At 44.6% G+C, this 118,222-nt stretch overlaps 3 protein-coding genes across 4 annotated transcripts; 2 read left to right on the top strand and 1 right to left on the bottom strand.

Moving 5' to 3' along the window:
- The first annotated feature begins 2,231 nt into the window (after nucleotides 1–2,231).
- Nucleotides 2,232–20,272, top strand: iqce (IQ motif containing E). Of its 2 annotated transcripts, none has more exons than XR_008810274.1 (21): nucleotides 2,232–2,757; nucleotides 9,887–9,934; nucleotides 10,199–10,244; nucleotides 10,375–10,524; nucleotides 11,097–11,198; nucleotides 11,553–11,623; nucleotides 12,102–12,215; nucleotides 12,312–12,362; nucleotides 12,460–12,530; nucleotides 12,617–12,689; nucleotides 13,188–13,228; nucleotides 13,398–13,549; nucleotides 13,813–13,868; nucleotides 13,980–14,221; nucleotides 15,004–15,111; nucleotides 15,394–15,688; nucleotides 15,840–15,926; nucleotides 16,405–16,532; nucleotides 16,657–16,746; nucleotides 18,470–18,562; nucleotides 18,892–19,026. XR_008810274.1 is itself a non-coding variant. In XM_056280724.1 (21 exons), exons 1-21 carry the CDS (start codon nucleotides 2,707–2,709, stop codon nucleotides 19,014–19,016), a joined length of 2,199 nt encoding a protein of 732 aa, XP_056136699.1. In that variant the 5' UTR covers nucleotides 2,232–2,706; the 3' UTR covers nucleotides 19,017–20,272. The 2 variants fall into 2 exon arrangements, 1 of the variants encoding a protein (XP_056136699.1); XM_056280724.1 differs by having other exon boundaries at nucleotides 16,652–16,746; nucleotides 18,892–20,272.
- A 693-nt stretch (nucleotides 20,273–20,965) lies between these two features.
- Nucleotides 20,966–54,406, top strand: LOC130112355 (protein tweety homolog 3-like). Its single transcript, XM_056279684.1, has 15 exons — nucleotides 20,966–21,032; nucleotides 21,432–21,617; nucleotides 38,805–38,998; nucleotides 42,777–42,888; nucleotides 43,061–43,281; nucleotides 45,170–45,265; nucleotides 45,434–45,506; nucleotides 45,665–45,740; nucleotides 46,547–46,602; nucleotides 46,792–46,884; nucleotides 47,039–47,131; nucleotides 48,186–48,322; nucleotides 50,115–50,288; nucleotides 51,767–51,842; nucleotides 53,855–54,406. Exons 2-15 carry the CDS (start codon nucleotides 21,492–21,494, stop codon nucleotides 53,987–53,989), a joined length of 1,662 nt encoding a protein of 553 aa, XP_056135659.1. The 5' UTR covers nucleotides 20,966–21,032; nucleotides 21,432–21,491; the 3' UTR covers nucleotides 53,990–54,406.
- A 6,708-nt stretch (nucleotides 54,407–61,114) lies between these two features.
- On the bottom strand, nucleotides 61,115–71,423 carry LOC130112354 (beta-1,3-N-acetylglucosaminyltransferase lunatic fringe-like). The gene is made up of 8 exons (XM_056279683.1): nucleotides 70,965–71,423; nucleotides 67,213–67,261; nucleotides 66,562–66,664; nucleotides 66,301–66,454; nucleotides 65,856–65,941; nucleotides 65,562–65,721; nucleotides 62,726–62,811; nucleotides 61,115–61,307 (listed from the first exon to the last, which is right to left on the bottom strand). The coding sequence occupies exons 1-8, from the start codon at nucleotides 71,328–71,330 to the stop codon at nucleotides 61,241–61,243; spliced, it is 1,071 nt and encodes a 356-aa protein (XP_056135658.1). The 5' UTR covers nucleotides 71,331–71,423; the 3' UTR covers nucleotides 61,115–61,240.
- Between the last annotated feature and the right edge of the window lie 46,799 nt (nucleotides 71,424–118,222).

Here is a 118,222-nt window from a genome sequence, read left to right as displayed (position 1 = left end):
TTGGGAATTCTCTTGTTGAGTAGCCTCATTACTTTTGACAGTATCCACAGCCCGAAAATCAGTCTATTACTGTAACTGTCCTGATCCAGAAAGTAGCCCGTAGGGTACAAAGAGCAGCCAATTGTCTCTGGACATTTGACATTTTGCCAGGAGAGGATACACCTGACCAGCAGTCATGCAAACAAATTATTGTTCTGTTAAATCACATGCACATGCATGGACACACACACACACACAAACACCACACACACACACACACACATGGCATGCACCGCCCATGTACGAACCACCAATCAGAAAATGCCACAGATCTGACAGAGCCAAACAATATAACAAACTCAGAAAACAGTAAGCCATAAACATAAAGGTTGAGCAATTTGTTCTGCTCTCAACTCACTTTATTTTTTATCATTTTCTTTGATGCACAGTTTACATAGTTTGTGGTCTGCAAACAAGTGAAGTGTCAAATCTGGCCTAAAAATATGACTATGACTACTTTAGGGGTGACCAAAAAGGGGTTTAAAGAGAGAAAAAAGTATTGTTCTGAGTTGGAGGACAAGATACACAACGGGTGTTTGCCAAGGACACAATTTATCCTAGACTGTCTGGCTTTGTGGGGTTGCTCTGGTTGGGCCACCTGTATAAACATATAAGAATATGATCCAGTAACAAGGGGCCGCAGCAGGAGGTACATGCTCGAGAAATTTTACAGGGGAAAGGAGAGTACTGGGGACCATGAAAAGATGCATATTGAGAAAGCGAGACAGAGAGAAAGACTGAGAGGGAGATAATTTTACGTAAGAGAGAACAAGCGGTGTGGAAGTGTTTCTTTTGGAAACAGTAACACAAACATACATTTACACATGCAAACACACCAGCCGTCAAACCATGCGTATCTATTTTTCCTGTTGGTCAATTAACGATACACTTCAGAGACATCAGCAGCATGGGTCTACCTGTAAAACTCCACAATGCACACATTGTTTAGAGATGGAAAAGGACACCAAATCCAAAAAACTATTTCCTGTTCCGTTGTCAACGTCACACAACATATTACTGACTTTTCCCTCTCTACCATTCTACACGTGTTTATCAGTTGATCCATTCATCTTCCCATACCATACGTGCACAAATCTATCAAATAATCTATTTCAAAGAATAATTAGACAGTATGGAGTTGTCAGATAATGGGGTTTCAGTTGATGGTGTGTGGCTTTTTGATTCTTTTTCATTTCTCAGGTTGCTGTAAGTGTTAGTTGTTGAGTAACTGACTGATGGACCATCTGTTCTGTTGTTTATTTAGGTTTGAGTAAGGGGCAGGCAAAGTAAGATTTTCTTCTCCCTGCTCCTTTTCAATCGTGGAATGTGTAAATTGGGTTGTGTTTGATCATGAATTGCTTGTTTCTGGCTGGAGCTGTGCATTACCATGAGCGGAATAAATAATAATGAAATGAAATGAAATATTTCAGTTTATCAGTTGTAACCTCCCTTTCATTGTTTCATTGCATTGCTCCTTTTATCCTGTCTTTTACCTGCTCGTTGATGTCTTTTGTTTGTGTCCACGGTGGTTATCTGTGTGTGTGTGTGTGTGTGTGTGTGTGTGTGAGCATATAACTCATCAAACAGAACATCACCTGATTACGAGTCCTGTGTACCACTCGAGGAATTAAAGATTACGTAATCTGCGCTCTAAAGTGCGCCTGGTATGTGCGCCATGCCAACGGCTAGATCGTTAACCAGATGATGACATCCAGTCAAGGTGTGACATAACCAGTAATGATTCTCATAACTTTAGACCACTATCACCTGCATTTTCTTCCTCTCACTCTGGTTATGCTAACGTAAACAAAAGGCAAGTGACGAGTGAGACAAATACAAGCGAGCCAAGACGAGTGACAGAAGTAGTGTAAAAACAGGCAGATGACGACGAAAGAAAGGTAGGCCTAGGAAGGAGTGAAACTCAAAGAGATTTTGCAGAGGATGAAATATGAGGGGGGGAAAACACGAATCGTACGAAAAGGAAAGAAGCCAACAGCGGTACAGGTGTACAATGATGTGTACGGCCGGGGACGAGCACCGCGACTGAGACAAAACGACACGTAACACACTCGGTACGCTGGTTGACGTTGCGCTGTCTCTCGCGTCTGCCCATTGGCGCTTATGCGCAATTGCCGCGCAGTTAAACACTCTTGACACATCACCTCTGGTAATAGTAACCCCCCTTGGTTCAACGTTAAAAGCCTCCCTCGCTTTCCCTTTTCTCCGCGTCAAATTCACATGGGACCAGAGAGGAAAACCCATCCGTTTTCTTTAACGAAAGGATGTCTTCGCCGCTGGGAAACGATACGAAATTAGTTGTAAACAAAGAAAAACGGAAGAACTATTGACTATGCAGCCATGGGGTCTGCTGTGCTGTTTCCGCCCGGTTGCTAGACGACTCAGCGATCCGACGCCAATATGGAAACGGTAACCAACGCGTAGACGATGTCAGAAGAACTACTGTTACCCGACATGTAACATTAGATTAAACACGCTGTTTTTATTTCTAATCGGAGTTTTTTTTGACTGCGAAGAGTGGGCAGACCGAAACGTGGCTTATTTGGAAAGATGACGTGATCACACAAGAAGAGCAAAGTTTTACTAAGGAACGGAGCAACAGTGTTAACTAGCTTGGCTTCTCCAGGCTGAGAGCAGCCGCTGCTAACGATGTCACTGGAGGCAAGTGATGCTCTGACAGACGAAGACTTTGAACACTTGGTAAGTCGGTGGTGTTTTGGGTGGGTTAGGGTCTCTAGTTAAACAATGTTGGGGTAAATATCCACCCCGAGCCTGTAACGGGACTCGCACATCCTCGTAATGGGACAGAAGTTTGTTGGGAGCACGCAACATCAGCGCAAACATAGAGTGCGGTTTCTGGAGATCCGTCCGCTTGCAGCGCTGTTGATAATCATACGGTATTTTACACGATATCGATATATACGACATCAGTATATGAAAAAAAACATAAAACAATATTTAAGAAACCCAACCGAGGTTCATCATGTTGAACTATTTGGATAAAGTGCACCAAACCAAACAAACCAGAACTGGTTTTCAAATGATTTTCCCTCACATATTTCAGATCTCATTTTGTGAGAAATGTAGGTTAATACATTGTTGTTATTGTTAATTTAGATGACACAATTGTGTTTCACAATATCTGAATTTCATCCCGATTAAATTTAATTAAACGACAATAAAACACAATATTGATAACTGTCCAGCCCCTAATAGACTACCTGCACTCAGCCGACTTTCTCTGTCTCCCTCTCTTGGTTTTTCTTAGGGATGTAAATCTCAAGTTTCATCATAATACAATATTTTATCGATTCTTTGGGCAATGATACGTTATTTGCTGATATCACAAAGTCCGCTACGATACAATTTCGATTTGATTCAATTCATGGATCTGCAATCGATATGAGATTATATTGTAACATGCATGGATAAGTAGACACGTTGGTCGCTGGCTGACGAATCTAATCCTTTAGTCGAGCGGTCAGCGATGTCTCCCGCGGTGCGGTCGATACGGGTTCACGCCCGGTCGCGGCAGTTCCTGTGGTTGCCCCCCGAATTCGCTGCAATATGCTCGTTTAACACAATCAGTTACATTTATATCTGCTCATAAAGCAACTAAATTATGACTTGGCAATTTTATTACTGAGCTCCTTCAGACATTTGAATGAAAAACAATCTATTCTTTTAATAAAAAGAATAAAAATAAACCTGTTGTTGACTATAAAGTGCCACATTTCTCATGTCATGTTTAAGTGCAAATGTTTTTTATCAGTTAAAGTAAAGAGTCCTTGATGACCTGTCCACTATGAACATAAACCATACACATCTATACTTCATCACCTCGGATTTACAAGGTTCTATCTGTGTGCTCAGTCCTTTAGAGATATTGGGCCTCATTCATCAATTGTTAGTATGTACACATTTGTTCTTACATACACATGGAATTTTTTTTAGCTCTCAAGATTGTTTGACAGTCAGAGGCAAAGCCTGATGGTTATTTGTACTACCTTCCTCCTAACATCTATTGTCTACCAGTGTTTTCCACAGGTCTGAAATATATTTGTTGCGGTCGCCAGTGGAAAGGGCTGGCATTACTTGCCGGCACAAAAACAGTCCACTTTATTCTTTACTCTTCATTTCAGATCCCCATTAATCACTGCCTCAGCAGCAAATATTCTTTATTCTTTATTTCAGATCCCCATTAATCACTGCCTCAGCAGTGACTATTCTTCCTGGGGTCTAACAGTACAAACAGTTAATTTAAAAGTCAACAAGCAAAAACAGAACATATATCAATATAATAGCAGTAACCAGAAACATTACACAAAACTAACCTTATCAAACAGCTTTGAGCACTACACAAAATTCTATATACCCATCATTCCCAGTTAGACAAAAACAAAAACAATTACCGTAAATGAGAAAAATAAAGCAGACATAATTCATAACATTACAGTAAACAGACATAAAAATAGACCTAATCTAAAACAACCTCTTTCTGCATTACCTATTCTGTCAGCTTCAGAATCAGAAACACTGTCATTTCATTTCATGCACTTGCGCACATGAGATGAAACGAAACATTGTTTCTCCCAGCCCACAGCAGTGCAACACAAAGACAAAAACACATATCCAAAAACTACAAGAACTACAAGAACACATATCCAAACTAACACATATCTAAACTAAAAAAAAAAATTAAAAAAAATCACTGTCCAGGAGAACGAACACCAGCCAGGATGACTGTTGGAACTGCCGGTCTGCATGGGGTAGCAGTTAGCTTAGCCTGCCCTGCTTCTGCACCCTGTCAGACAGCTCAGTATCACGCCAAAGCATGTAATACACCCGCCGGTCCAACGTGCCAGTGTCACGATTTGTGAAAAGTACACGCATGTATGAAGGTGCAGTGCCAGCGGGGGGCGATGTTAATTAACTCTCCAACTCTACTCCTGAACAATGCAACTAATATCTCCAATTTTTTGCAGACAAAATCCCCGCTATCAACAAATCACTGTCCCCTGCATCTGACTCGGCAGCACCTACTCCGGCCCCTCTTCTTCCCATTCTCATTTACCTCCCTACCCCTCTCCCTGATCGCCGCTTCTCCCGGTTTGTTCCAGTTGCCCCTAGCACTATCTCTGAACTCATCAGCTCATCAAAATCCACTACCTGCTCCCTTGATCCCCTCCCCACCCCCCTACTGAAGAAATGCCTCCCTACCCTATGCCCCTACCTCACCAACCTTTTCAATTCCTCACTGTCCCATGGAATTGTCCCCTCTGCCTACAAAACTGCTGCTGTCACCCCAATTCTCAAGAAACCTGGTCTTGATCCATCCTGCCTCAACCACTACCGGCCAATGTCCAACCTCCCATTCCTCTCAAAAACATTGAAAGCATTGTCGCCACACAACTCCAAACCTACCTACACTCCAACAACCTACTCGAACCCCTCCAGTCTGGTTTTCGCCCACTCCACAGCACTGAGTCTGCACTCCTTAAAGTACTCAATGACCTCCTCACCTCTGCTGATACTGGAGCCCTTATCATCCTCATCCTCCTCGACCTGAGGGCAGCCTTCGATACTGTGAGCCACAACATCCTGCTCACCAGATTAAAAGGTGTTGGTATTGAAGGCACCGTACTCAGCTGGCTCCAGTCCTACCTCTCCAACAGGTCACAGTTCATCTCACTTCACAACCACTCCTCTGTTCCATCATCAGTCACACAAGGTGTTCCCCAAGGTTCTGTACTCGGCCCGCTCCTTTTCATCATCTACATCCTCCCTCTTGGTCAGATTCTTCACCATTTTAACATGGACTTCCACTGTTATGCTGATGACACTCAGATATACCTCAGCACCAAATCCCCTCACAATCCACCCCTCTCTCACATCGACTCCTGTCTGTCTGCAATTAAAGTCTGGATGCAGCAAAACCTCCCCAAACTCAACAGTAACAAAACTGAACTCCTCTTCATTGGCTCCAAGTCCACTCTCAGCCAAATCAACAACCTCACACTCACCATCGATGGCATTACTGTCTCCCCTTCCTGCCAGGCATGCAACCTTGGTGTGATCCTTGATCCCACCCTCTCCCTTGAGCCACATATCTGCCAAAAAGTTAAATCCTCCTTCTACCACCTTCGCAACATTGCAAAAATAAGACCCTCTCTCACATGCCCTGCTGCTGAGATACTGATCCATGCCTTCATCTCCTCCCGCCTTGATTACTGCAACTCACTCCTCTATGGCATCAGTGCTAGCTTTATCAAGAGACTCCAATTGGTCCAGAACGCATCCGCCTGACTTTTAACTTTCACCAAATCCTGGCACCACATCACCCCAGTCCTAAAAGATCTCCACTGGCTACCCATCTCCCACTCGATCAATTACAGAATCCTGGTTCTTGCTTATAAAGCCCTTCACAAACTGGCTCCCACGTACCTCACCGACCTCCTCTCCCCCTACCAACCCTCTCGGTCCCTCAGATCCACCTCAGCCTCCCTTCTCTCTAACCCCAGGTCCGCGGCTTTGGTGACCGAGCCTTCTCCAGGGCAGTTCCCAGGCTCTGGAACTCACTCTCCCAAATCATTAGAGACTCAGAATCCCTCCCACTCTTCCAATCCCGTCTCAAGACACACCTCTTCTCCATTGCCTTCTTGTGCCCCCCCGTCCTCTCATCCACCCCTAATCTGAGGCAGACTAAGGACCGAGCACTCAACCTGCTCCCTCCCTCAACATCCCTCACCAACTCCCTCCCCAAGCACATCAGACACTGCTGCGATCTGCCCACATTCAAGTCATTAATCAGGACTTACCTTTTCAGACTTCATCTGGGATTTATGTGATTTATGATGTTTGTTTTTCTTTCCCTTTTGTATCTGTCCAAGTCGGAGAGTACTGCTGGTGTCGTGTGTGGCTGCCGCTTCTCCCTCTCATAGCCCCCCTTCCCATCCACCTGTATGTCTGTGTTATGCTTGTCTGTTGTCTTGTTTCACCCCGTTCATTGTACAGTGACTTTGCGTGTTAGAAAAGTGCTATATAAGTTTAATTTATTATTCTTATTATTATTAATAACTCAATGCCAGCAACACCCCACGGAGGAAAAGAAGCATACAGCATTTTCCAAAATCCCTCTCCTAACCCTAACCCTAACCCAACCCTAACCCTAACCTGCCTTCACCTCTTAATCATTGCCTCCTGCTGGCACTGCACCTTCATACGCACATGTACTTTTCACTCCTGAGCGAGGCAAACCGTGACACTGACATGTTGGACCGGTGGGTGTATTACACGCTTTGGTGTGATACTGGGTTGTGTCCCACCGCCCTCGGTGTTTCCTTTTCGGGTGCAGCTCCGGTCAGTGCCGTGGTCCTTGGGCCCACAGGATGCAGCAGACCAAGCTCCCTCAGCCGATCCAATGCTAGCTCTCCCAGCCAGAGAAAATCTTCTTGAATCCAACTCTGCTGGTAATTGAAACCAAATGTTGCAGAAGTCCGTTCCAGTAGGCAATTCCCCTGTACAATACAGTCTTTTTTAAAGCATCAGTTCTGGATTTAGGCAAGGTGAAATGACCTCTCAAGGCATGTTTAGTGCTGTAGTTTTGACCATCACTAGTAAGCAACAGCTGAGAGGAGGGGCAAGCAGGTATATGTAGCCCATGGGACCCAGTCGGGCCCACCCCGAAAAAAACAACATGGAGCCACCACCTTGTGGACCCACCACACATGGGGATGGGCATTGGGGTAGAGTGCAATGCAGGCCGGGTGGCAGGCAAAGACGGGGACCGGGGCGTGCTGACTTCCAGCATCGCAGATTGGTCCTTGGGACGTGGAATGTCACCTCTCTGGAAGGGAAGAAGCCCAAGCTGGTGCGGGAGGTGGAGCGATACCAACTAGATATAGTTGGGCTCACCTCCGCACATAGCATGGGCTGTAGTACCAAACTCCTGGAGAGGGGCTGGACTCATTGCTTTTCTGGAGTTGGCCAAGGTGATAGGCGCAAGATGGGTGTGGGGATACTCACAAGTCTCCGGTTGAGCGCCGCCGTGTTGGGGTTCTCCTGTGGGAATGAGAGGGTCACCTCTATACGACTGCAAGTTGCTGGGGGCAAGGCTCTGACTGTTGTTCCATTCTTGTGGAATAACCTGCCTGATGCCATCAGACAATCAGAGTCTGTTGAGTTCTTTAAATCCAAACTTAAAACTCGTCTTTTTGCCTTAGCTTACAATTACCTTTAAGTTGAGTACTTCACAACCTGTACTGCATGGCGGGTCGGTTTTTCTGTCTCAATGAATTTACCAACCACTGTTCTGCTGACAAGATTATAGCATATAGATTATGACTAACTGATGACAATTGATTATGACTAATGACTATTGCAAACTGTTCTCTTCTCTCACGTCTTTTCGCTCTCTCTGAATGATGTCTTCTCCTTTCTCTTTTTCTGTATGTGAATGGTGTCATGTGAGTCTCCCTTGTGTGCATGTGCAGTCGGTTCTCCTCCCGGGTCTCCGTGGTGATGGTGGTCACCACCTGGACGCATTCCCCTCATCACATTTTCTTTTTATATATCTTACAAATCCATATAATTTTTTTTTTTTTAACATGAAGATGCTGGTCGCGTGGCTTGGGTCCTGGGCTGTTCCGGTGGCGTTTGGACACTGCTTGGCATCCTGCACATTATTTTCTTCATGAATTTTATAAGTCCATTATAATTCTGTTTATCCTCTTTCAATGTTGTATTATGTAAACTGTGTAGACACAACATCCATTGCACATTGTCCGTCTTGGGAGAGAGATCCCTCCTCTGTTGCTGTCCCTGAGGTTTCTTCCTATTTTTTCTCCCTGTTAAAGTGTTTTTTTAGGGAGTTGTTCCTTATACGATGAGAGGGTCTAAGGACAGGATGTTGTGTTGCTGTAAAGCCCACTGAGGCAAATTTTGTAATTTGTGATATTGGGCTATACAAATAAAATTGGCTTGGCTTGACTTGACTTGACTTGACTTGACTTGACTTGACTGTTGTGTGTGCTTATGCACCGAATAGCAGTTTGGAGTATCCGGCCTTCTTGGAGTCTCTGGGTGGTGTCCTGGATAGGGCTCTGCCTCGGAACTCTGTAGTTCTGCTGGGGGACTTCAGTGCTCACATGAGCAATGATGGAGAAACCTGGAGGGGCATGATTGGGATGAACTTGAGTGGTGCCTTGTTATTGGACTTCTGTGCGAGTCGTGGATTGGCCATAACAAACACCATGTTCAAAGATAAGGTAGTTCATAAGTGTACTTGGTACCAGAACACCTTAGGCTGAAGATCGATGATAGACTTTGTGGTTGTATTGTCAGATCTGCAGCCGTATGTTTTGAACACTCGGGTGAAGAGAGGAGCAGAACTGTCAACTAATCACCACCTGGTGGTGAGTTGGATCAGATGGCGGGGAAGGCTGCTGGACAGCAGCCCGCTATCATGAGATTTTGTGTCATAGTCACGAAATGTAATCTATGAAATCGTACTGGGGGACATGATGTCACTGAAATTTTCTTGTCCAGCACCATGAAGTTGTATCCAATGCATTCCTATGAGCCAAGTTTTTCTTGCGCAAGTCACATTATCAAGATGCCGGCTCTGGCTGGTCTGGCCTCCCGGGAGAATGCCGGTCACTTACATATTCACATCCTAGGTATACACCTAGGATGTGAAAATGGCTTAAGGATGATGATATAGATTGATGTTTTCACTTTGCATCAATGATATTGGATCGTTGATCACTAAATTGATACGTCAATCCAGATTGATGGCTTGTTATACCCTTAGTCTTTTTCTGTATCCTAGATGGAAGATGGATTATGTTCTACCGCTGACTCATCACAACATAAGAAGGTAAGCAAAACAACCATTTATGGTCAGCTGTTATTAACCACTAACCTTTTTTTTCCTATTTTATGTGCATGAGCCAAAGCTAAAAGTCATTTGTTGTCTATCTGTCAACACTGCTTATGCAAAATATCCATGAACTTAATGTCTTTGCAGGATGGTTATTTGTTTATTTGTTGGTTTGTAATTGAACTAATTAATTTGTCATTGTTGTCTAAAATGTAGTCTTCACCTGATTCCATCTTCAACAACTTGTGTTAATTTTAACAGAGAACAAGGAAGAAGAGAATCTCAGGCAAACCCTCTCCCTCTCCAAGTAAGACCTGCTCAGCTCCAGTTACTTTAGTTCATAAAAAGATAGGGGCCCATGGGCTGCGCCCAAGGTGGACATATGTTAAAATCTGCCTTGTGTTTGCATGTGAACTTCTGTCTGTGTTTCTATGTAGAGTCTCCATACCTCTCAAGTGTGAATATGAACCCCAGGAGAGCAGTGGTGACAGCATGGAGACTGCCGAGGGCATCCCTAGGGGAAAACACAAAGGACAGAGAAACTCTGGGGGAGACTGCTTGCCTCACCTCCCTCAGCAATGGGCATGGTACAAAAACATGAACCTAACCATATCTAGAGAGCCAGTATTGTTCCCTAAAGAAATAACTGAAGGAGTGGCTTCTCAGTCTAGATGAGTTTTGATGGTTAGAGGAGGGAGAGATGGCATATCTTACAGTGTTTGTACAGCTGACAACTGGTTTATTTCCTCTGTGTTGGTGCCCTTCTCAGCGCTGAAATAGCATACTGTGCAAAATGTAATGAAAATACACATATCACTTTATAAAATCTAAACACAAGTAGATGGCCATCCCATTTGGTGACAATCACAGTTTTTGAGCTAGCAACTTAGTAAAGCACTGCTTGTGCATTAAAAAAAAGCTTCATTTTGTTTGTATTGTAATGTGACTCCAACTAAAATTGTGCTTTTTTCACTTTTCTGTCCCCATTCAATCTCAGAAACAGAAATAAATAGGAAATAAGAGCTTAACCATTAGACGGTAGCCATTACAGTGTCTTTGCAGATTATTGGCTGTCTTCAAAAACAGATGAGAGATGACTTGCGTTGGAGTTTGACTGAAATCCGCCTTCAATGTTTGTTTCTCCTTATTCTCCCCTTAGATCTGTCCCAGGCTGTGAGGGCCAAGAGCGATATCCCACCAGAGTCCCTCAAACAGGCCCTGTATCCAAGGAAACTCAGACACTCCTGTTCTGCATCCAATAGTGAGAGAATTTGTATGTCTAAAAATTAGAAAGAGAGAGAAGGAAGATGGAGAACAACAAGGTCAGTTTTTTTGCATGAAAGAGAGCAAGTGGTTAGAAAGAGAGCTAGTGGACAGTTAGCTGTACCTAATTGTAGATGGCAGTTGGAAAATGGTTGACTAGCAGGTGAGGAGTGTGATTTTGTAATATTAACCACCCAACAAGTCATTTCACATCCATCCTCACTGTTCAAAGACATTACTGGGTGACCACATTTGTCCCCACAGCTGAGAGAACCCCCAAGGTGAAGAGGTAAATGACTGTGTGTGATTGTATATACAACAACCCCACCCCATCCATCCCTGTCTCTTCTAGGCTGCTCCCTAGGAACAGCTGAGCACAGGGATAAGGAAGACATGTATGATGAGATCATTCGCCTAAAAAAGGTAAATGGTAGCAATATACCTTCAGCATTTGATTTTAAATCTCAAATCTAATGTGCAAGTATTTTCCATTGTTGAAGTAATCTCCACACTCATCAAGTATATTGGAAAGCAAGATGCTGTAAAGGTGTGAGAGACCTTCGTTTTACCAGAGTGCATAGGTTAAAACTCTGGTGACAGCAACCATCTACGCTGCCAGTGTCCTTATGCAATGTACTAAATCTCCACCAGTTATGGAGATGTCCTGTAGGTGGCCTTGCACTGTGCCCACTGTCAATTAGGCCTGGTAAAAATATTTTTTTTCTATGTGATCGAGTACAATGTAATGTTTATATTAAAATCTATTTGGCTTTGTCTTTGATAAGAAAAAATACATGTTTTTGTAGTGCAACAAAATGTTGATGTACACTCCCCATTTTGCTGGTCTATACCCTAAGGTTTTTTTAGTCATATTATTGGTTGGTTGTGCTGAAATTTGCAGTGTCTTCAGGCACAGAAGTCTGACAGCCAGCAGATGAAAGCTAAACTAAGACGTCTGGAAGAGGATAAAGCCAAGAGAGAGAAACAGATTGAGGAGCTGTTGGATCCAATTAAAGTATCACTTCTGAATTGCCACATGATATAAAATCTAAACAAAACATTAGATGAAAATCAAAAACTTCATGTGTTGTATGGTTGTTTCTCATAACAGGGATCTGAATACACGCGTTGTTTGGTAGATACGAAAAAAGAGGGAAGTGTGGTGAGTATTTCTAAGTTTTTTGCTGTATATGTCAGAGAGTATTTTAAGGAGGAAGGTATAAAACGGCCAGATGAGTGAATGTGATTTTCTCCTCAAGGTTCTAAATGGGCTCAAACAGAAAATCCTGAAACTAGAGCAGCAGTGTAGAGAGAAAGAAAATGCCCTTAGGTAACGCCATCCACCTCTACCTCAGTGCATTCTCCTTGGTGTGAGGTAGCCACCCTGCGTAACAACGCTTTTCCTTATCTCTCCAGTAAACTGCAGAGTGAGCTGAGAACCACCAACCTGGAGGAGTTAGAGATCACAGTGGATACCTACTTTGAGGAGGTAAGGTCGTTGCTTCTAGTAACAAAATAGGTTGAATTTCAATAGTCATCTCTCCATATGCTGGGGTATGCTGCTGCATATAAATTTCTAACAGCCTCCCAAATGCCTCAGAGGGGTTGTGCTGCCTGGGTTTTAACTGAAGTCAGATGGAGCTTTGTAAGGGCAAAAAGAATTAGACAGACAACCAGAAAACTAAACAAAGACACTGTCAGTAGTGGATGTGTGTGTGGATGAAATGGTTGTTGCTAAACACGCTGTTCTTCTGATGAAGGTTTTTATTTAATACCAAATTGTCAAAGTAGCTCGCAGCCTATATGCAAGGGTGTAGTGCGTGGGAGTCACTCTCTTTAGCTAAACAGGTTGACGAAAGGGAATGTGATTTATTCAAAGCTCTGATATGATTATTTGCAGTTGTGTTAAGTTCAGCTGTGAAAAGAAAGTATGCCTTGTGTGATATTTTAATCTGTCTGCCTTGTTTTTTTTGCCCCCCCCCCCCAGATCCAGAGACTGAGAATGCTTCTGGAAGCAGCAGAGAAAAGGTACTAATCTGTTACACAGATTAGCTCAGTTTGTTTGCACATCCCTGCATCATCTGCTAAAGGGATATGATCATATATACCTTTTAAGATAGATATTACAAAAGTACTCTCCCTCCTAACCATACCCACATCTTTTCCCTCTCCCTATCTTCAACCTTTCTGTTTTTAGTAGTCGAGCAGAGAGTAAAGGTTCCCAGAGACAGCAGAAGGCTCTGAGTTCCACAGTTCTGCGTCTCACTGAGAACCTGAAGCAACTCCAACAGGAAAACACAGCTATGAGAGAGGAACTGAACACTGACAGTCCTGATGGAGGAATCAAAGGTTTACACAAGAATGTGCACACTCTAACACATGTACATGCCATTGCACACCGATGTGCATATACTGTCAACTATAGATTAAACCATATACAACTGTTACACCACTGCTGTATTTTACTGCACACTGTGCCAGATGCAAAAATATGTATTTGTGTGTGTGTGTGCGTGTGCGTGTGTGTGTGTGTGTATGTACGCGCGTGCGTGAGTGGTTGCTTGCACGTACCTATGCCTGTGTTTTTCTTTTTGAATTTGTGTATTCTTAAGGGTATAGAGAATGGAGTAAACAGAGACTAGTGAGAAGACTATTGGAATTCGACAAGGTGAGGAAAACTTCAGTTTGCTGGTGGAATGCTTGCAACCACCCGGGGTAGATTGTCTTGTGCCAGACTGCAGCTATATGAAGGAAAACTCATCTCTCCTCCTCCTCTCAGAGGCTGGAGGATAGCAGAAGACATGCCCAGTCAGCAAAGAGCAGCACGCGATTGGATCAGGCAGTCCAGACAACTCCCATAGAGACCCTGGACATTTCTCAGCAGGTTGCCATGCCAACAGAGGCAGTGGTTTCCACGGGAGCAACTGCAGAGCAGGAGGAGGAGCTCTCTGTTCTAAGACGCCATGTTAGCCAATTGGAGAAAGAGAGGGCGGAGCTTCACAAGACGCTGTCAAGTAAAGAGTAAGCAAACAGAAGCAGCAGGTGCACACCTTTTCAAGCTAATCCAGATCTCTGTGATGTAATTTCATATTGAACATTATCATAAGTAGAGTGAGATCGATGTACCTGAATGTAAATTTGTTTTTGATTAATAGTTGTTGTTTTTTTAAATTTATTTTTTAAAAATTGTCAACCCTGTTTTTTTTTTTTATCACCTGCTGGAGTTACATTTTACAATTTTCCATCACATTATTGACAGTAACAAATAGGCACAGGACCATTATATTTGCTGTATTTTTCTTTGTTCTTAATGCGCATGGAAACTTTTTTCCCCAATTTTACATGGCCAATTACCCCTCTCTTCTGAGCCGTCCCAGTCGCTGTTCCACCCCCTCTGCCAAGCCGGGGAGGGCTACAGACTACCACATGTCTCCTATGATACATGTGGAGTCGCCAGCCACTTCTTTTCACCTGACAGTGAGGACTTTCACCTGACAGTGAGGACTTTCACCAGAGGGATGTAGCGCATGGGAGGATCATGCTTTCCCCCCCAGTTCCCCCTCCCCCCTGAACAGGCGCCCCAACCGACCAGAAGCGGCACTAGTGCAGCGACCAGGACACATACCCACATCTGGCTTCCCACCCGCAGACACAGCCAATTCTGTCTGTAGGGACGCCCGACCAAGGTGGAGGCAACACGGGGATTCAACCTGGCGATCCCCGTGTTGGTAGGCAACAGAATAGACCACCACGCCACCCGGACACCCCTCTTAGAGAAACTTTTGTATGCTTTTTGTTTTCAGTGAGGAATTGAAGCAGCTCAGGGCAGAAAAAGAGGAAATGGTCAGAGATACGGAACGGTGGAAGGCTGAACAAATACATGAACGTGGGAAAGAGAAGCAGGATCACAAGTATGTTACCTCATGATGTGGAACTGATATTTACTGATTTGTGATTTGATTCAGCATGCCATATTGTGTACTTATTTTTCGTTATCTACCTTTGTTATCAATAATTGTTATAGGGTTTGGTGGACCAGTTAAAACAAGGCAAATCATAAACAGTATCTCCACAGGAAAAAAGTACCTACCCTAATTGGATAGCTCACAGCTGATGCAAAGGTTTGTTTCTTTGTATTAATGGTTCTGTTGGCATGCTTCCCGTGTGTGTGTGCATGCATGTGTTAATTTCAGACTGGAGCTGGAGCAGTTGTGGCTGAGGATTCAAACTCTGGAAGAAGACAGGAGCAAAGCTGCACCAGTGGAACCTGCTTTTTTCTCGCCCACCACAACAGAGAACCAATGCAACAGCCAAGCCAGCAGAGAGCGGGAGGAGGAAGGGGAGCAAGAAGGGAAGGTGGAAGAACAGGGAGAGCAAGATTTCAGGATTGACATAGAGGAGGAGAGAAGGAGAGGGAATAAAGGGAAGAAAAGAAGAGAGAAAGCCGCTAGGACCATACAGAAAAGTTGGAGGACACACAGAGAAAGGGTTTGTATACACAACACAATACAATGCAGCTCCATTGTAAAGGCAATGGTTGATCTGTTAGATGGAATTATCATGCAGGCTTTGGTCACTAATATGAGCACTGGTTTCGTCCAGCTTTGTCTTCACAATTCCATGCACAATCTATCTTTAGGACATTGAGATGGTGCAGTCAGCAATCAGAGGCCATCTCTTCAGAGAGAAACAGGTCACGCAGCTGCAGAAAGACACACACAACAAGGTATAATATGTAAAAGCAAATGCACCCTAAGTTAAAAATCTGTGAAACAAGAAAGATTTTTCGGACAGGTGTCCTTGTCAGACTGAGGTGTAATTATCTATATGCTGCAATGTAACAGTGTTGTTAGCTTATCTGCATTTTGGCTTTGTGTTTTAACTTTGATGCAGAGGTCTGCCTCAACATTTATCACTATTTCTAGTAATTTTGCATTATTTTGAGTTCCCTTGATGGAAATACCATTTTTCAGTGGGTGCTTTGGATTTTTTGGTCCAGTACTTTTCACACCTGTAGTACCTGAATTTGGACTCATTTTCATTGTTCCCCGCTAAATTAAGTGCCACACAAACTTCCTCCTCTGCCAATTTCATTTATCTTTAGTTGTCTATATATGTCAGTTGTTTTATGAGGTAAGTGTCTCAACCAATCACCTTTTTTTATGATTCACCCTCCCTTTTGCTGCCCCCCTCCCTTTTTGCAGGCATTCTTCACAGACAATAGCAGTGATGTTACATCCTATGCAGATGGAGAGTTGAATGTGGATGCCTTAACTATAATACAGTCTACCTTCAGGGGACACTTGGCTCGCTGTGGGCTTGCAACAGAGAGGTGACAGCCCTGCATAGACACATTGTTGCATCAAAGGCTCAAAATCAACATAAAATGCAACATTAATGCTGTGTGTGTGTGCGTGTGTGTGTGTGCATGTGTGTGTGCATGCGCATCAGCTCAGAGTCCTTAGCACCTTCACCATTGGGTTTACCCATTTTACCCAGACTGGCCTCAAAAAGATCCCTCTCGACATACACACACAACAGAGCAGGTAAGGTTTATGCACACATATACGAAACATGCACATATTATAAATGACAAGCAGCAACCATATTTGCAAATACTTTATTCATAAGATATGCTTAGTCCCTGGTTTATTGTCTGTTTTTGCCATGTATGATTGTTTTGAAAATGGTTTTGATGTCAATAATGCTGAGGGTGCTGCTTTACAGTGTGGTCAGAATGTGTGACATGTGAGTCATGAGGGTTGATTCAAACTCAAAATCATGAGGACATCACTTTGTTTCCTATAAAAACATGGATTTTGACAATAACGTTGACTGATTTTAACTAATCAACCAAAACCAGTAAAATTAAATGAAGTTAATGATGAAATCACTTCAAGATGAAGTGAAACCAAAAGGACTCCACTGTGGATAACAATTCCTTTCCTTTTTGTCAGCCCTTAAAAATATACTTTGCATACATGTCAAATAATAGTGCAGATGCAGATGGGAGGAATGGGGTAAAGTAAACCTCCAATACAGACAAAACTCCAGTGCACTGCTCTTGCATAACTGGAACTGGGAAGACTATGAACAAGTGAGACTTATTGAACTTGGCAGTATTAAATATCTTCATTTGAAGGCTTAGTGTTGTATTCTACTACTGTCATTTATGACAGCAGCAATCTGTATCCTTACTTTTTATTGCGACATGTCTTCATGTAAAGGTAGCACCTATAAAATGAAAAGCATGAATATGAAAAGCATGCTTTTCATATTTATGCTTTTCATAATCTTTTTTTTTTAACTCAAAATTAGCTGTCCTTACATGGTCTTTTTGAGTCAATATGTATGATAACTGGAGGTTCACTGACACACATCCAAGTTATGAACAAGTGGCATTCAAAATGCACATGTAAGAGCAAGTTTGGACATTTAAGAACATTTTATGACTCAGACGTGGATTTCTCTTTTGCAGCTGTTAAAAGAACAGACTTGTGAGAAAGTTCAGAGTGTTCTTGCATGTGGCCCAATGATTGCAGTGGTCGCTGTCCTCTCTTGCTTTATTAATGCATTTACCTTCTTTCCAGAATAATCGCCATAATCTGAATCCTCACTGTCCATCCACTGCAACTGTACATGTTCTTGATGGCTCAGGCACCCAAAACGCTTCCCCTGTTTTCTATGGTGCGACAGGAGCTCCCCAATTGGGCGCTGTATAGCTACGCCTCCTGGTGGTGATGATAAGATAGCCTCAAAATAGCTTTAAGCAACCCTGGTTTGAGATGTTCTGACAGAAGCTCTTTCAGCCATACTAGAAAAGTCATTCAGTCTTTTGGACATGTCATTTATTAATTACCACAGACAACAGGTCACCGATGAAAGAAAAAGATTTATTCTCTTTGGTGCCATGTCCAAATTGACCAGTAAATTGGACATGTTGGGTACATGGGTAGCACTTCTTTTGCCCCCCTAACTTGAGTTTCCATCTAAGAAAGATCCTATTTTGTGAGATATTTTTTGGTGTGGCGTGAAGGAGATATTAAGAACGACTTAAAGTGTAAATCAAGAGATCAGCTAATGTGGGACTAGCGCGCATATCATGTTAATAATACAAGATACAAGATATTTTGGCTTCAGTATGAAACACTGGCAATAAAATTCCTTTTCACGCTGTTAAAAATACAACCGGTGCATGACATAAATAAATTGCATTGCATGCGTCATTGTTGTGCATTATGGGTGGTTACATGCATTTTATCCTCTAAGATCCCAGATCTCTCCATAACAATGAAAAGGAAGAGGAATATCACCCTCAGCCTTCTTCAAGCAATGTTTCTTCCAGCATGAAACCAACACCAGGTTAGAAACCGAAATTGATTTACTTTGTGTTAATGGTTGTCGGTCATGTGAGTGTGTCTGTGTATGTTAAGTAAAACCAAATCATAACTGTTGGAAGTGGAGATCCTCAGTGATGAAGTGTTTTGTTTTTTTTTTATGTCTGAATCTCAATAAAGTATCAGGGAAAATATTCTTCCAAACTTAAAATGTGCATACAAAATCACTCATGAAGTACTTTTTGATCAAACTTTCAGCCATCTAGTAAGATTGGATCTCTAGATAAGCTACGCTATGATAAATGCATTAAATAATTTTCTGCAGTATAAATACTATTTTTGTGTCTCCTGCAGCCCAAATGGAGTGCCATTTCCCACCAGATCCTGTAGGTGCCACTGTGATGGATTCTGATGATTCTGATGACATTATTGTATCGCCATCACATCCTTTGAGAATCAGAGAAAACATTCTTTTGTAGGCCCTCCGCCACCTGTGTGCATGCATGCATGCTTGCATATGGGGCAGGTTCATTTTTGTGTCCGTCTACATGGAACCTTTGTTCTAGGGTCTTATTAAATGACAGGTACGGAGAGGTTTCTATCTCATTCTTTCTGCCAGCCCTTGGTGTACCCTGGCAGAAAATAGAGTTCATGATGTGTGTTTACATGCATAGTATTACCCCTACATTAACCAGGACTATCAGGGACTCTGGTAAAGTGTTCATGCATACAGACAAGATATCCTCGTCATAATAGCACATTCCCTCACAGAACCTGACTATGACACGCAGAAAACAAGTCGAGATTTTTTGAAAGGTAAAAAACGTCATCCGGTCAACTATTTTGTTTTTGTAATCTGTGTAACTGCTGTTCCTACAGTAATTGGAATATTCTGGTAATTCATGTGTAATGGAAGATGAATGATCTGGAGAAACATAATACCTAACGCTTTATCTTATCTGAAAGTCTTTGGCATACTCTGTTCATGTATAGCCCTTACTCAGCTCTCCTGTCGTAATCCACAAAATGCTAAAAACTATGGCAGTTGGGAGGGGTTGGCGGGTTCACATGTAGACACTAGTTAGGAATGTGACGCTGGCAGGAAATCAGACTAGACTGAACTTAAAAGTTCCTTAAATTGTGAGGTTTAATTTCTATGGCTCATTTTGGTCAGAGAAGCCCTTAATTTTGTCTTTCTCAGTGTATTTGTGTTTCGAATTTATCTGTTTTATTTGCCAAGGTGCCTATGGAAGGTATTGGAAATCATGTCCAATCTGTCAGGGTGACTTAGTACAAATAAACATTAAACAGGCCACACAGATGCAAATCCCTCTGTAACCTCAAAAGTTTGATGGTAGACTTTTCTAAAAAGATTTTTGTAGCTTATTTTTTTGACAAGCCTCCGATTTCTTAAATCAAAATGAAATGTTGTAAAGGTGTCATGTATGATGTAGCCTAAGACTATATTACCACATTGTTAGTGATGCTGATATTAGAGTCTCAACTGATGCACTATTGATCTGAACTGTGAATTGATTAAAACTCAAATCTGCTGCAATATTGAGCACATATCCTCTATAGTATAATAATCGAGGGAACATAGCCAATGTTGATGTGTCTGCTATGAAATAAGGCAAACAATAACAACGTATGACGCTGTAAACAAAATATATAAAATTATTGCATTTTTCAATTGTGGATAGACCTTAGGAATTCTAATAAAATTGTTTTTTTAAATCCCTCTTAAGAGAAAAAAACGGTTATTGCTGGAGTGCCTATCTGCTTTTTTTTCTAATGCACTACCGACTTTTCAACGTCAGGGGGAAGCCTCTGCGCATTTTGCTCCCTCTCTCTCTTTCTCTCTATCTCTCAATTTCAATTCAATAGGGCTTTATTGGCATGGCCATATTCTGTTACACAGTATTGCCAAAGCACAACGTAGTACAAAACAGTTCAGTACAGTTTATAACATACAAACATTTTTCTCTCTCGCGCGCGCGCAACACACAGAGGTACACAAAAACGGTGATCTGCCGCAAAGCCTGGTACTCCGGGACGCGTTATAACCGCGGCGTCTTTCATGCTTCAAACGCATCTAAACAACGGAGGAGGAATTCAGTGTTACATCAAAGCTCCGAGGAAAATACCGGGATCGCTAAACTGAAACGACGGAAGGGGATGGGGAGGGGGGGGTACAACAACATAAAACTGGATTGCGGGTCAACGTGCTTTTTAACCCCTTAATGTACCGCGGAGGTCTCGTTATTCAGAAGGAGGGGGGGGGGGGGGCGGAGGCGAGCGGCAGCCGAGTCGTTTATGTTCAGTGTGACCGTCCGGCAGCCGAGCCGCTCGGTGAAGGTAGCGGGGGGCTGTGAGTTTTAAAATGAAGACAAGGGAAGACAATATGTCACCTTTACTGTAGTCTGGACTCCGACATTGAACCAAAAAAAGGGGGGGGGGAACCAACGAAGGTCTGCACCGCTCGTCTCGAGTAGGTAGGTTGTAGCATACAGCTCCTCTATTCTTTGTGACAATAGCCCCGAGCCGAAGCTTATTTCTTTCGCTTTGCTTCGGGTGAACCGGCGACAGTTGGGGTTGTTTAATGGGCAAAACACGCTCGTTTATTTATTTATCGAGGTGGCAAAGCACCTCAGTACCGACGGTGTTTTGCGAGGTCAAACGGGACTCTTCGTCTGTGTTGACTTAACGTCGATTTGTGTATTGGAAGGAAGGGGGAAAAAACCATCGACGAGATTTGATAACGGCCATTTTCACCGGCAACAACATAAACACACGCAGCCCTAATCGGGTGTTGTGTGTAGGTCTGCAGCGGGCCTGTCGGCGGTTGCTCAGTGTCCTTTTAACCCTCAAGAAACGTATTCCTTCGTTTACAGGGACGGCTGAAGGGGGCTGCGTCGGACCGTGAGTGGCGGTCGTCCGGTTAACGCGCAAGGATGGCGGCTGTAGTGAACTATTCCCCTCCGTGGTGGGTGAATCTGCTCCACCGGTTGCCGCATTTCAACCTCCAGTTTGAGCCGGTGAGCAGTGACTTCAGACCGGAGGATTCCGAATATCAGAAAGTAAGTGGAGTTGGCAACGGGGGGGGGGGGGTAATTATTCAACTCGGCTCACATTCAGTGAGGATTCATCATACCTCTTCATAAACCATGCCATCCTACCTGCAGCAAACGCACCCACCCACCCCTCACTGTATGGTTATTCCAATAACACAATACCTTACCGACAGTCTTTACCCCCTTTCCCGTCCCACTGAGACATGGCCCTACCTCAGAGAGAGAGAGGGGCATGGCCCAGATTTTCTGCATCTCATCTGAATTCTATTAGCAGCTCGTTGAGCGCCAACTCAACGTCTTGACGGCCCACATGCAGCATAATACACAGGTTTGAATCCAAGCTTCGTGCGCTGGTCACCCCCCCCCCCCTTGCTGTTTGCTGACATATGGTGGGAGGAGGAGGGAAGGTGACCAAGTTCAAGAGCTGAGCGTGGGAAGGCACCCACAGTCGTGAACGAGGGATAGAAAGAGAGATGAGAAAAGTGGCAGAGAGAAGTTGGAGGAGGAAGAGTGAGAAAAAAACAAGCACACAAAAAAAAAACCCCGAGATGGATTGGAGAAGGGAGAAGAGGGGGGTCAATGAACCGTGGGCGGTGCCTTTAAATCGCCAAATAGAACTTCCTGCATGCTATTCAGTGTTTAACTAAGGGCCTCTTTTGTGTGTGTGTGTGTGTGTGTGTGTGTGTGTGTGTGTGTGTGTGTGAGAGAGAGAGAGAGAGGGAGAGAGAGAGAGGGAGAGAGAGATTGAGAGAGAGAGTGAATACAGAGGAATGTTAAAGACTCCCATTTAGACTAATTACATCCTGACACATTTTAGTTGCTGGGCTGGTTCCATGTCCCTACACTTTCTGCAGTGGGGTTTTTATGAGTCTGTACAAACGCATTCGTATGTATAGGCTGTGCATATGAATTTGTGTCTAAAATGGATGTGTACATGTGTGTTTGATTTTCTGTCCCAGCAAGCATTTAGCACTCAGTGTCGCTTTGCTGAGGTAAGGTCATAGACCTATGTGAATGTGTTTGTGTGTAAGAGACCGAATGAGAGAGAGAGTATAGGGGTTCTATTCAGGATGAAGTCATTATTAATTCTGCCCAGACGGTGGAGAGAGAGAGATGGATAAAGGTGGAGAGAGAAAAAGACCAGAGAGAAGGAGGGTGAATTGGATTGGGGGGGGTTGTCTGTTCTGAAAGAATGATCTCTTTCTTTCTTGTACCATTTCACTGAAGGCTGTCTTTAGATTGGCGCAGTATATCTGTCTCAAAGGCTTTCATGCATCCACTCATCCAGCTGAGACAAACACACGCGTGCACGCGGGCACACACACAAACAAGGTCCTACACAGTGTCCTCCAAGATTCTCTTTACCACACACACACACACACACACACACACACACACACACACACACACACACACACACACACACACACACAAAGAGAGAGAGAGGCTTCTGTTTAGTGTTTTTCTCACTGATGTAATTTGACAGATTTGCATGTATTCAGTTCTGGAGTTTTGAAGCTATTACAAATAACCTTTTCACTGTTTGTCTGTGCCTGATTGACTGACAAACTCTGTTAATCACTCATTCATTCTCTTCAGTTATTACCTCTATTTTACAAGACACTAAAATCCCTTAAAACAGGGGTGGGCAATCTTATCCAGAAAGGGCTAGTGTGGGTGCAGGTTTTTGTTCCAACCAAGCAATTGCACACCTGTGTCTCCTAATCAAGTTCCTCAGCAAAGACTCTACTGGTTGATTAGTGGGATCAGGTATGTAACTGCTTGGCTGGAACAAAAACCTTCACCCACACCGGCCCTTTCTGGATAAGATTGCCCACCCCTGCCTTAAAAGCACCCGTTCACACAATAAACAAGTCAAGTCAGTTTTATTTGTATAGCCCAATATCACAAATTACAAACCAACCATCTATGCATGTGCGCGCACACACAAACACCAAAAGAAAGTGTGTAGAATTCAGTGTGAGCGGTCTCTGATGACATAGACTTTGCTGAAGGTGCTGACTCTAAACCCTCTGTAAGAATTCAGTAATTTTTCTTGAAAAGCGGAAATAGGAGCTCTTGTCCCGAGGTCTGAATTGCATGTATGTCTGACTGTGTGTATGTGTGTGTTGCGGTGGAATTGCAGAGTCAGCTATCGGCAGAAGTCAAACAGCTGCAGAACATTACAGAGGAATCACGTGACCATACACAGACACATAGACATATTTCCAGCTTTGGAGAGCAAAGAAAGTCATTGGTATTTCAAATAGCTGCTAAAATATTAACAGCAGAAAACACTGACTCAGTCAATGTTTTTGCACATTAAACGGTTGGGGCAAAACAAAATCAATTGTTATTCGACTAGTGTTAAACTATATCAGAGTAGGGATTATGCTGCTCATATTTTTGCTCATATTTTCGGTTGTATCTTGACCAACTGCTGGCAGATGCGCTAGGATCAGTCAAGGCTATAGGAAAGGCTATTGAGGAGGACATTTGGCAATGCCAGACTCCAGAAAAATTCACAGACGGGGAGAAAGCAAGGACAAGTTACTAGAGTGGAAGTGATTGATCCTGTCAGGTCAAACACACACACACACTAGGTTGGTAGTGGAGCACTGTGCATAGGCCTCTGACATACTGTAATCCCCTCCCCCACAAAGCCCTCAAACCACTAACTAATCCAAAATAGGTGCTCACGCACACACACACACATACACACACACACACACACACACACACACACACACACACACACACACACACACAACCAAGCACACTACCCTTATTAGTAGCTAATTGATCCAAGCATAATCTGTTCTGATGGTTTGGCAGTTGGACTGTTAATCTAGCTATAGACCAGTGTACACAGTCGGAGAAGGGGAAGGCTGTAAATCCCTGGTTTTGGGTCAAATTAGAAATGTAACACTACAGCCAGATATCAGACAGCAAGAAGTAGAGGTTGGTCCAGGATCAGGCTTTCTGACAAAAGCAATAAGTGCTTAATTTATGCTCGCTCGCTCTCTCTCTCTCTCTCTCTCTCTCTCTCTCTCTCTCTCTCTCTCTCTCTCTCTCTCTCTCTCTCTCTCTCTCTCTCTCTCTCTCTCTCTCTCTCTCTCTCTCTCTCTCTCTCTCTCTCTCTCTGTCTCTGTCTCTGTCTCTGTCTATGTCAGCCTCTCCTTCCCATTTCTGCTTCTCCCTCATTGTAATTGTCATTTTGTTAACACTCCTCAAGCAAATATATAGTTTGTCTTACTTGCCATGAAATACAAAGAGAAAGACAGGCACTCATGCATGATGTGCACACACACACACAGATGCACAATAATGTCAATAATTATTGTATATGTAAATTGTATCTGAGTTCAGTAAAGATATCCCATGTCACATTTCCCAGTACTAAGTTCTCGGACCAGTTTGTTTCAATGACATACAAGATTCCTGTTGGAGAAAGGGAGTAGGCATAAAACATGACATGATGGGCTGTGCTCCCTTTTAGTCTAGCTTTTCAAACTCAGCTTTCCCACAGTAAAAGTAATAGCTGGGGGATTTGCATGAAATTAACACTTACACAGATGCATGTTCACATGCACATGTGGATATATTTGCACACACACAACTCCCAAGGGATGATTGTGTGGGTTGTTACAGGACACAGTCAGTTTCTTAACATGAACTTGGCTAAAAAAACCAAAACAAAACCCACAACAGCAACACCACGGCAGTATTAATATTGCATTGTCTGTTAAACATAAAATTCTTACTTTCTAGCTTTAGCCTATGAGGTAAAGACCACAGAATTGAAAAGTGTTTATGCTGGTGGCAGGAGGTGGAGGTTGTGGTTTGGATTCAATCCAGTTTGCATCAATTAGCCCTTCCCTTTCCTCTCAGATATCACAATTAGGGATTGACTGATATGGCTTTTTCAGGGCCTATACCGGTGCTGATTATTAGTAATCGAGGAGACCGATAACCGATATTTGGAACCGATATACTTCTACTTTGGGCTGCTCCTGTTAGGGGTCACCACAGTGGCTCATCCATTTCCATCTCTTCCTGCCCTCTGCATCTTTCTCTCACGCCAGCCACCTGCATGTCCTCTCTCACCACATCCATAAACCTTTTCATGGCCTTCCTCTTTTCCTCTTCCCTGGCAGCTCCATCTTCAGCAATTTGGAACAGATATACATTTGCCGTAAAAATGAAAAGCTTGGTGTCAAAATTTAGAATAACTCAAAGCTCCTACACGAAACGAAATGCTTTATGCCTAATTAAAATACCACTTTTAATTATCTTAAAACAAAATGTTCAGGGAGCTCACAGCAGCAAGAAGCCTATCAATTTTTAAGCATAGCCTATCAATTTTTTTTTCTAGTCAGCTGGCTAACTTGTGGATCAACAAATGAACTTCTTGAAGTTCGCTATCGCATTGAAGTTAGCTCTATGAGATTCAACATTAGCTTACATTATTATGACCATCGGCCGCCTTTCTTACTAAAATGGAAGGATTCTGTCTGTATGTATGTATGTATGTATCTATGAATGTCTGTCCAAGGGTTGCCACTTTCTATGTGGAGAAGTTAGGGACGCCCCCCAAGCTCCCTGCCCCCCCCCCACTGCAAGTCCTACATTCTCCCTCTGATGATGTAATGATTTTTTTGGGGAGGGGGAATCCAATACGTTGATATACATGATTTGAAGTGCTTTATTGCAAGACAAAATAACAAAGGCACTTAGAATTACAAGTGTAAAAAAAATTGTATTATACTTTGGATTTGTAATACTGACCGGTTTGACACAAACAAGACTGAAACATCGCAAACATAACATTGTGTCCATCCTAAATAAATGGAAACCATCAGTAACTGCAAATGACTGAGGGTGTTATTTTTAACTGTAAAAGGCAACTACTGCGTTAGGCCTAATGGCGTCAATAACGGCATGGCGCTGACGCACAGTCCTCACACAGCATGTGTGTAGAACTTGTTGGTCTGTAGCTCACCACTCAAACTTCTCCACTCTGCTTTTGTAACTGGTTTGATTTTACGTAATGTTATGTTATTCTCAGCACTTTGAAGACTTTGTGTTTATATATAAAACAACGTGTACAAAAATACAGGACAAATCACGTCCCTTATTGATTCAATATGGGACGCAGCATTTTATTTTCCAATCCCCAATTATAAGGGATGGGATTTTCTCGATATCTGTTCATTTGATCGACTTTACACTTGGCGGGTGTATTGCTGAGGACCCAAGGAAGTGCAGTGTTGAAGGTGAAAGTGTTTGGATGAGCGGTTCTCAAGAAAGCTGCAAGCAGTAAAGTTTTCAGTGAAGTTAGTCATAATAAATTCTGCCTCTTCACTTCCTGTGCAGTCAACAAGGGGAAACACGAACAGCGGATCCGATAATCAGCCAGGCCGATAATCGGTTGACCCCAAATCACAGTATGCCTATATAGAGATGTCTATCATATCGTATTCTGTCTGCCCAACCGATCTAGTGACCTACTAGGCTGGCTAGCCTAGCCATAGCCGCCATGATACAGTTTACTATGCTGGACAGGTCACACTTCTCCGAAAAAATGTCAAACTTTACCTGAACAGACTAAATGTATCGGGTTAGGATTGGTATTTTCCTTCAGCGAACTCTGCAGATGTTTTTGCATTTAAAAACACACTGCAGGTGGTATGAAATGTGGTAATGCTTTAGCTCAGGGACAGTATGTAAAAGATGGTGCCAGCGTGACTGTTGCTCGTTTAATAAATGGGCTGGGGTCTGCAGTACCTCTTCCCAGCAGTTACAGCTGCGAAGCCCCCAAGACTGAGAAGGAATTCCCAGCAAAAATAGCAGGCTTGACATTTAAACCAAGTCTGAGGCACATACATATACTGTAAATCAGTGTCAAAAGAGAGATTACTGACTAGGGGTGGCATGATAGGAAAATTTCATGTCACAATTATCCTGGTAGTAGTAGTATCCAGTAGTAGTAGTTGTTACGTTAGTACAAAAAACTTCCGGGACGTGAAAAGGTGGTAGTGGTCATTAGGAATGCAAACAAATGTGTATCTTAACAATATGTTGACTCAAAATTTAGCAGTTAAATAGCAAGAATAAACAAAACTGTACCCATTTCCTACTATGCTTCAATGCTTTTTTTTTAAATAAACTTTATTGCAAAATATTGACATGTACAAATACAGCAGACATGCACTCCTCAAAATGGTACAGCAAGAAAAGATCCTGAATAAACAACAAATACAAAACAAATCTACTAGGGATTATGAAAAATGAGAAAAAAACCCACACAAACAAACAGAATGAAAGAAAACAAAGAAAGGAGAAAAAAAAACTAACAAAAGAAACAAGTGACATCATTCCTCTTTGAAAATATCCTTGTACAGGTTAATGGTTTTGTTACTTTTTTTTTAGTGTCACTGAAAGTCAGAGTTTTAGTATATTCTTTAAATTTGTATAAGAAACCTATAAAATTGGGGGTAACCTTTGTAAATCGGCATTTGTGTATATGAAATTTATCATACAAAATTAACAAATTCACAATAAATTCAATGTCTGTTTTTCCATGTTTGAAATACATAATTAAATTTTTACATTCAATTTTGATATTATCATTAATTTTACACAATATATAATTTTCTATTCGAGCCCAAAAAGTAATCGAGCGTATACAATGGTAAAATAAATGTGTTAAAGATTCTGGTTCATCATTACAAAAGCTACATTTGTTATCAATGTCTAAGAATTTAGAGAAATACAAATTCGTTGGATATATATTGTGTAAAATTTTGATGTGCACTTCTTTTATCTTGTTAGTAATACAGAACTTATATGGCAATAACCAGGTCTTCTGCCAGTCGATGTCTATAAAAATGTTGTCCCAAAACGCTTTCCCTCTAGGAGATATTTTCCTTCTTTCATAAAATGTCTTACATATATGTTTGTTGGTACATTTAGAGTTCATAATATCAACACCTTTTATCATCAGAAGAGGTTCTACTCTCAGTGCTTCTTGAAATTGAAGACTTTTAGAAGGGATAGGCCATCAGGAATAGCTTTTATTACATAGTTAAACTTTTTGCTCGTAATAGGGAAGGATTTGATAAGAAGGAAACATTCATAGCTTAACAATATGCCCTTAGTGTCAAAGAGATCATTTACATAGATTATACCTTTGTCAACCCAATTCTGCTTAAATATTTGTTTTTTTCCTAACCATAATGTCTCCATTATTCCATATAGTAGTTTTATGTGGGGAAAAATTATGGGAGTAACATAATTTCCAAGCTAGGAGAGCCTGTTGGTAAAATTTAGATAATTTTAGAGGCAATTTGGTAATTCAGGAGTTACAGATGAGTATGAAATGAAGTCTACCCAGTTTTCTAAAAATATTGTATGGAATAAAATACCAAATAGAGTTTGGGGCTTTAAGACATTCCTTAATCCATTTTATCTAAAATGTGTTATTTAAATCAACAAAATTTAGTAATTCAAATCCTCCTCCTTTTCTGGATCCTGAAATAATTTCCTTCTTGAGGCAGTGTTGTTTATTTTCCATGTAAAGTTAGTATTTTGTTAATTTCTTTAGATGTTGAATCTTGGACAAATAATGATAGAGCAGGATATACAAGCCTTGAAATACCTTCCGCCTTGGTTAAAAGGATTCTGCCAAAAATAGATAGGTCATGTTGAAGACACATATTCATAATACTTTGTGTTTTTTAAGTCTAGGAAAGAAGTTAAGTTGTTGTCTAGTTTTCATATCTTTAGTAACATCAATTCCTAAATATTTGACAGTTTTTTCACCAGAATATTGCATATGCTTTCATTATCTGTATTATATAGGCTTAAGATTTCAAATTTCCTATGTTAAGACGTAATCCTGAAGCTTTTTAAAAGTCTGTAATTAGTTGTATAGTTGGTTCAATTTGGTGTTTGTCTTTTAGAAATAAAACCGTATCATCGGCTAGTTGTGTTATTCGAATTTGTCTTTGAAATATAGACAGACCATTTATATTGGGACTGTTTAAAACCTTCAATAAGAGGAGCTCTGTAGCAATCAGAAATAAAAAAGGGGAGATTGGACATCCTGACGCACAGATCTATTAACAGGGAATCTTTTGGAAGTACTGGGGTAGATCATTGAATTACTCTTGATGTCCTTGTATAGCATATTTACCACCAAAATACATTTTTCTCCAAAACCCATTAAGTCTAAAACCTTGTATATAAATGGATGTTCCACTGTATCAAACGCTTTATAGAAGTCGAGAAATACAATGACTGCCTGTGATTCCACATATTCAGAATAGTCAAGCAAATCTAGAACTAATCTTATATTATTACTTATATGCCGGTTAGTCATGAAGCCCGTTTGGGTTTCATTAATAATCTCTCCAAGATCTCTTTTTAAAAGTTTGGCAAATACAAGTGCAAATAATTTGTAATCTACATTTAGAAGAGTGATCGGTCTCCAATTTTCTATACACAGAGAGTCTTTGTTTGGTTTGGGTAGCAAACTAATTGGTCCTTGTTTCATCGTTGTTGTCATTTCTTTGTTTGCAATACATTCTCTATACATATTCATAAGTGGGGCTTCAATAATATCCCAAAAGAATAAATAGAATTCAGAGGATAAACCATCAGTCCCGCATGATTTCCTAGTTTTCATAAGTTTTAAGGCTTCTATAAATTCACCGTTCAGAATAGGTTTGTCACAATTAGTTTTAAATTGTTCTGAAATGGTAGGGATATATTCTTTAATGTTATTGAAGAATTCTTCACAGTGTTCTGGTTCAAATCTAGATTTATATAGTTCTTTGTAAAAGGATCTTATATGTTCAGCTATTTCTTTGGGATTGGTAGTAATGTTGCCATTTATTTTTAATGCTGAAATATTGTTTCTTTTGCAATCAAGTTTTTCAAGTAAAAAAAAAAAGGAGTTTTTTTTAATTTTTTTTTTATTTTTTTCTAACCATGTTGCCCTGGATCGTATAAAGGCTACTTTAGCAGCATTAACATATAAATTATCTATTTCGTTCTGGAGTTGCATTAGCTTTGCTTTCTCATTTTCTGAAAGAACTTCTTTATTTAATAAAACCTTCAAATGTTCCATAATTTAATTTTCTTTTGCATTGTTTGCATTTTAAATGTTTTTGCTGTGATAAATAGCAATTTCTCTATCTTATATTTAAAGTATTCCCATTTCTGATTATTGCTCATTTAATTTTTCCTAAAAATGTTTTGTGCCATCCGTTTAACTGAATCTTGAAAGGTTTTGTCTTTTAACAGGTTATTATTTAGTTTCCAGCACCCTCATAGTTTCCTATTACTTTCTTTGGAACCAACTAAGTGTATAAAAATCATTTTATGATCAGATAAAAGAGCATAACAATGTGAGACTTCGGATATACATTGTATGCAAGATGTAGAGGTTAACCATAAGTCTATTCAGGAATGTTGCATACAGCTAGCATTACACCAAGTAAATTCTTTACAGCCAGTGTTAAAGAATCGCCATGCATCTGTTACTGACAACTTCTCACTTAGATAAAGTGTGGCTTTGAACTGTGAATGTTGTGAGATTCTTTCCGGTATTCTGTCTATCAAGTCATTCGGAACATCATTAAAATCCCCTCCTATAATCAGAAATGCATCTTTGTTTTTGTCTTGTAGATCCCTTACTTTTGAGTAAACTTGAATGGACATAATTTTAGCTTGGGCTACTCCATTGTGACCATATACATTACATATTATGAACAGAGAGTTATTTAGTTTGATTGTAGCCATTCTGCTATCCTCAGAACTGAAAGTTTCTAAGATATCGCCTGTAAATTTGTTAAACAGAGGAGCGACACCTGCTGAGTGATGGGAAGCGTGAGAAAAATATGCTTGATCTCCCCACTTTCCTTTCCAAAATTTACTGTCTGTATCACATGTATGCGTTTCTTGTAAAAGGATAATGTTAGCATCCATTTTGCTCATAAAGAGGACAATTGCTTTTCTTTTAATACTGTTTCGTAATGAGTTGAACTTGAAATCAGTCATAAAAATAATAATAATATGAGTACAGTATCTGAAGAACAAAAAGTAAATGTAAGCCTTGAAATTGAATAGGCTTGTTTATGTGAATATCTCAAGGAATATAGAAAAAGTTTTCCAAGTTTTAGGCACGAGCTATTAACCTTATTAACTGCAATTGAAATGCATGGTGACTAGTATGTTCTCAAAACTATTAACCCGTCTAACGGACTAACTTGTCGACCAACCTGTTATTACCAGTCCAACAATAATCCGTTCGTAAGTAGAATGAAAAGTAGGATCAGAGTCAAGTGAAACTTACACCGTGTCTTTGATTGAATCTGCTGCGACTCTTTCCATCAATGATCACATCAGGGCCACGCCATGTAGTTTTTTCCCCTTCTTTGCGTTCTTTGCCAACAAGCGGCCAAAGTTTTTTTCCCCGACATTGTCTCTCCCAGTATGTCAGATCCTCTGCGAGTCGGAGCTTCTTCCCCTTCATTACCATGGCGTTTACTGAAGCTTTCAAAATTTTCTGCCTGAAGATGCGCATGGTGAACTGAATTATTATTGGACGTGCGCTTCTGTCTTTCCTGGGGCGCCCGACCCAGTGTATAGTGTCGATGAGAAAACCTAGTTTGTTTTTCTCATCTGGAGCAATTTGGCCAAAGATCTCAAAGATCTGCTTCCTTGCATCCTCTGCGGTTTCGTTGATAGCTTCAGGGAGATTTAAAAGTTTCAGATTCCAACGTCGATTGTAACGTTCTGCTTCTTCAATCTTCATGTCTTGTTCAGCCATTCGCCGATTCACTGCCTGCACCTTATCATTCGTTATCCTCGTCTGGTGTTCTATCCCTTCGATATCTTCTTTAATTGTCGCAATATCTGCTGTGTTTTTACTTATCTTTTGTTCGAGGGAAGTAAAACTCCTCGTTAACTCCTGGACAGCTTTCAGTATGTCTGCATTGGACACTTCATCCTCTTGGCTGCCTGAGCAGACTTTCTTGGGGTTAGAAGACTTGACGCGGGGAATTCAGGTAAAGGGCGAACATAGAGAGAATGAGCTTTAATCTTACAAATCCATCAAAATGTTCCCCCACCTTTTCTTCTCTCGCTTTGGCATGTTGACGTCCGGTAACGTTAGCTTATAGCAGGCTGGGTAGCATTACTTTGGTTGCGCTCGTCAAAGTTTGTATTTCTCTCAAAAGTAATGACAGTGTTAGACTGGTGTCTTTACCGTGTCTTTTTCTCAAACAGTGGTCCTTTTGAGTAACATCTCGTAGTTTATTCTTCTTTTAAAGCAATTGGTGCTCAAAACTTGTCGGAGCTCAAAGCAAAATGTGCTCACTGGCCGCCATCTCTCCCGACCCCTCTATGCCTCCATGCTAGTGTTTTGTACTTCTTAGAAGTTTTTTTTTTTAAAATCTCATCTCATCTTCAGCTGCTTTTCTGGGGTTGGGTCACGATGGCAGCAAGCTAATTGGGGCACTCCAGACGTCCCTCTCACCAGCAACGCCCTCCAGGTCCACCTGGGGGATCCCAAGGCGTTCCCAGGCCAGACTGGACATGTAGTCCCTCCAGCAAGTTCTGGGTCTACCCCGGGGTCTCCTCCCAGTTGGCCGTGCCCGGTAAACCTACAAAGGAAGGCGTCCCGGAGGTATCCTAATCAGATCCTGAACCATCTCAACTGGCTCCTTTCGGTGCGAAGGAGCAGCGGCTCTACTCCAAGCTCCCTCCAGATGTCCGAGCTCCTCACCCCTATCTCTAAGGCTGAGCCCAGACACCCTACGGAGGAAACTCATTTCAGCCGCTTGTATCTGCGATCTCACCCTTTCAGTCACTACCCAAAGCTCATGACCATAGGTGACGATTGGAACGAAGACTGACTGGCAAATTGAGAGCTTTGCCTCCCGGCTCAGCTCCTTCTTCGTCACAACGGTCCGGTACATCCGCCTGTCAATCTCCTGCTCCATCCTACCCTCACTCATGAACAAAACCCCGAGATACTTGAACTCCTTCACTTATTATATGAACAAAATCTGGGCATAACAAATTAGCAAATGGTACAAATCAAACTGAGCTAGTACAATTTTAGCATTTCACAAACAATAAAAAATAATAAAAAAAACAAAAAGACAGAGGTCTAATCAGAAATCAATATATCTCTGTTTTTGTAAATATACAAAGCTTGTTTGGTTTGAATACATTTCAGTGTTTTCTTAGAATTTATTAATTCATTCATGAAGACTAAGAATAGGCCTTAAAAATCTAGATCTATGGATAAATTGTTTAGCCATAATAATCAGGCTATTTTACAACATTTCCATATTTTTATCCTACATTATAACTCCAAATTTAATATTCATATAGTCTAAATTGGGCAAATGAAATTCTTTTTCAGATATCAAATTTTGAAATAATTCCCAAAAAAGCTCTAATATATTTACATCTAAAAAACAAATGTACTAATGTTTTACTAACAGAATCACAAAACATACAGTTGTTTTTTCAATGTTAAATCTTTGTCTCAGAAACTCATTACAAGGATAAATATCATTTATCATTTTAAAACGAGTTTCTTTCGCTTTGGTGAAATAGGGAGAGTGAGGTATCTGGTTCTAATTCTGCCTATAATCTCTAGGGTAATTTTTTAATAGATTTTTTCTTTTCAATGGTAGAGGAAAGAGTACGGAGGTAAGGGCACCCCTTACGATTTTGTTTGTGCATTTTTTTTCTCCATAAAATCGAGATTGTCTATGTAAAGTGAAGGCATCTTTGGTACTAACACGTCATAAGTCAAAATTCCTTTTATCATATTCACCATTACTTGTGGGATTGCCTTGAGAACCACTGAGTATTGTTTTTTTTGTACACGTCACATTGACTTTATCAATGAATCCATTGTACTCTAGAACATTTCCTTTTGAAACCTTCAAATGTAAAATAGACCAAATACCTCTCTCCACCCAATTGTAATAACATAAAAAATTTCTTTTTAAACAAGATACATCTGTTATTCCACATCGGAGAGCTATGTGGAGTGAAATTGCGCTTATAAACCAGTTTCCAATATAAGAGAGCCTGCTGATGAAATCTAGACAGCTTAATAGGCAGTTTAGCAATACAGAAATCTATCCCACCGCACTTACTAAATATTTTAGAAGGACTATTAAACAGAATCCATTATTATTTTGTATGAACTGCTGTAACCATTTTAGTTTTATCATTCCATTCATTGCCTCATAGTCAATCACATTTAAGCCTCCTTCTTCTAACGATTTTACCACATCCCCTTTTTTAATATAATGATGTTTGTTTTTCCAAATAAAGTTGAAATTTGTTTGATTAATTGATTTAATTAAATTGTCAGGAATTGCCAATGAAAAAGCTGGATACATAATTCTAGATGATGTTTCAATTTTAGTAATCAAAATACATCCGAAGATTGATAAATCCCTCTGTAACCAAAAACTGAGTATAGATTTACTTCTTTTTTTTTATAACAGTCTCAATATTTAGTTCTTCTCTAGCTTTACAATCTTTAGTAATAACCACTCCTAAGTATTTTACTTCATTTTTTACTGGAATATCATACAAATCTATTAGTGGATGGTCATGTATAGCAATTAGTTCACTTTTTTTTTAATTTAAGTGTATTCTAGATGCTTTAGAAAACTCATCTATCTTCTTAATAACCAGAGGGATCTGTTCTGACCTCTTGAGGAAGATGGTTGCGTAGCACATTTAAAGGCTCAATGTCTGGACTATTTTTTATAAAAATAGCCAACAATTCTGCAACTAAAATAAATAATAAAGGGGAGCAAGAACAGCCTTGTCGAATCCCTCGTTTAACCTCAAATCTTTTAGATGTTCCTTTAGGGAGATAAACTGAACTATTAATGTCGTTATGCATCATATTAACTACCTTTGTAAATTTTGGACCAAAACTAAAATATTCTAAAGACTTTATTATAAATGGATGTTCAACTAAATCAAAGGCTTTGTAAAAATCTAAAAACATTATGAAACCACTGTCTTCGATCAAATAATTATAATCTAGTAAATCAAGAACCAGCCCAATGTTATTATATATAGACCGATCTTTAAGAAACCCCGATTGAGTTTCACTTATTATCTGTTGTATACCTACTTTAATCCGATTGGCAATAATATGTGTAAATAATTTGTAATCCACATTCAATAAAGTTATTAGTCTCAGGTTATCAATAAATCTTTTGTCCTTACCAGGTTTAGGTAACAAAGTAATAATACCTTGCTTCACGGTCGACATTAAGTTATTTTCAATACATTATTTTAGGGCATTAAATAACATTTCTTTTATATCTTCCCAAAAAAAATTATAAAAGTTTGAGGTATAACTATCTTGACCAGCTTTACCTGCTAACTTTTGCTTTAAAGCTTCATCCAGTTCCTTTATTCTAATATCAGAATCACACATTTCTTTAAATGCCAAATCAATTTTAGGAATGTAATGTTTAATACATTCAAGAAATGATAATGAATCCTTAACTGAATAGGATGAAAAGTATAATTTGGAAAAGAATTGATGAATTTCGTCAGAAATTACCTTTGTGTCAGAACATTCTCTATTATTGATCATCAAAACATTTATTGTATTTCTTTCTTGTCTCCTCCTTCCCAGTCCAAAAAAAAAAATAAGACATGTTCTTCTCCCCTTGTTCTATCCATTTAGCTCTGGATCTAACATAAGCTCCTTGTGCCCTTTGGATGAACAAATTATCTAATCTGGCTTGTAAACTCAATATCTTTGCATTGTTTTCATCTGATAACTCATTTTTTTACAACATTCATTAATTTCTTGAACCAATTTATATTCATCTTCCCTTTGCTGTTGACATCTGGTTTTACTAAATTTAATTGATAGACTCCTGACCTTATATTTAAAATATTCCCATTTCCTGCAGTATCTGTATCACCTTTAATTTCCACCATTAATGCCTTTACTTCCTTAACATATTCTTCTAAATTTAACAGATCAGCGTTGAACTTCTAATAATTTTTTCTACATTTGTGATTACCATCTGGTTTCATAGCTACTTCAATTACATAATGGTCTGTCAATGGAGCAGCAAACATTGCGATGTTAGTCACAGAATTTGTGATTTCTGGAGTCACCAGCCAAAGATCTATTCTGGATCTTGATCTCCCATTGGGTTTTATCCAAGAGAATTGTCTCCTATATGGGTTTTTTTTCTCTCCAAATATCAATAAAATAATTGACATTTATGAATTCCTTCAATACAGTGTTGTAATGGTAATCATTATGAAAAGATGGACATCTATCTAACCACTCTTCTGGTGCCATATTAAAATCACCACCTATTAAAGTAAATCCTATACCATAAGTTTGCTTATATTCAGCAATAATTTCTGGAAGAGCTCCTAATAATATTTTGTTTTGACCAATATTATTATATCCATAGATATTAATCAAAATTGCAAATGACCCCTCTAAATTTATAACCACAACAATCCAATGACCATCCTTATCATTTTTTCAAGTCACTCATGTGAGGATATTCATGATTATCCCCATTTACGATTATCCTGATAATGGAAATTTACCACAAACAACCTTTTGTGAGTATTTTTTATTGCGATCTGTGATAAAATCCTATGTCGTCCCATCCCTATTACCGACATGATTTTTTTTATGCCTTCTCGCCATACAAATCAAATTTTAGATGATAAACAGATAAAACATTTGGTTTTTCATTCCACAGTACTGTCATCATTGTGTGGCCTTGGTTATACCCTTCATTCATATGTAATATACATTGTATTTTCAAACGCCTAGTATGTTGATATACATACAGAGCATACCCTAATATGAAGAGAGGGATGGAAGGAAATCTGTGTAGTCAGGGAAGCACTTGATGGCAGTGAAAAGTCTAGTCCTTTGTTGTTTGTAAAATTAAGGTCAGGGCAGACAGAGCAATGTTCAACTCCAACTACTAGGAAGCAAGGGAGCCCCCCCCCCCCGGTTAGGGATTCAGTCGTCTATCTTGATATTATCAGCCACAATGCTATTTTCCTGCATGGCCATTGTCTAGTTTGCTATTTCTGACAGAGCAGAATTGTAGCAAAATTCCTTACACAGCAGCTAAACAGTCCCAGATTGCCCAAGCAGTCTAACAGCTGGAAATTTTGGTTAAGGAAAAAAAAAATTTACCGTCGTCCCAACATGATCTTGCAGCACAGTGCTTTCTCCGTGGGGGATGAGAAGCTGACGACATGTAATGTTTTGTGCGTCTGTGCGTGTGTGTGATTAGACAAAAGATTTCCTGTTTCTGGCAAATGTTCAGAAATGGCTCATGTTGCAGTCCTCTTCTCTTTCTAAATCTCAGCCCTCTTTGTTTGGAATATCCCCCTTTTTTTCTCGAATGCTCAACTTCTTTCTGATCATTTCCCCCCTCCTCTTCTTCTGCCTGCCCCTTCCTCATTTGCATATCAAAGCTTTTGGATGGTGTGTGATCTGGGTCTCTGGTACACACAAAACCTCCCAGTAGCCCGTTTTCCGTTCACTTGATGGAGGTGTGCGTGTTTTAATGGCGTGCATGCATTCAACGGCCACTTGTTTCCTGCTACAGAATAGTTTGAGAGAGGAGCACAATGTGTGTGTGTTTGTCTGCGTGTGTGTGTGTGTGTGTGTGTGTGTGTGTGTGTGTCTGTCTGCATGTTTGTTTGCCTGTCTTGACAGGAATTAACAAAATTGTGTGTCTGCTTTAAATATTCTTCCCATATCAGCAGACATCTGCTGTCTGTATCCTCTACCCACATCGAAAATTGCTGCCTGTATCTATACAGGCCATCAGTTAGCTAGGCCAGCACAAAAATAAGTCGCATATGGATACTAAATAAAGCAAGCCATGAATTGTATGGAATAAACGTATGATATACTTTCCTTCTTTCTGTGTCATATAAATCACATAATTGATGTTTAAACTCTGCGATGGACTAGCGACCTGTCTAGGGTGTTTCCCAACCTTCCACCCAGTTAGTGCTGGGATAGGCTCCAGCACCCTGTGACCCTAATTAGGATAAGTGGCTTGGAAAATGAATGAATGATGTTTAAACTAATTTTCTCTTTCTCTCTCACCCTTGTCTCCTCAGTCTGTGTTGCTGCTAGGTGCTGTGGCTTTGGTGTGTTTGGGCCTAGACCTCCTTTTCCTCCTCTTTTACTCTTTTTGGCTCTGCTGCCGACGGCGCAAGAGTGACGACTCGCACTCCCATTCACATTCCCAGCAGCCTAGTGCCGACTGCTGCTGCACCGCCTGGTGTGTCATCATCGCCACGCTCGTCTGCAGGTGAGGGCTCATCCACGCACATGCTGCAAACCAATGTGACAGCGGTTATAACGCTCCCTCCATCACCACCACATCTCCCAGGGATGTTTAGGTGAAATAAAAGTTGAGAATTGAAGGCTCCTGGATTGAAAGCAGTCTTTAGTGATTGGTAGTGGAGTATTAGCGCTGTTTTGGTTGTCCAGTTACTCTGCATGTTCCTGTATATCTCAGTGGGTAGGCTAAGGTCCCAACGCTGCCAAAGACAGAGGTCTTTCTCCTATTGAGGTCACTCATTTTAAAAATGTATGTGCAAATTATGCTGTGAGCCGCTTTCAATAAATGGTAATTTTTATTATTGAAACCTATTTAGAGGTTTGTTTTGACTGCGTTGCATCACTGAGCAATTGAAAAACATGAATATGTGTATAAGGTTAGTATTCAGTTCATTGTAGAGTGCTTGATAGCTATGTGTTCAAATACTGTTAAAGTTGAAAACTGTGGGGATGGGCATCTGTTCTGCCAGAAGCTGTGTTTGTTCTGTTGTGATGTGTTTAAAGTGAGCATCTCCCCCCACAAGGACATTCACCCTTGTGACCTAGCAGCAGGACAGAGTGGATTTGCGCAATGGACATTGGTGTGGTTGGGGTTTTTGCTCTTGATATTGTCAACACGTGCTCATATACACAAGCAAATTGAATCCGCCCCCACCACCATCACCAACCAACCCCCTGTCGCCATTGCGTTCTTCTCTCTTCCCCGAATACTTGTCCCTCTCTCTTTCCTCTTTCTTCCCCACTCTTTATTACCATCTTTTTTAATTAATTATTTCTCTCAGTTTGGCCTCCATTCTCCCTGGCCTAGAAATGTTGCCATGGAGACAGAAGCAGATTTGATGCAGAGACGAGAAATGAATTATACAGTCAGGAGGACCTCACTGGATGTGTGTGTGTATGTGCTTTTGCGTATGTTTGCATGACTCAGTTCCCTCAGTTCTGAGAGTGTTTTGCAGGTTTAAATATTTCATGATCAAGTGTAATATTTCATGTTTAATATTTGATATTGATCTGTGCAAGTGTGTGTGAGTCTGTGTGTGCAATGCATGCACCTTTTTCTGTGTTTGGAATGAGATTCCATTTTTGGAAAGGCCGAGTAATGTCTGGCTGTTTTCTGCTGTCATGTTGCATTAGCTCACCAATGTCATATATTGATCTTTGTGTCATATGTGTTCTTTATGTTATCAGAAGTAAATATTAAGTTAATGAGACCACTACTGTCTTCACCCTGTGTATTTCACTCGAAAAATACATTGAATGTTTAGACATGTTGCAGAGCTGATGCTAATTGAAGATATTTACTTTTGATTTTGGTGGTTGAATTTGGTTTGGAATTGGACCCAATGTCCTCTGTGACCTAATCTCAGGCTCCTGCTCCATTCAAGCATAGTGGAGTCCAAATGTTGGGCTAACTGAGTTCAGCGGCACATTTTTTTAAAAGATTTTTTGTGCGTGTGCAGAGATAAACCAACATTCAAAAACTGTTGCAGAGCCTGGCCAGGCTAGAATGGGGGCTCATCTCTCTGAGTTAACATCATATCAGAGTAGTTGGTCTGTCTTGTAAACACGCTGACCAAGAGTTCCTTTGCAATGCACTCATACGGTATACACACACACACACACACACACATACACACACACACACACACACACACATATATATAGCCACTTCATTGTTTAGCTAGCTGGCTAACATTAGCTCTTAATCATATGACTTGCATTCTCTCTACCCCCTCTAAGCTGTTGGAGGATAAAACGAAATCCCCTCTGCAAGTAGCAGCAGGTATTAGTAACAGTGAGAAACGATGCGTAAAGAGAGGGATGGAGAGAAGGCGGCACGAAAGGACGTGTAATTTGGGGCAGAAGGGTGGATAGATGGAGAGTGGAAGAGATAAGAGGCGGGATGAAGGGAAAGGAGATAAATTAGCCTGGGATGACAGGTGAAATGAAGGAATGGACTGGTGGAGTGGTGGAGAAGAGAGGGGAAAGAGGAAGAAAGCTAAGAAAAAGGACAGGGGATGAATCTCCATGTCTTTATCCATCTGTTACTGGGTTTCTCACTCTTGCCATCATGCTGTTTTATGTCATTTTCTCATAAACCTATGATTAAACACGACCACACACACACACACACACACAGGCAACTGAATGTGTGAGCCAGCACTGCAACACAGGGCTATTTAACCTAATGTGCTAGAATGAATTGTCGTAATAAAACTATAAATTTGCCTGCACAAAAGTGTCAACACTGTTAGTGCATGTACAGGGACATTATCGGTACAATGGCTGTGTGTAAAGACACACGCTAGTACACATACACAAAGACAGAGCTGGGGGTGGGGGTGTACCAGAGTGGGTGAAATGATAAGTGTGAGAAAATTTGGGGCACACGGTTGTGTAGTGGAGGGGTTCGGGGGAAAAGAGGTTAGACGGGGTGAGAGTGAAAAGAGAAGGAGGTCATTGTAGTAGTTGCGGTAGTGGTCGAGGGGGGGTGTGGTGTGAGAGTAATGGAGTTAGGAGGAAAGGGTGGTGGGCCAGGGACCTCAGCTACTGTAAATAAGTGAGTATGTGAGCGCAGAGCTGCAGAAGGATCAAATTATGTGCGGTCTGGTGACCCAATTATCTTTCGGATACTGTGTGTGCATATGTGTGTGAGTGTGTGAGGGAGAACAAATAATTTCTGGTTGTCCATGTATGCCAGAGGCCTTGGGGTGACACCATAACAAAGGACTCTGCTCCCGGCTCTGGGTTGGGGGCTCAACTCTGCCTCCTGCTGTTTAACAAAGGAGCTACATGCAACACTTCGGCTTTCAATGCTGCATTTTGTGTGAAAGAGTGTGTGTGTGTGTGCGCATATACATACTACATAGATTAGCAAAAGGGAATAAAACTAATTCCACTCTCTCCAAAAGGGCTCAGCAGCTACCTTCTAATATGATATTGCAATGATATTTTAGTGCCAGTTCGATATATACTGCAATTTTTTTCAAATATCCTGATGTTATAGATATTGCCATACCCTCTTATCTACAGCAAAATGTGAAAACCCTAATAATCCAAAGAAAATTTACAACAAGATTAATTAATTTGAAGCCCCATGTGTTACAAAAGTGTAAAACAAAAGAAATCATTACATCAAACATTATATCCCCACATCATCCTTTCATTGTTCTTCATCATTGTGATTCATGGGAAATGCTGTGATTTTAAAACTGTCACGGTATAGCATCACCATGTAAAGCTCCAATCCTGTAGATTGTTTTCTTTTGTTTACCTATGGTGATCCTGGTAATTGCATTGGTGTTTAATCGATCCAATTCCCTGCAATCCAGTGGAAATTAGGCAGAATTGCCAGTGCTGTGATCACAACACCTCCCCACACTGCCATGAAAAGGTGGTTGAAGTTAGGGATGGTGTAATATTGGTAAAGGTTTCATACGACTTTGATCTGTTATATCTGCCTGTGAGAACAACAACTTTGCTTCTTCTTCTTCTAACTCACCACTACCTCCATTATTCTTCTGCATTTGGCTGCCAATGTGAAGATATAAATTGTACAACGTATGTGTGGTATCAGTTTTCCTGGGGAAGTCTTAGCCGACTATAAACATTAAATTGAAGTGTTCATGATTTGGATATGTATAGATTAACTATGCTCTTAAATATACAAGCGACAGAAAGTGTCAAAGTATTTGTGTACCTGTAACTCTTTGTTATGTGAACAAACCCTGATTCGTTTGTTTCAGTGCTGGCATTGCAGTAGGCTTTTATGGCAACGGGGAGTCAAGTGATGGAGCCAGTCGGCTGGCCTACTCTCTGCGTCATGCCAACCGCACCGTGGCAGGTGTGGATAAACTGGTGAGTTAGCTCAGTGTTTGTCTGTTTGTGATGTGTGTGGGTTTCACCCACATACATTTATTTATGTAGATTTTTTTTTGCCAATGCCTCGGTTACTAAAAAAAAGATATCCATCTGACTGCAATTTCTTGGGTAAATCAGCTTGGATTGTTGGTTTGTGTTTGTGATGCAGGTGACGGACAGTGCCCAAGCCTTGAACCAGACAGTGGACGAGGGCCTGGTCCAGTTGGAAACCGTCTACAAGGAGCAGACAGACTATGTGGCCATTGTTCAAAAGCTGCAGGGCCAGCTGGATGAGCTGGTCAGGCTGATGGTGGACATCCCTTTCTGGTCCAATACTGAAATCTCCTTGGAGGATCTGGCACGCAAGACTGAAACCTTCGACTGGTACAGGTTAGTTCAACTCTAGTCTGCTCTTCATCTGTTCATTTGGGCAAAAATATCCAATGGGTCAGTTAGAGTTAATACTCCTGCCTGTGCCCTTGACCAAGGCAATGGAAATAAGACCTGGAGTTGGTCCCTGGGCACTGCAGCTGCCCACTGCTCCTATGCAATAGGATGGGTTAAATGCAGAGAACACATTATTTGTAAGAATACAATTCATTGTACAAATACAATGACAAAATAAAGTGGTTTCTTTCTGTCTGTTGTGTACTGGAGCTCGAAAGAAAGGAAATATGCTGTTTTTGTTTATACACACACACACACACACACACACAGATGGGTGACAAATTAAAAGAAAAACATGAATGCTTGACCCCTACAGTGAGGGGGTCCGGTGGCTCCGTTATGCTGTGGGGGCCATTTTCCTGGCATGGATTAGGTCCACTTGTCCCCTTAAAAGGGAAGGGTCACTGAAAATCAATACAAAGTTATTCTGAGTGATCACCTTGATCCTAGGGATGTCCCAATCCATTTTCCAAGATCGATACTGGGGATCGGCCCTAGGCAACTGAGGGATATCTGCTGATGTATTGGGCACGAATCTAAGCCCAATCCTTTGTTTTACGTCAGCTGTCACACAGGTGTCGTAAATGGAGAGCACAATTTGTGGCAGGTCGCAGAACCATACTTCGGCATACTTGCAGCTAAAATGTTTGTAATGTGGAAATATTTTGAATTGGGAAACGAAAGTCCAACATCCACTTGTAATCTCTGCAATGTGAGCATTTCGTTGGGCAGTAGCAACAGAGCTGCATTCAATACTACCAATTTGATGTGGCACCTAAAAAAATAAACGCTGAGGAGAATACGGTGAGTTAACTCTGGTAAATCAGACAAAGGCTGCACCAAAGCAACAGACACTGGAGGACACTTTTAAAAGGAGAGGGAAATTTCCTTGAGACAGCGACAAGTCCAAAAAGACTACAGAGAAGGTAATTCAGTACATCATTTTGGATGACCAGCCCGTCAATGTGGTAGTAAATACAGGTTTTTGTCTTTGTGGTAAGACCCATATAGCAATATTTTAGTTTATTTATTTTATTTTGTAAAAAAAAAAGTTAAAAATAATAAAAACATAAAGCAACAGCTTGGATGCAGGCAATTTTTTCTTAACGCATTGCAGAGCTGTTCATTTGTTGGGTTGATTTTTACAACTTTACTGTACTTGAAGTGTGCACTTTGTAGCTCGGGGCTCAGTATCGGCAGATACTCAATATTAAATGACTCGAATCGGGATCGGGGGCAAAAAAACTTGATCGGGACATCCGTATTTTATCCTGTGATGAAACATCTCTATCCCAATGGGAGTGGTCTCTTCCAGGATGACATTACCCCCATCCACAGGGCACGAGGGGTCACTGAACGGTTTGATGAGGATGAAGATGATGTAAGTCATATGCTAGGGCCTTCACAGTCAGCACATCTCAACCCAATTCAACACCTATAGGAGATTTTGGACCGATGTGTTAGACAGCGCTTTCCACCACCATCATCAAAACAGCAAATGAGGGAATATCTTTTGGAAGAATGGTGCTCATCCCTCCAGCAGAGTTCAGAGACTTGTAGAATCTATGACAAGGAGCATTGAAGCTGGTCTCGGTGGTTCTGGGCCTTACTAAGACACGTTATGTTGGCTTTTCCTCTAATTTGTCACCTGTCTTTATATGTATTTGCTGATCAAACCTATATAAAATGAAAGTCTTTAAAGGTATTATGGGATGTGTGCATGTACGTGTGTGTGTGTGTGTGTGTGTGTGTGTGTGTACATGTGTCATGATATCACATTCCCTCAAATACATACTGTCATATCGTTTGATGTTGTGTTGCCTATTGACAGGTGGCTTGGGTACCTGACTCTGCTGCTGTTTGATGTGCTCATTTGTCTCTTGGTTCTCTTTGGTCTGATACGCAACTCTAGAGGCACTCTAATTGGGTAGGTCACCTCCAAGAATACCCCTGCAGCTGTGCAGCCATACAGATGATAGAATTTCTCAAAGATATCATGCTGTTTTTTTTTTTAATTCGTTTACGCTGTGTGGTGTATTTATCACTTTAGCGCGTGTCAATATGTCGTTGATGTTGTGTGTATTCTCCCTCTCAGAGTGTGTCTGCTGGGGGTGCTGACTCTGGTTATCAGCTGGGGGTCTCTCGGCCTGGAACTGACTGCCGCTGCAGTAAGTGTAACCATGGCAACATCGCCGAGCTCTCAGGCTCCGCGGTGACGTAATCCTTTTTCCTAGTGCTTCAGCAAGCATGTTAAGGGGCTGTTGTAGTTCAGGGATGCTGCTGGTTACTGTAGTGTGATGTGTCATGTGTGTTTAAACTCTTGCAGACGGCCAGCGATTTCTGTGTTTCCCCGGGTACCTATATCACCAGAGTGACCAAGGAAAACGCTGTCATAAACCAAGGTATGCAGGCGGGGGGTATGGGACCAGTGGCGGCTCAAGATGATTTTAAATAAGACGTTTCACAAGGGGTGAATAGGACGTAAATGATAGAAGTGGAAGGATGGAGAAATTCTAACCACAACAGTAAATGATTGGATTGATTGATGGACGAAATTGTCAGTGGACAAAAAAGTAGCAGATTCCACCACAAAACAGAATCCAGATTCCCTCCTGAGTTTTCTACAATGGCAGAGAAGCATCAACCCCAACTTGTCAATTTCTGTTCTGAGAGACAAATGTGTGTGTGCGCTTGTGTATCCAAGGGGATTGTGTTTGATTGACACTCTGGTATCTGAAATCTCTTGTACGGTCTCTCTACTGGCTTTATGCATCAGAAGCCCTCCACTCCCTCCCCGTTCTTCCTCCTGTCTCTGTCTGTGCGTATGCGTGCATATATATGTGGCCCAGATACAGGGTAAAGATTAAGCATCCTTTGCTTTCTCGGTTCAGATGATTATCTGTTTTTCTCTGTCTCTGTCCTTCTCCTTTTGTATTCCCCATACCTCTCAATAGTGTCCTCTCGCCCTGTATTTCCTCTAAGCACTCATTTAATGAGTTGTGTACCTCCCCCTGTTTTTTTAACATTTGTTTCCGCTCTAATTCTGTACAGCCCAGATGTTGCCTGTATACACACACACACACTTTGATGCTCCAGTAATGCTAACAAGCCTCTGTTGCTTAGTGTCCGTCTTTGCATATACAATTATGTGCGCCTTATCTCATTGTGTTCCAAGGATACTGATGTGTTTTTGTTGAAATATCCCCAGATATCTTGCAGTATTACCTGAAGTGCAGCTCTGGGCAGGTTAATCCTTTCCAGCAGGTACGAAAGTGTTGTTCGAGTTTCTTTTCTAGAATATTTCTCCCTATACTTTAGTGCCCTTGAGTGATGCATTTCTGTGCATCTCTCTCATTTCAGATGATTTTGTATTAAATAATTTTTTTTAAACCTTACAATAAACTTAGATAAATACTGCCTATCTTTGTGTGTCTGGGTGTGTTCGCTTCACAGAGGCTGTCAGGAAGTCACAAAGCTTTGGTAGAGATGCAAGATGATGTGGCAGAGCTGCTGAGGTCAGCAACACGTGACTATCCAAACACCAAGGTTTGTTAATGCATGTGTGAATTAATTTACAGAAAGTAATGCATTTACAGCTATATATATAGAAATCATAAGGGCCAGAATGGAAATATTATTTGGTATATGTGAATCCACAATTTTTTTGCATGTGTGTGTGACCTTTTCTTTGTGTATATAGGGGAGTCTTGAGCAGATCCAGTCTGTGTTAAACTCCACTGAGGTTGGTCTGCATCAACTTACTGCTCTGGTTGACTGTCGCAGTCTTCATATGGTGAGTCACTGTGTGGTTTTTGTGTGTGTGTATGTGTGTGTTCGTGTGCGTGCATGCATGCGTGTGGTTTTGCCTCTAATGTTTTTGTAACTGGTAGTCTGAAGATTTTTCACAAAACAATGGCAAAATGCTACATTTTTTTCAACATTTAAAAATAAATTTGACAACTGTGCTCATGATACTTTTAAGATGGATACTAATCCTATAGTTCATCTTTAACTCACTGTGAAAAGCACTATATCGATAAAAGTATCTGAAACCGTTAGTAGGGTAATATTATGTTTTATCTGATTTAGCCTAGACAGTTTTTTGAGATGAATCGGGTACACAGTAAGTAGTCTTTAAGTTTCATAACTAAGTTTTCGTAGCTAGCCAGACAAGTCCTTTAGCTACCTTCGTGACTGTAGGAAAGCTGACTAAAACAACTGGATCACAAGACTGGTGTTGGCAGAGCTAAAAACTTCTAACAAAATTCAAGACAGTTTCCCAGTCCTATAGGCATTGCCATCAATTGTTGTTTTTCATCAATAAAGGGAGATCATTAACTGTATGTTACTCATGGTGAACTGTCTCCTTTTGATGCTTGACGAAGTAGCAGAGGACTTAAAGAGTGAGGCAGTTCCAAAAAGACAAAACCGGCCATCAGGCCTGTGTGTGCAGTGCATGCTCATAGTTTTATGACATTATCAGAACTGTGTTCGAAAATCATAACTTTTGTTGAGTTTTATAAATGTCGTGGCATAGTTGTCACATGGTATTATAAAAGGGCTGACTGCACAGCCCCATCTTTTTTGGCCACGATCAAATTGTTTGGAAAATATTTTTGGCATGGCATGTCATGACCTGACAGTGGCGAACCACCTTGGCAGAATATAAACCTGCCAAACTGCCTCAGACTTTTTTTATCAGCTGACGAGTCCTCTCTCCTTTCCATACCTTTCCTCTCCCATGCTTTTCCTTTCATTTGTGTTTCTCCATTCATTAATTTCCTTCTCTTGTTCCTCTCCTCTCTTCTCTTGACCTATTGCCCTTCTTTTCTGTCTGGTCTTTGCAGGACTATGTCCAGGCATTGACAGGGTTGTGCTATGATGGAGTAGAGGGGCTCATCTACTTGGTGCTCTTCTCCTTTGTCACTGCTCTCATGTTCTCCTCCATTGTCTGCAGTGTGCCACACACCTGGCCTGGCAAGAGGTAACACACATGCACACACATTCGGCACACCGTAACAACTAACCCATTATTAGTTCTAACTCCTCCATCCTCTAACCAAAACCAACTGATGGACTGCTCTGCCTTGATAGACACCACAACAGTGTGGTGGTGTCTACCACACACACACACCCCCAATCAACTTATGTCTGTGCATGTTGTTGTTTTAAGTATCAGTCTCTTAAGCCACTGCATTTTTATGTGTATGTTATCTGTCTGTGTCTGTGTCGTACCAGTCTTTTCCACACGTCTGTTTAATTGATTTGTCATTTGCTCAGCTCGTCTGTTTGATTATGTCTTTGTCTGTGCTGATCTTTTTTTTGTTTTCTCTGCCATGGACACCGGGTACCAGTGTTGAATTAGGTTGTGTATCACTTTAGTTTCTGTGTCCCACTTCCTCCTTCTGTTCCTTCCCTTCTTCCCTCCCAGTCCTGATTTGGAAATACTTTGGGCTTCAGTGTTGGACACTGATGAAAATAATTGGCCTTGTGGTTAGTTGTGAATTGACTGTCTCTAACGTTTCCCTATCTGCCTTATACATACAAACTGATTTCATGCTTAATTTACCATGCGGAAAGTAGGCGAACTGAAAGCTGAGTTCTGAATAGATTGTAAACATGCTAATGATGGTCATACTGCTAAATGGATTTAAGTAACGCATCACAGATGTGCCATAATGATGCCTTGCATTTGCTGGTGGGCATGAGTGACCAGCAGTGTTAGTGATTGCCTCACACCCATAAAGCATTGAACAATAATAACATATTAGTGCCCTGAGTGCATCAGGGCTAAGTGAGCTCAGGGAGGGCTACACCGAGCCAGCTGAATTGGCAAAACACCACCACCTGGTGGCATGTAGATGCAATGACTCTCCCTGGTCTGTCGAGGTCCCTGTTTCAGTATTCCTGCTGTAGTTCACTTTTCTTAGCTTCTTTGAAGTCATTACAGACTTGACGTGACTTTTTTATGAAACAAGTACTGCAGCTAACCAAATGTAGCCTGATAACGAATAAGAAGGAAGGATGAAATATGTGTCTGTATGTATGTATGTATGACTGTGCATAACTTGAGGATGATCCACACATGGCATAACCCTGAGCATTTCTGTAGCCATCAATAGGCTTCCAAATCAGCCCTCATCTTATCTGATGCCTCATTCTTTTACTTTGCTGGTCATTTTACTTTTTTGACCATTTTATGTCTGAAAATGGTTTGCCCAACCCAGCCATATATCTCCCCTTTTCCGTATTTTTGCTTCAGTTTTCATGGAATACTTAAGGATGCATGGGAAGAATGATCTCAATGGATTTTGGGGTTTTGATTCTGTCTGAACAACTACAAGTTGGACAATGACAACAATGACTGCATGTTTCTACTTATCAAGGGGAAATGGGTAATAGCGTCTTACACCTTCATTTAACATAAGAATGTTAAACAGCATAAAAATACTCACTGGTCCTGTCTGCTGGAGAAACCCGACATTAGCATTGATCTCCTCCTGTGATTTTAAATGACTTGACTGGTATTAAGGAATGCAGCCCAGATTATTTGCTGTACAGGGACTTTCAAGCTGGAGGCATGACTTTACAGTGTCTTTTACATTATGGGACCCCCCCCCCCAAAAAAAAATATAAGTATACCTTCCCCCTTCACCTAACCTCTTCAACCACTTGTTTATACTCTGTTATCTCTCTCGGATCTCCCTTCCCTCTACCCTATCCCCTTCTATCCCTCACACCCCTCCGTACCCTGCCCTTACCCTGACCAATCGAAGGATGGATGAGGAAGACGGAGAGGAAGAGTCGGGTGCCTCACGGGGCGGTGTTCACGATAACCTGTACCGCGTTCACATGCCCAGTCTCTACAGCTGTGGCTCCAGCTACGGTAGCGAAGCTAGCCTGCCCGCTACAGCCCACACTGTCAGCAATGCCCCCGTCACTGAGTACATGTGAGTTAGCACCCGCTGCAAGCTAGCTAGCTGCTAGCAGGACCTATGCACTGCCTGCCATTAGTAGCGAATGCTTGCCCTGAATGACCCAGACTATCAGCGATGCTGATGTACACTGCCTGCCATATGATAGTAAGATAGGATAGCTAGCCCTCTGGTTTGTATGGCTCGCATGTCCCTTGTCAGCAATAATTTGTCACTTAGTTAGTAAGCAACCCTAATTAGCTTTCCCATGGCTGTTGATAGAAAAATAGCTGCCTGCTGCTGTGTCAGTTAGTCTGCTTGTTAACGTCAAAACTACCATAAGACCCCCTCCAACTCAGTGCAGTTTAAGCTAAGAATTACACACTGCTTGCCATGACAGTTTGCCACAGGACTGGAATTGCTTGCCCCAAAGACAATACAGAATAAACAACACAAATAAGCACTCAGATGAGTTATCGGTATGCAAATGCATCTTTAGCCACTCATTGCCTGCTTAGCCATAAGCTAGCGCAATCAATATATTGTATGCTACCAAGCACTAACTGTACTTTCGAAATAACATAAGCATACAGTCTGTACCTGAATGCTGAAACCCGTGTTGCCTAAAAACCTTTAAGAAGGCTTGTTAGCATTAGAAAATATATTGTCAGTCTTTAATTAAGTTCGTGAGGTGTTGAGTCTGCAGGACCATTAAACCTGAAAGGCATATGTTTATCGTGACTGAATAGGAGCCGAAGATGATCTTTAGCTTTTTCTGTTTGTTGGTTTATAAGAAGCACATCAGAGGAAAAAAAATGCCTCTTGAAATGCTCTCCAAGACATGGCCCAAAACTGTAACAATGACTGATTTTTGAGTATGACTTCATTATGATCTGGCAAGCACGCTTTTGTGACTAAAATTTTGGCAAGGAGTTAGCTTTTGGCTTTGTTTTAAGTTCTTCTCAATGGGGACGTGTAGAAAACTTAACGCTCAGAATTTTTGAATCTGAAGCTTTACTCAGGAAAAGAAGTAAAAAACTCAGATATCATCAAGCGTCCAAAACATATTTGATTTGTCAAATATGTCTAGAATAATTGCTTAAAAAGTTGTCATCTTGGACTTGTGGGTACCCACACCACAAAACTAATACTGGGTTTAATCAGTCTGGGTCCCATGGCGAAACTAAAATTATCTCGTATATATCCTTAGAGGAGACAATGATCATTATGTCAAGGCCGTGGCATTGGTATTTCACCATACTACTGGCTGAATAATATGAAGATCTCTTATTAGTACACACTATGGAAAATCTTAAAAGTCAGAAAACTGACAGACATAAAAAAACGACGAAGGATGATATGAAGTACGATATTATATGAGCCTAAGAATATATTAGCCTAAGAAAGTATATCTTGTGATCTGGAGCCCACCGCAGATCAACTAATTTCTTACCGTGCTTTGAGCCCCCATGGTAGGGTGACCGCATGCAGTAACCTCTTATTCTATAATGCAGGAGCCAGAACGCAAACTTTCAGAACCCTCGGTGTGAGAACACCCCCCTGATTGGCAGGGAGTCCCCTCCACCCTCTGTAAGTGCACACTTTCTAGTACACACTCTCCCTCGCCTATGTTTCAATACCCACACTATTGCTGGAAAATTATTCAAAATCTGAAAAAAACTATACGTGTTTGCAAATGACATGTTTGTTTGTTGTTGCTTTTTTCTTTTGGTCATGAAGGAAGCATGCTGACAGTATATTCATTATGAAATTTATAATGTTTATGGCATGCTAGTGTGGATATTGGAAGGTAGTCCTGTATCCCTACACCACTGCAAGTATCCACTCTGGTCATCCTAGAGGGGATCATGGTATGCCTTTATGAAGGTCATTTTGGCAGCCAGGGATAAAGAGATCTTTTTAAAGTAGCTTGCTGCAAGCAGAATTTGCATTTGCATCAAGGGAAGTTTTGACTTGGTTATAGTTTGATACTGTTGAATTGTTGACCTAGTATAACAAATACATGTACCGTCCACGATTGGTCACCTTCTATTTCTGATGTGGTTGGTTTTGCTGTGCTCATGCCAGTGTTGTATGAGGAGAAGTCCCCATATGGCAGGTTTTTAGCTTTATGTTGTGGACCAGCACAGAGAGTTGGAGCCCATGAGTAGACTTTGAATTTGAATACCTCAATGGCTATTTCTTTCCAGTCAAAGAACAAAACATTTGGTCATGCCCATCCTGATGCTGAAAAAAGTGCACCTGTCGAATGATATTTGCTAATGACATTATCAATCTCACAAAAAAAATCTGCGCTCCTGCCTTTATCAGCAGTATTCTGTAACTCAGGCTTCATCTGAGCCTGCTGCTATGAGTCATGTTTGATTCGATATCAGCTGTATGATTTTGAATCGCAGTATTGTAGACAGACCAAAACATAAAAAAATCTGTCAATTAAACAAACATTTCACATCGTTCCTGCAAGTGCAACTTAGTTTATCATTTCTTGCTCCATACAACTTGGCGGTATCCTGTGGTTTATGTCCATTTCTGAGACACTCCAGCCCAAGCCTCTATAGTCCTTTCTCCCCTTCCCCTTGTACCTTTAGTGTGTCTATGTGTGCATTTTCTGCATAAGGTGCATGTATTCCCTGTATCTGTGCCCCCCCCCCCCGCCCCTTCCATCATGACTAGACCATTGTGGAACAGTTTTCACAGGAGCACAATTTTTCCTCCCATCTGTGGATATAGCAACCACTGAAATGGCTATGAATCATCCTTAAGTAGGCTATCTGGGCAGCCATCTTCTGCCAGAATGTTCACAATCTCCCGTGTCTTCAGTGAAGTGGAAACCAGAAGCCTCCATCAGTTACTAGGTAGCTCCTCAGCGATCACTAACTCATACCAGGCTAACTTTCTACATCAGAACTAGAGCACTAACTACAAACTACTGACAAACAGACAAAATCACCGTGTCCCAATTAACAATAACGTCCTGAAGACCTAATCAGCTGTCACACAGTGTCTGTTATTAATCAACCCCCTGGCTGTCCAAATGATGGGTGAAACTATTTCTTCTGTTCCTGTGTGTTTATGTTTGCCTTACATGTTGTCACAATACCACACTAGCTAAATCACTATCTATCTATCTATCTATCTATCTATCTATCTATCTATCTATCTATCTATCTATCTATCTATCTATCTATCTATCTATCTATCTATCTATCTATCTATCTATCTATCTCGCCTCCAACTCTTGCAGTTGGTATCATTACTTAATTCATTGGACAGATATTTAACTATTTTTGCTCTAATGGTTTTATTCTGTTCCTCAGTACTAAAAGGACAATCTTAATCCATATGTGTTTGTTTTTTTAAATCTTTTTGGTGGACTTTTTCTTTTTTCCATACTTCTTCACACTGTTCTTCACCTCTCTTTTGACAACTTTCTTTGGTTGTATCCTTTCCACAACTTTGCCTTTCCATTTTTCTCTCTCCCCACTTTACTCACCCCTCCTATTTTCTCTTCACCCAACCTTCTTTCTGTGCTCTCGTGTAATATCGCACTCTGCTCCTCTTCTTCATCTTCATCTCTTCAGTACACCTCTAGTATGAGAGCTAAGTACCTGGCCACAAGCAGACCAGACCAGAACCGACGCTCTGTTCCCAATGACCAACTGGACCCGGCCAGCCGGCCTCACCCCGCTGCTCGACCACAGTCGTCAGTCCACTAGAAACCTGAATCCCACTACTGCACCCAGTACTGCCTGAATCTAGTCCTCAGAGCCAAAAAGAAACAACTCAACAGTGGCCCAGCAGAGCCAAACATTCAAGAAGAGCCCACCGGACCCAAAACCTTTAATGTCCGTCTATTCAGCACCAATAATACTTACTTGAATTCAACACCTTGAATTCAACACCTTGAATTCACTAGAAACCCATATAACAAACCAGGACTCATCAACAAAGCACCTCAGCAAACCTCAGCAGCACTTTCAAGGTCACTGATCGAGCTCCTGTTCTGCTCTCACATTACGGTAAAAAACAAACCTGTTCGGAGTTCACCACGCCTTCTCTCTCGCTCTCTTTCACACACGCCATAAACGCAATTCCAGAACTGTGTATACTATCGCTGGGAAAGAAGCTCAACCTCCAATCCCCAGACCATATGGTAAATAAAACATAATGACATCATTCTTAATGGCAGGATTCTCACCATTGCTGAGACTACTCTCATCTCTACACTGCCCTCCAGTGGAAACGCCTCACACTGAACACAGCCACTCAATTCTCCAACATGGCAAATATGTTCTCTCTCTCTCTCTCTCTCTCTCTCTCTCTCTCTCTCTCTCTCTCTCTCTCTCTTTCTCACACACACACACACACACACACACAGTGTAAAGAGCTGTAAATAACGTGTTTCATTTGGATTTCATGAAAAGTGGACTGTTGAACAGAATCATCACAGCTAACATGGTGCTGTTCTTAATGTGTATCATGGAATTGTGGCGGTATTGCTATCATGTAAGTTCACACATGCACAAACACGAGAAGACAAACTAAATTAACATATCCATTTGTATAGATAATAAGCCAGTGAATCTGTAAGCCATGTTTAAATGACAGCCAAGACATCCCTTGTGTCCGAGACTGTAGATACCATCTAGAAACTCTACCACCACATCTGCATTCTCTTTAACTAAACAATGTTGTCTAGCTGAGACATATAACTTGAATTGTGTGTTTCACGACTCTGTGTTTGTTTACGTGCGCATATGCACGTTGAGTATAAAACGTTTTTAATATGAGCTATAAAGCCTGTTGTGAAATGAGCGTTGGATGCTGAGTGCCGTCGGAGCATACTCTCACCTGTATTTTTAGCATCCGTCGCTTGTGGTTATAAAGGACTGGAGAGAGAGAAGGGACATTGGCGGGCTGAAATTGTGCCAAATAACTCAAAATGATAACAGATGCCTGATTCTGCCCTCTCTTCTACTGCCTCCATAATGTCTACTAAAGGGAGAAACCTCACCTGGAAGTGGACTTTCTTTTCTCAGTGTCAACAAAGGAGAGTGGGCAGGACGCTTGAAAAAAGAGATGGACAGGAACAAGTTGTAACTCGCAAAGTTGCGACTTTGTGTTCGCAGGGTGGCGTGTTACCCATACAAGTGATCAAGGTTCTTGATGGAGATCAGCAACGAGGACAGACTGAAACTATTTTTGTTTTGTTTGTTTTGTTTTGGGTTTTTTTTTTTTCATTCTGGGTTGTGATTGGGAACACACATTTATGGAAGGCGATCTCCCATTTATTCATGAATGGAGAGTCAGGTCTTCAACAGCCTGATAAGTCACGTCTTTATTATTGTGTTTTAGTAAGATGCGCGCTCTGTTTTAGGGTCAAGGACATTTGTGTTTCGTTCTGTTTGATCAAGTTGATATTTGAGATGTGATACTGTGACCAACTATGATATCTTGTCTGTACCCCTTCTTCTATGCTGTTCTTATTGCTCCCTTATACAAGTCTTTTATTTCTCAAATGGCAACCTCAGATCGCTCTTTAAGAAAGGCAATCGGGGTCAAAGGATTTAGGAAGTCAAGGTTCTAAGAGCGTGACCTTCTGTAATCGTTTTTTTTTTCTTTCAAAAGCACAAATACTGTGAGAGATGGAAACGGTCATGTACAGACTGATGTAGGCTATTGGCTCGAGTGCGTATAGTGGGGACATTTCCCATGGTTAGCTTCCTCTCTCAACTGTGTACAGTGTATAAAAGTCTAGTTGTGAATCTGTGTGTGTGACATCACTGGAGTGGGATTGGCTATTGCTGTATCTCTGTTATAGTGTGTATGTGTGGTGGTCAGTGTGTGTGACTGCTGGCAGGCAATGGCTTGGTCCCTGTAGTGTTAGCCTGCATAATTTCTTCATAATGCATGTGCTCATAAACACACACACACACACACACACATACACGCACTGTCAACACTCACATACTTAAACACACATGCATACCGCTATATACCCCAATTTCATATAGAAATCTTGTCTCACCACTCCATCCCATTGTCCTCTTTTATATACACATCTAGAACGGCAGTAACGGTGCACCCTGTTACGACTGTCACACCGACAACCATTTGCATTATGGGTGATGAAGTATGTTGTTGAGTTTTAGAGGAATGCCTAGCCGAGGGAAAATGAAATATAGTACTTAGAGTATACATGTGAGCAGAGCTCTAACCTTCACACACTTTTCAAACACCATTCCTGTACAGTGTTGTAATATTATAATGTTCTTAACCAATGACCACTTCTCGTACTGGCGAGACAATCTTACCTGTGTGATTTAAATACAATGATTGGTCCTTAATGTAACAGCGCTACCTATACTGTAGTACTCTACACTGTTTGCACCATTGGGACGGAATATGAGAAGATATGTTGGACTAGTCACTGATTTATGGCCTTTCATAATGTTTTTAAACTTACTACACTCTTCATATCATGACATTTTTTTATTTTTTTCTGTGTCTTGTACAAATTAACTTTAAAAGATAAAACAATAGCTAGCTGTTTTGTAGGAAAACAAAGGCAAGAACAGCATTTTCTTTCTTTCTTATCAATGGTGAATGACTATCTTGCATCCCGATGTTTTAATAAAACAGTATTCCAGTTTAGTCTCACACCTAATTCAAGGTATTTGGATTCCTGTGCATTTTTTTTTCTTGTCTAATTTGACTGAGCTGGTATGTCTCAATTGAAAGTGGAGCCAATCTTGTCTGTGCAATATGGCTGCAAGGCCATGCGCTGTGCTAACTATGGAATTTTGCAGGACTTCAAATACAATTCTATTCAGGTGCAGTAGACATTGTTTTCTATGGCTGTTTTTATTTTCTGATGGTTTAACTAAGATATTAATGATGTACATGTCGAAACTGTCGTAATGATATCATTCAGCCTGGAGTAAATGTTTTAAAAAAAGAAATAAAAGCAACTTTAACTTACCGATATAGGATGAGGTTTTTTTTTGTAGTCGCTGATTGTATTTGTGGTTGTGTATGAGTGCATACGTGTCTCGAATCTGAGATATTTCACTCAACTTTGTGAAACAGCATGGATTCGCGTACATGAAACGGCTCTGTATGTCAGTGTTAAGTTGCAGTCTCAAGGTTTTTAGATGGCTGAAAATTCAAATCGCTATGAAAGTAGAAAGAAATGATGTCACTAGGAAGAAGGAGGACGAGTTACAAGTTTACGGGATTTAGTGAGCCCAGGGAAATCTTTGGGGAAGTGAAACCTGCAAGAAAAACCTCTGTAATAAGTATTTCAAAAGTGTGTCCACCTTCCAAACAAAGGTCTCATTAAACCCCAATTATAAGTACTACATGAGAGCCTTACAGAGAAGAGTCATTCAACGGCCTTTCCACTCGCATACAACTGGCTGACCACTTTGCAAATGCTGTTGGCACAAAAGGCACACTGTTGCATCTCTTGCAAAAATAGACAAACTTAATGAAAATAAGAAATGACAAAAAGGTGTCCAATTGATTTTCTATAAGACGCTTTCTTACTGTGCTCTACAGCGCCACTCGTGGTCAAATTCAAAATGCTTAGGCATCAGTTTAACCTCAAAAACGATAAAGAATATGACATAACAGATTAAGTTGGGGGAAAAATATTTATATATATATATATATATATAAAATTGCAGTATTAACAGTCCAGCATGAGAAACTAAAGCTAAAATAGCTAAAAATAGATCAATAGTTAGCTAAAATTCACAGTATGTACAGGCCAGAGAGGTGAAGCGCTAGTAGGTGACACGGGAAAATTGTAAGTTGCGCTTTGGGCACGTGCCTCAGACCCCTACTGTATAAGGCATTGTCACAAATTGTGTATATTATTACGTAATGCAGTAGCAGTCTGGGAACTATATATATTGCAGACAGCAGTTGTACGTCATAGTTTCTCCGATGAGCTCTTCTCATCAGCAGCCATCACATAGCCTATGCCATCATCAAAGACCTGTCGACTGAGAATAGAATATATTACTCTTAAATTTCTGTGGAAAATGTTAATTCTTTTCATTATGACGTCACATATTGCTGGGGAAAGTGGCCTAACCAAATGGTGTTATTTTATTGCTCACCAATTGTCACGTGACTCTGCATCCATGAGTGTTTATTCTATCCAGTCAGCTATGCTGGCTGTGGAAGTTAGCTAGCAGGTGGGGGAGAAAAAAAAACACTCACTTCTCTGTAAGTGAGGAGGAGCAGGATGTGATATGAAAACAAAAGCATGTGGAAGAGAGAGATAAGCTTCCAAAAACGGGATTTGTTTTTCAGTCGACAGATCATTCATTTACTGCTCGTCCTGGGATCAGGCAAAACCTTCAGCCAGTTTGTCAAATAACCGAGGAATTCAACTTGCATTAATATTTGATCAGTTTAATATCGATCATGGGTCTGTGATCTGTTCTTGCACCCGGACCCATCATCACGCGCTTCCACCAGTGCATGTATGCACTCATGACTACTTTCCTTTGGATAAAATTGTCTAGCATGTAACTTAGTCAATGTGCACTGGAGGGATTTGGTGTACATGTGTGGAGCAAACCCAGTGAGGTTTTTACATTCTGGAGGATATTTCCCCAATATTGTGTTTTAATTAGCCTCATTAACCCTGGACAGTCTTCTCTCATCCTTTGCAGTAATAAAAGCAAACAGTAGATGGCCTCATTGCAGGGCTGTGTATGTGTACAATAAGTCTCTAGTGACTACCAGCAGGCTCATAAATCTCAGATTGACTGCACTGTTTAGCTGTTTGTCTAACAACTCCCTGTGGTCTACTAAAGCTAAGTTCTTGTAGCCCACAAGGGATAAAGCCCAGACAGGTCATGCACACACACACACACACACACACACACACACACACACACACACACACACACACACACACACACACATGCATGTGTACACATACATGCATATATATATATATACAATATGTCACAAGCACACAGACACACTGACACAAACACACACAGTCAGCTTGTTCTCTGGGTCTGAATCCATCCCTGTGTATGGTTGCACCAGATAAGAGAAGTGTAGGCTAACAGGCTTTGTGTGTGTGTGTGTGCATGTGTGCATTGGAATTCGGTGGGGTAAAGAAAAGACAAGGGGATAAGGTTAGGGTAGGAGTCTGTGCATAAAACCCCAATAGCTTACAAACGGGGTCAAAGATTGAAGGTCAGAGGGGTGTACATTTCAACCCTCAGCCCAATTCCCAAAGATATTATGGAAAACAATCCAAAATACACTGACTCGCATTTGTCCTCACAGATGACCCGCGTCGACAGCTTCTTAAAAATCATATATCAATAACAATTTTTATTACTTCAGTAAGAGTTGTCATATGCAGACAAGACCAGTGATTTATCACATCCATTCTTTACATGAGGGACAGAGTTTGGTTTAGAAATGTAGGCACCACAACACAATGTTTTCAAACTGAGGCACAGTTGAGAAACAACTGCTTTAAAGCATAGGATAATAGGATCCGACCCAACATGAGTCATTTATGGATAAACATCAATTGGGAAATATTTCTGCTATGCGGTTTAAGGCCATACCAATCCATTATTTACTTGGAGAAACCACTAATAAACCGGGATGCGACCACTGATATTGTTTCTTCATATTGTTTCCCAACACGGTTGTAATGAGTTCACGGTGAATGAATGGATGTCGCTGCTCCACCCCCTTCTGCCGATCCGGGAAGGGCTGCAGACTACCACATGTCTCCTCCGATACATGTGGAGTCGCCAGCCGCTTCTTTTCACCTGACAGTGAGGAGTTTCGCCAGGGGGACGTAGCGCATGGGAGGATCACGCTGTTCCCCCCAGTTCCCCCTCCCCCCTGAACAGGTGCCCCGACCGACCACAGGAGACACTAGTGCAGCAACCAGGAGACATACCCACATCCGGCTTCCCACCCGCAAACATGGCGAATTGTGTCTGTAGGGACGCCCGACCAAGCCGGTGGTAACACAGGGATTCGAACCAGTGATCCCCGTGTTGGCAGGCAATGGAATAGACCGCTACACTACCCGGACACCCCAAACTCTTAAAAAAACCCAACAACAACCAAACACTTCTGTCCTCTAGAGCCTAGTGGGTTTACATAGATTAGACTGCCCTAAATTCTTGGGATTAATTGTGGTTCCTGAATAATGATGGGTTATGGATGTTTTGGTCTCTAGTGATGTTTTCCTTCATATATTCACCAAGGCAATGTGATGCGTCTGATTCAGTCTAGTAAGGATGAGGGCGGAGTACGGGGGATGGACGGCTGCCCGCAACTCGTATGAACACATTTAAAAGCATCATCATTCACAGCACAGGGAGTGAGGATGGGACATCGGGGCATACGGCAACACCAAATGTAAGATTAAATGAAACACTGACAAGCTGGTAGGGCCAATCCGGTCCTCTACCCTTCTCCCAAGAACAGAAAAAGAGACAGCGGGAGAAAAGCAACAAAGCAATGCTCGGACATTTTTTCCTTCTCTACTCAAATTCACGCTTTTGAGCGAGCAGTTCAACACTGTAGCAGCAGTTCTTGGGGTCAGGGTTCAGGTATCCATGGGATGAAGTCAGACAAATAGGAAGCCATCCACTCTTTTTGCTCAGACAATTGTGGTTTCAGACCACCATTCAAGCAGAATTAGGATAATACAAGGCAAGCAACACTTATGTTAAGTAGATACCCCTTACAAACTGCCGCCTCAGCACTGAGATGGGATGTTGTCCTGGTTGGTCCCCTGTTTATCAGCAGAGACAGAGAAAAGAGAGGGGGTGGGGGTGGGGAGGTTTGAATCCCTCTATTTCTGGAATGGCTGCCATTGTTACTTCTTCTAGCATGAAAATTAACTCGTTCCTCCCTATCCTCAATCGAGCTCTCGTTGTGTCATCTGTGTCTTTAGCCTCGGGTTACAGTCTACGGAGGCCTGGACACCAGGGAGTGTCTGGGTATAACAGACAATGGACAGACCTGAATCTGAGAGAGAGAAGGAAATGAGTTTCACAATGCGTGGAAGCGACCTACTGAGAATTTTGCAGAAAAAAATCCAAAAAAAAAACTTGCCAACAAGTGTCCACACGTACATGAATACAAACATGGATACAAAAGTACACACACACACACACACACATACACACACACACACACACACACACACACACACAACAATAAACAATTCCAGAAAATCTGTAACAGAGGCCAAGATATACATTATGAAATGTGCTTATATAATACAATTGTAGCACACATTGAGGAAGTTTGTCTGAACTGGTCAGACTGAGCAGGGACCTTCGAGTCAGACGCAAGCAACTGGCCTATGTTTAATGGATGCTTGACCCCACTACTTGCACTGCTATTTAAGAGCTCCTAAGTATGTTTGACGGCTCACTTATACCAATGCAGTTTGCATGAATGACTAAGAGAGAGCTGTTGCCCCACATTCTCAGTTGGGTAGCTAGCATTATATATTATTTAGTCATTCCTTGAGTCATTCCTTTCATAGTGTGGGTTACGGTCAGTTCAGGCTAAATCAAACAGTTTTATATTCTCCCGTCTTTTATATGGCGGTGCAAATTCACATTTGTAGCGGCCTCACTCAGTACCGGTGTGGGAAGATGGCGGCGCGAATTCACGTTTGCGTCAGCCTCACCCAGTACCGTCCATGCAGTGTCTTTGTCCACGCCTGCGTCTAAGTTTGTGTCTTCGTTTGATGGCTGGGAGAGCTGGCGCTAGATCGGCTGGGAGAGCCTGGTCTGCTGCGTCCGGTGGGCTCAGGGACCACAGCCCTGCCTGGAGCTGTGCCCGAAGAGGAAACACCGAGGGTGGTCTGACAGGACGCGGAAGCGGGGCAGGCTAAGCTAACCGCTAGCCCATGCAGACCGGCAGGTCCGACTGTCATCCTGGCTGGTGTTCGTTCCCTTGGGCAGTGATTTTTTTTTTGTTTAGGTTGGATATTCGTATGTGTTAGTTTGGATATGTGTTCTTCTAGTTCTTGCAGTTTTTGGATATGTGTTTTGGTCTTTTTGTTGCACTGCGGTGGGCTGGGTAAAAAAATGTTTCATTTCATTTCATGTGCACAAGTACATGAAATGAAACGACAAATAGTGTTCCTGATTCCTGATATACTCTAAACGAGCTAAATTGTATCACATAAGGTCTCCGCTCCATTTCCCAACTTAATTTTCCCCTCTTTCACCTGATTTTTTTTTCCATGCATCTTACCCCCCCCCCCGTACATTTGGTTTGTATGTCTAGATTTCTATGCCTCGCTACAAACCAAATTTCTCTCAAGAGATGAGTCTTTAATTTGACTACTTGACACATTCATTCAAAACAAACTTCAAAAGATGCACGCAACCACACACGCACACACACACACACAGAAACTACTTTACCTCGTGGGATCTTCATCTATTGAAAAGGGGCCCCTCACATTGACAGTGTTTCTGCTGCTCTCCACAGTGCCATAGCTAAGTGTCACCTGTGTGTAAACACGACACAACACACGTACAGATAACCACATACAATAGCAACTAGAAAATCTCCCCCAGACTTAAGGTAGGACTGTGTATATCTATCTATTTGTGAGCATATACAAACAGGTGACAAATGAAAGGAAAAGTCAACATGAAATGTCTTAGTAAGGTGTTGGTCCACCATGAGCCTCCAGACCAGCTTCAGTGCCCCTTATCATAGATTCTACAAGTCTCTGAACTCTACTAGAGGGATTGACACCATTCTTCCAAAAAATATTCCCTCATTTGTTGTTTTGATGAAGGTGGTGGAGAGCGCTGTCTAACACATCGGTCCAAAATCTCCCATAGGTGTTCAGCTGGGTTGAGATGTGGTGACTGTGAAGGCCACAGGATATGATTTACATCATCTTCATCCTCATCAAACCATTCAGTGACCCGTCATGCCCTGTGGATGGGGGCATTGTCATGCTGAAAGAGACCACTCCCATCAGGATAGAAATGTTTCATCATAGGATAAAGGTGATCACTCAGAATAACTTTGTATTAATTTGCAGTGAGCCTTCCCTCTAAGGCAGGGGTGGGCAAATTACGGCCCACGGGCCACATACGGCCCGTTCCCGTTGGGCTGTTTAATCCGGCCCGGCGGGCATTAAAATTAATACTACAATGAATTTAAATGACTGGTATTCACTATTTTTTTCCTGCATACGTTACGGTTGGTTCCACTAGATGGCGCGCTGCAAATACAACCGGCCTTTTCTAATGTAGAAGCCAAGAGTCACTCATCTCTTCACCTGACCTGACCTTCACTTTTGCCTCTTGCATTGAGCATCAGAGCATGTAGCAATCACCTGCTTTCACTAAATGAGCGGACCAAAGAAGTGAAAAGTCGACAGCGAGTGCCGGGTTTTTAAGAAACAGTGGATGGCAAAATATTTTTTTCACTGAAGTCCGATCAAAGGCCATATGTCTGATTCATCAAGAAAACATTGCGGTATTCAAGGGATACAACATCAGCCGACACTTTTCTGCCAAGCATGCTAACTACGCTAGCAATTTGTCTTCCCAGGAAAGGGCGAGTACAGCCTCGACGTTAGCAGCCAATTTACAGGCTCAGCAAAATCAAATGAAAGCAGTGACATAAAGGACACTGCACGCCTCTTAATTTTTGTCAGAGGAATTATGACAATTTTGAAATCACGGGCGAGTTTTTATCCACGGAGTCCATGAAAGGCACAACGACAGAATCGGATTTATACAACTGGGTGTCTGGTTGCATTGAGAGGCTGAAGGTACCTTGGTGCAAACTGGCAAATGTCACCACAGATGGAGCGCCAAATTTAACAGGAAAAAAAATGTCAGACTGCTGAAAAGAATCCAGGACAAGGTGAAAGAAGAGGACCCTGACTTGGAGGTAATTTTCCTACATTGTATTATCCACCAGGAAGCCCTGTGCAAGGCTGTATTGCAGCTCGATCACGTAGTGAAGCCAGTTGTAAAACTTGTGAACTTCATACGGGCGAGGGGACTTGGTCATGGTCAATTCATTAAAGTCCTTGAAGAAACTGATGCTGACCATCATGACTTACTTTACCACTCCAATGTCCGTTGGCTAAGTTTGGGGAAAGCGTGTCAGCGAGTGTGTCAGCTCAGAGGGGAGTTCAGCTCGTTTTTGGAGTCAATGGGGAAGGCCAACGATTTTCCTGAGCTGAGCGACGCAGACCGGCTTTGCGATTTTGCGTTCGCTGTGGACATTTTGGCCCACATGAACGAGCTGAACATGAAGCTACAAGGGAAGGATCCATTTGTGCATGAACTGTATTCGGACGTGAAAGCTTTCAGAGCCAAGTTAGCTTTGTTCTCTAGGCAAGTAATGAGCACACCATTCGCTCATTTCCCGACACTAGCGACGCCGGAAGAGGTGCCTCAGCATGCAAAGAAATACAGCAAATCACTGAACGACCTGCACGGAGAATTCTGTCATCGATTCTCTGATTTTGAAAAAATTGAGAAGTCACTGCAGCTGGTGTCATGGCCCCTGTGACTGGACTATGAGACAGCACCACAGGGAATGCAGTTGGAGCTGACTGATCTCCAGTGCGACTCTGTCTTGAAGGAGCAGTTCAACTCCGTCAAACTGGATGAGTTTTATGCCTCACTGAACAAGACCAAGTTTCCAAACATCCGACAGATGGCACAGAAGATGCCGGTGTTATTTGGCTCCACCTATGTGTGTGAGCAAATGTTAAGTGTGGTGAACATCAACAAAGCACGTCCCAGGGCCCAGCTTACTGATGAACACTAGCTCTGCCCTGCGAATTGCCACAACAAAATTCACACCGGACTTTGATGCACTCGCAAAAAAAAAAGGTGACCAGCAACACTGTTCCCGGGTGAGTTTAGTTTCATTACTTTTTGGGGAACAGATTTCACATTCATGTAATTTATGCGAGTTAATGTTTTCCCCTCATCGACTAGTATTAGTCGCCCGTCGTTCAATTTCTAAAACCCAGTGTGGCCCTTGAGCCAAAAGGTTTGCCCACCCCTGCTCTAAGGGGACAAGTGGACCCAAACCATAGCAGGTAAATGACCCCCACAGCACAACAGAGCCCCCGGACCCCCTCACTGTAGGGGTTCAGGGTTCATTCAGGTTTTTCCTTTAATTTGTTACCCGTCTCTGTGTGTATGTGTGTGTGTGTGTGTATGTGTGTGTGTATGTGTGTGTGTGTGTGTGTGTGTGTGTGTGAGTGTGTACCTGGTTATGTACATCAGACACCAGGCCTAAGTTCTCTAGGTGGGAGTGAAACAGCTGTGAGCAGATGAGACTGACTCCAAGCTTTTCCTCGATGATGTAACCCACGGTGCAGTCGTCAGGCAGACGGATGTGCTGAGCAGTAGCCATGAAAGTGCCGTCACTACAGAGAGCGAGTGATAAAAAATGAAAGAGGGAGACGGGAGATTGAAATCTCTAATCATTAATCTCAGATATCAAACCAAACAGGGTGGATGGGGTGGGGGGGAATCCTTACATTCGTAGGAGACTACTTGCCTTGCCCAGGGAGACATCTTGAGCGCGAGGCCTCGACTCACACAGAATCCTGCTCCTCCTGTTGCAAACCAGAAACGAACTTGCCTCTGGACATAGACACACAAACGTGCCACATTATAAGTAGGAAGAAACTTATTTGCGTTTGGGTGTGCAGACTCGGAGCTTATATAGCTTATATATAGCTTATATAGGTTATATGCATAGCTTGCAGAACAAGGGCATAAGCATGACTCATGGGATATTTTCAGCAAAAGCGTGACAAACACTTGAACCACTTTGGTGCCCTGCAGTGTGCATTACTGAGCTGCGTGTACATGCAACATTAGCTCGCCACGTCCATTTCCTTTGCACACAGATGACGGTCGAGTACACCGCTGCAGTGAGGTTCACAGTTGCAAGGTAGGTGACAATGCAGTTCAGGGGACGGCAGCCAATAGAAGCTTACCATGTTGGTGCTACCGAGCCTCTCCGTCGCCTCTATTGGTCGTTCGAGGCTGGGCCGGCCGATGTAAATGTCCTGCGTGTGGCTGTACTGGGACAGGAGCTTCACTAGGGGGCCCACATTCACATAGTTGTCATCGTCAAAGTGACAGAACCACCTAGACAAAAACACCCAGAATTGACGAGTGGAGCACTTTTAAGCGTGTCTCTCAAGTATGACTACTAAATTAAGCATGTAGGTGCTAGCGTGCTGCGTTCGTCTTACTTCTTGCCGGAGTTTATAAAGACGTCGTATTCCTGGGCCATCTTACAGGAGAGCGCCTGGCGGCTGTGGGCTGCCGAGCAGTTGGTGTTGATTAGGCGAGCTCCTGTTCAGCAAGAACAATTGGACGACAGCCAGTTTCAGCCATGACAACAGATACAGCCAAGCTTAGGGGTCGACGAATAGGAGAGAAGTGAGGTAGCCCGACTTTGTTTGAATGTTTGCTAATACGAGGGCTGAAGCACAATGCTTCCACTAAATTACGAGGGGAGGAAAATGAACAAGACAACTTGATCAACCGGGAAACTTTTATGTTAGTGAGCTAAAAGTTTCTGGCTGGAAAATTATTACTTTTTTCTGCATTAAACTGTGCTATGTCAGAAGCTGGGGGGGGGGTGTCATTGCAAGTAAAACAATTGCATGACTAACATCAAGGAAACAATGTTGATTAAGCTGGAGTTAGTCCCTGCATTTTGAGGAAGCGCAATTTTGCCCACTCAGCAGCCTGGTTCCTCTGCGGCAACACTGCTGGTTTCCTGTCAGATCTTCAACACTGCCACTCAGCTAAACTGCTGCTGTTGTGTGTGTGTGTGTGTGTGGTGTGTGTGTGTTGGGTGGGGGGTGGGTGGGCGGGTGTTGGTGCGAGTTACTCACCCAACCTCTCCCTCAGTTTCTCATCCTCTTCATCAGTGAACACATAGGTCTGTGAAACAAACACACACACACACACACAGCGGTCACTGATAGAGCATGGCTCATGTTTTTCCAGACAGTTAAATTCGACTCTAGCCTTCACAGACTGATAATAACGGATCAGTGGGGGGGGGGGGGGGCATGACCCTGTATCACGTTTACTGTTCCAGCACCATTGTTCACCAGCTTGTTTTGATCTCAGGTGAGGCAGATTCCATTTCCTCAGCAACATACGTAGAGACAGATGTGCACACACACACACACACACACACACAAAATACACACTGCCTCGCTCTGTGTGACTGTGTGTGTGTTTGCATGACTATATACATGCATGCATAAATGTGATGAGTGACGGGTTAGAGTAATGATGAGAGCTCAGGAAGCCATATTGACCCCAAGACTTTCCACAGGAAGTAAGCACACACCCCACAACCAGACAGGCTCGACATCGCTGTTTAAATGGATCGCTACTGAACTCTCTGTTTTCCAATCCCAATGCTGTGCAATGCAAGTTCAATTCTACCCACCCAGTCAAAACATTAACGCTTGAAGATCATCATTTGTGTTTAACTTATGGTGATGCTGAGGCCTCCAAATCCTAGTGACCCATTGAAAGTCACCGGCGCTATTACATCACTACCAAACAATATAACACTAGAACCAGAGTTTGGCCGTTGCTGTTGACTTGGCCTGCTACCTGCCTTTCTCCTCACTATATGGCTGCTGTGGTGAGGAAATCAAACACTATGTGTCGTCTTATTCCTGCCCCCAGCAGTAATCATAAACATAAGCAAAAAAATCAAAAATCACTATTTGTATGAAATATGCATGGCTTAGCAATTGTCATAACACGCCAGTGACAGAAATGATCAAAAAGGATGTTTGTTTGCATGCAAATCTTCAGTATGATGGCATGCAGTTTGAATTTCAGCTATGTGCCTCTTCTGCGAAAGAAAGAGAGAGAGGCAGCGAAAGAGAAAGTACAGCCAGCTGTGAGTTTTCGTCAGCCCCTGTCTTTCATCAAGCCCCTCAGATCCTCTAGAGAATGATGAGAGCCTCTGTGCATGTGTGTGTGTGTGTGTGTGAGAGAGAGAGAGAGAGAGAGAGAGAGAGAGAGAGAGAGAGAGAGAGAGAGAGAGAGAGAGAGAGAGAGAGAGAGAGAGAGAGAGAGAGAGAGAGAGAGAGAGAGAGAGAGAGAGAGAGAGAGAGAGCGAGAGAGCGAGAGAGGAGGGGGGTCAGTAAGAGTACATCTTTGTGATGTGATGTGCAGGGGTTATACTATTGTATCCTTAAGAGGGGATTTGGGAGCTGAGCAGTGAAGGGGGGCGGGGGTGGGGGGGGGATTCACAAGGAGCTGAGCTTTTGAACATGCAAAACCGCAAGTAGTCGGACCTGCAGCAATATCTAACAAGGGAATCTCTAGTATTTGTTTCTGCGCCTGTTTACTCTCACACATCGCTTCCAACTTCCCACGAGAAACTTCCCAGGGTATTGGAGAGGGAACACATGAGATGACTTGTATGCATGTGTGTGTCTGTGTGTGTGTGTGTGCGTGCGTGTGTGTGTGTTCAGGTATTTCATTACTCAGCAGCATTAAAGTAATAGGGGTGTGTCTGGGAATCAGGTAGTCTTACACATCTGAGCGTGAGAGCAGACACAAGAATGTCTCCCTGTCACATACACCCATGCAAACACACACACACACAGACACACACAGACACACACACACACACACACACACACACACACACACACACACACACACACACACATCAGCTGACTTACCCCTCTGACAGATAAGCTCTCTGCCTACTTCTGTTTACATATCAACAGCGCTAATGCAGAGATGCTCATCCGTTAAAGCCACATCGGAGATGAGTTGCGACTAAGTGTTTTCCCCGGCTGCTGCCGCTCGCATTCATCATGTGAACACCTTGGACAGCGAGAACGGCTTAGGCCCGCTCTTCAGATCCCCCCTCATGCATTCATTACAAGGGACAGACGGCATCTGATTAAAGGCGCCGCTCCGGTTTTAGCATTTGCCAGCGGGCTCTCACAGACGGCAGAGGGGTCGCGGAGCCTGCGGGCGACCAAATCACATTTCACGGGGAATATAACTTTCAAAAGGAGTCACAGTCGGGCAAATTGTGCGCAGCGGTCTAGTTAAGATAAACTTAATAAATAACCTTGGCTGGCAATATGATTTACCGAGGCCTTTCTTTTTTTAACCCTCTCTTGTGAGTTTCCCTCAAGTGCTTTTTTTTAAAATGTACTTTACATCAGCGTGGACCGGCGAGCTCTAATCTAAATCACGAGCCATTTTTCTGCAAGCACGTATCACAACATAAAAAGCATATTGACTCGTGTGACCGTAGGTCTCTTTAAGCACACATACATACTGAGTGTCCCTTGTGTTAAGGCAGAGAGACAGACAGCCAGAGCATCAGAATTTCACTGTGGTCCAATACACACGGCAATAATGTTGAACTTGAATTAAAATGGGAGAACAAAACTCATGTTTGAGGAGGCATGGAGACTGGAGATCATGGAGTAGTTGGATCTGCATGTGAGGCTTTTATGGGGGGGGGTTGGACCCCTGCTATAATGGTGGTTCTCAATCCGGTCGTCACTGATCCCCAGTACCCTAGGCTCTGTGTTTTCTTCCAGGTCTTAACACTCCCTCATGAGATGGCTGAAATACACGATCCAACAGGTGGACACAATAGGAAACCAGTAACACTGGAGGTCCCCGAGGACAAGATTGAGAAACACTGGCCTACTTTTTAAGGGCTACGGGTTTGAAGTGAGTTCCCGCCACTGATACTCTCCCATATACTAGATACAGCACTGTTTCCCTACTACTAATCATTAAATCTGGCCATGATGTATGTATTAATTATGTATATCCTGCATTATTTAGCTACGTCTGTCCACTTGGCACCGTGTCTTCCGGTCTTGGAGGAATCCCTTCTCTGATGCTCTCTCTGAACCCCCCCCCCCTTTAAAAATAAATCCTGACAAGGTGTTTCTCTGCCGAGTTTTTCCTCATCCGAATTGAGGGTCTACGGACAGGGGGCGTCGTACGTTTTACAGAATGCGGTTGTGATTGTGAAGTCCCCCCGGGACCAAATTGTTGATTTAGGCCTATTCAACTTGACTTGGACACAATTGCCGTGTGTGTGTGTGTGTGTGTGTGTGTGTGTGTGTGTGTGTGTGTGTGTGTGTGTGTACAGCATTTCTGTCCGATCCGACCGGAAACGACACCAGCTGATTTCACTGATAAAGACACTATGAACCAGACAGGGGAGCAGGAATTCATAGACCACTGTAGACCAGTGTGTCTCAATCCGGTCCTCAGATAACACCGGCTCCATTATATTCACCTGTTTATTCCAGGATTCTCCCTGGGTGGTCACTACCCCCCCCCCCAAAATGGAAGGGGCCAAAAAAACTAAACTAAGCAACATTTACCTCAGGAACACTTTAATTGTTCTAACTAAGCCTGAATCAATCATTTGATGATCTTAATATAATATAAAATGTATTCTGTAGCAATGACAGGTCAAAAACCAGCTTTGATTAATGCACCCTGCACTCTTTTGTCCACTTTTTTTTCGGGGGGGGGGGCTCACCCGTAGGCTTACTACGGCCCTGAAATTGTTTCTCGCCTCGTCGGGGATTAGGAGGTTGCAGTGACATGGCGTGCCCACCTGTTGCATGTTTCTGGAAATCCATGTGTCAAGCAGTAAATCCAGCCTCCGGCGGTGGTACTTGGCGGTGGTCTTCACGGCCAGGAAGACGTCCCCCGGGGAAAGGTCTTCTGCCGGCCGCGGTCGGGGAGCGCCGCTTCGCCCGGGACTGACCGCTCTCCTCTCACGGGCCAGTTTACTGAAGTAGGCCGAGAACAACTTCACCTGGGATCGCGCCCCGGATGTGGAGCCGGACGCCGCACGCCCCGGGATGGTCGGATGTCCGACGGCGGCGACGAGCATCAGCGCCGTTGCGAGGCAGGTGACTGTCACAGCGGCTCCGGCTGCACAGACGGTGCACTTGGGTCCGGTGACGTTCTTCGACATTTTGACTTTACTGTTTATTTACAACGGAGGTTGGGAGCGGATCGTATCGTTAAGTCCTCCAGCCCGGAATATGTAACATACCGCTATGCTGCCCGTCCCGTCCTGCCGCGCTCACAAACTCCGCGCCGCGGAGCTCAGTCGATCGCTGGAGCGACGGAGCGATAGCCGACACCAATAGGCGGGCGGCGGGTCCGCGTTAAACCAATGGCCGCCTTGAGCGCTCGGCGTGGGCGTGGCTTTGTCAATACATCGGGGAATTTCTCACAGCTCGGTGTTCGATGCGTTGCCGCTTTCTTTTTTTTTCATCCCCAATTTTCTCCATCTAATTTATCTAATTCGGCTCCTCCATCTCCTCACCTTTTCCAAGACACATTTTCCGCCTCTCCGCCCTGCTTGCGCTTTGCGTTTGAACGTCTGTGCGCTTTCGAATGTCCCAATTTCACGTTAAATGCGGAGATATCGGCGCATGCTTGACAGTTGTCAAAGACGCCATTATTTCGTGCCGGAGAGCAGCGGTGCCCCACTGCGCTTCCTCACTACTGGGGCATGCTGGCGGCCGGCGCGTGTGGACAGATGTTGAGGACAAGCGTGACGTCGGCGCGAGAGGAACGCTGCAGAGGCAGGTTGCCAGATCCGGACGCTTGAGGAATGTTTCCCCTCTAACAATGTGTTGTTTGTCTCTGCTACTTTCACCAGACCTGCGCAAAAATTGACTCGTTAAATCGACTTGTCGTGGACTGGGACTTGGATGAGCTGAGCAAAATAATTAAATAAACAAACAAGCAAACAAACAAATAAATAAAGGAAAATGATAAAAAATGGCATGCACTGAGATTTCTATATGCAGCCTGTGCAAAAAAAAAACAAAAGAAAAAAAGAAAAAGAAGAAGCATAGCTGCTGAGCTATGCATATGTCTGCTAAAGAATGGAGAAGAGAATAGCTAACAACCCCCAGCAGTACCGGGCAGTGTGACTTTGGTTTTCAAGTTCACGTCCTTTGGTCTCTGAAGCCAAGTGTATTTGTGATTGACATTGTGTTATCTGCAGGCGAAGTTCTTCTATGAGTTTGGTCTGCCATGTCCCTGTGTTAACCAAAACAAGTGTGCTTCCTCTTTCTTTGCCACCACCTGCCTTATAATCCCCCACCTTTGGCTGTGATGTTGATGATGTAAACTGCTTTCTTGCATCAGTAATCACTGAACACAAGAGGTGCAGATGGAGGAGAGAGCGAGAGCGAGAGAGGGAGAGGGAGAGAGAGAATCTTTCTATCAATTAATCAGTCGAGTTGCATTTTTTCCATTTCCCCCCTTTCCGTCTGTCTGTCCGTTTCATGAAAATCCTCTTCCTCCGCTCCACATCTTCCATTCCTCGGTTTCAAGAAGAAGGCTAAAGAGGGGAGATTACTGCCTCCACTTTCATCCTTCTGGAGATCATTTAGAGACAGCTGCATGCTCACACATACTATCTCTCTCTCTCTCTCTCTCTCTCTGTCTCTCTCTCTCTCTCTCTCTGTCTCTCTCTCTCTCTCTCTCTCTCTCTCTCTCTCTCTCTCTCTCTCTCTCTCTCTCTCTCTCTCTCTCTCTCTCTCTCTCTCTCACACACACACACACACACACACACACACACACACACACACACTCTCTCTCACACAGTTGAAGTATTTCTCATTTCCTTTTTTTAACCACAATAGTGCAACCACAGTTTGTGTGCATGTGCATGTGGAGAATGTGTCATGGTTGGTGAGTGGATGTGGACTGCAGCAGCTCTTTCTACAGACAATGTCTCATCTGTCTGAAGAAGTTGTGCGTGTAGGTTTGTGTGTGTTAATCTCCACATATTTGCTCCCCCTCTCCCACTTTTCCTGTATATTAGAGTGATAACACTAAGGTTGTTTAAGGCTGTGTGTCCTGTGTGTGTGAAATACTGATGCTGTCTTCTATCAACTACAAAACAAGTACTGTGACGTGACAGTCAGTCCTCCCTCTTTCTCTCTCGCTCTCCCTCTCCTTTTCATATTTTCATTTGTAGAAATCCCCGTTTTTTATGACTCTGCCGTTCCTGCTTCCCAAATCTCTCCTCTCTCTCTCCTCTCTCTCTCTCTCTCTCGCTCTCTTTGATCTCGGTCTCTCACACGCTGTGTTTGTCATCCCTATGTCTCTTTCACTCTTTCTCACCCTATGAACCCCTCCTCGCCAGCTTTTCATCTCTGTTTTTTTTTCTTCTCTCGTTTTCCCATCTTTTCTTCCTGCCCGTCCCCGGGTTTCTCTTCCTTGGGTTTTTTTTTTATCTCATCTTCATTATGTTGCAGAATTCAGAGTGCAAGGTCACAGTTTTCCAAGCCTCAAGTTGGGACTTTTTCCCCACTTCCTCTCACTCCTCAAACTCCTAGAAGACACACACACACACACATACACACACACACACACACACACACACACACACACACACACACACACACACACACACACACACACCGAGCATTCTTGAACCTCCAGAAGTGTTTCTTTTTTTTTTTGATATTTCCAAGATTATATTAATTGGAAATCGACCACAGCTAAGCAGGGATATTTTCGTAGAGAGACGTTGCGGGATCGTGTGATTGGAAGTGGGACTGAGAACAAACAACAAAGGCGCTTTCTTCTTCTCCTTTTGCCAAAGCAAAATGATTGCTTCTAAGACCACATCAGGGGACAGAATGACGGGACCGAGCGATTTGTGTGTGTGTGTGTGTGTGTGAAGGGGAGGCGGGGGTCGGAGCGGTGGTGGAACAAGTGATCAGGGTAATGGTAAAGGAGGGATGGCTCCCAGGTCACAGTCTGCAGCAGAGTTCTGTGGTTGCGATGGCGTCAGTTGTGGTTTTGAGATTCTGGATCACAAAACATTATTGATTAACCCCCCCCCCCAGCTGAAAAACTTTAGAACCCGGAAACAATTAATCTGATGCACACGTGTGTAAGAGAGAGTCTGTGAGTGTTTATGCATGTGTAAAGATCTAATTACTTTTCATGCAGTAAAGCAGGGAGGCATGGTACATTGGACAAAGCAAACTAACATTGTGTGGTCACCAGCACACACACACACACACACAGACACACACAGACTTAACTTAGATGGGTACTTAGATGGGCTATTTCTGACTGAATAGCTGCCTGGAGGCCTATGCCTACTCTGCTGGTATAGTGGGTATATTTGTGTGTGTGTGTGTGTGTGTGTGTGTGTGTGTGTGTGTGTGTGTGTGTGTGTGTGTGTGTGTGTGTGTGTGTGTGTGTGTGTGTGTGTGTGTGTTTGTGTGAACTGTATTACCATTCATCAGAGAGCCGCAGTCTTCACTGAGGCAATGAGAACCAGATTGTCTCACAGAGGACAAGTTGGGCCGACCCCACGAGGGATTCAATAGCTTTGACTCACCTTGGTTTGCTCGTTCTCCCCCTCTTGTCTCCCCCCCAATCTGCTCTATTTCACCTTCATTTTCTTGTTTACCATTCATTTGCGTAGTTTTCTTTGCAATACTATCATCGTTCCCTATGTTGTGTCGCCGTACCCCTATTCTCCTCAGTGTCTCTGATACAAGTGACCCTGAACAAGCAGCCCCCCCGCCCCCTTTTTTCTCCAATTGTATCCGGCCAATTGCCCCACTCTTCCGACCCGTCCCGATCGCTGCTCCACCCCCTCTGCTGATCCGGGGAGGCCTGCAGACTACCTACCACATGCCTCCTCCGATACATGTGGAGTGTCCAGCCACTTCTTTTCACCTGGCAGTGAGGAGTTTCACCAGGGGGACATAGCGCGTGGTAGGATCATGCTATTCCCCCCAGTTCCCCCTCCCAAACAGGCACCCCGACCGACCGGAGGAGGCGCCAGTGCAGCGACCACGACACATACCCACATCCGGCTTCCCACCCGCAGACACGGCCAATTGTGTCTGTAGGGACTCCCGACCAAGCCAGAAGTAACACGGGGATTCGAACTGGCGATCCCCGTGTTGGTAGGCAACGGAGTAGACCGCTACGCTAAACCAGATGCCCCGAACAAGCAGCTTTGTACTGCTTGTGTTTCCCATCATGAGCCACTGAGCGGAGGATGTGGAGCACAATGTGCTGTGTCATGTGATTGTAGTAGAAGCTCCCTCTTCGTTGTTTTTGTTTCTCATCACTCTTATTTTCATACCGTAATGCAGTTAAACCCCCATTAAAAGTGCATTGTGTTTGTGTATGTTTATATGTGTGTGTCTTTGTTTAAACAGTCCCTCTCTGTCTTTGTTTTATACATAATTAAACTAACAGATAGGCCTAACAATAGTTTCTTTTCAGTGTGTGTTTACGTTACTTGCACATTTGTGCGTTTGTGTGTGCGTGTGAGTGTGTCTGTGTGTGTGTGTGGGGGGGGAGTTGGGAGGGGGTTCTTGAATACACTATGTGCATGTCTTAATGTGTCATTGGCAAGTCTCATCACTCACGATTTCATACTGTAACACAACTAAAATCCCATTAAAGGTGTTTTGTGTGTATGTTTGTGTTTGTGTCTGTGATTTAATACACCCTTCCAGTCTTTGTTTTCTAAACAATTAAATCCATGGAGAAATGGTTTCGTTTTAGTGTGGGGGTGGGGGGGTGGGGGTGCATGTCTGTCTATATGTCGTGGGCAAGTGCATGTGTTTTCATGCGTGCATTCGTAAATGTGTGTGTGTGTGTGTGTGTGTGTGTGTGTGTGTGTGTGTGTGTGTGTGTGTGTGTGTGTGTGTGTGTGTGTGTGTGTGTGTGTGTGAGTGTTAAAAGCAAGAGGGCTTGTCATCTTACCAGGATTTTTCGAGTCATGTGCTTCTCATTAAAACGCTTTCTTCACTGTTGGGGTGGCAAGTCAATTCGATATGTTAATGAAAACACAGGAGATGTATGTCAGTGTGTGTGCTCTTGTTCAGCTGCTTTTGTGAGGACCAATTTTAGCTTTTATACCACAAGAGTGGGGGCATTTTGGCTGGTCCTCATTCGTCCAAGGGTCTAATTTAGGGTTAGGGCTTGGGTTTCGGGTTAAGGTTAGCATTAGGATTGGGGCAAGGTTAGTGTAAGGGTAAGGGTTAAGGTTATGCCCATGGTTGTCTGATGGTTAAGGTTAGGGTTAAGGGCTAGGGAATGAATGTAGTCAATGAGGGGTCCCCACAAGTATAGGTTGACACGGTGTGTGTGTGTATTGGGAGTCATGTCCTACTGTTAGTATTGGTAGGAGTCCTACTGAAAAATATGGGTTGTGTTTCCGTGAGAAAAACCCAGGCGGTGCCAGGAGAGATTCTTATAACTGATGAAGAGTCACAGTGATTACTTGTTGCCACTGATGATGCTCATGAACACAAAACGCATGGAGCCACCGGCACTGCTGGCCAAAAATAATGGGCCATAATCATATGATTAATTGAAACCAAGAATAAAGCTTTATGGATGACCTGGCAGCTACTTACGCAAAGCTGATTAAGCACGACCATGTGAGTCTATTAAATAATATCACAACTACACATACCACCCAGTGTGTGTGAGGGTGTGTGTGTGTGTGTGTGTGTGTGTGTGTGTGTGTGTGTGTGTGTGTGTCTACAATGTTCCCAAGGACTAGTTTTGGACAGTGTATGATGTAAGGAACTGAAGCGAAACGATCTGATCACAAGATTTCCCCACAGTGAACTTAATGGGTCTTCTGTGTGCAATGTGCGCCAGTTCAAGAGCAAGCCAGTAAGAGTTAGACAAAAACAAACAGAGGGACAAACGCGGAAATGCACACCGCCATTGACATGATGGATGTGATTTGAAAGGTAGTGTGCGAGGCTGTCACGTGAAATGGAAAAAAAAAAAAAGAAGCCTTTTGTGCCATGGAGGGGTAGGGTTGGATGTAAGTAGCTTTGACTTTCTGCAAACAAGCGCACAGACGGTGATATTGCCTGTCTCTGCCCATCAGAAACATGCAGCGAGACAAGAAATACACACATACACAACACAACACGGCATACTTTCTGTCCCTCTGTTGAGCTACAGCCATCGTGCTAGGCGGTGATGGAAGCGTTTGGCCATCTCTGAGGGCCAGGGTGCATCGGTTCACCGCAGCCGGGAGGAGAAACAGCAGCAAAGAGCCTCTGAAGGCCGAAATGCACACAGGCCAAAAGACATTCTCAGACACGAGTGGCATCTGCTACCAAATAAAAACACTAACAATGGGACGCTGGGATTCAAACTTAATCTCTAGCTCGGGACTTTCTGTATGAGACCCCCCCTCCTCTTTTTTTCCCTCCCCATTTGTACTTGGCCAATTACCCCACTCCTCCGAGCCATCTGGGTGGCTGCAGACCACCACATGCCTCCTCGCATACATGTGGAGTCGCCAGCCGCTTCTTTTCACCTGACAGTGAGGAGTTTCGCCAGGGGGACGTAGCACGTGGGAGGCGCACGCTACCCCCCCCCCCCAAAAGGCGCCCTGACCAACTAGAGGAGGCGCTAGTGCAACGACCAGGACACATACCCACACCCGGCTTCCCACCCGCAGACACGGCCAGTTGTGTCTGTAGGGAAGCCTGACCAAGCCGGAGGTAACACGGGGGTTTGAACCGGCGATCCCCCGTGTTGGTAGGCGACGGAATAGACCGCCACGCCACCCGGATGCTTTAAGAGACTAGATAGTTGTATTCATTTGCGGTGTGTGCAGATACAAGTGTGCATGTAGGTATGCATGTATGTGATGGTTTGTGAATAAGTCAAGTCAATTTTATTTGTACAGCCCAATATCACACATTACAAATTTGCCTCAAGGGGCTTTACAGCAACACAACATCCTGTCCTTAGACCCTCACACCGGATACGGAAAAACTCTCTAAAAAAACCCTTAACAGGGACAAAAAAAATAGGAAGGAACCCCAGGGAGAGCAACAGAGCTCATTTGGTACGTTTAAAGTGTATTTGTGCACATATCTGCAAAAGGCTAAGAGATGTGAGACCCTCTGAAATAAAGACAGGAGTGATATCGTTGAGGAGATGGTGAGGGGACAGTGTCGACTAAATTTGTGGATTATAAAAACAGCGTTAACTCAGTCAACTGCAGATATTAGTGAGACTTCTGAACCCCATATGCATTAAATTAGACTAGTCTAGTGGCCAGGCGAGAACACGATTTCACTCACTGTTTCTCCATTTCCTCTCGCTTTTGCTGTATTTTCACTTCCTGGCATGACTCCTCTCACGGCTTTACACTGTGCACCGCGTTGATATCACACTATTGCTGACAGCAAGAGAAACCACAGAATGTTAAAACTCTTTTGTTTGCTTCATCGGACAAGAGAAAGGAACTGGGGGGAGGGGGGAAATTAGATGTTTAACTTGGGTCTCAGCCAACATACATCTAATCAGTCTGGGGTAAAATTGGGTATGTGCTCTCACACACACACACAGGAAATCACAAGGAGAGAGGAGAGGGAGAGAATATTAGAAATGAGTGACAAGAACTGCAAAGAGAGGGGTTGACGTGTCTGCTGGTAAATAGTCACGCTTAGATGGACGGAAGGAATTGGCTCAAGAAAGACAGACAGGCGATTCAAGCCCCACTGCGATGCCAAGTGAGCGCCAGGAACATTTGAATGAGGGCATTAATGCCCCTGCCAGAGAAGGGCACACGGACCGACGATGCTCTTTCCCGAGTTTCAACTTCATCGTCCGTGGCGTGCTACTTTCCATATGTTGTTCAGTTTCTCTGGGGTCATAGGTCATCGGAATCCGATTCAGAATCAGCTCTATAGACCATGTAGATTTGCACACACATGGAATTTGACTCCGGTTTTGTGGTTCTCAGAGTGCTTAAAATAGAATAACAATGCTACAACACAACATCTTCTGATATATACACAAGCAGTGACTTGCATCCATCATCCGAACCGCTTATCCTGCTCTCAGGGCCGCGAGGACGCTGGAGCCTATCCCAGCAGTCATTGGGCGGCAGGCGGGAGACACCCTGGACAGGCCGGGTTGACTTATACAGGTGAAATAAGAGGCAATAACGTGCAATGGTGCAGAGAATATATCAGAGATGCTGAAACAGATGTTAGTAGGTTACTTACATACGTGGCTGAGGTAGATGAACATGACAGCGTACCAGTATATGAACCAGTATCCTTGACGAACGTGAGAAATCCATGTTCCTGCACAGAGGCAAACTAGAGCAATAAACAACATCTCAGAAAATGATCGCCATTCCGACTTGATTCTACAGTGACGTCATTGTGATACAGATAACATCAGCAAAAGCTGTTTGATTTAAACACTTGAACCATACCTGACACCACCTCTAACCAAATATCCCAACCTACTTCAAGTCTATCCTTTCCAAACAAACCTTCCCCAGCCCGCTAATATCCTCATCCATTAGCATTAGCCACATCACCCTATCGCTTTCCATCGCCCATAAAACCCACAACTTTTAACCCTATCCTCCACCTCTCTGAAATCTCACGCCCCTCCATCCTGAGCCATGACAAATGCAGTGGAGCCACTGGTGTTTGAATGGGGCCCATACTGGCTGACGAGATCTACATCTGAGATCTACATCATGTTTTGGCATTACCTTTCCCCCTGCAAATATTTCGACATTGAAACAAAGTTGAAATGACATCTAGACCTAGACGTTGTCAGGGGTTTGAAATATAGACCCAACATGAAAGTTGAACCGACGTCAGGTCCCAAGTTCACACCTGCAGTCTTCAACGTCTCCCCAACGTCCACGTCGTCTCATGCCTGCAGTCTTCAACATCTCCAAAATGTAGACGTCGTCCGTACACATTCTCACTCCCGACTAGCCACATATGGACACTTGTTGAGGACGACCTCTTCGTCACTGTTCAACGCTCTGGGTACCCCTTATGCGGAGGGTAGTTGTAGGCACAAAAAACCAAAACAAAACAAGAAACATTCGAGATTATCCCGACCTGTTTTTTTTCTTATATAGAAGTACAGAGTCTAAATCTATCTTTTATCTGTGTGCATTCATCAACATGATCTCACAGAGATACGTGAAATGACCACGACCTCTTAACACTCCCATTATGGGGTTGTGGCACGTAATGTGTTTTGTTAAAATTACGTGCCGGCACCAGGGACGATTTTTTTTTATTCTCTAAAAACCCTGATTTGTGTGGGATATAACTCATTTTGATGTAATGAGGTTAGGGTTAGTGTTAGGGTTGTTGTTCTTTTGTGTGTGCTTATAAGTGATCTCAGTCCCTCCACGTTTAAATTTGGCGTTAAAGGGGTCCCTAGAGCGTTGAACAGTGACGAAGAGGTCGTCCTCAACAAGCGTCCATATGCGACGAGTTGGGCGTGAGATTGGCTCTCTTCAACGTTTCCACAACGTCGTCTCACGCCTGCAGTCTTCAACGTCTCTACAACGTCGTCTCACGCCTGCAGTCTTCAGTGTCTCCACAACGTCGTCTCATGCCTGCAGCCTTCAACGTCTCCACACGTCTTCACAACGTCGTCTCATGCCTACAGTCTTCAACGTCACCACAACGTCGTCTCAGGCCTGGCATCTTCAGTGTGTCCAGAATGTTGTCTCACGCCTGCAGTCTTCAACATCTCCACAACGTCGTCTCACACCTGCAGTCTTCAATGTCTCCACAATGTAGACGTCGTCTCACACTTTCCGTCTTCAGCGTCTCCACATCGACGTCCTCTCATGCCTGCAGTCTTCGATGTCTCCACAACGTACACGTCGTCTCACGCCAGCAATCTTCAATGTCTCCACAACGCATTCGTCGCCTTGCACCCGCAGTCTTCAACGTCTCCATAACGTCGTCTCATGCCTGCAGCCTTCAACGTCTCCATAGCATCGACGTCGTCTCACGCCCGCAGTCTTCAATGTGTCCACAACGTACACATTGTCTCACGCCTGCAGTCTTTAACGTCTGCACAATGTAGACGTTGTCTCACACCTGCAGTCTTCAAAACCTCCACAACGGTGACGTCGTCTCTTTTAAGTCTGGTTGTTCCGTGGTTTAAGTGCAACCTGCACATAATTTCAACCCGTTTCGCGCAAGACCTTGTGCCATAGACCTGCCGTCTACCCTGGGTCGATGAAATGTTCGCAGGGTTACTGTAGACCAGGGCCGCCAGATTTGGGGCCCACTGGGCCACATTTGGCCCACGCTCTGTTGAGATATGACACCAGTGTATTTGTATGACTATGTGTTACTGTGTACTATTATTTTGTTTACGACTTTTTTTGTCCACAAGTGGGCGGTGTTGCGCTTGCATGCGCGGATTGATTACGTCACTGAGACGCTGTTCATTTTCTTCTTCTCCCAAAACGACCGAATAAACGGAGGCTGCATTTTTCCCTCCAGCAGAAGTTCGGTAGTCAGTACGATTCTTTATAACGGTTTAATAATCTACTTCATCTGCGCAGAGATAGACATAAAGTATTAGTCTAGTCTTCTAACAGGTTATGGGCCCAGATAACGTTGGATTATTTAGTAGTTTGATAAAAGAAGTACACGAAGTGTGATAACCTCGGATGGCGGGATGCGCGCAGGTTAGCACGGAGTAGCAAGTTAGCCAGTGTGAAGCTAGTTAGCATCGAGAGAGGCTATCGGGAAGCTAACGGGACGCTAAGCTAAGCTAACGCTACCTAGGGAGATGGAGCGGAAGAAGAGCAGGTGGCCCGCATTCAACGGACAGGCCGATGAGTATGAACTGTGGGTAGAGCGAATGCTCTGTTGCATGCATGGTGTGGTGCTGAAAACCACCATTCTTACCGAGCCCGTGGGACCTTTGACAGCGGAAGAGCAGGCCCTAGACGAGGAGCGGAACGCGGACGCCTACTGCGCATTGGCGCCTTTATTGGACAACACAAGCTTGGGACTGATCTTCAGAGAAACGAAGAACAAAGGTAGAGAGAGTCTACGGGTGTTGCGGGAACATTATATTGGTAAGGGCAGACCCCGGATTGTCACTCTGTATGTAACATTGACTGGGCTAAAGAAAGCTGATAATGAGACGATAACCGAATACATTATCCGAGCTGAATAAATCATTACGGCTCTCAAAGGGGCGGGAGAAGCACCGAGTGAGGGACTAATGATGGCCATGGTGATGAGGGGGTTACCCGAGAGATATAAGCCATTCACTCTAATGGTGACACATGGCGACAGTGAGTTGACATTGGGACAATTTATGGCCAAATTGAGAAACTTTGAGGCGGCTGAAGATGTAGCTAATGCTACAGCATCGGACGAGACGTCCGAGAGGGTGATGAAGGCCCATGCAGCGCCTAAGAAAAAGCCAGTGAAACGCTGTGAGGGAGATGATGAACAAACGGTGTGCTGGCGATGCGGTGACAAAGGCCATTGGAAATCGGACTGTTCACGCAGCGTGTGGTGCAGCTTCTGCCGGGTCAAGGGTCACACGGACAGAGTGTGCAAGAAGAAGGACCGCGCTGATGGAGCCAGGTGTGCATGCGAGCAAGGTGGCGGCGGCGGTGGTGGTCACGGAGCAGGTTGAGGTCAGGGACCGGGGAATGCTGCGGAAGAAGAGAACTACATCTTCAGAGTGCAGGCTGGAGAGACCAGCTCAGCAGGACCAGGACGACGGCAACAGTTCAAACCAGGATTGATTGTGGACTGTGGGGCTTCTTCCCACATAGTCAATGATAAGAAGAAGTTCAAGAGCTTTGACAGCTCGTTCGAGCCAGAGAAACACTGCATGGAGCTGGCGGACGGTAAGCGCACCTTTGGTGTGGTGCAGGGCAGGGGAGATGCTACGGTATGTCTGCTCGACAGTGAGGGGCGACGGTGTAGAGTGACACTGCGGAACGCACTATATATTCCATCGTACCCCCAAGAGCTCTTCTCTGTGAAGTCTGCGACAGCACACGGAGCCAGTGTGTTCTTCGAAGAGGGCAGAGATGCCCTGATGTCACCGGATGGTACCGGGTTTGACATTTTTGTACAGGGGAAAATGTACTATTTGCAAACTGAATGTGTTGTTGAAAAGTGCCATGTGAGCCATGATATAGAAACTTGGCATGAGATAATGGGCCACTGCAACTATGACGATATCATAAAGCTACAGGATATCACTGATGGTATGCATATAAAGGGTAAAGTGTGTAAACCTGACAGAGTGTGCAGTATGCATAGATGGGAAGTTTACCCAAAACAGGAACAGGAAATCTACAGACAAAGCCAAGACACCACTGGAGTTGGTAAACACTGATTTAGCCGGTCCTGTGGCAAACGAGTCCATTAATGGTTTCAGGTACATGCAATCATTTACAGATGTGTGCACAGGGGCAGTGTGTGTTTATTTCTTAAAAACAAAGAGTGACACAGTGCAAGCGACTGAGAAATTTCTGGCAGATGTAGCTCCCTATGGGACAGTGAAATGCATAAGGTCGGATAATGGAACTGAGTTTACAGGCAAGGAGTTTCAAACCCTGTTGAGACGGAACAAAATAAGCCATGAGACGTCCTGCCCATACTCTCCCCATCAAAATGGCGTTGCAGAGAGAGAAGGACGCACACTATTCGAGATGGCAAGGTGTATGCTAATAGATAGTGGTCTACCAAAGAGCCTCTGGCATTATGCTGTACAGGAGGCAGCCCACACCAGAAACAGATGCTTCAACAAGCACACAGGCACTACGCCATACACGGCAATGACAGGAAAAAAGTGCAACATGGCTAGAATGCAAAAGTTCGGGACAGAATGCTATGCTTACCAGCAGGACAAGGGAAAGTTAGATTCTAGATGTGAGAGGGGGCGTTTTGTAGGACACGACAAGAACAGCCCGGTCTACCTAGTCTACTACCCTGACCAAGAGAAAGTACAGAAACACAGACTAGTTAAGTTTGTACACAAGGCAACTAGTGAAAATGAGACTCAGACACCAGGTCTGCACCCAGAAGACTGGGTAAGAGAGAGAAAGTCTGTTGAGACAGCTGCAACTCAGCCTAGAGTACAGAAAAATGTACAGACTGACGGTACACAGTCAGCACCCGAGGATGATGACAAGGAGCACCCAAGGGTGATGTCACAAGCCTCAGCCAGTGGGAGGTACCCCCAAAGGGAACGCAACCCTCCGATATACCTGATTGACTATAGTCAGGGTGACAGTGATGACAGCTCACTCACTACTATAGATTATGCATACAGGGCAGTGTGCGGTGTCCCTCTGACCTTTAAAGAGGCCATGGAATCGCCAGAATCAGAAAAGTGGTCCAGGGCAATGGACGAGGAAATGGAGTCTCTAAGAGACAACAAAACATTCACCCTTACGAAATTGCCAGAGGGCAAGAAAACAGTGGGAGGAAGGTGGGTGTATGCGATAAAGACAGATATAGACGGACACGACAAGTACAAGGCTAGATTTGTAGCAAAGGGATATAGCCAGAGAGCTGGGGTGGATTATGGGGAGACATTTTCGCCGACAGCCAACCTAACAAGTGTTCGAGTGCTTCTACAGAAGGCGGCTCAGTATGACTTGATTTTACACCAGATGGATGTAAAGACGGCCTATCTTCATGCCCCCATAGACTATGACATATACATGAAACAACCTGAGGGTTATATTGAGAAGGGAGAAAAACTAGTGTGTAAACTAGAGAAGTCAATCTACGGCCTCAAGCAGTCTGGCCGCAATTGGAACTTACTGTTACACGAGTGTTTGACAGGTGATGGTTTTACACAAAACCAATCAGACCATTGTGTGTACTCCAAGGAGTCAAAGGAAAGGATTTCATTGGTGTATTGCCCATACAGACGAAATGGCTGCGGATGTAATGACGAAGCCCGCATCCAAGGTAAAACTGAAGACATTTGCTAAGGCAATGTTTGGTGTGTGAAATGTGAGTGGTATGGGTTATACCAAGTTTTATTTTTATTTTTGTTCTATGAATAAGAAAAGGTATACAGTAAGCTCATGATTCATAAGGGGGAGTGTTGAGATATGACACCAGTGTATTTGTATGACTATGTGTTACTGTGTACTATTATTTTGTTTACGACTTTGTTTGTCCACAAGTGGGCGGTGTTGCGCTTGCATGCGCGGATTGATTACGTCACTGAGACGTTGTTCATTTTCTTCTCCCAAAACGACCGAATAAACGGAGGCTGCATTTTTTCCCTCCAGCAGAAGTTCGGTAGTCAGTACGATTCTTTATAACGGTTTAATAATCTACTTCATCTGCGCAGAGATAGACATAAAGTATTAGTCTAGTCTTCTAACACGCTCCCTTTGTTTTTGGGCCGCAGTTGTATTTGACAAGCTCATATTCACCTCTTATTATGAAAGTGTCCTTACCGTAATGACTACTAAACGTAAATTTCTAAACAGTAAATATTCTCAGTTTTACGGCAATGTACAGCACAGTGCTGTTAAGCTTCCCCGTTAAATTACCTACATCTTATACGAAGAGTTACGGGATTCTCTCTCTCCTACTCTCCGCCCCGTTTTTTAATTTTTAGGATTTCATTTCAGTATAGCTTTTTACACAACAGAAGAAAGTGATAATCGTAAAATTTTGCTCATCCGAAGTACAGAGCGTATTTTAATGTTGTTATTTGTCAAGAAATGCTCACGTGCTGTGCGAGAATCTTACGTCACTGGCTTTGAATCAGCCAGTCAAATTTGAGTGAATGGACGCAGTGGCACGCTTGAGAAAACAAAATTTAGAAAAAATGGGCAAGGCGACTGCTCTTTTACAGATATACATTTGAAAGCAGTCTGTCTGATTTGCAGACAGAGAGAGGCTGTTTTGAAAGAATATAATATTTGCCGTCACTACGAAACGAAACGTTCCTTCATTTTTTCCAAGTACAGCAATCGTAACGTTGGGCTGGTGTAGGTGAAGAGAGCTAGCACCATGTGGCTAGCTAGCAAGAGCCCCGGGATAGCTGATCAGCTCAGAGTCGACAGACGAGATGAGGATTTCCACACTGCTCCTTTATTCTGTTGTACAAACATCGACCATACAATGCCTGTTCTCCACGACACTGTGTTCACCGACCATACATGCACAGTAAAACATAAAAATTATGACCTGCACCAACTTGTTACGGTGACAGTTCGTTCTTGTTGACGTCGGTCGAAACAGCACTGAGCACGGCTCCACACCAGTGCGCCACAACAAAACAAAAAGAAGAGCCACCCTGTGGCTCCACCCGGCATTGCAGCACCACTATACATTTACCGGACTCTGACTGTTTACAGTACAGAGGTTTACTTAATTTTGTAAAGCGCATTGAGTTGCATCATGCACTTCCTGTCAGAGAGGTGTCTTTACTGTTAAATATTTTTATTCTCCCAAAAAAGAGGCATACGGGTGTTTTATGCTTTTCAACATCATCTCTGCATATGAATAAAATTACTGTTAAGCAGATTAAAGAGTAGTGTTTTCATTATTTAAAAAACATTTAGATTCAGAATGTCCATTTTCTATAAAATATAATAAATTTTAATGTAATATAATTTCATGTAACATCAACATTTATTTTTGGCCCGCGGTCCTTTTTGGCTCTTCATAGGAAAGAATCTGGACACCTCTGTAGGCAAAGAGATTAGATATGTAACTGTTTGTTCCAAATTGAAAGAAATTCTGCTGAACTGCACTGTATCAAAGGTCTGTCTCGTTTAGAATACCAACGGACATTAAGTGAAATGACTTCTAGGCAATGGGGGGAAAGAGTGAAAGTGAAGAAAGGGAGGGATAAGATTTTACTCATCTCGACAGAGTGATAAAACTATGGAAGGCCTAGCTTGACATGCTGTTATTCAATCTTAAACAAATATCTGGTAACACTGTCTGGCTGGGCCTGTGTGTATGTGTGTGTGTGTGTGTGTGTGTGTGTGTATGTGTGTGTGTGTGTGTGTGTGTGTGTGTGTGTGTGTGTGTGTGTGTGTGTGTGTGTGTGTGTGTGTGTGTGTGTGTGTGTGTGTGTGCGTGTGCGTATGCGTGTGGGTTTTCATGTGTGTGTGGGTGTGTAAACTTCTACTTGCTAATATACTGATGTCATTATACTCCTGTCTGTTCCAATAACCACTAGCAGACTTTTTATTTTACACATGTGGCCAGTAAAGAGTAACAGCCAGATATGTTTGTGCACGCGCCAGTGTGTGTGTGTGTGTGTGTGTGTGTGTGTGTGTGTGTGTGTGTGTGTGTGTGTGTGTGAACTTTTACTTGCTAATGTACTGATGTCTTTATGCTTCCGTCTATTCCAATAACCACTCGCAGACTTTTTATTTTACACGACCTGTAAAGTGTGACAGCTAGATTGTGTGTGTGTGTGTGTGTGTGTGTGTGTGTGTGTGTGTGTGTGTGTGTGTGTGTGTGTGTGTGCGCGCGCGTCTGTGTGTGAGGTAACGCATTGGAACAGATTGATTAGTGGGAGTAACATCGTAAAAAGCAAAAGCAAACACCTCGGGCTAAATAATTTTTCTCCACAAATCACTTCAGTCTGCCAGCGTCAGAGACATTTATATTGAAAGTATAGGAATATAAAAATATGATATAATATAAATATAAAAAAGTATGGGAATATAAAATATAGGAAGAAAAAAAATCTGGAAACAACCCCGTGGACCCACCACCCGCGGGGATGAGCACTGGAGTAGGGTGCAATGCAAGGCAATGCAGGCAAAGACGGGGACCGGGGCGTGTTGACTTCCGGCATCACAGACTGGTTTTCGGGACGTGGAATGTTACCTCTCTGGCAGGGAAGGAGCCTGAGCTGGTGCGGGAGGTGGAGCGGTACCGACTAGATATAGTTGGGCTCACCTCCACACAATGCATGGGCTCTGGTACCAAATTCCTGGAGAGGGGCTGGACTCTCTACTTTTCCAGAGTTGGCCAACGTGACAGGCGCTGGGCAGGTGTGGGGATACCTACAAGACCCTGGTTGAGCACCACCCTGTTGGAGTTCTCCCCGGAGAATGAAGGGGTTGCCTCTATACAACTGCGAGTCACTAGGGGAAGGCTCTGACTGTTGTGTGTGCTTATGCACCAAATAGCAGTTTGGAGTATCCGGCCTTTTTGGAGTTGCTGGGTGGTGTACTGGATAAGGTTCCGCCTGGGGACTCTATAGTTCTGCTGGGGGACTTCAACGCTGACGTGGGCAACGATGGAGAAACCTGGAGGGGTGTGATTGGGTGGAACGGTCTCCCTGATTGGAACCCGAGCGGTATCTTGTTATTGGACTTCTGTGTGAGTCATGGATTGGCCATAACAAACACCATGTTCGAAAATAAGGTAGTCCATAAGTGTACTTTGTACCAGAACACCTTTGGTCAAAGATCGATGATGAACTTTGTGGTCTTTTCATCAGATCTGCGGCGGTATGTTTTAGACACTCGGGTGAAGAGAGGAGCAGAGCTGTCAACTGATCACCACCTGGTGGTGAGTTGGATCAGATGGTGGGGAAGGCTGCCAGACGGACCTGGCAAACCCAAACGTGTAGTGAGGGTGAACTAGGAACGTCTGGCGGAGGCCCCTGTCCGTGAGTTCTTCAACTCCCACCTCCAGAAGAAGTTCTTGTGTATCCCGAGGGAGGCTGGGGACATGGAGTCTGAGTGGGCCATGTCCAAAGCCTCTATTGCAGATGCAGCAGGTAGTAGCTGTGGTCATAAGGTCGTCCGTGTCTGTCGAGGTGGCAACCTAAGAACCTGCTGGTGGACACCGGCAGTGAGGGAAGCCATCAGGCTGATGAAGGAGGCCTGTCGGGCTTGGTTTGCCCAGGGGTCTTCTGAAGCAGCAGAAAGGTAACGGGAGGCCAGAAGGACTGCGGCTTCAGCGGTTGCGGAAGCAAAAATCCGGGTGTGGGAGGAGTTCGGCAAAGCTATGGAGAAAGACTTTTGGTTGGCCTCAAGGAAGTTCTGGCAAACCATCCGGCGACTCAGGAAAGGGAAGCAGAGCTTGACTCAGGCTGTGTTCAGCTGGGGAGGGGAAATGCTGACCCGGACTAGGTATGTTGTTGGGCGGTGGAAAGAACAGTTTGAGGAGCTCCTGAACCCAGCTAACACATCCTTAGTGGAAGAGGGAGACGCTGAAGACTCACCAGGTGTGGATGAGATTCGCCCTGAGATGCTGAAGGCTCTGGACATTGTTGGGCTGTCTTGGCGGACATGCCTCTTCAGTGTCATGTGAAGGTCGGGGACAGTAGCTGTGGCATCGCAGACTGTGGTGGTTCCCATATTTACAAAAGGGACCAGAGGGTATGCTCAAATTATCGGGGAATCACACTGCTCAGCCTCCTTGGGAACGTCTATTTTAGGGTGCTGGAAAGGAGGCTTCATCCGATTGTCAAACCTCGGATCCAGGAGGAACAATGCGGATTCTGTCCTGGCCGTGGAACAACGGACTACCTGTTGCGGAAATATGCCCTTGCGGAAATGCTGAGGGAGGCATGGGAGTTTGACCAGCCAGTCTACATGTGGCTTGTGGACTTGGAGAAGGCTTACGACAATGTACCCCGGGGCACTCTGTGGGGGATACTGCGGGAGCATGGGGTACCGGGGCAGTTGATCCAAGCCATCCGGTCCTTGTATAACCAAAGTGAGAGCTGTGTCCATATTCTTGGCACAAACACGTTTTCAGTGGGTGTCGGACTCCGCCAAGGTTGTCCGTTGTCTCCGATTCTCTTTGTGATATTCATGGACAGGCTCTCAAGGCGCAGCTAAGGCGAGGAGTGTGTCCGTTTTGGGAATCTCAGAATTGCATCTCGTAGATGATGTGGTTTTGTTGGCTTCATCAGAACCCGACCTCCAGCGCGCGCTGGGGCAGTTTGCAGCTGAGTGTGAAATGGCTGGGATGAGAGTCAGCACCTCCAACTCTGGGGCGATGGTTCTCTACCGGAAAATAGTGGATTGCTCCCTCTGGGTTGGGGATGAGTTGTTGCCTCAAGTGAAGGAGTTCAAGTATCTCGGGGTCTTGTTCACGTGTGAGGGTAGGGTGGAGTGGGAGATGGACAGGCGGATTAGTGCAGCATCAGCAGTAATGCGGACGTTGTACCAGGCTGTTGTGGTGAAGAGGGAGCTGAGCCGAAGGCAAAGCTCTCAATTTCCTAGTCAATCTTCGTTCCAATCCTCACCTATGGTCATGAGTTTTAGGTAGTGACCGAAGGGTGAGATCCCAGATACAAGCGGCTTAAATGAGTTTCCTCCGTAGGGTGTCTGGGCTCAGCCTTAGAGATAGGGTGAGGAGCGCGGACATCCGGAGGGAGTTCGGAGTACAGCCGCTGCTCCTTCGCGTCGAAAGGAGCCAGTTGAGGTGGTTCGGGCATCTGATTAGGATGCCTCCTGGGCGCCTTCCTTTGGGGGTTTTTCGGGCACGTCCAACTGGGAGGAGACCCCAGGGTAGACCAAGAACTCGCTGGAGGGACTACATATCCAATCTGGCCTAGGAACGCCTTGGGATCCCCCAGGAGGAGCTGGAGGGCATTGCTGGGGAGAGGGACGTCTGGAGTGCCCTACTTAGCTTGCTGCCACCGCGACCCGACCCCGCAGAAGCAGCTAAGTATGAGATGAGATAAGAAATTTGGAAACATTTCTTCTGGAATCGTGAAACTTCTTTCTTTCTTTCTTTCTTTCGTTTTTCTTTTTTTCTTTTTTACAGTAAACCATTCTAATATTGTCTTATGATTTAGAGGTAATTGACAGACATATAGACAGAGACACACATGCTCACGTGAGTACACCCATACAGTCTGTTTTAAACTTGTGCTCCTCAAAGTGGAAAACCTATCGGAGGCAGAATTTGAGTTTTAGATCTGAGTGAGGATAGGCAGTGTAGTAGTCTGGGTTTACGCATCAGATGGGGTTTGGGAAAGGATTCTAAACTTAGTGTTCAATATCTTATGAACACCTAGCCTACATAAAATCACCTGACCAGATACTATGTTTCCCTGGCTAAATCCTCATCAACTCGAAACCATTTCATGTTTAGGTGAAGGGCGATTTTTTTTCAAGCTTTAAGAGAACTGAGATATAGATTATGTGTGTACCCCTTCCAAAGACAACAGTGGCGTCTCTGGCACGGAGAGCCTGGTGGGGCATAATATACTGCTCAAAAAAATAAAGGGAACACCTAAAAACACAATATAGACCTCGATGAATGAAATATTTCAGCTGAAAATCTTTATTTATTAGACAGAGGAATGTGTTTAGAGCAAAATAACCTAAGAATGATCAATGGAAATCAAAATCATTAGCCCATTAAGGTCTGGATTCAGAATCATACTCAAAATCAAAGTGGAAAATGAGAACATAGGCTGATCCAACTTCTGTGGAAATTCCTCAAGACGATTCAAAATGAGGCTCAGTAGTGTGTGTGGCCTCCACGTGCCTGTATGCACTTCCTACAACGTCTGGGCATGCTCCTGATGAGACGACGGATGGTCTCCTGAGGGATCTCCTCCCAGACCTGGATCATGGCATCGGTCAACTCCTGGACAGTCTGTGGTGCGACATCGCATTGGCGGATGGTACGAGACATGATGTCCCAGAGGTGCTCGATTGGATTCAGGTCTGGGGAACGTGCAGGCCAGTCCATAGCATCAATGCCCTCGACATACAGGAACTGCTGACACACTCTGGCCACATGAGGACGAGCATTGTCATGCATGAGCAGGAACCCAGGGCCCACTGCACCAGCATATGGTCTGACAATGGGTCTGAGGATCTCATCCCGGTACCTAATGGCAGTCATGGTACCTCTGGCTAGCACGTAGAGGTCTGTGCGGCCCTCCAAGGATATGCCTCCCCAGACCATCACTGACCCATCGCCAAACCGGTCATGCTGGAGGATGTTGCAGGCAGCAGAACGTTCTCCACAGCGTCTCCAGACTCTCTCACGTCTGTCACATGTGTTCAGTGTGAACCTGCTCTCATCTGTGAAGAGCACAGGGCGCCAATGGCGAATCTGCCAACCAAGATGTTCGCTGGCAAAGGTCAATCGGGCTGCACGGTGTTGGGCTGTGAGCACAGGCCCCAATTGTGGACGTCGGGCCCTCATACCATCCTCATGCATTCTGTTTCTCACTGTTTGAGCAGAAACCTGCACATTAGTGGCCTGTTGAAGGTCGTTTTGTAGGGCTCCGGCAGTGCTCCTCCTGTTCCTCCTTGCACAAAGGACCAGATAGCGGTCCTGCTGCGGGGTTGTTGTCCTCCTGCGGCCCCCTCCACGTCTCCTGGTGTACTGGCCTGTCTCCTGGTACCTCCTCCATGCTCTGGACACTGTGCTGGGAGACACATCAAATCTTCTTGCCACAGCACGCATTGATGTGCCATCCTGGATGAGCTGCACTACCTGAGCAACTTCTGTAGGTTGCAGATACCGCCTCATGCCACCTCTAGTAGTGCGGGCACTAGCAAAATGAAAAACTAACCAAAGATCGGCCAGAAAAGATGAGGACAGGCAAATGGTCTGTGGCCACCACCTGCAAATCCATTCCTTTTATAGGGGTTGTCTTGCAAATTGTCTAATTTCCACCTGGTGGAAATTAGACAATTTACCAACAAGTGAAATTTATTCACAAATCAGTGTTGCTTCCTAACTGGACAGGTTGATATCTCAAAAGTGTGATTGACTTGGAGCTACATTGCATTGCTTATGTGTTCCCTTTATTTTTTTGAGCAGTGTAAACTCCGTGCAGCATTCGACTCGCCAATGAAACGTCACACAAACCTACTTGCCCAATAAATCATAGCACAAACACACCTCATCAGTGAAATCACAAATGCACACATTAGCGTAACGCGGTTTAAGAGTTAGCGGACGTGGAGACAGAGGTATGAGTGACATAACCAATAACAGCATTTGATTTCAAATAACTGTTAAATTACTGTAACCGATTATTGTTTTTGCCCGGTGCGGGATTCGATACGGGGTGTACTGCACCACAAGGCGACATCACTAACCGCTCGGCTAAAGGGTCAGACCCGTTAGCTAGGGGCTAACGTGTTTTATTTGTAGTTTACAGTCGTCACCCTCCCCGGAAGCGAGCCCTCGCGCTTGTTCTTCCCGCGCTCCGAAGAGACTTCTGAGGATCTGCACACTTCCGGATCCCACTGCTGCCACCAATGTAACCGGTTATTTTCTTACCCGGTGCGGGATTCGATATGGGGTGTATTGCACCACAAGGCGACATCACTAACCGCTCGGCTAAACGGTCGGACCCGTTAACTAGGGGCTAACGTGTCTTATTAGTAGTTTACATTACCTTGTTATACAACGTCATATTACAAATCCAAAGTTATCAAGTAGTCAGTATGGTCAGCAAATGTAATAACACATCCAAAGCACATCCAAAGCCTTAACCTACAGCCAAAATAACACACTTTGTAATAAAGCAAAATAGACTTACCAGTAATGTTCATTGCTTGAAAAGAAAATATGCACGACGATCTTTCATCCTGGCAAATTTGTCAGTAACTTTTCTGTTGAAGTCCACCAAGCCATGAATAAATTCATTTTCAATTGAGAGTGTAGAAAATGTATTTAACCTCTGTTGCCCCATGGTGTTGCGTGTAAATGTCTTAATCCTTTTCAACGTTGAAAAGTTTCTCCCTGACTCAGCAGTGGTCATTGGCGTAGTGATTATGATTTTTAGCAGTGACAGTGTTTCAGATAAGGCATCCTGAAGGTTGTTTTCATGAATTAACTGAAACAGAGAACGTGTATTTCCAGCATGCCACTCAGAGAGATTGTACAGCGACTTCAGACCAGTTTCCAGCTTAATTTTAATCCCCGCTGGCCAAATTTTGATTGCACATTCAAGTTCGGCACCGGGAAATGATTTTATAACCTGAAGAGTGTACAGTCGTGTAGTTGTGCTGCTTTGGCAAAATCTCTCTTGTACCTGCACTACCACAGTGCCACAAGCTTCTTTCATTATGTAACCAGGTCAAAATTAATGTTTTTATTTTATTTTGTTTGAGTATGAAATATCACCAAATCCTGTCTGTGTGCTGTTATTTGTGTTTACTACATTTATTTTATGTCATTATTTACTTTTATGTATGTTTTATAACGACCGTCATATACTTGTACTGTCGCTTTAAGAGAGAGGTCTTGTGGGTACACGGAAGAGGGAACGCGGGAGAGGCCATTTTTGTTTTGTGGGAGGAGTCTCAAGCAGCGATCGAGCCGAGCCACGCGTGTTTCTTACCGTAGCACAGTTTTGCTGGTTGAGGAGAACGTAACCTTGAGTATCCCTGTAAGAAGATACTGCAAGCTGTGGGATAAAATACTTGTTTATCCTTTCTTACATCGGAGTCCCGTGGACGGTTTCTCCTTCTAACGCACACGAGTGAAGTCCGGGCAGTGGTTGAGCTTCGACCCCCACGTCCGTAAGAAACACCGCTCCAGCTGGGGGACTGGACGTTTGTCGAAGGGTTTGAAACCAAAATAAATGGCAAGGTGGGCCAAATAGAGTCCTGTGTGTCCCCCCTCCTTCCTTGATCGTGATGATGAGGATGATGATGAGAGACTGAGGGCCCCCCACAACACCTGGGGCCCCACCAAAAATAGAACACAACGCAGAGCTAATGATGAGAGTGACGGGCGTGCAGCAGGCTGACCAGCATAGAACAGCATAGGACTGCCCCCGTTACAATTACAGCAGGAGTATTTCTTTTTCTCCGTTTAGTCCCAGTGATTTCTCTCTCCTGCGCTAGGCTGGTCCGATGGCGGCGAGCTTTCAGTTGATCGCTACAGTGAGTTACAGAACCTCTACGTTACTTCTCTCCTGAGCTATACGTATACATCCACTCTCTCTTGCAGTCGACTCACGCTGTTTTTGAAACTTTCCATTGCACGGTTGATCATGGCTGCATCTGCATCTCGTTTTTGCAATATGTTATACAGAATGTCGACTTCTGGCATCAGCAGAAACTGTAGAAATTTCTCATCCTCCAAATGCATGGGCAGTTCGTAGGCTTCGCGTATGGTAAGGCTGGCCCATCTATACAGTCTTTGAAGTCCACACGGTTCTCGCAAACAGCGTTCACCGTCCTGCTTCTGAAATTCCATCGAGTGGTTGGTGGCCTCGGGAGTCTCTGCTAATGCAGCTGTTCTTTTGGGTGCATTGGGGGGGGGGGGGTGGCAAAAGCTGATAAATCTGCAAATAATTCTTTGGAATCAGACATTCTTGCTGAGCAAACCTGCTACAGAGAGAGGTTTAGCTGCTGCGCGTAACAAGGCACGAATTGTGCATTCGGATAAAACTCCCTTCATCTGTGTCTGAACCCCACTGATACGCCCACTCATCACCACCGCACCAGGTTTGCGCGATAAATTCATCCGTAAGGCCTAATGGCTCGAGGCGAGGGCGTATGTTGTATAGCATAATCAAGACCAGAAGCTGTTTTCTCTCTCACCTCACTGAATCTCCAAAACTTCTCTTTCACTGTTGTTCCACTCATGCGGCGTTGCACGATTACCATCTGCGACTGGCAGGACACGTCCGTTGTCTCGCCCGCGTTAACAGGAACGAAAGGATCCTCTGACACCTGCTTGGCAACCTCCTCCTGGTATACGCCGAACATGCACTCTAAAAGTTCATTTTGAATAGTGGCTGGGGTGTTTTGGAAGTAGGGCTGTGAATCGTACTGTCGTCTGGAATCCCCCCTCACACATAGTCTCAAAAATGCTCTTAAGAAATGTCCGGGTTCAGTCAAGCTGAGGATTCGTCACGGCCTCGCAAGTTAATTTCTTACCACAAGGTTTTAGGCATGTTATGATTCTATCGATAACATGCATGTTCCCTTCTGTTTGCTAACTGTTGAGCTCAATGGCACGTTTGTGAGCGGCATCAATTTGAGCTGCGATATTAACCCTTCCCAGCAAATCTAACAGCACTGTCAACATGCGAACCACTCCTTCCGTGTTTGGCCAGTCGTTCCGAAAAGATGTTTCAAATCCATGAATCCTGTTGTAGTCCAAGTAGTGTCACGCCCAAAGAGCAGGCAAGGAAAGCAGAAGAGTGATTTTTTTTTATTCTTAACTGCACTCGCAGTCAGCAATGTTTTGTCCCCCCCCCCCCCTTGAATCGCTCTGGACTGAAGCAGCGGGTTTTGTCCTGTCCAGACTGAATAATGTTGAAATCCTCTGGCTGGTGCGGTCCCAAGTGTAGCTATAATCTCTCATTTTTTCTCTAATGGCAAGGTACTAAATTTAACTTTTATTAAATTGTCGACTTGACTCATTATATTGCCCTGCTATCAGTAGTGGCTATAACGCTGATGAGTAACAATAGCTGGCTGCGTAGCAACGCCGATACCGTAAACAACAGTTACTAAGCGTCTTGACATAAGTCATTCTATTATTTCCTATTGCCTGCTGTCAGCATGGGTCCGACATGATCATGCCCCACAGCTCATTATTGAAAGTGCGTTGAACATGCGCACAGTGTTTTCAAGAGCTCAGTTGGTTAAATGAACGCTGACGGGCCGGCCTCATGCTCACCAAATGAAGACTGCTAGGAGAAGTACTGCCCTTTATTTACACAACAGCTGCAGCAAGATATATGTGGAATGTACCAGACAGCACTACCGTTGTCATGTGTAATAAACGCGCAACAATGTACTTGTTACACTGAAATATTGACCATTTAGTGCACTGCTCGACGTGACATCTGGTGGGGCCAGGCCCCACCGGCCACAAATGTAGAGACGTCACCGCCTAAGAATGTGCAATCCAAGATGTAATGTGTGCTGTTTTGTATCTATCAAGAACTATAACAAAGGTCTTGACAGACTTCAAACCGGACAAGTTTTTTCTGTTTCCAATATATCAAACCTGGCCCACCTTCTAAATGATGTCCTGCCAACGGATAGCCAGTGGTTAAAAAAAAAAGAAGCTCATAAATGAAAGAGACCATCGTTAATGTACTAGAAGCGGGGTCCAAATTAACCCTCGCCAGTCGCCAAATGCAGGTAGATTTAGTCTTTGGTGAGTAAATTATGGAGACCACCCGCCAGTCTGGCGTTAGAAAAAAAAGAAGGAAAAAACAGAATTACCTACACGCGCTGGAGAAAGCTGCTGGTTTGCTGTCACGTCAATCTGCTACATCCGACGTGTCGCGTGAAAAACTGAGTGTTAATTTAACTCCGAGAGTGTACAAATTTGTACGCTCTCGGAGTTAAATTAACACTCAGGAAGTTAAATTAAAACTCAGGATTTTACCGTGTAGTACATAATTGACCTTTCGCAAAATACCGCCCCAGAACGGTACTTGTCCAATCCTACCTTAGCAACGGTTTCTATGTGAGGGAGGTCCGTCAAGCTTTCAAACACACAGCAAAATGCTGAAACGATGTGCCTATGGGGTCTGCAAATCGGATACTAGATATCTGAAAAGTTTGGAGGGGTGTAATTTTCTTTCCCTCCCCGAAACCCAGAACGCAATGGATTTCGCAGTATAGCAGACCCCCATGGCCAGCTTAATCCATCCAAAGTCAACAAAAATACCTGTCTGCTCCAAGCTAAGCTTGCTACTAGCTATTATTGATAGCTAATACAGCTAACATATTATTACTGTTACTTTTACCCACACAGTAATTATTAACATTATTCACATATCAACGTATTACTGACTAACAAAATAACATTCTTAATGTACCTGATGAACATGACCAGTTTAGTCTGTGGCCAGAGATACCTAATTTAATGATAGCTAATGATAGCTAGCCCACAACTCAACTTTGTTATGCTAGTCACAGGTTAGTCAGGTTCCACCTTTCATTTCAGCGCATAAAGACCAGTCTCACCTCCCTATATCCGGCCTATTTTAAACATTTCTCCCTCTCTGTGAGCTCCAGGTGGGGACCGGCCGTTCGGAAAAGTCATCCCGCCCGCGGAGGCATCTTGTTTGCCTTATTTTGTTGAAAATACTGGTTCTGGTCAAAGGTTAAAAGAAAATCATGGGGCGGTTCCCCCGGCCCAGGGGCATGTCCCTGGCCGCCCTGTGACCCCCAGGAGCCCATACAGAACCCCCGAAAAAGCCTGGATAAAAGAACGCCATAGGGAACCTTGGCCAAAATCAACACTATAATATGGTGATGTTTACAATTGATTATTAAAAATATACCAATAATAGCTGAAATATTTAACTTACCTTACAGTGCAAGAGCACAACTGGTCCACAATGTGTTTCAGAATTAGTTGATGGGGTTTCTCATTCTTTGATTGCGACCGGTAAGCTTTACCCTCAATTACAGTCGCACCCGGCAGCCCAGAGTCCACGCAGGTCAGTTTTACTTTTAATATTCTGAATGTATCCCTCCTGCATACTGTAACCCCTTCTGCCTTTCACGGGATGATATTAAGGATGAATTACCCCAAAATCCATCACTTATTTTCTCTGGGAATGTGCTGATTTCTTCCTTCACGTTTTGGGGTTTCCCGGCTACTTCCTGGATGGTTCTGCAAAGCTTGATGGGCATTTGTTGAAAAGTTGAAAATTCAACAGAAACAGCTGAAACAGAAAGAACATCATGACGAAAGAAGCTGAGAAGATTTGCGCCCTGGCATGCCGTGTACACAAGGAATTACGGCCTAGGACCAAAATGGATTCCAGTTGCAGTTGAGTCGTCTTCTGGTCCCGTTTCCTATACAGTGATTCTTGGCAGTGGACAGAGGATGAGGAGACACGCTGACCAGGTGCGAGCACGTCACCCGGAGTCCTGCCAATCTCCAGACCAACCTATGGAACCTCCAGAGGAGCTGGAACGCAGTTCAGAAGTAGCTCCTGCGAGACTATCAGAGAACCCGGAGGTTGAACAGCGGCCTGCGGTTGAACCTCAGGGGCCAGAGAGGGTGATCCCTGAAAAAGTGGTCTTACCTGTCACACCACCGCCACAGGAGGTTCGTCACTGCACCCGGGAGAAGCGTTCCCCAACTTATCTGAAAGTCTATGCCTAGTTAGTGGTGAGATCATATTCCAGGAACGGCAAGAATGTGCCTTGATCTCACGGGAGCCAGGTAGTCCACCCTGAACTTCCTTAGGTAGCATTGAAAACACGTTATTGTGGTGATACACAATTGAGGGTAGATTCACCAGGGGCTGCTGCTCCTTTAAGGCAGACGTTCAGAGTGCCGACGTAGGCACTGCTTAGAGTTTCCGGGGTGGAGCCACGTTTGCAGCAGCCTAGCGATTCGCTGGTTGCCACGAGAGATTGTGCTGTATCTGTGTCGTTTTGTGTGGCGAGTAAACGGAATTGATTCGACTCGATCTCTCCGTCTCCTCATTCCTGCACTCCCACATTATAACAAAAACAATTGTTTCCTCGAAAGCGACTGTTAAATGTTGACTAGAATGAGTCATGTTGAATCACATTACACTAGTTGGAGGTCACGTTTGGCACATGCCTACTTTGTTTCATCGTTATTAATATTGTTGATCCTTGTGCAGAAACTTTTTGTTAACGGTGGGGGAGTGTAGTAACTTGTATAATAAACCAGAGCCACTTACCCGTATGTCCACTAGGTGGCAGTAGCAGTCAATTTGTTTGCCCATTACTACCTAGAACCTTCCCCGGATGTAATTCTCATGTGTAATGAATGCCTGCCGAGATGGCTGTGCTGTGTTGTGTTGTGTTGTGCTCCCGAAGTTTTCATCGATATACAAGTTAACAAATCCTGTGTTTATGCTTGTTTCATGTAGTCAAGATACTACATATTTGGCAGTAACTAAATGATAAATGACATCAACAGTAACTAAGGGGGCGGGACTTTGCGAAAGGTCAATCGTATCAGTCATCAAACCGCGCATTTTTTTTTTTTGGTTACATTATTTGAGGTACTTGTCATCCGGGCAGTCGAAACAAACGGATTTATTGCGGGAGTGGAGCCCACAGGAAAGAAGAAGAAAACGGGTGAAATTTTGGCCGAAGAGACCGCTGCTGCCACGCCCAATGCACGCGCTCCCTCCTCGTCTCTTCCACCGACACTGCTATCTAGCGGGAGACAAGAAGGAGAAAAATCGCTTTGAGAGCGAACTGTCTGAAGAAGACTGAACATGCAACTACAGAATAAAAACATTAACATGAACTGTGACTGCACTTATTACTGATACTTATTTTTACTTGTTATTGTTAATTCCTCTGGGAAACAGGGAACAAGCCGAAAGAAGAAGATTGTTAATTCCTCTGATTGTTATGTCATCAAACTCCTTGATACATGAGCCTTCTTGCACTTAAAGGCAAATGCCACTGTATCTATTAATTCAAATGTATTGTGGCGGACACTAGGGGCTATGCCTCTCACCCAGCAGGACTGTGAGCTGGGGACGTGGTTTACGTTCCCGGGCTCGCCGGGGCAGGGGTTGTTCCTGCTGCAGTTGGTTTTTGGAGCTGAGAAATAAACATCAAACTCGCCTTCGTCTCCTGTGTTTTTCCTCATCCTGCCACATTGGTGACCCCGAATTGAACATGTTTGGAGCAGAAGAAGAGTGTGAATCCACTTCGGCCACGCCGCCCCAACTCTCACAGCCGGCCGTTCTCGTCGCGGCTGTGAAACTCCCAGAGTTCTGGCAGAGCGACCCGGCCTCGTGGTTCCAGCATGTCGAGGCGCTGTTCCACCTGCGTGGAATCTCCGCGGACGACTCCAGATACTATCTGGTCGTCGCTGCGCTGGATCAGCAGTCCACACGCCGGGCCATGCAGCTGTTGCGCGCCCCTCCGCAACACGATAAATACGTCGCCCTCAAACATCTTCTGCTCCGGAGGTACAGCCTATCTGCCGCAGAGAGGGCAGATAGAATCCTTTCCCTATCCGGTTTGGGCGACGGGACGGCTGTGGATCTCATGGACAATATGCTGTCGCTGCTAGGCTCAGACGAAGGTGGGTTCCTTTTCCCGCACGTTTTCTTGCGCCAGCTCCCGTCTCCTGTGCGCGCGGCTTTGGCTAACTCCCCGTGTCTGGCCGCTGGTGACTGCCGAGGTTTGGCTGAGGAGGCCGATCGGGTCCTGCTGGCTACCAGACGGTTCTCTGTGCAGAGTGTGGCATCGGAGCCTCTGCAGCCGACGTCGGAGGACGCGGACCCGGCAGTGGTGGCTGGAGTGACTGCCCGGAGACGGCGCGGGAGAGGCCTCTGTTTCTTCCACCAGCGGTTCGGCGGCAAGGCGAGGCGCTGCGTCCCTCCGTGCACGTTTGAGGCGGCGGGAAACTCCCGGGCCAGCGCTCAGTAGCAGCTGTGGGCGCTGGCGGACGTAGTGAGCTGCTCTTCATTAAGGACACGATGTCAGGAAGACGGTTTCTGGTGGACTCAGGCTCGCAAAAGAGCCTACTCCCTCCTGCTAAGACAGACAGGTTGGCCGAAGGCGGCGGCCCACAGTTAAGTGCAGCTAACGGTTCGTCCATTGCGACGTTTGGCACAAGGTTGGTGACTGTTTGTTTCCACGGGCGCCATTTTGAGTGGGACTTTGTAGTGGTCGCCATTACTATTCCTATTATCGGCGCGGATTTTCTGTGTGCTAATGGTCTGCTGGTTGATGTTGCAAACCGCCGTTTAATTGATGCTGTGTCTTTCGCCACTGTTCCGTGCGAGACAAGGGGAGCCGGGCCGTTAACACACGCTAACTTTTTAGCATTAGGGGATGTTTTTCAGCGCTTGCTGGCGGATTTTCCATCGGTGACTACGCCTGCCGGTTACTAAACACGGGGTAGAACATTTCATTCCCACTCTGGGACCGCCAGTTTTTGCGCGCGCGGCGCCTCGACGCGGTAAAATTGGCTACAGCTAAGGAGGAGTTCGCCATCATGGAGCGTCTGGGTATAGTGAGGCGTTCCAACAGCCCGTGGGCCTCGCCGCTTCACATGGTGCCCAAGGCGGATGGGTCGTGGCGGCCTTGCGGCGATTTTCGCCGCCTGAACAACGTCACCGCCAATGACCGCTATCCCATCCCACACATACAGGACTTTTCCATACGCCTGGCAGGTACCACTATTTTCTCTAAGGTGGACCTGGTGCGCGGCTATCATCAGGTTCCCGTGCGCGCAGAGGACGTGCCCAAGACCGCAGTGATCACCCCGTTTGGGCTTTTCGAATTCATGCGCATGCCTTTTAGCTTGAAGGGGGCAGCGCAAACCTTTCAGAGGCTGATGGACTCGGTGTTGCGTGACCTTGATTTCGTGTTCGTTTATCTCGACGACATATTAGTGGCCAGTCCGTCAGCTGACGAGCACCTGGCGCACCTGAAACAGGTTTTCCGTCGTCTGGACGAACACGGCCTGATAGTCAACCCGGCCAAGTGTCAGTTTGGACTGCCGGTGATTGACTTCTTGGGTCACCGCATTTCGCCGCAAGGCGCGGTCCCGTTGCCTTCTAAGGGGCAAGCGGTGGCGGAATTTCCCCGCCCGGTCTCTGTTAAGGCGTTGCAGGAATTCTTGGGAATGGTGAATTTCTATAACCGTTTCCTCCCTCGCGCTGCCCACCTCCTTCAGCCACTTTACGAAGCCCTGCGGCTTAAGAAGGCTAACGACCCTGTCGACTGGACTCCCGAACAGGTCCAGGCCTTTGACGGAGCTAAGTGCGCCCTGGCTAACGCTGCCCTCCTCGCCCATCCCACACCCACGATTTCCATAGCTTTAACAACCGATGCGTCTGACATAGCCGTGGGGGCTGTGGTTGAACAGCGTGTGGCGAATGCGTGGCAGCCACTCGCATTGTTTAGCCGCAAACTGCGAGATAGCGAGCGCAAGTACAGCGTTTTTGACCGGGAGTTGCTGGCACTGCACCTTGCAACCCGGCATTTCCGCTTCCTGCTGGAGGGTCGCCCATTCACGGCTTATGTGGATCATAAGCCGCTGACTTTTGCCATGTCCAAGGTGACTGAGCCGTGGTCTGCTCGTCAACAGCGCCACCTAGCGGCGATCTCCGAGTTCACAACGGACATTCAGCATGTGGCCGGGAAGTCCAACCCTGTTGCTGATTGTCTGTCGCGTGTGCTTGTGTGTCCTGTGCACCTCGGTGTGGATTTCTCCGCTATGGCTGCCGACCAGCCCAGTGACCCGGACGTCCTTGCCCTTAGGTCAACGCGTACCGGTCTCAAGCTAGAGGACGCTGTGATGCAGGAAGGCAGTCCTGCCCTCCTCTGCGATGTCTCCACCGGCCGTCCCCGCCCCGTTGTTCCAGTGGCCTGGCGCCGTCGAGTTTTCGATTCGATTCACTCCCTCTCGCACCCCGGAGTTCGGGCATCGGTGAAGTTGGTCGGTTCCAAGTTCGTCTGGCCTGGCCTCCGCAAGGACGTCAAGGGGTGGGCAGCTGCATGTGTAGCGTGCCAGCGCGCTAAGGTCCACCAGCACACTAAATCGCCCCTCGAACCGTTTCCGATCCCGGCCAGACGTTTCGACCACGTGCATGTGGACCTGGTGGGCCCTCTACCTTCTTCACAGGGTTTTACGCACCTGCTCACAATGGTGGATCGGACCACCAGGTGGCCAGAGGCTGTCCCTCTATCCTCCACAACATCCTCGGATGTTGCACGCGCTTTTCTTTCCTCCTGGGTCGCCCGTTTCGGCACTCCGTCAGATATCACCTCAGACAGGGGCCCCCAGTTCGTGTCAGAGCTCTGGTCGGCACTTGCGCGATCCTTGGGTGTGCAGGTACACCGCACTACCGCGTATCATAGTCCATGGGCCAGACGATATTTCGGTACACTCAAGGTGGCAAAACTTACTTATAATTTTTGAAAGGATCCATGTCTGTAGATGATATTTTGGTATGATAACCATTCCTGAGTGGCAGCTGTATCACAGTTATCAGCTCATGAAGTTAACCACCCGCTAAACTAAATTGCATTTTAGACGCTGGTGCATATCCTGGTTTAGCCTCATGGTCAGGACATTTTTCAATGTTCTATAATACTGTCTTTGGTATCATTTTAAAGGAGACCTTCCTAGCTTTCATTCAAGCCCTGTTGTGGATATTTCTCACAAATATAGAGGTCACTTGAGCTCTTCAACCCGTCAATAACACACATCTTTCTGCAATTTTCGCCTAAACTATATACTTTCTTTTAGCCCTGTGGCATCTAGGAATATCAGGGACACAAAACACAAAAAACTGGAATACTCACAGGACTGTAAAGATTCAGGAAATGTATAATATACCCATACTATTTCATTGTGTGAGGTGATTGTGAGCCTTAAATGAGAACTAGACCAAAGCCAGTTAGGTCACAAACTGGTCTCTATGCATTTGTTTAAATACACAATCAAAATACATGATAAAAAGGAATACCATAGTGAGGTAATGAACTATTTTAATATTTTAAACAACATTGACATTTACATATACTTAGTCAATGATACATGTAATCTCATATCATTAGTGGGTATATGTAATGGTAATGGGTAGGGTAATGGGTATATGTGAATATGGTTACATTATTGTTATCAAGCTCTGGGTAACCAAGTCCAGAATCAACATCCTGTGCATCAATAGACTACTACCACAGTAATACCATCAGAATCCTCACACTGTCATTCATCAAACTGCTCGTTTCTCTCATCATCTGACTCCCCAAGTTCAAAGTCCAGTTCTGGACCATCCTGCTGTTTTTGGTTACTGCAGGTCTGTAACCTGCACATGTCTGTGCATGGAAGTCCATTTGACAGGCACATGCAGCTTGGCATTTTGCATGAATGCACACACTTGCATGTTAGCATTTCCAAGACCACATCTGGTGCAGGTGGGGAGCGCATCCAGTAAATGGCCAGCTTGCCTTCATCGTCTGTCCATCCATACTCAGTAGGGCTTGGCACCACAGGGTTAGCCTGCAGACAGCACTTCCATATTGCTGCCTGATAGTTGGCTCGTTGAACATGCATAAAGAGACAGTCTCTACATGGTGGCAGCTGGCTGGACTCAACCTCTCCCCTTTTGGTGCAGAAGAGCTGGTAACGCAGTTTGTTCACCTCAGCAGTGCTGCTATTAGCAACATACATCCGACAGGTGAACTGCTCAATTTTCTGGAACAGCTCATCACTCACATTCCATGTCTGTCCCAGTTGACTAAAAGTCTCTTGGCAGGAAGTGTGCTTTCTCACTATCTTCAGGGCATTCAGCTTCCCTCGACCAGCGAATGCACTGACAGTGTCGCAGCCTGTGAAGGCATGTAAGCCAATTAGGCTGTCACAGATGCTGTCTCCAAGTGAACTTGCCAGTTTGGTGATGTCAACAAACCGTGTGCGGTTCTGAGTCCCACACTTCTGGTAGATGGGACAGGTGATGTCCTTCTGGAAGCCAAGACAAAGCACCATGACATAAGTGTCCTCAGCTGTGATGATAACTGACTTTGAGCCCGCATTTGCTGCATGCAATGCATGCAGGAGCAGACGGGTGTCAGCTTCTTCATGTGTGGAGTGCAGTTCTGCTGCTTCCTCACACCCATCTTCTGTCAACTTGTAGCAGGTTTCCTCACAGGTCATGTACAACACCTTACCATGCAGCATAGCTCTGTATCGTGGGAGTTTCCACTCTTCCACCAGAAACTTGATGAGACTGGTTTTGTTGGCGGAACTGCACAGAAATTTTCTCCACTGCTGGACGTGGTGTCCCCCTGCAAGATTCTTGTACTGGAGAGTGATGTCTCCACCCCGGTTCAGTCGTTCAGCATCTTTGATCGAAGTCTGGTGATAGACATCAAAAACAACATCAATCCTCCCACTCTGTGCTCCCTCATGGAGGACCTGGGTCAAGGCTGACTCTGCCACCTGTGCAAAGGTTTTGTTGTTGCCATTCATTTTTTGGACCAGGCTCATCCCATCAATGATGGAAGCAGATGGGATTGGGATGTCTTCTGCAGGAGATACATTCTTTTCAAGCTCTCTGGCAAGTGCAGCCTTGTTTGTTTTTCGTAAGGACCCATCAGCATTTGCCAGTGCCCATGGTAGTGGGCCCAATGGGTAGGCAAGGACATCCTTCAGATTCACCTTCCTGCTTTCAGCCACCAGGATCATGTGACTGAAAAGGTTTCTATCTGCCTTCAGAACCACATCCTGTGCTTTCTTTCCATGAGCTTGTTTTGTGCTGACGTTGGAGAATGTTTTCAGACTTTGCTTGGTCATCTTGTCGTGGAATTTCACAGGTGGTGGGTCTGCATCTAACCTTGTTTGCTGGAATGCTTGGTAGGCCTCTTCTCCTTTCTCAAGAGCTCTCAAGAGATCTATGGTCACATCAGGTGGAGCCATGTTGCCAGTGGAGAGGCTAACCAAATCAATCTCATCAGGGGACATAGGATTGAGCCAGTTATTCTCCATAAGGTCCATGAGAGACTGGACATCTGCTTCATCTCTCTTGATCCTTGGACTCTGTAGATCTGGATGAGACCATTTGCACCTGCCTTGACCTGTCAGGTCTCTCAGCTGTCTGAGGTACATGCTTCTATACTCAGCTGTGAGATAATATTTGGTCACAGCTCCTGGCTTCAAGCTGAATCCCTTTGTCCCTCCAGCTGTTTGGGTGTCTTTGTTCACCGTTTCTTCTATAGCATGGTCAACAGGGACTCGGCCAAAGGGATTGGTGGAGCCCAGTTGGACTGAGAAGCCTCCTTCCATGAATTCTGTGTACACATCTGGGTGTGTGATGGGCAGCTCAGACATCTGGGCGTAGTAGTAGGGGAGGTAGCGTGCATAATTCATCCTGTCATAAGCAAAGCACCATGGGATCATTGCTCGAATACTAGCCAAGTGTAGCATCCAGTCTCCCTCTCTGGATGCTCGGATGAGCCCCAACAAGATTTCAACCATGTCCAAATAGGACATCCAGAAGTTCGAGAGGCTGCCGTTTCCACCTCTAAGGAACTCACGGTAGACTTCAAATAGATCCATGATGCGTGTACAAGAGCTGTTCTTGAGGACCTCCTTCAAAGCATGTTGTGAGACTTCTTTCCCAAGGCTGTCAATGGTCTTCAGTGTCTCATTCAGGTGAACCATGTCATTCCTGTGAGTTTCTTCCAACCAGGACAGGAAACCATTCAAGGTCAGTCGCATGAGAGCCTCATACAGGAGCTTGTGTAGTCGCACTGCCCTGTTGTACTTGCGGCCATCCATAACACCAGCAATTGAGCCTTCTGCAATCATGCCAGACTCAATGCAGAGGTCTTTGAGTCCAGCATCTTGGAAAAGCTTTCCTATTATTGCCAGCAGTGTGCAGATGGTGTGGAACACCCCAAGCCTAACGATGATATCATGGAACTTGTCATGGTGTTTCCATGTGATCTCGACAGCCTTCGCATACAGGGCTTGGTCAAAGACACAGACAATCTTCCTCAGGCCTAAGCACTGCATGATGCTCAGTGACTGGTTAAGCACCTCGTTGACAGTAGACATTTGTGTCGTTGGAGCATTGATGGTAGGCAGATAGCCTATATTGTCGGGGATGACCGTCATCTCTCCTCGAGTCAGGATGTTGAAGCCTGTCCAGCTGCTGACTGACTGTTCTTCTTGTTGTGACATGCGTGCTAGGACCCAAAGAAGGTTTTTCTCTCTGGCAAGCTTAGTATTGGCTGCAGTATCGGCATCTGACTTTTTGCTTTGTGGTGGCCCTACCCGTTGTCCAGCATTGTAAGTTGGTAACATTGGTGGGGGTCCATCAATGCTTCTCTTCTTTGTTTTGGGAACAGTGGGCATGGGTTGGACAGGAAGTGGGTTGACTGGCTTTGCTTGCACAGCAATCCCATTGACTCTGTGAGATGTTCCCTCACCACTGACAGTTTCTTCAAGATGGTCGATATTGTCCCAGGCTAAAGTTGTGAATATGCCAGGATGGATGTTAGCTGGAAGGGCAATGCCACTCCCTGATGATGAGAGTTTCTGGAGACACAGGGCAGTGTTTATCTCTTCCATCTGTGAATAGGACACACTGTGACCAAGTCGGTTGAGGATGTTTATCAACTCTACATTTCCTGTCAACGATTTGACACTGAATGGCAGAACAATGTGCTTGGAAGGCTTGGTATTTCCACATGTCACTGCATATACTATGTCATGGCCAAATGACTGCAGAAGGCACTGCACTCTCTGGGATGCATGATCAGGATCATTTGAGCCTGCGAGTAGAGAGTACAGGAAGATAATGAGCGACTCTGGAATGGTAGGACATTTTGCTTCTGGTTTGACTTCAGGCGGCCAGGTTTGAGGAACATCTTGACTTTTAATGTCTGCTCTCAATTTGATGGCTGCTTTGGCTATAACATCTTGTGCACTGACACTTTTCAGGGTCTGCAGCTCCCTTTTGAGAGACTGATTTTCTTTGGCAAGTTCCCTCATGGACAAGTTATCGGGATAGAGGAGGAATTTTCCTTTCTCATCAGGGAATATCTGCAAGGCTCCAGCAAACTCACTCTCCAGGTTTCGCCTTATGTGCTTCTTGGTTGATTCCTTGACTTGGGCAATGCCTTGGGAGTTCATTGAAGCTACCAGTCTAGAAGAGAGATCAGTCATTGTCATCACTTGAGGATTGCCAAAAAGCTCCATCCTGATGAAGAGGAACAGCTCATTGTATGCCTTATTCACAGCAGCTTCATACTGGGCTGCAGCATCATCATCTTCATTGCTGGCAACCTCTCCTTTGGAAACCTCTTCTTTGGTGTAAAGTCTATAGCATGACCTGTGGTAGTGCCCTTCAGCTGCTACAAGGTCTCTACTCACAATGGCAAGGATTCTGCTGTCCCTTTTCTTTGTGGCTGCACTCCTGATCTTTGCATCAGCTCGCAGTTCTCGACACTGCACCAGTACTTCTCTCGTATTCTGTCTCTTGGAATATTTGCTGTTTTTCTGACAAAATATGCACTCTGCATCATAAGTCCTAGATGTACTTGGAGCATGTCGAGCTACTCTCTTAGATTGTTTCTCTTCAGCAGAGACACAACTTTTCTTTTCTTTTGCAAGGAGGCCATCAAGAATTTGCTTCATAGTGAAGATACTGCGACACTTTCTGTGGTAGTAGATTGCTGGAATCTGTCCCTCAGGAATGTCTTTTGCCAGTTTCAAAACTGGTGCATGATTTCGTATCTGAGCTGCCCTGAGCAGAGTTCTCCATGAGTCGACACTTTGTAGTGAAACCAGCTTAGCTGTATCATCAGAACAGTGGATAATGCACTCGACCCGTGGGCGCTTTGGTATTGGGTAAAAACTTGCTTGTTCACCAGTGGCCATATTCAGTCAGTTTTCACCTACCACATACAAACAAATACATGTAACTTAGGTGTATGAACACTACTAAAACAAAGTTTACTTTGCTTCACCAGCATCATATTACCATTATTTATCTTACATAGCCACAAATAGATACATTACCTAGTTGCTATGCGACAGCTGTATTTTGTCCACATGAGGCCGCTAAAATCAACACAAGATGAAAGTTCCTCGTAGCCACTTTAACTAATCATATTAACATATACATTAAAAGAACATGCTAACATTATGGGAAATTAGCTTACAATCTTCTCCAGAGTGAGACAAGAAGATAGATACCAGTTTCCTCTATATGTGTTTAGTAGAAAGCTATCTGGCTGCACGTTAGCCTAGCTTAGCACAATGAATGGAAGTACACAGTACTGGTTATCCTTGGTTGTTGGCCAACTAAGAACTGTCCCAGAGTTTAAGCTAGGCTAATCAGTACAAGGGGTGTTGAAATGCTATATTTGTAAAGATCTGGGCAAATACACAATCGTGAGAGGCACAGAAACAGGTTTCCTGAAAGAAAAATGAAATAGCTGCTCATTTGGAAAGGTTATCATGTATTATTTTACTTCTGTTAGTGTACCAAATAAAATGGCACCAGTGAAGTTGTGTCACCTTGGGTGATATCGATATCTGGTCTGACCCATGGACTAACTGGCTTTGGTCTAGTTAGTTTCTTAGTAATAATGCCCTTCTAATTTAAGGTTCACAATCACCTCACACAATGAAATAGTATGGGTATATTATACATTTCCTGAATCTCTACAGTCCTGTGAGTATTCCCGTTTTTGTGTTTTGTGTCCCTGATATTCCTAGATGCCACAGGGCTAAAAGAAAGTATATAGTTTAGGCAAACATTGCAGAAAGATGTGTGTTATTGACGGGTTGAAGAGCTCAAGTGACCTCTATATTTGTGAGAAATATCCACAACAGGGCTTGAATGAAAGCTAAGAAGGTCCCCTTTAAAATGATACCAAAGACAATATTATAGAACATTGAAAAATGTCCTGACCATGAGGCTAAACCAGGATATGCACCAGCGTCTAAAATGCAATTTACTTTAGGGGGTGGTTAACTTCATGAGCTGATAACTGTGATACAGCTGCCACTCAGGAATGGTTATCATACCAAAATATCATCTACAGACATGGATCCTTTCAAAAATTATAAGTAAGTTTTGCCACCTTGAGTGTACCGAAATAGGAAATTTTGGGCTCTGGCCCATGGACTATCACCCTCGGGCTAACGGGTTGTGTGAACGTTTTCACCGGTCGCTCAAGGCAGCGCTGCGCGCTGCGCTCTCGGATGGTAACTGGGTGGATCGTTTACCTTGGGTTATGCTCGGGTTGCGTTCGGCTCCTAAGGAGGACCTCGACGCGTCACCCGCTGAGCTGGTGCTCGGTCAGCCACTCCGCGTCCCTGGGGAATTTTTGCCTGGGAGTTCCGCTCCTCGACCCCGTCCGGCCGTTTATCCTTTTTTGTCCGACAGCACTCGGGTTCCAGGCCCCGTTCACCACTGTTTTCCGCGGTCGTTCGTGCCTGCGGAGCTCATGTCGGCTCGTTTTGTTTTTGTACGGCATGATGCTCACCGCTCGCCCCTCCAACCCCCATACGATGGCCCATTTCGGGTTCTTGAGACGGGTCCTAAGGGTTTTGTGCTAGATATGGGTGGGCGTAAGGAACGTGTCACGCTTGATAGGCTTAAACCGGCGCACAGGGTGGCAGGCGAAGTTGTGTTTCCGGCCCAGGTTCCCCGTCGGGGTCGTCCTCCTTCCAGGACCCCGGCAGTGTCTTCACGGGTTCAGCGTTCTGCTTCTCAGCCGGCTTTGGACTGTGTTTCACCTACTGTTTCGGCTGAGGGACGGCGCAGCCGTTATGGCAGGCTGCTTAAGCCTCCAGTGAGACACTAAGTTTCTTTCCAGGAGTCCCTTCTGGGTATTCGGGGGGGGGGGGGCTGTGTGGCGGACACTAGGGGCTATGCCTCTCACCCAGCAGGACTGTGAGCTGGGGGCGTTGTTTACGTTCCCGGGCTCGCCGGGGCAGGGTTGTTCCTGCTGCAGTTGGTTTTTGGAGCTGAGAAATAAACATCAAACTCGCCTTCGTCTCCTGTGTTTTTCCTCATCCTGCCACAGTATTACACTTTAGTGCTGAAATAGTTGAATTAATATTTCTGCATGCAGTTAGTGTTACCACTATTATTACTGCGCACTACTATAATATTGAGAATCGCATGAGACCAAGATGACATGCTAAATAGTAATAATAGCAAATTGCAATGGTAAAAAGCATTTATGTATTTATTTATTGATTTGCTGGTAAAAAAAAAGTCTGTCTGGCCAGTACATTTTTTTCATCCACCATCCGCCTTGGCAGGTAAGTCAAAACGTTAACTTTGGACCCTTACTGGCCGTCTTTTTTAAATGATGTACAATTCATTATTTCCCCAGAACAGGAACGAGAGAACATATGTAACCAAGCAATAGAAGAAGTGAGACATGAACCAGATGTTGCCAGTTTGAATCGTAGGACTGAATAGTCCTGTTAGTCAGGCACTGCCCACAGTCTGGGCAACATATGCAGTGAAAGGAACAAAAACTCTATTTTTATTCACGTACAATCAAGTATGATTTGGCACAGCCGCTAACTTTTTAATGGAAACAAGAAAGCATGTGTAGCGTGGCCTGTAGAGAAGTGAAAAATATAATTGGGTGGAACAAATCTTAAAACTTGATCTATGATGATGATGATCCAAGGGGATGGAGGAATCCACACGAGTCCTTGTATCCACAGTACCCCCTTGTAAACATCCAACAGACCAACAGTGTTGATCTGATGGTGTGAGGTGTGTTTTCGTCAGCTGAACTTGCCAAGTCAGGTGCGTCCTTAAATGGCGGCTGTACGCCCATGTGCGCCATGCATGGGGTGTCTGCGAGGGTCTAAGGACAGGGTGTTGTTGTTATGTATGCACACATCGACAGTGCTGCATTTGATTTGGTGCTGTTCTATTGTGCTGGGATCGATTGGTGATGCCTGCGGGCTCTGGGTTGTTTGATCGGGTCTGCCTTTGATGCTGTGTCAGTCTAAATAAAGAATGCCACGGAGAGGTTGTGTCGAGCGACAGCGCTGTGTCCTGACGTGATTTCTAAACTTAATATTGGCGACGAGGATGGCTGATATCTCCCTCCCACCACCTGCCCCCTTCCTGGCATTACCTGGCGAGCCTCCGGTACCATGGACTCGCTGGCTACATAGTTTTGAAAATTACATCATCGCCTCAGGGCTCGACGACGTGAGCCAGGCTAGGAAGACGGCTCTGTTGCTACACTGCTTGGCAGCAGAGGGTCATCGTGTGCTCGGGTCTCTGGGGAACGTCACAAGCTTTGCCGAAGCTGTGGGACTTATGAGCACCCATTTCGCTGCTCCACAGAGTGCCCTCCTTCGGCGATTTATATTCCGTCAGCGACACCAACTGCCTGGTGAGTCTGTGCGGCAGTACGTAGCTAATTTGCGAGGGCTGGCTAGCTCATGCAAGTTTGGCGCGCTTCAGGACGAGATGGTTCGCGACCAGCTAATCGAACACACCAACAACGCAAAGGTGCGTGAGACTCTCCTGCTGGAAAAAGACGATCTGCTGCTGTCCACAGCAATTACCATCGCACTACAGGTTGAGGTAGCAGCTGAGTGTGCTGCTATGCTAAATACACAGCAAGTGGCCACCTCCAGTCAAGCTGCCAACGACTCCTCCCTCTACTCACGGCTGCCCCTCGGGACGCAACCCAGCCAGAGCGAGGCGGGCGCCGACTCCACTGGGGACGTCTTGCAACTGCAACGACGGCGTTCTCGGCCCCGCCCTCAACAGTCCTGTGGTAACTGTGGATCTCGGTCTCATGTTTCAAGGGCTCAGAACTGCCCTGCCCGTGGCCAGACATGCCGTAGCTGCGGTAAGCACAATCACTTTGCCAACGTCTGTCGATCTTCCCCGGCTGGGTCAGAGGGCCACACCCCCCAGTCTTCAACCGCCGTCATTCACAAGGTGAGCTCTGCGCCAGTGTCATTCAAATCATGCACAGTCAACATTAATGATGTGTGCATTCCCCTGCTGTTGGACACCGGTGCAAGTGTGTCTCTCCTGAATGTTGATACCTACAGTCAATTTTTCGGTTCACTGCCACTGTCCGCACCCTCAGCTGTCCTCTGTGGGTATGGTGACTCCAAAATCGATCTGGTTGGCTCTCTCCAAGTGACTGTCCGCTATGGAACCAAGCTGGTGCCTAATGCAGTTTTTCATGTGGCACGCCGTGGGGCCAACCTGATGGGCCTGGACCTGTTCTCCGCTCTGGGGTTCTCCCTCTTAGACACAAGGGGGGCAGCAATCCTGACTGTCGCCACACCTTGGCAGCAGAAGTGGCCATCGCTGTTTATGGGGCTGGGCTGCCTCTCCGCCTTCACCCATCAACCTCTCCTCAACCCTGCTGTGAAATCTGTCATCCAACCACTGCGCCGCATCCCGTTGGCTCTCCGTGATGGGGTCTCCGCCGAGCTGCAACAACTGCTGGAAGCTGGCATCATTGAACCGGTGGACGCGTCACCTTGGGTCTCAAACCTCGTGGTGGCTAAGAAGAAGTCGGGGGGCCTGCGTGTCTGCGTCGATCTACGTGCAGTAAATAAGGCAGTGGTCCCTGATAAGTATCCACTGCCCACCTCAGAAGAACTCACTGCTCAGTTCTATGGCTCTGAGGTGTTCTCCAAGCTCGACCTCAGACAGGGGTACTTACAGGTGCCCCTCCACCCCAGCAGCCGAAACCTCACAGCCTTTGTGACACATGCAGGAGTGTTTCGCTACACCAGGATGCCTTTCGGTCTCAGCTCCGCCCCTAGCTGCTTCCAGAAAATCATGGTCTCCGTGCTGGCTGGCATACTGGGCGTGGCCATTTATCTGGACGATATAGTGGCACACGGGCCCACCAGTGAAATCCACGACAAGCGCCTTAACATGGTCTTCGCAGCCCTGTCCAAGCACAAGCTAACTCTCAATGCTGAGAAATGTGTCCTCTCTGTGCCAGCCATCGACTTCGTGGGGTTCCGGCTGTCAGCGAGCGGTGTAACTCCACTACAATCCAACGTGGACGCCATTCAGGCCATCCCTGAGCCCAGCTCGGCCGCCCAGGTCGCCTCCTTCCTGGGTATGACAAGTTACTACCTGAGGTTTCTTCCCCAATACTCTGCGACCACAGCCCCCCTGTGCCAGCTGCTGCGTAAGGACGAGCCATGGGTGTGGTCAAAGGCATGCAGTGACGCTGTGCGTGATCTCAAGACTCAACTGACTTCACCACCAGTGTTGGCTCACTTCAACATCTCCAGCTCCACCTTTGTGACCTGTGACGCATCAGCCACAGCGATAGGGGCCGTGCTGTCTCAAACCCAGAACGGTGTGGAGAAGCCCATTGCCTTCGCCTCCCGTGCCCTCAACCTGACCGAGCAGCGGTACTCCGTGGGTGAGCGTGAGGCGTTAGCCTGTATCTGGGCTTGTGAAAGGTGGCACCTCTACCTCTATGGCCGCTCCTTCACCCTCAGGACAGATCACCAGGCCCTGACAGCGCTGCTGTCCACATCTGGGACAGGCCACAAACCCCTGAGGCTGCACCGCTGGTCTGACCGCCTCCGCCAGTACAACTTCAGCCTGCAGTTCACCCCAGGCAGAGACAATGTTGTCGCCGACCTGCTCTGTCGCTCTGTCTCCACCCCAGCTCCACAGACGGACACTGACTGTGTGGAAAAGGACATTGTCCAAATGCTACACACACCCCTCCAGGCCACTGTCTCTCTGCAGGAGCTGAGGGCAGCCTCCGAACAGGACCCTGTCCTCTCCCAGCTCCGCACCTACATCCAGAACGGCTGGCCTCACAAGGTCCCAGAGGAGCTGGCTGCGTTCGCCCGAGTCAGACAGGAGCTCTCCTGCTGGAACGACACCTGCGTGGCACGTGGGTTTTGCACAGTGGTCCCAGCTGCTCTCCGTGCACGTGTTTTGAATACGGCGCATGAAGGCCACCTGGGCATTGTGAAACTGAAACAGCGCTGCCGAGACCTGGTGTGGTGGCCGGGGATAGACAGAGATATTGAGGCTCTGGTGAAGGACTGTTCTGCCTGCCTTGTGAGTGGCAAGACTGGCCACCAGGCTCCCCCACCCCTGCAACCTCTCGCCTGGCCCTCTCAGCCCTGGGAACACCTGCAGTTGGACATTTGTGGTGAGATCCATGGAGTTCCCCACCACCAACGCTTCATGGTGGTCGCCTACGATCTACACTCAAAATGGCCTGAACTCACCACTTCCGGCGCTGTGACCTCACAGATCATCATCAACTTCCTGGACTCTCTTTTCTCTCGCTGGGGCCTCCCAAAGGCCATCACCACTGACAACGGCCCTCAGCTGGTCTCTGCTGAGTTCACTGCTTATCTCGAAAGCAAGGGCATCCGTCATATACGCACTGCGTACTACCACCCCCAGGCCAATGGCGGCGTTGAACGTTTTCACCAGTCACTGAAGAACGGCCTCAGAGCACACATGGCCCAAGGGTGCTCTTTCACGCAGGCCATCCGTCACACTCTGCTACACTATCGGGCCACACAGCACTCGACCACAGGCGTCTCCCCAGCCTCTCTCATGCTAGGCCGGGAACTGTGCATGCCCGTTGACAGGCTCCGCCCCTCCACACCTCAGGCACCTCCCTCTGGGGTCAGAGCCTCAGTCACTCGTCAGCAGACGCGGATGAAGCAACGGTTTGACCAGTCAAAACGAACCAGGGTGCCAGACATCAATGTGTCAGACTGGGTCAGGGTCCGCAGGCCCCACAGGGGCAATAAAATGGCTTCATACTGGTCCTCTCCTCTCCAAGTCACCCGTCAGCTGGGCCCAGCCACTTACCTCCTCAGCGATGGCACTCGGTGGCACTCCAGTCGTCTACGGAAGGTGTCAGCTCCGCCACACACAGCTGGTGACACAACCATAGCCAGTCCCTCAGCATGGCGAGACGCCCCGGGGCTTCATGCAGCTCCTACACGGGCCCCAGACATTTCTGGGCCTCAGCTCCCCCTGCCATCTCCCTCCCCACTTCGGCCTGCCCAGCCTCAGGCCGCCCCGCGACCTGTTCGCACACGTTTACGCCCTGGCCACCTAGAGGACTTTGTGTCAACCTTTCATGTTTGAAATCCTGCCGGGGGGGGGGGGGGATGTTATGTATGCACACATCGACAGTGCTGCATTTGATTTGGTGCTGTTCTATTGTGCTGGGATCGATTGGTGATGCCTGCGGGCTCTGGGTTGTTTGATCGGGTCTGCCTTTGATGCTGTGTCAGTCTAAATAAAGAATGCCACGGAGAGGTTGTGTCGAGCGACAGCGCTGTGTCCTGACGTGATTTCTAAACTTAATAGTTGTGTTGCTGTAAAGACCACTGAGAAAAATGTGTAATTTGTGATATTGGGCTATACAAATAAAATATTGTAATGTGCATGGATAAGTAGACACGTTGGCCCTTGCTGACGTGTCGGACCCTTTAGTCGACTGGTTAACGTTGCCGCTTACGGATTGGGAGACACGGGTTCGCGCCCCACCTGTGGCCACGGTTCCCGGACTTTCCCCCGAATTCGCTACAATATAAAACTGACTCGACTTGGCTTTTTCTAACAGCATCATGCCCCGCGCCTCGAGGCTTGTTCCAGAAAAGTCCCAGTGGTCACGAAGGAAAGGATATATGTGTGTGTGTGTGTGTGTGTGTGTGTGTGTGTGTGTGTGACTACATGACACAAGTGGGGCAGCGCATTAATCTGTCGCACCAAAACAAGGCAATGGCGTGGCGTGTGACATACGTGACGCGGAGCGTCTTATCTTATCAGCAAGGTAGAAATAGCGCCTGCAGCAGCAGAGGCGTGTCAGATCTGTTTGACGGCTGCAACGCTATAACACTCAGAAACCAGGATCTCTCTCTCTCTCTCTCTCTCCTACCTCTCGCTCTCTCTCCCCCATCTCTCCCTCGCCCTCGAAACACGCGCGCGCACGCGCACACCAGCATTCAGTCTCACGAGTTTCATTATCTACTTTGTCCTCTCATTCCCTTTACGTTTCTCGGAAAGCATAACGATCGTTCTGTAGGAATGAAAAGCGACTGATCTGCACAAATCTTTTACTTTAGTCGGTCTGGAACATTAAATTAAATGCCTGGGAGTGTTTATTCCTTTCTGTCGTGGTTATATTGTGCTGTTTAAGGAATCAAAGGGGTAAGTGGTCCATTTACAGTATGCCGGTACTTCCGGCTCATACCTTTAACATGCATAATTTGATCTTCTCAACAGCCTCGTGCACAGCAGATTGTTGTGGCGCTGATCCAGAGATGTGGGAGAGTAAAAAAGGACAGCAACACCAGGCATTTGCTTGGAAATATTGCTGAGTAAAACTTCAAGGGCCCCTATAATGAATATTCTCCCTTAAAGTACTTTTGTTTTTCTTGAATCTTCTCATCTTTGGGTGTACTACATTTTGCAAAACCCACTGCAAAGTGGCCTGGTGATTTGCATTGTTGCATCGCAGCAAGAGGATCTGGGAGGCTATCCCAGGCGTGCTACGTGGATTTTGGAGGGTTTCCTCAGAGCGAAGTCAAAACACGCGTTCATTCAGCTAACCGGGGACTCTAAACTGCCCAGTTA

The sequence above is a fragment of the Lampris incognitus genome, chromosome 5, assembly GCF_029633865.1.
Source record: "Lampris incognitus isolate fLamInc1 chromosome 5, fLamInc1.hap2, whole genome shotgun sequence".
Classification (NCBI taxonomy): Eukaryota; Metazoa; Chordata; class Actinopteri; order Lampriformes; family Lampridae; genus Lampris; species Lampris incognitus.
The sequence above is the reverse complement of the archived record's forward strand: the minus strand, read 5'-3'. Positions and strand labels throughout refer to the sequence as shown.

Excerpts from the sequence above, each read along its gene's own strand:
- iqce (XM_056280724.1), top strand. The coding sequence starts at position 2,707 with ATGTCACTGGAGGCAAGTGATGCTCTGACAGACGAAGACTTTGAACAC. Across the intron at positions 2,758-9,886 it reads ACGAAGACTTTGAACACTTG|ATGGAAGATGGATTATGTTC; the intron begins GTAAGTCGGTGG and ends TCTGTATCCTAG. Across the intron at positions 15,927-16,404 it reads AGAAAGACACACACAACAAG|GCATTCTTCACAGACAATAG; the intron begins GTATAATATGTA and ends CCCTTTTTGCAG.
- LOC130112355 (XM_056279684.1), top strand. The coding sequence starts at position 21,492 with ATGGCGGCTGTAGTGAACTATTCCCCTCCGTGGTGGGTGAATCTGCTC. Across the intron at positions 45,741-46,546 it reads AAACGCTGTCATAAACCAAG|ATATCTTGCAGTATTACCTG; the intron begins GTATGCAGGCGG and ends AAATATCCCCAG. Across the intron at positions 50,289-51,766 it reads GCCCCCGTCACTGAGTACAT|GAGCCAGAACGCAAACTTTC; the intron begins GTGAGTTAGCAC and ends TCTATAATGCAG.
- LOC130112354 (XM_056279683.1), bottom strand. The coding sequence starts at position 71,330 with ATGTCGAAGAACGTCACCGGACCCAAGTGCACCGTCTGTGCAGCCGGA. Across the intron at positions 67,262-70,964 it reads TTTCCAGAAACATGCAACAG|ACCTATGTGTTCACTGATGA; the intron begins GTGGGCACGCCA and ends TTTGTTTCACAG. Across the intron at positions 61,308-62,725 it reads ATAGATGAAGATCCCACGAG|ATTCAGGTCTGTCCATTGTC; the intron begins GTAAAGTAGTTT and ends TCTCTCTCTCAG.